At 40.5% G+C, this 144,179-nt stretch overlaps 1 protein-coding gene across 3 annotated transcripts; it reads right to left on the bottom strand.

Moving 5' to 3' along the window:
• Positions 1-33,792: 33,792 nt before the first annotated feature.
• On the bottom strand, positions 33,793-121,590 carry NCK2 (NCK adaptor protein 2). 3 transcript variants are annotated; one of them, XM_080613690.1, is made up of 6 exons: positions 121,336-121,590; positions 114,361-114,412; positions 89,003-89,074; positions 66,769-67,010; positions 44,618-45,339; positions 33,793-34,853 (listed from the first exon to the last, which is right to left on the bottom strand). In XM_080613690.1, the coding sequence occupies exons 4-6, from the start codon at positions 66,992-66,994 to the stop codon at positions 34,659-34,661; spliced, it is 1,143 nt and encodes a 380-aa protein (XP_080469816.1). In that variant the 5' UTR covers positions 66,995-67,010; positions 89,003-89,074; positions 114,361-114,412; positions 121,336-121,590; the 3' UTR covers positions 33,793-34,658. The 3 variants fall into 3 exon arrangements, with proteins under 3 accessions (XP_080469816.1, XP_080469814.1, XP_080469815.1); XM_080613688.1 differs by lacking the exon at positions 114,361-114,412; XM_080613689.1 differs by lacking the exons at positions 114,361-114,412; positions 121,336-121,590 and adding an exon at positions 89,410-89,532.
• Positions 121,591-144,179: the final 22,589 nt, after the last annotated feature.

Here is a 144,179-nt window from a genome sequence, read left to right as displayed (position 1 = left end):
GTGGGGGATGTGAGATGTAATGCAGCTGATGCAGGTCTGTCATGGAAACACCAGCTACTGTGCAGTAGCTGTTTCAGCTTCCGGAGGGGCTGTACACATCCCCTGCGGTGCTCTCTGGCCTTCTGGCTGTCACTCCTAGGCAGGCCCATGGAGCTGAGAGCAAGCTAATGGCTTTTCAAAGACAGCTAAGCCTGGGGTGAAGGAGGGCAGCATGAAGCTCCCTGACCACATGATGTGGTTATGCCCCAATTCTTTAGAAAGCAAAGATAGATGAGAGGTCTCAGCCCAGGTCAAACTATCTTAACACAGTCTCTTGGGGATGGCAATTAATGAGTGATTGGCACACATACACATGAAAAGGCCATAGGAGGTGGGGGATGGGAGATCATCCCTGTGGATTCAGATCTATCCCTGTTTCATGCTCCCCTCCCCGGATGCAGGACTTGCAGCCGTGCCAGATCCCCAGCCACTGCACAAACCCCGGACAAGCTTCGGGCTGCACAGCCTTTGTTCACAGGAGCGGCTCCCCCCGCTCGCTGCAGGAGCCTGGGGGATTTCAGCATGGTGTTACATCTCTTGTCCGCTTTCCCTGCCCCCAGCCTGCTGCTGCTGCTGCTTTTTAAGGCAGTTTCTGAAAGGGGGATCCATTCCCCGGGATGGCCAGTGTATTCCCAGGAATGGTATCACTGCTTGGATGGCAAGATGCCATGTCCTGGGGGTATGGGCACGGTCCCGCAGCGCAAGGACACGTGGCAAGCTGTGGGACCTGGCTTCTTCTGTTTAGTGTTTTTCTATGTCTTATACAAAGCTGTACATACAGCAGGGGTGGACACATCCCATCATGCGATGCTTAGCTCTCTCCTGCTGCCCCAAAAGCCCAATCTTGCTGTGATTTCCAGCAACAGGACAACAGGGCCTTTTGTCTGGGTTTGCTTTGGACAGCTGGGGCTCTGAAATATGAATGCATGTATTTTCCCCTCTTCTTTCTCCTTCTCCCTTTCTCAGTAGGCTTAGCTGAATTGCTCTCATAACAGATTGCGCCTCCGGAATTTGGGCATTTGTGCCCCTTTCTCTGCTTTTCTCCTAAGACAACTTCATTCCTCCCCCCCATGCCGGGGTGACTCTGCTTTGTCATCACAGAGCTGCAGGCAGAACCAGACTGAGGCAGTGATTGCAGGTTACAAAGTAGTATCTGCATCTCATCATTGTTTTATTCAACATGTGGTGATCGGGTAGCTGTCACCACCTCTCTTGCTCTCCCTGTGGCAGATGACAGATGTGCCATCAGGCCCTGCCAGTTTCTGTATCTGCCACTGAGTTTTTCAGGTGACACTTCCCATTTTCTTCTGCTTCTATCAGCAAAAGCATTAATGTTTCTTTTGCTGCTCCTTCCCTTCACTCGCTCTGCTTTTCTGCCAATGTGTATTTGCCACACAGGTCTCCTCTTGCTCCCCCAAATGACAAACTATGTTAGTAAAGATCCAGCTGCAAGCTGCAAATCAAAGCAAACCCCAGTGCTGCAGAACCTGTAACGGGGCCTTTTGCACTTACCCTGATTATTACAAGCTATTAGTCAAGTACCTGAATGCATTGAGTTATGCAGAAAGATCATGGCTTTGTTTTCGATTTGCTTTTTTTCCTGTGCAAGCTTTCTTGCACAGCACTCAGATGCCAAACTCCTACCCATGCACTTAATTTTCAGTATAGATGCCTAGCAAGCGAGAAGCTAGATTGGAAACCCTTCTTCACTGCCTCATCTGGTAAACATTATCAGCTAGGGGTCTGCGAGCTTTGATTCAGGTCAGCTGGCATCAAAGGAGGCTCAGGAGTGTTTGCTTTCAATTCCAAGGGTGAACAATATAATCTCTTCTAAAGCTCAGGTCTCCGCCTGCCCTTCATCAGGGGTCACTTCGCATGGGGGGGAAAAGGAGAGAGGAGAAATGGTGTGCTGAGTAAAAGCGCCAGCGTTGTTCCTCTGTGTGAAGGGAGGCGTCCGCAGACCTCTGATGGAGGGGGGCAACCACGCTGCCACTAGTGCAAATATTTTGAATAATAAAGGTGTTAGTTTAATAAATCTCCTAGAGGAGGAGGAGTTGCCCTACTTCAGTGTTCCCTTTGAGCCTGGAGTAGCTGTGACCGGTGGATCGCGATCTGAGAGCACAGGCAAAGGGGAGATGGGGATGAAGATTTAGCTTTTGTAAGAGGTTTTGTTTGGTTTTGCTTTTGGACATGACAGTCACTATTGCCATTTCTTCCCCATCTGCTGCCTCCTTAAACACAGAGTGGCAATGTGCAAAGCTGGAAACAAATCACTCTTCCAGCCCAGACTCCACTTTGTCCCAGCCATTTACCTTCCTGATGAGGCAAATTCTGCATCTGCAAATGCTGATCATTTTCAGCACATTTGCATATTCTTTCCTTCTGGTCATTTCCCCACATTTTAAATTTATTTTGTGCAAAGGGAATTATTCACCCTGATTTTTGAGCATCAGCTGTGCTGTCTTCTAGGCAGAGCTGAACAGGCTGTAACCCTTCATTCCTGGTTCTGATGGAGAGGAAGAAGAAGGGTCTTGCAGGGGTAGCAGGCTATGACTCCAGTTATCCAGATTTGCTTCCTCAGTGTCCTTCTGCCTCACTTGTGGAGAGCAGGGCCAGCAGATCTCCTGCCCTTTCAGAGGTGCAAGAGGCAAAACTGATCAAAAAAGTGGTCAGATCCCAACGTGATCCATGCAGCTATCAACAGTATATTCTTCCTTTTCTCTTTCTTCCTTTTCTCCTTCTTCTTGTTATTGTTGTTGCTATTATTATTATTCTTGCCTTATGTTTGCTCTTTTTTTCTCCAGGTAAGTGACTACTCAAGCAAAGTGGAGCAGCTTCAACAGGAAGGTTGAGAGATGCTCCCAGGGAGCCCAAGGCAAAGAGGAGGAAGTTAACCCGTATCTTCCACATTCTGCATTAATGCAGTTGCTTTCTGAGAGGACGAGGCCCTCTTCTTCCTCCTGCTGTACTTTTGGAGAAAGTAATGCTTAGTAAATACATTTCATCCCATGCATCCCCTCAGGCAAAGGGACCCCGAGTTGCAGAACAGGGAATGCAACAAGGCTCTGCCCTGACACTGAATGCAAACCCCACTCAGAGAAATCAGGGGAACCAATGGCCGCTTATTCCTGGAAGGCTAAAACCTACCTCCATGCAGCCAGCCATTTCCAGGCTCATGAAATTTCCTTGGGCTTTCTGAATGTCACCCAAATGCTCTAAGTAGAGAGGACCATCATTTAAAAGTACGTTTTCAGCTTGTTACATGAGTGGCGATCGTACATGTCCTTCATGCCTCCTGCTGAAAGTGCACTTCAGAAGCTTCCTAATGAATGTAATGCAGCAGGACAAAAGGACCTCTCGAAGTACACCTGATTTCTGTGCTGAGAATGGACATGTTGCTTTTTGTGGATATATAATCCAAATAAACTCAGCCTCTTTTATAGTCTAGAAAAAAATGTTCCTCAGCTTAGCTCGGTCCTGTGAGTAGGTTGTGATCTTCTGTAAGCTTCTGCAAATGCTGTTAGACAAAATACATCACAATAACAACTGGCAAACTGTTACTTCTCCTGCTTCCTCATTTATTTCTCTCTGCTTTGCATGACCACAGGTTTAACAGCATCGTCATAAGGCCATCTGAAGCCCTCACTCCAATCCGCCCATTCACATCACCTCAACATCCATTAAAATAATGCTCTTTTTAGCTCTTTTTATTTTTTCCCTTAGCTGCTTCTTTGTGTTCTGATCTGGTGGCACAGCCCCATCCCCAGGGACAGGGGACCTCTGTCCTGTATCATTGGTTCTCCATCAGATCACAGCCTACTTGTTAATTCACTTACGTCACATGACAAAGTGAAAGGCTCAGGAATAAACAATATATCTTGCTCCAAAGTGTTATTTATACTAAAATGCAGCACATTTCAGGATACAACAGTTTGATGAATAAGCCTTCTGTCTCCGACCCAGCGAGCAAATGAAATGGTCAGCGCTGAAGATTTACGGCTTTCCAATATGCTGCCAACTGCTTCACCCGTGTGTCCACTCCACCATTCATTCCTCCCCTCAGCACCCTCCCAGTTGCTGTCTCCTACAGCTGGAGAGCCTGTTGGCAACTCCAGCCTTGCCAAACTCTCCCTTAGACCCTGCTTCTTTCGTGCTGCCTGTTAAGCTGCATGGCAACAGCTCCACAGTGTGCACAGCTCAGCTTTGGTGTGCTATGTCAAGGGCAGCTCTTCCACCTTTAGCCCACCCTACCTTTCCCCAGTTCCGCTACATGAGGATCCATGTTTCCCTCTGGCTCTTGGATTCAAGGAGCTGGAAAGAGGAACATGCAGTGAAACAAAGCTTGTCTTTTTAAAATTATGATGCATGGATTGATTTGGGGTTTTTTTTAGTTATTTACTCTACCCTTAGGTAGAGAATTGGGATTTACTGCCAGTGTCATCACAATGGTATCAAACTTTGTGTGGGTCATGGTGGTATTAGCTTGGAGCTCTTCTCATCCATGTTGTCTTCTCTGCTGACGCGTGGGAATGAGGCCCCATTTGTGTAACTGCATCCATGCCAGAGGGCTGTCCTGATTTAATTGTTACAGATGGAGTTAAAGCACTGCCAAAAACACTTAGGTAAGTCCTTCCTGAATGCATAGCAGAGCTTTTCCTATTGAATGAGGATGCTCAGTGTAATCTATTACTTTCCACCCTGCAATAACCCACACATAAGACCTGGGCAGTTACCATTCATCACAACTTGACCTTGTATTCACCTATGGAAATCCTTAATACAGCAATTTTCTTTTATATCAGTGACTCCATTTCCCCTCCACCTTTGAGTCATCCTCCCATCGTGGCCTCATATCTTCAAGCTTTCTGAAAAAGCAATTGCACATGCTGCAAGTTTACCTTGATTTTCATTGCAATAGTCTAAATTCAATCCTAATGCTTTGAGTTGTGGTTCAGATTAGGGACTTACAGTCTTAGATGCAGCTGGGCTGATCTCAAGAAGCAGGTTTACTTGGTTTGTTAAGGATCTGAGAAGCTACAGGAGATACCTCAAGGTCAAGGGGCCATGTGATATACACACCACAGGGTAAGGATCTGTTAACACTCACTGTTCGATTTTCCAAACACATGGCTCATTCCTTTTCCTGATGGAAAATATTTGCCTTGCTGCTTACTTTCTCCAGCTGACTACCCAACACCATCTCCCTGTGTCTCTTTACTCAGGATGATAGGTACCCTCTCACACCCCCAGAGTTTGAGCTTCCACGGTGTGGAAGAAAGCAGCAGTCTCAGGATGAGGGGCAATGGTTTTATACTAAAAAAGAAGAGATTCAGGCTGGACATGAGAAAATAATTCTTTACAATGAGGTTGGTACAGTATTGGCACAGGTTGCCCACAGAGGTCGTGGATGCACCATCCCTCAAGACATCCAAGCCAGGTTGGATGGGGCTCTGAGGAACCTGATCTAGTTGAAGATGTCCCTGCCTATTGCAGGGGGGTTGGACTAGATAAGCTTTGTATGTCTCTTCCAATCCAAACTATTCTACAATTCTATGAAGTCATAAGCAGACCTGCTGGGGCTGACAGCTCCTGCCTACCACTGTGCTCCACCTCAGAAAGGCCCAAAATCCTCCACAGTCCAGATATCTCTATTGACACAGGGGTGATTTTGGTGTGTGTTTAAGAATATCATGTGGTATAAGCTTTTCCACATGGACGTGATGGCTACAGTTTTGGGGCAGATGGGTGCTGAGGTTTCTGTATGTGCCCTGGGGGTAGACGCCCCGGCTTTCCCAGCATTAAAGCACAATAGAGGAGATCTAGAGGCTACCAGCTGGTCTTCTGTGACTTGAGCATAAGGGAACATATTGTACCAGGAGCTACAAAGAATAATCTCTCCTAACATGGGAAGCCTTTTATGTTATTATTAAGTTAATTTCCAGCATGGGCACACAGAGATGGAAAGGCGGAAAGGGAAATTGCTTGCAGGATTCAGATGGTGTGGATCCATGGCTTGCTCCAGCTGATGGGTGGGAGACACTACATGACAATAAATACGCAGTCTTCCTCTCAGCTCTATTGGCAGGAACAGCAAGAGCCGGATGCAAAAGAACAGGGAGCTGGTTTGATCCTTCTGTTCTGCCCAGCTGGATGCTGGGGTACAGTCTTCAAGAGGGGGATGGAAATGGTGCCTGGCCTGCACTAGAACAAGCAGAAAGATGCTTGGTGTTTGGAGTCCATGTTATCACCACTTAATCACACAGCCACACCACTCCACACCTGTTAGTGGATAAATGTACCCATTTCACAAAGGTGTCACCCATCCACACTGTGGTTAATCACAGGCAGTAATCAACAGTGCTACCTGGAAGAGGATTATTATTTTATTTTCTTTTAATTAGAGAGGAAAACCCCAAAATAGTGCTCACAAACACACCAGCAGCACGTGGCTACATTAATAATTGTGCTATGCCTAGCTGTGGAATGAAAACAGAATCAAAAGGAAAACAGGCCTTAAAGAATAAAAGTCAGTCACTGTAGCTAGGAGGGAAACTGGAGACTGCCAACATCTCTGTGCTGTAATAACCCAGTTAACTCTTGCGTAGTCCAGTTTAGGGATAGGGTTAAAGTTTATAATCCAGGTTGCAGTAACATTAATGGTTGAAGAAAAGCCTAAAGCTCCAGCAGGCACTGGACTGCCAAAGCAACGTGCAGGCTATAAAAGCACGTATCCCCTGACAGCTTTTTCCTCTGAGCCACAGATGCAGGCCTTTGGCTGTAGATGAGCTAAGGTAAGAGAGTCTGGGAAATGGTTAGGGTTGGAACAGGAAAAGGTGGGAGAGTTGGGAGAGGAGCTCTGGGTGGTATAGGGCTGCCAAGGTGCTTCCAAAGTAAGGAGGGAGCAGCAAAAATGTTTCTTCCCAGGTAATTTTTCATTTTAACGATGGCTCTGAGATCATTCCACACTTAATGTTAAGGTTAAGGTATGGATTACCTGGAAGCTTGTTCCTCTGACACCTTCATCGGGACCATGGCTGGTTGTACCTAGCTATAGCTAACTCAAGGCCAGGCTTTAGCTTTAGCCAGGAGAGGAGCCCTGAAGATTCAGTCAATGTTGCATTTTCCACAGGCTGCCAGAAGAAGTAGCAGTCTCCTAAAAGACCATTCGTTTGATGACTCCTTGATTTGGGCTTTGGGTCCTTGGCAAAGGGTTCATCATATGCACAGTGTTAGAATTGGATTTAGTGTTGGGAAAGGGACAAAGCCTAAAGCTCCAGTTAGCACTGCACTGCTGAGGGGTTTCCGAAGGAAAGTGTAGGCCACAGAAAGACTTCTCCTGTGATCACTTTTTCATCTGGACTATTGCTCTGGGTGCCTGGTGAAGGATCAGTGCTCAGACTTTAGGGCTAGGGATGGAAGAGAGACAAAACCTAGAGCTCCAGCTGGCATGAGCCTGCAAAAGGTTTGGAAAAGGGTGGAATGAACGGCAAAAAAAAAATACCTTCCTGCTGAATCTTTTATCTCAGCCATGGCTGAGTGTTCTTATCTATAGAGCAGCCCTAGCCCTATGGCTTAGGGTTACAGTAAGGACACTTACAGGTCCTGTAGCTGCAGCTGACATCGGGTTGTTAATGCATTGCCAAAGGAAAGGAGAGGCTGCAAAGAATTTTCTCTCCTCACAACCACTTTATCTTGGTCCCTTTGGCAAATGCTCAGCTCATACACATGGTTTAGGGTTAGGTTCAGCAGAATATGAAAGCCTAGAGCTCCATATGGTGTGGAGCTGCCAAGTTGCTCCCTCAGAGAGAGGGACCAGTTTCATTAGGGTTTTACCTTTGGAAACTTCATCATCTGTGTGGCTTGTGCTACATGGTGATAGCTCAGCCAAGGCCAGTGTTCAGTGTTAGGGTTAGGAGAGGGAAAATCCCAAATTCCAGTTGGATTCCAGCTGGAAAGGGAGGGTGCAGAAATATTTCTTCTCTGATAGCTTCTTGATTTCTTCTACAGCTTGTGGTCCTTGGAAGAAGGGTCAGCCCATGCCTATGCTTCGGGTTTGGCTTGGGAGAGGGACAAAGTTTAGAGCTTTCATCAGTTTGGGGCTGCAAAAGGGAAGGACAGGCTGCAAAAACACATCTCTAGGAACTTCTTCATCTGGACCCATGGCTTAGTGTCCTTGATTATGCCTCGCTCCAGTCCATTTGGAAAGGGATGTCTGTTGATGCTTTTCTCTCTAAGTCAGTGTGAGTTGGATCATGCCTGTTTGTTGTATTTTCCTCCTCAGGGTTCAAATCAAACCTTATTTAGATGTTACATAGAAGTCCTTTGAAATCAAACCACCCAAATCTCACAAACTTGGCTGTATCCAGAGATTGCTCACAGTGCTCTCAAGGAGGAAAGTATCATTGATGTGAGGTAGAGACCATAAGTAAATCCATGGAGCTGACACTTCTTGGCTGTGCAAACCAGAGGATAAGATATTCAGACAAATCCATCCTTTTCTTAAGGTGGACAGAAGAGTACCAGAACTTGCTCGTGGGCAGATTCTGCTCATAACTTCACACTTGCAAGGCTGTTGACATTTTCACTTAAGCAGCACCAAGTAAGTCCCTCCTGGGACATGGCCAGTTCGATACTGTATTGCCACAACAACTGAGCTCTTCAGCGGACAGTCGTGCACGCAGGAGGTTCAGTCAGATGGGTTACAGTACGCATGCTTGGCCAGGACAAGAAAATATCTAGCCTTCAGTTTTTCTCTTATGCTCAACAGAATCAGTGAGAGGATTGACTAGCACCCAAACCTGGACAATACCTACTACGTGTGTTTCTTCAACCAGAGAGTGGAAGGAAGTAAAGTAATGGTATACTTTTACAACATGGCTCTGCTAAGAAGGTGATGGGGTGATGCAGAGCTCACTTTGAGGTGCTGCAATTTGAGTACAACAATAAATCAGCAAAGCACTTGAAGATAAATGAATTCTTCCTGGAAGAAAAATTTGGATTAAGGAGAAATGAGGGAATAAGAGAAGGGTGAAATTATGAGGAAAGGCATCTGTGAGGAAAAAGAAGGCCAAGGGGTCCTGCTAAGGGGAAAGGGTAGTGATCAGAGCAGGGACAAGACACAGGAGACTCTTCAGAGCTACCTCCTGCCTACATCTGCAGCTGTAAAGGGGTCAAGCAGTACGATTCTCAAGCTAATGGTCAATGGGTCAGGAGCGTGAGTGGCCTAGTGGGATGACAAAGGCTGCTCATGCACTGGCACTTATCTGAGGCAGGATGGAGGCAGAAACAGACTTGAAATCTCACATGACTCTGCAGGTATCAAAGCCACCAGCTAATAGCCATGTCTAGGTAGCAGGGAAAAACGTGATTCCTAGGAAACCCTGTGGAAAACACCAGCACCTGCCACTGACAACTTGCACAGTGAGGATCACTGATAGTCCAAGTGTTGGGGGTGGCCTGGCGCGCCCAGCCAACCTGTGCTCAGGCAATGATGTTCATGCAGCAAAGAGACCCAGGAACAGCCTGTTGCGCTGCCCAGCTGCCACATGAAGCACCCAGCAAAACCACTCTCATGGATAAAGTGCCACAGGTAGGTAAGTCACAGGAGCAAAACCCTCTTTGGAGGTCAGACAGAGCAATGCAGGGACTAGTATCTTAAATTGGTATTTCCTGGTTTGCCACCATGGGCTTGGTGCTTTGGAAAGATGTTTGTACTCAGCACTAACAAAGGCTGGGCTGGCGGGCACGGAGGTTGTTTTTCATTGAAGATCCAGTTTAGCACACAGCAAGATGTGCTAAGTAGGTCCCATCAGGTGCTTGCACATGCATGCAGTTAAACGGCTTGTTGGATCAAGGCCACGAGGAAAACATTTGCTGGAATGGAAGAAGAGAAGAACAAAAAATACAAGATCAAAACAATCCACTTGACACTAGTATCAGGAACCTGTTTTGGTGCCACAAGGATGTCAGCTCTTCCCAAAGGCATACAGGGCTCAGGGTGCAACCCATTTCAGATCAAGTTGCAATCTCAGCCACATTACGGGTCTGCAAGTGCCAGAGCCAGCTTCAGTTTTTATAAGCATGAATGCAAAACTAATATGAACCGAAAGGAAGTTGTTTATGCCCTCCCTTGAAAACATGACATTCAAATTCTATTCAGAATTAGCCCTACAAAAATGAAGCAAACTTAATAGCTTATATCAAAGTTGGCCTCACTTCAGGAAAATTTCTGTTGCCTTTGTAAATACAGCTGAGCCTCCATTTTTCCCCTTCCTACTGGCAACGTACTTCGCTTGCTTAAATAAAGATATCTAAACAATCTCTCTTTGTACAATAATTTTTATGCTTTCCCCATCAGTCTCTTTCAGTCAGCTGCCCCTTCTCTGCGCAGTACGGTGCAAAGCAGCACTCAGGGCATGCATGAAAATGGTTGGGGTTTTGGTCAAGATACTAACAGGAAAAAGCATTTTCTGAGTGTAAGCGCAGGGTTAAAGCAAGCCCATCTTCCAGCATGTCTCTCTATGAGACTATGCCCTGCTACTGTTTCCATTATAAAAATCTCATTTTTCTGGACAGAACTAGTGGTACCAATTTACTCCAGCGTAAAATCGACGGTTCAGAATCTACCAAAAATCTTTTCCATGTGCAAAATATTTCTCTATTTTATACCCTAAAATCACTCCTGCTCCAAACCCATCAGTTATTTCTGCAACACAAACGCTTCATAAAGAAATTGCTTTTATTTTTGCCTTCCCTTGGAACTCCCTGCAACCAATTTCCATTCATTCCCACCCCCAGAAGGGAGTTATCCTGTGCAGAAACATCTGCTGAGGGAGAAGTGGAAACTGACAGCTTCTTCTGCCCAGCTGTTTCAGACGTTACGCCAATGAGCAGAAATCACTGTTCAGGAGACTGACTAAAAACTTTATCAGGTTTTTGGGCTGAGGGCAGTTCCAGCAGCAGTCACTCAGCCCAGACAGCTCTCTGAAGCAATTTGCCAGCTTCTCCAGCAACCCAACAGCCGACAACGGTGTGTCACGATGGTATATTAGGAATAAAATTGTTAGAAAATATTAGGGATCTTAGGCAGAAGTTCTTCCCTGTGAGGGTGCTGAGGCACTGGCACAGGTTGCTCAGAGAAGCTGTGGCTGCCCCATCCCTGGCAGTGTTCAAGGCCAGGTTGGATGGGGCTTGGAGCAATCTGATCTAGTGGAAGGTGTCCCTGCCCATGGCAGGGGCATTGGAACTAGGCAATCGTTAAGGCCCCTTCTAACCCAAACCATTCGGTGATTCTATGATACCTAACAAAGTATGAAACTTCTCTCGGCACCTCCAGCTGCAAAGAGCAGCATTGCTGCACCCATCCTGAATTTCTGCCAGGTACTATCCTAAAAAGCAAGAGCAGCATGAGCTCTGAATGCAGGTGGGCTAGGCCAGACTCTTCACGCAGGCCAGCCTTGGTCTAGTGATTTCCTATGTGTCAAACCAACCCCAGATTTTTTCTAAAGATCATCCTTAGATGAGGAGAAAGCCCTGTGAAACAAATTGTCATGCTGCTGGTGTAGCCTGGTCACTATTAAAATGAAACGAGGGATGATGATGGGAGGGCACACACATTGCTAGATCAAGAGGGAAGAAAACTGTGTGCTTACTGATGATATCATCTGAACAGCAGCATGGACTCCATAATTGATACATGACGTTTTAAGCATGTGTAAGTCCTTCTCACGTGCTGCAGGGGAAAAGCAGCTCTCCTGAGACTTGGGAAGAAGGGTTTATTTGTCGCCCTGTGCCTCAGCTCCATTAGCTTGGTTTTAAATGACTGAAGACAGCACACAGTTACCATCCAATCTACACAAATACACGATTTGGTTAAAAAAACCCCAAGCCATTGTCATTTCCATCTGAGAACGAGCGCTCCTCACTTCACCAGCTGCACAGGCAGACCTTTGTTCCATAACCCCTACGTGCATTTTCGGGGGCCAGCCCAGAGGGACAGATTGTGCCTGGCAGAGAGAGGATGGACGTGGAGAGCATCCCACTGGCGTGCCAGCCCACTGCCTAACCACGGTCAGGATGTGGGGCACAGAAACTGTGCAGGTACAGACCTGCGAGCTGCCAGATTTCCTTAAAGGATGGCTTTCCCTACCCCCCCAAGTTAGACCAAGTTTTGGTCCCCAATGAATGTGCTGTGTTGGCAGTCATTACCCAGCTGTTGCAAGGCTTGTAATTCAGTTCCATGCTGCGATCATTGTGAAAGAGGTGAGAGAGAAAAGCCGCCAACGGAGGAACATTGATTTTTAAATGGCATTTTGTTTCACAGTAATAGTCAATTAGAAAAGATTGGAACATCTCCCATTAGACCTTTGGAAAAGGAACCTCCCCTGGGTTTGATAGCACCAGGCACAGGCAAGGGCTGTTCACTCCAGCACTTCATGTCATCCCAATGTGAGGGGCAGCCCACACCAGTTCCCAACAGGGACTGGTATGAGACGGGAATCCCCACAGAAGCTGCTCATTCCCCAGGCTGGGGCTGGGATGAGCTCCTTCTTAGGTTCTGCACAGAAGAGATGGCTGTGCTCTGTCTCCAGCCCTGGGCACAGTAGTCTTGATCCTTATGCTAGACATATGCCATTATCCCCATGTTTCAACAGAGAAGACAGTGAGCATCAGGATAGAGAAAGATCAAAGGTCTGCCTGATTTTTTGTATCATGCTCAGTTTCAAAAAGGCATCAGAAAGACTTTTTTCCCCCATGAGAAGATAGAAAGAGCCTAGAAATAAGCGTCAGTTATTGGCTCCATCTACACTCATGTTGCTGGAAATAATTTTGAATTACAAATGTACTAAGGTCACCTTGTGCTTTTACTGAAGCAGCACCACCCATGGAGTCATTCAAAAGGAAAAGGTTTTGGTTTAGCCTTTAAGTTGCACTCACTGCTTAAATAACCTCTCTTAGGATGCAAGCCCCACCATCCCCCTTTTTTTTCTAATGCAAATAACAAGAAAATACATTAAAATGCACAAAGTTTAAGATTAGACAACAGGAATTTTCCTCAGCAGAGACTTTACTGAAGCCCAGCAGATCCAGAAAGTAGGAAACCTGCTAGGAACACGGGTAAAAAGGCAGGGTTTTATAACCAGTGAGGACAGGGATGGAAGAACAGCAATACCACCAGTCAGTTCACTTCAGTCAGCAGCAGAACTTCTGCATCATAAAAGTTCATGCTTGTACTGAAAACACAATTGCTAACTCCCTCCACCGGCATGAAAGTTTCTTCAGATCAGAGCAGTGGTGCTTGAGTAAAGTTAAACTAGCAATTTAATTGTGCTACTGTACAGTGCCTGCTTTATGAGCAGAGAGCATCTGCATCTGGAACTGTCAACCCAAGTAGAATGGCTCCAGAAACAAAAGAGAACAATGTCCTTTTCTGGTCTTTTTCTGGCTCTTCTAGTTGCATTAGACATGCAAACTGCAGACATTTGCTTTTCCAAACAAACACATGGGAGACAATGAAGCGATCTTGTCCATGGCAGGTGCTGGGTGCCTATTAACATGTTTTACTGAGCTTCCCCAAGCAGCCTTTCAGCTGAGCCAGCAGAGAAGACATGGTACCAGGCCCAGGTTCACAAGCTACGGCTGATGCCACCATGCCAGATGCCCTGTGACACCAGGACCCGGGTGATCGCTGTTCACCTCTCCTCTCAGCAGAGCAGGGACAATCGTGAGTGCTGACAACTCATGTGGAAGCAGTGGGTGGCTGCCAGCAGAGGCAGTTCCTCCAGCTATTGCCGTGCCTACAGTAAAGAAACTCAGGGCACGCAGAGCGAGACGTGCTTTTGCAGCACACCATGAGAAGGGCTTTTAGCTGCAGCCTTGCTTAAAGGTTTAAAGACTTCAGAGCAAGATGGAAGGCAGAGATTGAAGCTGACTTTGCAGCGGGGGGGGGGGGGGGGGGGGGAGCTGGATTCAAGGAAGAGAGGAAGATCTCAGGCTTCCCAAAACATCTCAGACCTCAGACTACAGAGAGAAGAGACAACCATTGAGAGGAAATTGATACAAGTACATTGGCAATTTCTGCCTCAGACTGTGTTTTGAGTGCTTGTCAAGTAATAAAAAAGAGCTGTTTGCAGAAAGCCTTCCCAAGTGGCTGGTCAATAACTCAACAAACAGCCCTGCATTCGTGAGGTCGACCTGGCTGTGCGCGGAGCAGCTCTACACACGGCTATGAGAAAGCCCTGAGCTTTCAGCAAAAGTGCTCTCAAAGAGGATGCTCTCCTTTGCCTCCCTCTCCAAAAGCTTTTCCAAGACTCTACAGAGTCATAACATACCACCCTGTTAACAGACACCAATCTGGTTATGCTTGGCTTTACTTCCAAAATGTCCTCACAGAGTGACTCAATTCCTGTTATTAGCACTTGATGTGATTGACTGGTTTTCTCAACACAACTGCAGCTCCACACAGGGCTCAGGCACTCCTCCAAAGAGAAATCCTGAGATGTTCCTGCAGCTCAGCCACACCTGGGCAAGCTGTGTCTCACCTCTGGATCTGGATCGCTACTAGAGCTATCTATCGATCAGTAAGGATCAATACTAGTGACTGGAAGATGCACGGTGCTCCCAGATGCATGAGTACCATGTAGCAACCATGACACCAGCCAGCTCCCAAAGTTGTTGGCACCTATCTGCTCACCCATCACATGTATTAGCTTTCTCACTGCTGGCTGCTGGGATGATCCAGATCTAAAAGGCTCCACTGCTGCGCTGTACATCTTAAATTATACATGCAGTGCTCCGCCACAGGAGAAGAGCAATCAAAGTGATTTATTTCTGGGTGAGCAGAAAGCATCCCCTTTGTCTCAAAACAGTAATTACCGCAGGCCACATTCCAATGCTAGGCTTTGTCAGGGCAGAAGTTACCAGAGCAGAGATTATTTGTGGCATAAGGTATTCCTCAGCAGGTAGCAGGATGTTGGTTTTTGGCGCTAAAGCATCTACGTGAAATACCACGTCTTTAATTATTTCAATTTATCTTTAATCAAACTATGTGTAGGTGCAGTGCCTCCCTTTCTCTTTGCTGATAGCTGCTCTCATAGATACACAGAGAAGCAATTAATTACTGCAAATTTTAGAACAGAAATAGCTATGCAGATATCCTTGAAGATGGTAAATATGTCAGGAGAAAAGCAAGATAAATGCCAAAGTTATTAAAAAATAAACATTTACTTAATGCAACATTTACCTAAAAGTTTGCCAGGAAAACAGTAAATACAGAATATAAAGCCTGATGTAGCACAATTACATAGGGAGGCTTGGAGGGTAAACACCCCTGTACTGAAAGGCAGCCTGAGATGAAAATCTCCTTCCAAGCCTTGATACAATCTGGGCTAGCCGTCTGCACAAAAGTGGACTTTATCCAACATACAGTGACTTCGTAAACAACCCACTTCCTTTTGCCAATACTGAGCTTAGCTTCCTCATGTTTCCTTCCACATCCACAACGGTGCCTTATCAAGCCCCACACCCTGGCAGAGTGTCAGGATTTAGACTCCCTTTTCCATTCGCCGGGGCCTTGACATTACTGCTCTGCAAGACCAAAGCCCCAGGCCTCTGCAAGACCTGAGCTCTAAATACAAGCCCCTGTACAGGGCAAATAATAAATGAGCATTTCTTACATTCTCCCAGTTTATCAAATAATGCAGGGGGCTCTTCCAGAGAGCTGAGTTATCCATCACCTCAGCAGTCTCCAGCCTGTGTGCGTATCTACAAACATTATCAGTAATGATTTTATGTTTCTAGCAAGCTACTGATACAAGTGTTAAATAGTGAAAGGCCAGCAAACGATCCCTGAGGAACCCCGCTGTACACACACCAGCTCAGAGATGATTCCCTCCATCCATCTCCATTTGGAAAGCTGTCAATGTCAAAACCATTTTCTGTTGGACATCGCTCGTTTTGTCTCTGGATCAAGATGTGAAGGAGACCTACTCAGAAGACTGCTGCATCTTTTATCAGGCACGCTTGTAACCTTGGTAAAATAAAGCACATCAAACTGATTTGACAAGATCCGTTTTCCTTACAGTCAGGTAGATGGATACTAACAAAAAGGTCCTCCCTTAATTTGTTATTAAAGGAGCCCTATTTCAGTTGTTCCGTTGTTTTGCTTTGTATCAATGTGAAGCTGACAGACCTATTTTCATAACATGCTTTTTTCCACTCAAAAGCAGCATTCAGAGGTAAACAGAGCTCCTCTCTCCAGGTCTTTAAAAATTCCCAAATATGAATATCTTGGATTTAATGATTCTGAAATGCTCAGACTCAGCAGCTGTCCAGCATAATCTTCTCTAGCTGATGTCTCACTGGAAAATACTTCAATTTCATCTTCATGATAGCGTTGCATCTTCTATTTGCTAGGCCGTGCAAAACTGTGCATCAGCACTGGCTTGAACGCCAATCTCAGCAGAAAACAGCAAAATTGAGCCAGTCTTCAGGTTGAACGTCCGAAGCTTCCACCTGAAAATCTCCTGGAAGCCAGTTTCAGCTCTGCACAAGCTTATCCTCTCAACTCCATGAGAATAAGTTACTTTCTAGAACATCTTTAAGCATTTCTGGTTGAGCTATAACAATTTCTTTGACGCTTGTGTGATGGACTAGGAGGGAGTATAGAGGACTTTATGCCAGAGTTAAACCTTTTCTAAACTAGAATAAAGTAAAAGCTTTGTTCTACCTAATTTGGGTTACGAACAAGGCCTTGGATCACCTCCTAATTTAGCCAGCATGCTTTATTTCCCCCAGGAAGCCTTGCTGGAAGCAATCACCCTAACATCAGGGTAACGCTCAACTTCACATGCACTGCAAGAACAGTGACAGAAACCAGCAAATGTCCTCACATGCACTGGCAGCTTTTAAACCTGCAGGGGTTGGACTGCCTGACAGGGAGAGAGCTGGGACCCTGACACTGTTCAGACTAATAAGCACATGCTTGACTGCAGTCCGGACAGCAGCTGTAATTGCCACCTGCATTATTTTCCTCCATTGTGTACAAACAGTGGCAGGCCCACATTTCAAGGAGGAGAATATTCAGGGAGGAAATTCAAGACGTTGATATTCCTCCCCTCACAGGCTGGGGGTCAGAATACCCAGCCCATGTTACCCATTCTTTTTCACATGCCAAACCACCCTTGTTGCATCACGTCTGACAAAGCAATGCTACAGCTCAGTCTTCTGTGAAGTTTCCAGCAGAGTTGTGAAAACTTATCTTGTAGACCATAAAGATTGCATTTGCATAGCCTAGATATTATCAGCTAATATAAAAACATAATATCTCTTCTTAGTGTCCCACTAATATCTAACACATCCTAATTTCCTGTTGTTTCTTTCAAGAGACAGCACATCAGAACAGCTGTGGCAGCAAACTCAGCTGCAGATGTCGCACGGAGTGCTCCTGCACTCACATCACAGGAGTTCGCAGGGAATAGCTTCCGTTAGATGCCTATTAGCAATCCTTCCCTTTCCATGGCTTCAGCTGCTTGATGCAGAACAAGAGCAATGGTCTATAGCCAGATTTGATTAAACAACGTAGTTCTGCTTAAGGAGAAGTTTGCACTGTCAGAGATACAACTCTTCATCCCTTTTTCACAGGAAAGCCACCAACGTTTTAAAAATCCACTGCAGAATTTACTGGGAGTGCTACCACTGACAGCCACCACGCTGTCAGTATGAAAGATGAAGCTGCAACGTAACACAGAATGAATGCCCACTTTTGTGCAAAACCACAGTCCTAGAAAGCTACAAAAACATTTGGAAACAACAGCTCTTTCATTTGGCCGTAATACTGCCCTCGTGTTGAATCCAGTTCACCAAATAAAGAAGACAGCCCCGTATCATTAAAGATGATCTCATCAAAAAGCAGCTCCTAGGAAGCTTTCTCGCATAGGAGGCTTTAGCGGTCAGCCCTGATGCAGCCTGACTAGGAGTGGTGTTTGCTCAGCACATTCTGGTGGTTTCAGAGACAAAGCCAGCATTCCCGAGGCTCGAGGTAATCAAGCAGATGAAGTCATGCACTCCGGATGCTCCAGAAAGAGAAATGGATTTGAGGGAGGAAGGGGACAGGATGGACACACACACCACATTTAGCATTACCACATGGAAAAGGAGACGGGAAGAATGTTCCCCTTTTAATGATTCTCTATGTGACAAACTGGCGTTACCAACAAAATAGCATTTGAAGGGATGAACCATTTAATGCCAGGAGAAGTCAGACTTCACAGGCAGCCCACCTAAATGCAGGCACTATAATGGAGTACCTAGGCCTACGCACTCTCCCAGAGATCTTTGGCAGCTACAGAGAGAGCCTAAAGTCAGTGATTTATTTTAGGAATTCCAGTCAAATATCACCTTGTTATCATCCCCATCTCTTTCTAGGAAAGGTGCTGCTAGTTGACGGCACGTAGAAATAAAAGGTGAACCACATGCTTACAACAAACCCTTCCATTTTGAAGCCTGTTTAAGGAGCAGTCTAGGGCAGAGGAGGAGCACCGAGCAGCTCTCAGTAGTGATACTTCAAAGGCAGTCGAGGTTGGAAAGGAGGCCAGGATTAGATATTGATAACCACAAACATTTCTGAAAGCAACTGGGGTTTCAAGAGCCCTTGGGTTTCGGAGTTCAACTCCAACTGCTTAAGGGAAATAGATTTTCAACCCCTTCTAGAAAATTCTGTACTAGTTGCTTAAAAACTGAAATCATTGTATTGACCTATTCCTGAACTCCTGTGCCTTCTTTTTATATTCATCTCTGCCTGCAGGCCCTCCAGGGAGGGATCTGGCTTCATACTGCAGCATATTTCTGGGGCTTACACTGCAATTATTATAATGGACAGCTTTCTTTTCAGATTGGGGCAGGGTCTGGTGAAAATCCTTTCCATTCGCATGTGTTTTCAATCACTTTTCCTCCTTCTTACGCACACACACACACATCTCTCTTTCCAATTGAAAAAGACATCATTTCCCTGCAGATAGCACAGCTGGATGAGTAAAAGCTCATTACTTTCTTAGAAGCTTCTTTTCTTCCAAATACCTTCTTTTTATTTTAACTCTTGCTTTATGCTTTCTTCTAGCTGGGTATGGATTATGGGTACAGTGTCTGCTGCTGGATGGAAGTGTACCATATTCCAGTGATCTGCTGCATATAAGATAGAGCTACCTCTGGGTAAACTGGGGAACTCCCCTGGGGATTGTTTATGGAAGGAAAACTCATGCCAGGTGCCATGCCAAAATTTCTCTCCGTATGAGACAGGCAGCTGTGGTCAGGCTCAACTCGCTCCTATTGCCACTGAAATGGCAGCATGAAACCTTAACAGAGAAAACAGTTCACACTTCGGCATTCCAGCCACGGATAAAACATAGCTGGCATCTCTGTTGTCAAACATCCCGCCGTCTCTCACCACATTGATTTCACTTCATGCTGAGTCTAGTGGCAAAATCCCAGCGCTAATGAAGTTAATGCGAGTTTCACCATTGGATTCAAGAGGGCTGGGATTTCACGCAGACTCTTCAGTCATAAAATTCATTCTGCTCACCCTGAGCTTAAAGACTGTGCCCGTTACGCCCTGCACGGAGGATCTGGGGCTGATCCAATATCCTTTTAAGTTAACAGAAAGACTCCCACTAACTTTAATGAGGACTGAGATAGATGGTTAGTGGATGAGAACGTTTTGAGAGAGGAAGATGTTCTACAGCCACTTACATCAGCTTTTAACCCCTCACACACTTCTTTTGTGCTTCTCTTATCCTCCACCATGTTGACCTCAGTTGTTGCCAATAATGATTTTGCAAGAGTTGGGGAAAGGATCCTCCCATCATAATCATTCAAGTCTTTATTCCTCCCTCTTCCTACCATTTAATGTGAGAAGTAACAATTGAGGAAGTCTGAGTATCAACAGAAGCATTCAGGAGTGAAAAACAAAGATGTGAAAATGCACTGGAAGAAATAAACTGGGTAACCATGGTTGAGAGCATGGCACGGCCTCAGTCATGCCTGCAGCTTACAGCAACTTCTCTGCATTAAGGCAATGTAAAAAAGGGAGGAGACTTTAGTAACCAAAGAGCTGTGACAGCAGAGTTGTGCTTAAGGGAAATCTATTACTTTTGTAGCAGTGCCAATCAATATGTCTGAATCAATGTTCTTCCCTTTCTGTGTGAGTATCGGTGGAGACTCAGTCCTCCTCCTGATCTTTCCTGTCACCCCCGTCTATTCTTCTTGCTGCATCAAACCTCACACTTGAGTACCTTGGCTTTCTCTTGTTCTACCCCACACTCAGTTTTTCCAATACCATTCTACAGGGCACCTCCTTAAAAAGGGCTTACTCATACCTCTGACTACTGGCCGTTTTAAATGGGAGGCAGTTTCTTTTACCCTGGATGAAGAAAGACGTGAAGATAATCCAGGTAAACTACTTCTGATCCAAGTCTCTGAGCCTGTGGGAAAATTCTGAGTGTCAGTGAGAGCTGGATGACACCGAAGCCCATGTGAACATTGTGCAAACCTTCACTGTGTTTTGCCCCAAAACACTGGCATGAAATAGGGCTTTTCTTAGTGTTTCATACCTCTATTTTTACTGCTCTCTTTAAGTCCCATCCTTGGTAGTGCACCATGCTTGAAAACTGAGCAGAAAGTCACAGGGCCACATGCAAGGCTGAAATGACAGTCACAGTTACCTGAAGCATCAGCGAGGGGGTTTTAGTTCCATGCCGTTGGAGGGAAACATTCCAGACCTGGCCTTCCCACCCTCAAGCCCCACATCCCCATTTTTAATGTTTTTTTGGATTCTAAATGTATTCTCAGAGCAATGTATTCAAATGGAAATGAATAATCACCAGCTCAACAAAAGTCATTAATCCCCTCTAAGCACGCTTCTGCATGAATCTATTAATTCTCATTTCCAAGTTTTCAGAATTAAAGTAAGTGTTTGATATACATGCTACCTCATCTCTTTAATTAAACAACCTCCCACTGCTGAAGTGGGTGAAGTATTTAATCAGTCAACAGCATGCACAGCCCTCATGGAAAAAGTTTCCGGGCTTGCCTGACACACAGCAAAACACCGAACATCAGCTCAAGTTTCTTAACTCACATTAAATCCCGTTTGTGGCAGAGCAGCGAGGAAATTAATTTCCTGGCATCTTTATGACATGCACCTTAAGAGAGAATTCCATGGTTCAGATTTATATTGAATAGACTCTGCACCCTTCTTCACAGGCTGAAGTATGGCTCAGATGAACACCAAAAGAACATGATGAATAACATCCCTAAACATCTGAATGACAGCAAATCAGTGACCTATAGGAAACACGCTTGCAGCACCAATGCAATTTCAGGTAATGAATGTCCATTCACTAGTGTGATTTGCCACTTGGCATCTCTGGCAGGGAATTTGAGCAACAGAGCGATATGCTGTCTAAGCAGTGCTGAAAAAGGAAGAAAATAGCTGTGTTTATACTTCTCAGTGCTGCAAAGCATGTGGAAGAAATGGGAGCTCTAACAAGCTGGTGGCAGAAGATACACAGTACCATTTATTTTAATTAGGTTTATAATTCTCTCTTTTTTTGGAGGGAAGGGTAGGAGTTGTCTACAAAGAGCATATACAGCGTACAGTACCCTTGTGATAGTCTGTGATTTGTTATCGTTCTCACAAATGGAAAATGGAAACATACCTGTCTGTCAAGGGGGTGGACTTCTACACATCTGAGACAAGCAAAAGTCTCTAAAGGCTTTTTAATGGTGTCTCATAAGCAGGCACCAAGGTTGTACTTTCAATTCTAAGTGTGATCGAGAAATCTCACATCCTAAGCACAGGTACAAGCGAAAGCATCAGGGCAGTACAGACGTTGGGTGTTCATGTGGGATCGTGACCCTGCTTGCACAGGGTAGTTTAGGACTAGAGAAGAGCTGAGCATGAAGCAAGCAGACTTGCCTAAAAGACCTCGGGCACTTCAGTAGCTCATGTCTTGGGGCTCAGAAATGGAAACTGGCAATTGCTTTGAGACTTTTAAGTTTTAGGTCAATTTGAACAAGCTTCTTTTAAGTGTGTGCAATGTAAGCCATTCCCAAAAGTCCCAGAGGGTTAACACCATCCCATCCTCTTGATGGAATCAGATTACAAGGAAAACTTGGGTCATCCAAGAAACATCATCTAATAACAAAGTCATCTCTGGCAGTCCCAGTGGGCCGCAGTGTAGGAGGCTGTGAATCACTGAAGACGTGGGAAAATGGCAGCGAGAGAAAGAAAAAGAGACCGGCTTTCAGCAGATAAACAGGTGTAACCTCGCTAAATGCTTCCGCAAGCAGTTGTCAGAACCTGATCCCTGTCTGGAAGCTCGCTCCTCTCTTCTTTAAGTAGCCAAGCTCTGATACTCAACATCCTATAATGAATTCCAGGGTCATTGCTGCAATATGGAGCTTGTGAATTCAACCAGCTCCAGCCACAGAGAAGAAAGAAACATCCTTAAGCAGCAAGGACTGAGAAGCTGAAACAAACAGAACTCGAGAGGAATGAACTGCCAAACTTTAGCTAGGTTTGTGTGCTATCACTATGCCATCATGAAGATAAACATCAAAAACCATGAGATGAACAAATTGAAACCAACCATTCATAATCTACCCTTTGAGCTCATTCATATATTGATAAAGTTTTTGCTACAACGACACAATGTCTACCTCGAAAGCAAGTCCCAAAACTGGGACTATGCAGTGGGACTGCCTGCTCTGTAATTCCAGAATGCCAAGTGAAAGTATGCTTCCATAGCCAGCTCATTTTTTAATACTGACTTATTATAGATGAACAAAATGTACAAAATCCCTATGGGATGGGAATGTAAGGTCCGAGAGCACAGGCACAGTAATACCACAGTGTACTCTTTGGAGAGCTGGAACACTACTCAAAAGGTGTAATAAACCAAATAAGAAAGCAATAGCATCCTTTTCTTCTCCAGCCTGAGGTTTCTAAGTCCAGAAAAAGCATAATATTCTTTAAATTTCTAATAGTAAGAAGGTTTTTCCATTAAAAATATATTTAGCACTTAACACTTTACCTAGGGTAAAATAACATTAGGAAAGGGAACTCTGGCATTGGAGCTGAATTTTAATAACCAGAAAATCTGGTGAAAGCCATTGTGATTCTATAGCAGAAAACCTAGGAAATCAAGTTCAGTTAAAGAACAGCACAATAGTTGATACCAAAGTAAGCAGGAAATCCTCTTTCATATGACATTTTCTTTGCAGATTTGGCACCATGTCCACTTTTTATCTTTTTTGCAAGATTGGTAAAGTAAATATGCTTTGCCTATGATAGTTTAGAAAAAACACAGATGTCTAATTCATTCAGTAACTCTGGAACAGAAGTTACCATTTCTGATCCCCTCTATCCTCTAAAATTAGGTCTCTTAAAATCATAAGGGTAAGTGCTTTAATGCTTTCCAATATCAAACAGAAGTCAGTAAGAAATAAATTGTATTAGAGTTTGATCCAAAGCCAAGTCTAGTCACTTTGATCTTTCCATTAAATTTCAGCCTGCTTTGGTATAAGCCCTTAGAAAACATCCAAAGTAAATGTTGATGCTCTTTGTGGTTATTGCGTACATCGCAAGGCTCTTTGCAAGTGATCTTCTCCTTCTGTGTCTTAGCTCATGGCCATTGGCCACTAAAACCCGAAGCATTACCATAGTAACAATCAGGGTGCCAAATAAAGAATATGAATCTTCAAGCAGTATCTCATTATGGAAAGTAGCCATGTACGCAAAGGACCAGCTAGAAGTCTATGAAAACATGTAAAAAACTGAGTAAGCACCAGCATATTCCAACATCTAAAAGAAAAATGTTAAAAGTGTGTGTGTATATATACATATATATATGTATATGCACAGCTACATGTGCCTTTACTTGGCACCATCACCGAGGGTCAGCAATTTTGTGTCTGTGCTTGCATAATTACACAAGAATCTTGCTGAAGTATGTTAACAAGTCTGTATATTCCACACAAGTGGCGGGTGTAAGTTTTAAGCATTTACCAGAAGCTAGTACCGAGACTGGCCAGTTTCCTGAGCTCAAGGGCAAGAAATGAGGAGGGAAGGAAGTACTGTCAAACTTCCCTATGTGCTGGGAAAAAGGCTTACAGGAAAGGTGAATGATATTAAGAAAGAAGCATCATTAACTCTTCCTATTTTTGCAGTACCTGGCTATTTGTCATCTTAGATGAGCATGAAAATCTCTACCTGTCTAGGTTCACAATTTATCATAGCTTAATTTCAAGACTGTTCTTCCTAATTTCTGCTGACACAGATTCAAGCTTTTGGGAAAATATCTCTGCTTTCTTTTTCGGGTCAGTAAATGATGGATGTGGTTTTCATCACTGGCAAGCACAGCAGTTCAAAGCGCAGAGAAGGCTTACTTCAGAGCCCAGCTAAAAGCTCCTAAGTCACTTCTAGCTATTCCACACTGGAGGAGATGGGTCCCATCCAGAAGTCAGAAGGCCCCACAAGAACGGATGGAGAACCAGCAAAGAGCCTGGGTCAGCCAATAGTGTTAACAACAGCGTATTTTACTCCAGATCACTGCTTTTGCAACAATTATGTTCTCCTGCTTTAGAAACAGAAGCACCACAGTGGATTTCAGTGTTTTTCATGCTTTGCATCACCCTAATGTGTGTACTGGTAAGTCTGCTATTTCAACCATACAGTTACAGGAGGGCCAGCACAGCCATTAAGACCTCTGCATTGAAAAGAACAAATTCAGAACAGACATGCACCATATTTTACCTCTTGTAATTAAGTTTTACACATCATTAACTCCTGATCCAACTCATATCCATGTGGATATGGAATCACATAGGCTCAACATAGAGCCTCATACTACTCTTCCACTGGTGATCGAGCATTCCTGTTATTTTCTGGATGCTGCTGGTGGGCAAAATGTTCATCTGATTATGGCAGTGGACAACCAGCTTCCTGGCTGTCATGTGTACAACTACACAAGTGTGGCCGTTTTTCATATTCAGCAGGAAAGTCTGCTGTGAGGAGAAGCAGGCTTAACAGATTTTTTTCCAATTATCAGACTTAAATGTGAGATAAAATCTGAAGAAGGATCAGGGCTGCAAAACAGATTGCAGAAGCCAAAGAGATACATGTAACCAAGCAGTCAGCATGGTGGGGAAGGTGGGAGCGTAGAGGACTTTTAATGCAATTATGGGGAAGACTAAATGGTTCAAACATTGGCTTTCCCTTCAGAGACCACTGAGCTCATCAAGTATTAGTCACCCATGGGCAGTCCAGGGCAAGTCTGCACTCGTGTTCAAATGTCATTAAACCTTCCCTAGCAATCACCCCGCTGCAGAAAGGTGTGCACTGATTCTGAAAGGATAAGCGAGTTAGTTCTGGAACAAATCAAATTTGAAGAAATCTTTTAAATGGAAAGTAAATATGTGCACACACACATCTATCAGGGACAAAAGGGATTCCTTAGATGTCTTAATTTCCTGCTGCAGAAGCAGAAGCTGATGGCTTATTCAAGCCCACTGCTATTTATAACCAGTCTCTGCATCTCGAGAGAAAAAGCAAAAACCGCTTCAGAACAAAACTGAAGTTCCTCCAGCCTGGGCTTGCCAAGCCCGGTCCCTTAGCAAACGCCTTGCGCAATCATTCTGAACTTCCCTCCCGCTCACTGGTGCCAATATATGTATCATTGCATTTGTGTGGGTGAACGCACTCCTAATAGCATTATCTGTCACCAGTCCTTTTATGATGCTTCATTTCCATGGCTCCTCAGTGTATGCTCTTTGTCTGCTCTCCATCATCATTGTACAGTACACAGCAATTATTCTGGCTTTTATTTTCAGTTTGAGATGTTCCTTCCTTTTGTACGTGGGCTGGGGGTACACTTTTTCTTTCTTTAATTAAAAAGACGTTGTTTACAGTATCAACTTTTTGAATGAAGATTTATAGCAGAGCCCGTAATTATAATAGCCCCAATAAACAGTGTGAACTATCACCTACAGCTACAACACAGTGTTATAGTTAATACTCAGCAGTAACATCTCCACTACATCAGCCTAACAATGTATTAATACACTTCAAGCAAATTACATCTCACAAAACTGCTATTGCTGAATTGCAACTCTCTTAGAGGAATCCTTGATATGCTCTCTCTTCAGTACTGGAAAATACTATCCAGTAGGTCAGGGAGAAGAAAATTCAGCAAGCAGGAAAGGAGGGGAGGGCAATCCACCCCAAATACCAAAATAAGAATTTCACTGTCCCTGTTTTTATGAGCATGCTGTGTGACACTTTCGGTAAATACATGGAAATACTGACCATATCATTCTCTCCTCCCTAGTTCAGAGTTGCAGCTGCTTAGTCTGTTTGAGCACCAAGCTTTCAACGGGAAGAATACGTGCACTGAAGCCATAATGTCAAGCTGCAGGCTGAGGCTGGGATTATATCGTCCAACAAACCACCTCTGTGGATGGTAAGAGCAGTTCCTTGCTGTGCTCACAGCACAAATACAGGTGCACCTGAGGAAGTGGGATGCTTCTCTACAACCTGGATGTATAAAGGAGAAATATGAAGTACAGCAATTTTTCCTGTTCATTAGATGGGCTTTGAATATTAAAGGTTGAAAATGGACGGAGAGTAGAGACAACCGAAGAAAAGAAGAAGGAACTGAAAAAACCTGAGAAGCTTTAGGGCACAAGAGAAAACAAGAGAAAAGGCAGAGTAGAAAACCCAGTGCAAATAGGGCAGGAAGGCACTGCACAACAAAGCATAGGACAAGTAAGGTTCCTGGAAACTCAACAAGCTCAAATGGAATCAATGCCAGATCACATGCAATTGCACTAGAAAACATACAAGAAAAAAATCATTCATTGGTCATCATAAAGTAAAACTGTTGCATTTAACCGCGCTGGTGACTGCACGGTGCTCTATCCTCAAAGGTCCAGAACTGTATTTGTTATGCACAGCTTGGTTTCGGGTATGTTTCTGAAGGTGGTTGGGTTTGCTTTACAAAAATTCAACGAGTATTCCAGAATTAACGTTCTGTTAATGCTGAGGAAAGCAGCATCCTCCTCCCATTGGTAACTAAAGTAGTTCCTGGCACTGCATTCTATAATGAGCTTCTACCTTCTTACAGCTTTAAAACGATTTGCAAGCATTTACAGAATTATTTTATTTGAACCAGAACTGTAACCCGTTCCCTTTATTTGTTTCTTTTTAAAGACCAGCCAGAGTTCACTCTACTAACATGAAGTACTTCCAAGAACTATCATAAGGTTGGAAAGCACCTTCAATTCTTATATCCCCAGCACAGGATCCTATAATTCATCAAGAATGGTATTATTTCCCACTAAGCCAACACTGGATGGAAAAGCTGTTGTTCCCAAATGGTCCACAGAGTTTCAGAATGGCAGCCAAAAAGACTTTCTGAGAAGTAACAGGACTGCCAAAGACAGATGTGTGTGCGTTTCTGAGGAAAAGGTGGAGGGAAAAAAAAAACAAAACCTAAAAAGGAAGAAACATAAGAAAAAAGACAAATCTGATCTTAACTTAGGGAGACAAGTCTCAAAGACCACCATTAAAAGCCATGAGATACTGCCATCAAAGGGCCCATGATTGGTAATCTAAGACTTACCTCATGGCAAAGGATTTAGCTGAGGTTAGTAACTTCTGAAACATGCTCAGACTTCTTATTTTTGCAGAACAGGTCACACTAAAGAGCATCAGAAGGCTGACAACACAGATGTGCTATATACTGTATCAGAAATGCCAGCTAAAAAGAAATTACATAGTTTCTCTCAAGCTATCCTGAATTTGACAGCAGAATTTCAGAGAGACGAGCCAGAGAAGTGGCACATCTGATCAAAGTTACCTGTTATAGCACAAGAAACATCTTTGTGCCTTATTAACATAGAACATCCAACACTGATAACATCAACACCCACTGCTGAATTAGTAAAGGCAAAGGACAAAAATAACTGCATTAAAAGTGTTCTTTGTAGCATCCATCCATTACTGGTGAACACTCATTCAACGACTTGCTCTTCTCTTCACCTTGAACTCTTGCGCTTAGCCCAAGCCAGTTGCACAACAGCCTTGACTATGTTATGGAAATGTCTCCTAACATAATCACAGTCACCCTGTCTTCAGCAGAGACAGGTTATGCCAGCACAAAGTCAGGGTGACGCCAGTGCAAAACCAAGTAAAACAGAGGAGTATCCCACTTTTCACTGGAATAGAAACTTGGGGCGACTTTCAGCAGGAAAGCTACCAACAAACATCAGTACCCTTCATTTTTCTTAGCAACTTAACAGCCATTTTCCCTCCTGCAGTGCTAATTCCTTGAATTTACTTTGTACTAAACAGACTGTACACCAAAAAAAGGGTTAAGTTTCACTTTCACAAATCAGCTATGCATATTCAAATGAAAACAAACACCCAAATTCTCCAAAGAGAAACCATCAGATACTTGTTTCATGATCCCAGGAGCCTGTTCTCTCTGCCTGTCTGTTGGTGCCCTTACCCGTGACTCTTTGTAGCTGTATTATCATCATCATCTATGGACTTAGTATTCCAAACATACCAGCCTCCCACAACTGAAGGGCTTCTTTGCAGTACCAATTATAATTGCACTGAATGCGCTACTGGTTCTGTGACATAAAAAGGAACAAAAAAAAAATCAAAATAAAAATCATCAGGCTTATTTTACCTTGACAGAGTTGAACCCAGGTGAAAAGCTAAACCAGTAACCCACGAACCCACTAATGAATTACCATAGAAATGTATGTACCCAACCTAATGGAGATCAAAATTAGTAAAAAAAAAAAGTAACCCATTATTCACCACCACAGTTTCAATTACAGCTGGGAGAACAATTCCTGTTAATATATTCTCTGTGGCCTGGCTCACACCCAAAGAGATGCTTCTCAGCAAGAAGCTCAGAAGTGAGATTTGGCTTGGAAACTGGAGCAAAAAACCTCTTTTGAAGTCTTCCTTCAAAACTCAGAACAGAAAACCCCCACTACCAAAGAAGTCCCCACAAATCACAGTTCTCCCCTTTGAAGAGTACTATTTCCTAGGGCAGGGCATTGGGATTAACAATTTTATCCATCCATTCCTTCATTAAGATGGACCAAGTCAGCATTAATTTGTTAACCTTTGTAACACTTCATGCACTAGTGCTGTATGATGCCAAGCTAAATTCCAAACTAAATCCACTTAAGAAAATAGAAAAGAACGTTTCTTACCTGTTACTTTTTCCTTGTAACTGTAAACTCCCACAGCTGAAGATAATCTGTCAAGTTAAGTTGATTTCTTTTTTAACCTCCCACTCCTAAAACATTTCATATTACCACATATGAAAGAAAATGCAAGGAAAAACTCGTCTAATCTGTCAATGGTTACATGCCACTTCTGTTAGTCAGCTTCTGTATGAGCTTGGGTAGATATTTCAAATAACAACAGGGGAGACAATCTATTTTATAACAAGAAAAGAAATACAGAGAATATGCCAGAAAAACTTGATTTTAAAATACAAAAGTAGCATAGGGTTACAGAGGCATGTAAAGGACCAGAAAATACAGTTTTATGTATATTATATATAGGTTATATTTCACTTTAAGTCAATATAGTTCAAAAAATGTTCTGTGTATTGGTTTCTCCAACAAACTATCACTATGTCAAACATCTCTAGATATAAATACCATCTTAAAATAGAGAAGATAATAAGCTACTGCTTTTGCAAGACACCAACACAAGAAAATACACTTATTAGGTATTGTTATCATATACTGAAGTTGGTGCACATTTGGGTTGCAATTGCAGCACACTTTCTAGAACAGTATTACACAACTAATCTACTTGCTACTTTAAAAACCTATTCAACCTAGAAGCAAGGAGTGGATGAACAGCAGCATTTACCTGCATCCCCCTTTTACTCTGAAACCTTTCAAGATTCATGTGGTCCAGGTGATCTGTAATACTATTCAGGACTGTGCAACTCTACTCCTGCTGGTTTACACTTTTGCACTTCTTAAAAAAAAAAAAGGCACTGAATTTTGGATGTACTGAAGAGAAAGGAGTTGAAAGATCCACAGTTTCTGGTGCATTTTAAGAGCTCAGTTACTTTAGCAATACACCTTTCACAGCTTATCAGTATAAATATGTTAACAAGTGCCCATTTAAAAATGAGTCATCCCACACCACTTGAGTAAGGAAACAGAACTTGTCAGATTCAGATTCTGGAGATTGCACAGGTTTCATTTACCTCTAAGTCCCTGAATCAAACTAGCTTAAGACTAAGAAGGAACAAAAGCCCTTACAGTTATTTAGTAGCTTTCACCACGGAAATTGCCAGACCTAATCCAAAAGTGTGATTCCTTTTCTAGTTTTTTATTTTTTAGGCAAAATATGACTTATTTTTATAAGTAAAATTGTATAGTGGCATTTAAAAAGTACTTCAACTTTGTGTTGTAACAAGAATTATCACTCTAAGTGTGGAAGATCTCTATTTCCTTAGTGAAACCATTAAATGAGGCATCAAACTTTAAAGTATAGAAGAGCTACAATAAAGGCTTGGAAGAACAGCTGTAAACTGTAAGGATTACACATAAGTTCATGAGAAAAATACCTAAACAGAGAACACTAAACAGAATCATTCAACAGTGGGACTTTACAGTCCATTCATAGAGTCACATTAATCACCTAACTGTATAGCTTTATTGCCTCTTCTCTCTTCTCCCCAAAAGCAAAGACTAAGCAAACCCATTGCTTTTATAATACAGTAGATCCACATGAGCATACCTGGCATGCTCTCAATTAATTCTTAGATTAACCCTTTAATAATTTGTCCCCACCTAATACGTGACTACCCCCAATACTAAATCAGGTCAGCTGTGGCCACCTGGCACCCAACTGTGCAGTATTTTGCTGACAGATGCTCCAAACCACCTGAACACTATATAGCTGTATTACGTGTTTTTGCTTGTACTTCTGTGCAAGATTCAGGCTGAGACTCAGCACTATGCCATGGGTTCATGGCTAGCAGCTGCCTGGCTTGGAACCTGCGCAAAAGCGTGTGTGCATTTATCTGTGAACCACTGTAATACTTGGAAGGTCTCTGAACATTTCTGGCCAAATACCACCATCAGCAACAGTAGTGTGGCAGTGTAAGCACTTGTACAAAGAGCAGCAGTTCCCAGGTAGCATTGGGCTATACACCACTCTGGAGTGGCTGGTGTAACACACCTTGGAAAATGCCTCATACACACAGAAACAGCATAAAAGCTGGGACCAAGGGCTACACTGTAGATATTTATGAAGAACAGCTACCACAGCATCCTTTAAATAAAAGAACAGGAGTGCGACCGAATAGATGTCCTATGACGTCTATGACAGGATTTTGACAAGGTGGGGCTATTTGGTGATACTACAAATGGTTGAGGTAACTGGAAGAGGATGCTCATCAACAAGCGCTTGGAGCTAGAAGTGAAAACATGAATCTCAGACTCCTGCCACTGCATGGAAAGTACAGCAACTGCTATAGATTCTGACAACTCATTCACATTCCTATAAAAACACCAGCAAGGCAAGAAAACATTAACAATTGTACAAGAATAATACTTAAAAGTACAACTTATGCACCTACACAAACCAGGCATGATGGGAAAAGTGAGACTGAATACTATAAAGAAAAATCACCACTTCAACTCCATCAGAAATTATTTGAGCCTTTAACTAAAACTGCAGGTGAAGAAACTCAGGTCAACACAATTCCTCTCATCTTAAAAATCAGGGGTGAGGTTTCGCCGAACAATAGGAAGGTACATAGAAAATAGGAAAATAAAAATAAAACTCGTGCCTACTGTCCCTTTATTAAGCAGTTAGTGCAGGAGACTGTTAATGCTTAGGCCTAATCCAGCAAATGAGGTCAAAAAGGCAGCAAAACTTGCAGAATCTTATCTCAGTAAAGATGGAAATAACTGAAGAACTATTAATGAGCTCGTTGAATGAAGAGAATGTTGATTAAATACAGCATAGGCAAAACAAAAATGAGACTTGCTGGGTCATAAATTCATTAACTGCTTCCAAAACAAAATACTTTCGGCAACTCACATCTCAATACCCTGAAGCTGTTTGCAGAGGATGAAGTAACAAAGAATAAATAAATAAGTAAATAAAAAGGCACATGGTAAAAACTTCACTTAAACGTCTACTTGATTTACCTTTAAGCTACTAAAACTAGACAGGGGTTAGGGACTTAGAGAGCTTGTAAAAGGGGACTATAAGAAAAAAAGTGAAAAAAAGGATCGCAAGAGGCACAGGAAGGCTCCTGGAACAGGAAACATAAGGAACGTTTCAGAAAAATGAACAAGGGGCATGAAAGAGTAATTGCAGTAATCAGTTTACTAAAAAGGAAAACCATTCCCATATATTTTTCCAAATACTACAAAGAGTCAATGAGACTGAAAGGCAATTCACTCAAATCTGAAAACACTCAAACACATAGTTGACTTTCTTAATGTCATTGCCATTCTTGGTACATGCTTAGATTCACCTAAAGAAAGAACTAGGCATTAGAAGGCAGAAACCTACATTCTCTGCAGAATTCACTTATGATGTTTAAGAAGCAGCCCCCTGTGGAGTCCTTTTGTGGGTATATTGTAAACAACTTGCACTTCTCACCAACTTCCTATGGCAAGCTTCTATATTCTTAGAAGACAGTCAAGGGTAGGCGCTTTTCAGGCTAATGCATGACCATTCTGGATTGCTCTGAATCACTGCTTTTCTTCATTCAGCTGGACCAAGCAGAAGTGCCATTGCTCAATTTGTACTTAATGCAAGTACAGAAAAATACAGTTGTTATTTGAAATACAGCTGTCAATTCAGATAACCTTACAGAAATAAGATTTCAAGAGTGGAGAGAACATAATGTGTGTAGAACTTCAAAAATTGTACTTGCATCTCAGGCCTGAGCAAGACTGTGATTCATTCAGACTTAAGAATGCAGTTTGCTGGCAGTGGTATGATTTACACCAAAGCAAGTCAGACGGCATTGGTGTCTGCTTAACCCACACTGGAATTATGCACAGAGGTAGTTGTGCTACCACTGGCTGAAATACAGAACAGGTAAGGAACATGTTTTAATAGCAAAAAGGTACCAGGAAACAGCTCCATCTTGCAGCTTTCATTAAAGCTATGAACAGACTTACTTATCACAGAAACAAGTAACACAGAGCTCGTTAGACACTGCCTCATATTAAACTGTCCACTGCAGTCGCAGAAGTTTTCTTTTTAGGACAGACAAATTCCAAGACAAAAAAGTTCGTTATTCACTCTATTTCACCTTGCTACAGCAACACCAGGACTACCACCCAAGGATAAATCCAATACTCCATCGTGACATAATACCTTTTTTATTACAATATCCAAAAAACTGAGTATGCAAGATTTTGAGACCTCACGATCCCTTCTTCAGTCTCAGGAATGTGCCATCTAAAGACTGTATATTTAAACCATAAAGGAGTTTAAATGTAAAGAAAAGAGAAAAATGCATTTTCTTCATAAACATTCTGTGTGTCTCTTCCTACCAACCACACCATCCTCTGTAAAACCCGAAGATTTCTTTCTGTAAAGCAAATATATATATAGTGTTGGTAGCCCACCCCACCCCATCCCAAGATCAGTTTTTATTAATCTTCTGTATTAGTGTCAACAATCAGCTACAGATACATATTACTTTGAGAATTAAATACATAATCGTTTAATTCAAACAAGCAGAAGGGCAAGAGGAAAAAGCATTATGTGGATGGCACATTTGGTTGTAGATTACCAAAACATTCAGCCTTTACAATTCAATGATTCTTTCTCTAGTAATCAACTTTCAAATAAAATTTCTCTTTGTTGCAATTACAGACCAAAATACACTAGATAGTTTTCTTTTACTACAATCTTACCATAGTAGTTTAAGAAGTACTATTACAAAATGCTTTTAATTAGTGTACTCCTTACAAAGAGTCAGAGAGGCAACGTAATAGCAGAGTACAGTGTAAAGAGTGCTTCTAGGAACTAGGAGTTTTTGTAATATACTACTCGGTAAGCAATATAGCTACAGAACTCACAGCCACAACTGTTAGGTTTACTCTCTCTCACTTAAGTAGCTGCAGCTTCAGTGCATTCAGACTGTGCCCGATGTCTCTGAACGGAGAGTTCTGCCTGCGTGAGCAATCTGATCAGATTAACACTGATTTGAATTGAAAACGCCCCTCCTTGATCTGAGCTAACTATGTAAACGTACACAGGAGAGGGGAGTTTTGAACTCAGCCGGGAAGGTGAGTGCTCGCCACGGCCACCCAAGGGAAACTCTCAACCTGAAGAGAGGTGGTCGGAGATTAACAGAACTGGAACACAAAGAAGAGGCAAACAGAAAAAAAAAGACAAACAGCAACCGACAGAGCAAACACTTTAGAAAGAGCCTATTCCTTAAGCCTGCTTCAGATATTGCTCTGCTCTATAAAAGTGAATTTAGGACCTAAGGCTTGTAAGTTATAAGAGGCCCAGGTGGCCAAGTCCATCTTCAACGTCACTGAAGTGCTTTCACAAGATATAGCTTTTCCCCGTGTTCACTGGTGAAGATGGGTGCCTTTTTGTAGTGTTCCACCAACTCATCCATAGTATTAAAGCGACGCTGCCCAATACAATAGACATTGTCCACGAGCTGCACCTTGAAATGTTTGTTCTTCCCCGATGCCTTTAGAGATACTGAGAAGTCACTGGGCTGTTGAGATTAAAAAAAAAAAAAAAAAGAAAAAAAGAATTATGTAAAAGTGAACAAAATGAAGGCATCATTTTGTGGTTTCAGGAACAAACTGTGTCATACAGCTTATGGTAATTTATGCTAGGCTTTGTTCCATAGCTCGGTGCTTTAGCTACTTAAGAAACCCAATAGTCTATTATTCAATAAATAATTGCCACCATTATTAACGTGCACAGTTAAGTCAGTTAAGTGAAAGCTCCCCAGATGCACAGTCTGAAGCTGCCAATTACATGACTAAATTGCAAATATTATCCTAGCTACTCAATCTAGAAGCAGGAGAATATCAAGGAGAAGGGGAAAACTTCCATCACATATGATTTGCTTGCTAGAAGTCCTGGAGAAAGTGATTATTGCAATATTGCTTGGATGAGATGAAGAAAATTCCATATACTGCTTTTTTTCCAGAGCTGTGACCACTAGAGGGCCATTCTTGCTTTGCATTGCAAAAGACAAAACCACGTTCACCTTTTATCTTCCATTACCACATGCATGGAGAATAATTTCTCCTATTGAGTACACCTTTTTTTCTAAAAAAAGGATAAAGCTGTAGAATAAAAACACAGTATGAATCCCACCATCAAACCACCTCCCACAAAAGACAAAACATAAGCACTGATTAAGTTATTCAGGACAGAACAATTTCACATGACAAATCTCTTCATCTTGGCAATCAGTTGCTTTAATGAAGTCAGCGCTGTCTTCCCAACAGCTGGGATAAGACCATTCTGCTTTCTGCACCCCATGCTGCCAGGGGAAGGTAGAAAGGACACACCATCCCTTGCTTTCAGCTGAACTCCTCCTCTAGCCATCAATTGCTGCTGGCTGGTCCTAGAGATAGGAGCACAGGCTTTGCCCTGTGAGAGGTGGCTGGAGTGGGTATCACCAGCCAAGGGAAAAACCAGAGTAATAAAAAGCAAAAAGCACACGCCAGTCTGTAGCAAGCACTTAATGGAGGTAAGTAATGCTGGATGTGACTGTGGAGGTACTGCCGCAGGGTCTCTGCCCACTGAAGGCTCAGCTTCAGGCAGAAACTGCTGAAGGCACTTGCTGAAATGCTTCAGATGCAGCCTTCCTGCAGTCCCTGGTCAGGCTGGTGCTGTGAACCTGAACTTGCCCAGGCTAAACAAATGCCACAAGCGGCTATCTGGTTCACAGCATCACCTTGCAAACGACCCCAATGCAGCTGAGACACAGCAGAGGACCAAGCGGTGGGGAGCAGGAGCTCTCTGCTGTCACCAGACTTTGGTTCATAAAACCACATAAACCAGACTCTGGAGTCCCCCTTTTTATGTTTGGATGGTCAGATATATACTGAATATGTATCCAAGTAAGCTGAAAGACAGCATTTTCACAAGCATGCTTTCTTCCTGCAATGATGTAGGTCTCTGCCCCACACATTCCCACATTCTGTCTATCCCAAAATCTGGTCCTTTGCATCCCCCCATTACCTGTTTTTTAGTACCAATGTCTTTCTCTTTCTTCCCTTCTAACTCCATTTGTCCTGCCCACAGCAGACAAACCTCCTGCCGTGCCTGTTGATCTGGCTCCGGCCCAACTCGCCAGGCTCGTACCTTGGCTTTGGGCAGCAGCTCCTTCCCTCTTGCACTGCTCAAGCCAGCAGCTCCCCACACCTCTGGACTGATGCACTTCTACCTCGAGCCACTACATTCCAGATCCACAGGCACCATTTCTTTAAAAATTATTTTACATAACACCCATAGGAGAATTACTTCTTCCATCCATGGTCCATTATCACTGGGCCTTGGCCAGGAAGGCTGCCTCAGGCACTGAGCAGCTCCAAAGCCAAATACACGCAACACCCCCTGTGACTGCCAAGATGAGAGGGCTGGGGAGGGTGGGGGAATAAGATGGAAAGAAATGTGCATAAAAATGCATCTTTGGTGTTCCCAATGCTCCACCCAAGATACATTCTGTGGCCTGTCATCCACCCCGAACTCCAAGTTTGAAAACTGCTATTTTAAGCCAGCTAGCTCTGATATTAAACCCCTGCCACCGGAGCATCACAAACAAGGCTGCACAGAGTGCACAACAAGTCTAACTTATTTTCAACACCTACCCTATTGGGTTAAAGCTAACCTGGTTGCACCAACACTGTGATGTAGTTAATACCCCAAATGCAGTGTGGACAACCCCAGGCAGCAGTGACCACACAGGCCTAGGACCTGTTTCAATGCACACCTCCATAGCCATAATCAGCAGCCACTTAAATGGCAACAAACCACAGTCCTGCACAAACAAAACTCTGAGATCATGGGCTCATGGAGGAGAAATTTAGGGCATGGGCTCTGGGCAGTGTGCTGATGGCTGTGTTTGAAACACAGAGTAATAGGCAGGTCCATAGGTCTCTTCAAGAACAGAGCTCAGGGAAGCACGTATGAACTACCTGCTTATGATTCAAAAAACCCAAGATCAAGCCCTGCTGACTTATGTTCTGCTGCTTCTATGGGTGACGCCTATGTCAAACAAAAAACAGTAACCCAAAGGCCCTCATTTAAAACAGAAGAACTAACAAGTGGGAAGTTCATAATCTGCACCAAAAACATTTTTTTTTGTTTGTTTTAGGAACAGGAAAAGTTGTTATGACAAAGGTTTAAAAATAAGTGAAATAATCACTTCACACTCAACAAAGTTATAATGTCTTCTGACAAAGCCCAGTTGTTTTCAGCATGTCAAAATTATGTGTTTTAAAAGCTCTTTTTATCTGCTAAGAAACACTGTCTTTAGAACAGAAAGGATGTGCTAATGACACACAGAGAAGCGTTGGAATAGGTCTTAGACCTCTGATCTACTGACCTATGTCCCAGGCACCGGCCTGACTTAGATCTTTGTGAGGTGATCTACACAATACATTAAATACTTTTCCTGCCATTATAATGATTACATTAATGAATGAACACTCTCCTGAACTATTGTCTATTCTTCCCAGCCTCAGAACTGCTAATTGGATTGATCCATAGATAGAAGACATTATTATCGCTTGTTTTCTCCAGAATATGTTACAAAGTTTATTCTTTTCATGATCTGATTTAATTCAGTACAAAAAATAGCGGAAAGGCTGATCTAACTCTTTTGAGAGCCATCATCCGGTGCAAAGAGATGGAAGAACTCAAACAGCTGTTGCAAAAACCCTGAAACCCTTTATTGGCCTCAGTGCAGTAACTTCTACAGATTGAAGACCAAACAGCAAAGGCTGTTGGACTTGCATTTGGTTTTATTTTGGTTCCTTCCCACTCTAACAAACATGCAAAATAGTTAAAAAGACATTAAAAAAAAAAATAAATCTCTAGATAAACTATTGCTTTTAATATTACCATTTCAAAGTATGCTGGTTCAATACAGCTTGAATTGGTTCCCTGCTGTCCTCCTTGGATTTGCTCCAAGTCTGTTTATTTTATTTACCGTTAAAGCTATTTTGTTTCAACTGCTGGCCAATTTTTCTCCCTTCTCCCTCTTAAATTAATTGCTACATTTGGATGTTTGCACACTAACTCTTCTAGGATTAAAAGCCTCACATACACCAAATAAAGGCACATCAGAAGTAAGCTTTAATCCCTGAAATTTACAGAAGAGTTGTTAATTCTGCAACAGAACTACAGAGCATAGCTTCGTGGCAGGGAGCCTGTGAATATTTCTGTACTATCATAATTGGGAAGACCTAAACCTGAAGTTAAATCAGTTCCTAAAACAGAAAATTGAATATTAGCTGTCATGCATCTGCAGCTCTTCAGTCCAGGTGTAGTAGTACTTTTAATCATTTCAGATTCCTTTAACTCCTGCTTATGACTAAGATGATCATAGGCTAATTGGTGCCTACAACGTGAGGAAGACAACATGTAGGAAGATGTTTCTTTCACTTCTTTGGTCAGAAACTTCACTGTCTTTTCAAAAAAATATGGAAAACTTTATCATGAAGACAAGTTATAAAACGATATAAGGGAAAACAAGTGAAATCAGGAAAGTAGTTTCCCTCTTTACAATCTCCATTTGAGAATGAAACAAAGCAATTTTATCATAGATGGCAACGCTGGGAAAAATAACTCCCTCTCAAAAGCCTTTTACTGATCCTGTAACTTTTTTTTCCCCTTTTAATCCAGTTCCATTTAGCAATGTCCTTTCTTCATCGTAGATATTGTGATGCACTCACTCTTCAAGACTATTCTAGATCACTTGGAGCTCCCCAACTCCTCCTACTTCCACACCCAGGTTTCCCCTTCACACACACCCCACCCCCCCCCCCCAGTCACCCAGCCAAAAAAAACAAGTCACAGCTCAGAAGTCTAAGATCAGGCTGAAAAGAACCATCTGGAAGTGTTAATTCCTTTTTCTACCCCTTCTACCTCATTTAGATATAAACAAATACCCTTCTTCTCTATGCCAACGTTCACCATGTTCCAAAAATCAGTGTTACACAGATCAGAAACATGTATTGGCTCCACTGATTTTCAAATGCAGCTGTAATAAAATTTCCATACTTCCATTTAAAACAAACCACTGGGCTATTTCCTTAGCTTATTTTTAAAGATAAACTTTCTTCTCCTCTCTGCTGTAATCATCAATCACTGCATGTCACAGAACATGACAAATGCTTCAGTTTTTGAAGAGCTGCCACATTTCATTGCTTCTATCCAACACTTGCAGGATTAAAAACCCAGGAAAATATGGGACACCCTGAATGCTACAGAATTAGCACCTCAAAAAGCATATGAACTCTCAACCTGTGCCTCCTTCCTCTGCTGTCACTATTGCTGGACAAAAGAGCACAGAAGCCAAATGCTGTATCAAAGACTGACACAAATCTAGTCGTACCTACAATCCTCAGTATCATCTTACTACACCTACAGTCATCAGAATCACCTTAATACTATGCCCTGCAACCCCATTTAGGATCAGTTACTGTAATTCGATATCTGTGACACTCTTGGTAGCCATTACTTCCTAATGAATAATTGCTTCTGAAATTGCCAAAAAAATTGTGCAGCTCATTCATGTTAATAAATAGAACTGGCCTGAGAAAAATAACATCATCTCTGCTTTATGGGAAGACATCACAGGGCTAGGAAGCAGTGGTGTTTGTCTCGTCACAGTTTCACACACACTTGCAGCGGAACTTAAGAGGCCTGCAAGTCCCAACAGAAGTTCCCTTTGAAGTTTAAGGGTGTCTGCAGCAGAGGAACTGCTCAGAAGCTAGAAGTGTGGTGTGGTTGCCCTCCCTCATCACCAGCCACAGCCTATTACTGCTTCCTGTTAACTATAGCACTCACAAGCACACTTGTTTCCCAGGGTGAACCTGAACAAAAAACTCTTTTCCTTCCAAATTTGTTTCTCTCCCCAGTGGAATCTTAGATCTTCAAAGCATGACGCTCACCTACCCAACCCAGGCCAACAGTGTCAGCCAAGACTTGTTTGTCTTGTGTTAGGTACTACACTCAGAGAACAAAAATCTGACCACTAAAGAGCCTGCAATTCAAAAAGGGTAAGAAGTGGCTGTACAGAGACTGCAAAGATTAAATCTGCATTATTTATTCAGGAGTGCTGCTTAAATGAGACAACCAACTTCAGGTTTAATCAACCAAGCAGCCTGCAACAGAAAGAACAAGCCAAGCACTACTTCTAACTAGGTATGTTCCACTTCAGTTTCCTCCTTTACACCTCCAAAACTAAGGTGACATGACCTAGGTATTACAGAGCTGGCAAAAATGTTATCAGTAGGGAACTGTGGCTGTTACATAAACTATGGTCTTAAACAGTTCAAACAAGTTTACGGTTCTAATAATAGTATTTCGTAATTAATGAACATAATCAGACTACTAGCTACCCAACAGTGTTCATCCCAAGATATTCTCCACTATAGCAGCATCTAAGTGTAACCAAGAAGAATATTTTTGGCTAAGGAATCTAGCTGTGAGACAAACATCTGGTAAAGTTAAAATCTAGAGAAACAGTGTAAAACCTTGAAGCTACTAAAATCGGAAATGGAAAAACATGACAGTCTCATCAAGTGAATACAGAATAATACAAACCTTCATCTATCCAAGGAGAGCTTTTCATAGCTCAGTAACGAGAGCAAAACTCAAAGAAATCTAAGAAAAACTTTTATACAGACAACTTCTCGTAACTATGGTGATGGAAGGCTATAGAAAACCCTAAAATAGGTCAAAAATCAGGCATGGGATTAGCAGGATGACTCACAGTTTTATTGATGGGCCTTTTCAGAAAGGAATAACCCCTGCATCCACAGCTTTAATAGGTGGATTCATAACACAATGGAATGGGAAGTGCTGGTCTGGTGGAAAGATGAGCAAACTTTGCTATGTTCTTTCTAATCAAGATCTTTTGCTCTGATCATGCAGACACTCCTGGTAACTCTTAGCCACAGCATAAACAGCCTCTAGTCACACATATGAAGTATGGCAACAGCCCAGAATTTATCAGTTATTTCTAAAATCTTTATTTGTTCCATACATAATGAGCTTCAAATAGATCTTTTATGGTCGTCTTTGCAACTATGCCCATTTGCTTATTGTATTGCTCTTGGCACTTCAGGAACACCCCCCTTCCTCCCCAAACCACAAAGTAGGTATCCCCAACGCTTTTATTATTCACATATATAAACAAATTATATGATGGTATGATATATAAAGATTAGGGCAGCCGAAAGTTTGAGATGTAAAATATTTCTTTAAGCATAACAAAGCCTAAAACTCTCTAGTAGTACTAAAACAAAGGAGGCCTTTACTTTACATGCATAACTACAGTTTATCTCATTACTCAAAAAAACCCCAAATATAAGATCTGCAAGACCAGATCGAGATTAGAAAAATGGAGGAAAAATTGACAAGAAAAGAAAAAAAAGAAAAAAAAAAAAAAGAAAAAAGAAAAAAGATCAGTTCCTCAATTCAGCGCATTTGGTTTTTATTGCATGTGTGCAAGAAACTTGCTGTAATAGGAACTGAGTAAGTTTTCTGCGATTCCAGTAAGAGTTAGATGCTGGAAACAACATGAAGACCACATTCTCCATAAATCTTTTTGTGCTCCACAAGCAACAACTTCCCCCGCAACAACAGAGGTAGCAAATTTGAAACTGCTTTGAATACAAGTGTGTCTAATGCTACAATGTCATATTAAATTGAAAGGAAATTTGTTTGCTCTAGAGGTGTAGAGGTGCTCTTAAGAGCAAAGAAACAAGCCGTAGCACAGTGCTCACTGTGACATGGTATGTGCTGAGAAATGGCTGTACATTTTTGTATTTTAAGTAATGCATTCATTTTCAAACTTCAAAGTTCTGGCACTTTCTAAAAAGGCACAAGGAAATTGATAGCTACTGTCTCAGGGTAAACCCACATGCAGCATCCAAATTTGAAAGTGAACTTCTGTCTGCTGGATGGACACACCAAGGGTATACTGCATCCAGTATACCCGCCTGCTCCAGACAGGATGCTACTTTCAAGAGACAGCTGAACTACTGTAATTTAATGATTACCATAATCCTCTAGGAGCTTTCCACATTTTAGAAGACTGCATGCCCCACTTCAGTCTCTTCTGTTGACTAAACAAACTTGATTCTGGCTCTGGCTCTGTCACTCATGTTTTCTAAATTTCTATTTTTCTTCCTGTTCTCCTTTGATTCATTTGTATCTGGCTTCAGTTAGTGATTACAGTTAACTAAAGAGCAGAAATAGGAACTCAATGACATGGAGCTTCAAACAAAGGGTAGTTTGACAGCTATTATGTCTTCTTCAGAGCAAATTCATCAAGGAAAGATGCCTGAGATTTAATCAGACAACAACAGTATTGGATACAGATCTAGAAAAAAATAGAATATTTGGGACTGTAACAGAATTATATTTTGTCAACAACTTTCTGCAGGATGTAAAAATTTCAGTATAGCAAGGGTCCTAACTGCAGCAATAATAACAATAAACTACTAATGGTTTCACAAAATTAGACTCCGAAGTTGTATTTAGATACAGAAAACCCTGCAAAATTAACAATTTCCTTATCTTTCAGCTGTTGCTCTGCTGTCACTCTAAGCCTCTGTTCATCTCCCTTGCCAAGAGCCAACGTGCCAGCCAATCACAAATTTCAGCATTGCATACGAAGAATATGTGAAAAGTCAAACTGAAGCCCAAAATTTTTAGTTGCTTGTCCACTAAAGAGTACCCTTTAGTTTGCGCTACCTAATGCAACTGCCTCAATACCATCTCAGACTTTGACTTCATTCTGGGATCTCTGTGAGTACCTGAAATTGTTACTTAGGAAGAACAGAATCAGCAAATGAAATGTGAAACACGCTTCCAAAAAAGTATCAGGAGCTAAAAGGATCTTTACCCCCAGATTTGAGCTCAAGATTAATTTTACCCTTTACTTAAAGCAAGTTCTTTGTTTTCCAGCGTGCAGTCATGCCAACAACTACTACTGACTAGTTACTGAAATAATTTACATGAGGAATAGCATATGAGAACAGTTTTCCCCTGATTTATAGGCAATTATGATAAAGAATACCACAAGTTCTAACCAGAAGTGATAAATGCAATCAATACAGCCTTCTGAAGCCATTAAAGAAACCTTTTTTAAAAACATATTATGGCTCAAACTATAAACAGTTGACACTGCTTTAGTTTTTATTTGCAATCTACGTTATAAAACAGGATAGCCCACAATACACGCACAGTGAAACCTGACACAAAGATGACAGATGGCTGTAGCTGCTGTTAAACTGATTTCAGTTAAATCAGCTGTTAAACTGATTTTAGTAATATCATATGCTCAAATTAGAAGACTATGCTATTAATTACTATTAATTTTGAACTTTTATATGTGAAGCAAACAAATATGGAGACATCTATGAAACAATAATTTGTTTTCAGGGAATGGTCCTACAACTGAAACAATAAATTCAGAAACACCCTAACTGAGAATTCAGATTTGATTCAAATTTTTTTCATAGCTTTAGAAAGACATATTAGGGAATTATTAAAATCTGTCACCTTTTCCAAACCACAGTCAAGGGATAATAAAATTTTGAGTGCTTTAACTATGAATTCTCTGGCCTCAGCATACATGAAAGGCCCTTCAGTATAATTTTAAATGTGAACTGTCAGGATTACAATGATCCCTAACCAGCATTACTTACATCCCTCTGATGTCATCAAGGCTCAATTTACAAAGCACGTGAGCTGCTGACTTGACCCTCACTGTTGTGTATCATAATCTTAACTATTAGATACAGTACTTTAGATTTAGGTTGTAATAAGGTAAGTAGAGCAGAAATACATTAAAATGGAATTTTAACCAATAAAGGACCTATGTTACTATTCAATTAAAAGCAGAAAACTGACCAATGCAAAGACCTCGTTTGAAATTACCTTTAAAATCAAATTGATGACTAAATTTGCAATTCACAAGAATTATTTTATCTTGTAGTCCTGTAAATTTGAGGAGGATTGCAGATAAGGAACACGTGAAAAGTCAGACTGAAGCCTGAAATACTTACTTACCTGTTCACTAATTAACCCCCCCTGGATAATACAGACCCAGTCGTTAAACTTCAGTGTAAATGTCACTGCATTTCAGTAACAGACCAACTCTCACAAGCAGCAAGTGTATCGGTTGGTAATGCCTACATATAGGGAAGCTATTAGTGGTCATGCTTGCTAACCCAAGCATGGAGTATTACGAAGCCTGCTGGGCTGAGTACCACTTACCGAAGATTCACTATCTCTAACAAGGAAGTCTCCTTCCACTCCCCTTTCGTTCAGGGCACATTCTGCTTGGTGTCGGGTAACATTCCCGTAATACCACTCTCTTCCAGCAAACCGTCCAGTAGAAGATGGTCCCGTGTAGCTTATCTGAGGTGGATGGGAAGTGTTAATGGTAGGACCATCGCTAATGATTACTACATAGTTTTTAGGAACAAGACCAATTTGCCCTCTGGAATTTTTACATTTCCACCATTCTGGGTCGTTTTCTGGTTTTTCAATGACTTCCATTGTTTCCCCTTTTTCAAAGTTGAGCTCTTCTTCTGTGACGGAGCTGAATGGATACAGTGTCTGAACAACATGGAGTACTTTGGTGCCCTGGCCATTACTCATGGAAGCACCTTTCCTTAAGTTGAGAAAGCTGGGTGAATCTGCGGTTGCCTCCTCAACCTCCTCTACCACATAGTTCGAAGGAAACCAGCCAATCTGTCCATTGTAGCTACCTCTCCACCAGCCGTCACTGCACTTCTCCATGACAATCACTCGGGATCCTTTAACGAGGGACAGTTCATCCTCCCTCTCCGCAACATAGGCAAATTTCACGTAGGCTGGAATGTTGAGATCGTAAATCCGGTCAGCACTGCTGCCGTTGGACGGGTACTCTGCGTCTGTGCTAGGGGTGGGTGAGGCGTCTCTCGCGCTCGTCTTTCTCTTGGTTTTTCCCAAACCTGTTCAGGAGAGAACCGTAAAGTGGTCACTTGGACTGCTCGTCCCCAGATTGCAAACGCTGGATTTAGTGATGTGCTGCTCCATCACAACATTGCTAAATGGAGATCTCTTCTGTAACATTACATAGAAACAGTAACACCTTTAAGAGATTAACATCCTGCTGATGCACCATTAGCTAAGCAGCAATTTATGTTGTAACTGCTCCATTTCCTTCACAAAAGTACCAGAGTTTTAACACACTTAAAACCAATGGCTTCTTCACATTATGAGAACAGCTAATAACTGGAACATTGCGCAGCTTGCTGTTATGTCTCTTAAAAATCCAGCCAAAAGATCATGCCTTTTAATTTTAGTGATGACTTTAATTTGGCTTAAGCAAAGCATGACAGAAAATCTACAAAAATAAACTATCACAGCAACAAAAGCTCAAGTTTCTCTGCAGATTACATTTTGTTCTCTTCATCCTTCAGTCAGTCCCCAGGCAGCTACAGCTGCAACTTCTCCCTCTTGAAATGCACACCTCTTGCATCTACAGTTCATCATGTACTGTAAAAGCATAAACCTGACAGTCAGGAAGACCATTTGCATACGTTCCCCTATAATCTGTAAATTCTGATGTTCTGTTGTGGCTTTAATTATAGCGTGAAATACAATATACAAAAGAAACAACAATAACATTAAATACATAACTTCTTTATTCCTTAATTAGAGGAACCATTCTAATGTCTGTTTAAATGTGGAAGAAAAATTGCACAACACACTTTGTGTACTTTCCAAACTTTTGCAGCAAAGACTGCTTAAGCATATATAAAAACCGGAAAGATAAAGACAAGTAGTCCTTCCTGGTGAAATTCACTTAGAAATGTTCTGAGGAGAAAAAAGATGAAGTCTCAGGAGAGCATAAACCAAGCAACACACAGTATGTCATGCAGGGGACAGAAAGCCGAAAACAACACAGAAATAGGAGCTTTTGTACTTTTCTCCATGCTCCCAGAAGCCTTGCTGGCAGCTGAGAGATTCACTTGAGACACAATGAGTACATGCTGATCGTGGCAGACTGAATGGGAAAAAATAAATAAATAAATAGGGCTTTGCTTTTCTTGCTTCTAATAATCTGATAGAAGGAGATGCATGCTATTTCATTTTTAACAACTCAGGACTATTTAATCTGGCCACTCTACTGCTGAAAAGTGCACTTGCTTTTTTAATATATATATGCATATATACGTACATGCATATACAATGAATAACTTCAGCAAAGCTGTTTATTCAGTGCAAAACTACCTGGTTTATTTCACAGGGTTAGCTGTACAGCACAAACAGCACACATAGGACCACACAGCGATTGCTAACTAGAAGGGTTAAATACATTAATTAATACAGTCTGCAGATCTCCAAAGACAGCAGAAAATTCCAATGATCCTAAAATGTTCCCTGACCCTCCCCAGCAGCTCCTTGCTTCCTGCAGGAGCCTGCTTACACCCTAATGACATTCTAACTACATCATTTCAGCCAAGAACACTGGTGGCTGCACTTCCACGCAAAATGAGGGAGAGCAGCTTATTGTACTAGGGGAGACAATCACAGGAAAAGCATGTCCAGGCAAGCATTAATCGGGAGCTGGCCAGGCTCCCATCTCTGCCAAGACTGGAAATTTTCATCAGTTTAGAGATCATTTTCAACAAAAAGACGAGGATGCAACAGAGCTAAGGAGCATTAAATTAGAGTGATATAAACAAACACAACTTCTGTTAGGAAAGAGGGGAAATTACTTGTTATAACTTCATGGAAAACAAGGAACTGTTATTTCAAGAGATTCACCCTACATAAAGCCCTACACTGAGACTGAACCTTCCAGATTAAAAGCTTAGGTATTGATGTGCTTTGTAATGGAGATATGCAGCACCATTTCCTGGAATTACAGCAGGAGAACTAATAAAATAAAAGAAAAACCCAAGCAGATGATGAAGTAGCTGGCCAGGAGAAAACAAGTTGACAACCAGAGCAGAGAAATAACTGAGATATGGGGTTGCAGTATGATAAGAGAATGCCATAAACTGGAAAAAAATTGTTGACAAATAGGTGAAAAATTTCTCAAGAAAAAAAAGTCTGACATCTGATAAAGTTATTTAAACATTTAGCAAAAAGTTATCATCCAAGCACTTTCTTTCACTTGGAGTTTTATAAGTTGCATCTTTTCTCACAAATCTTCCAATACTGCATCTGGCATTTAAAATGTTCCTTTCTGTCCTCCCAACTCAACACAAATATTGGGGGGGGGGGGAGGGAAGGGAAATAATCAGAAACTTCACTTTTTTTCTTTATCAATAAAGGCAGTCGGAGCTCTTCAGTTTAAACTTAACTTTTAATCTAACCAAACTTTCAAAGGCTGACAGCATGATCAGCCTTTTGCAATAGCAGTGATGTACACCAAATATTGTGTTTCCAGCTGGTTTGATCAAGGTAGCTAAGTATGCAGAGACCCATCTGCAGCCAAGCACAGCAAAGGGCATTCACAACATTATCTAACACTCATTTTTTTCCGTGAGGTTACAACATTCATAGCTGTGTCTATGACAGAAGAGGAAACAAGTTGTTCCATGAGCAGAATAAAGGAAATCAGTTCCTGTTTTTCTCCTTACACCTCCTGCTGCACTATTCCTCCTTTGCCTCCCCCATCTCCTGCAGGATCCACAGTAAGTCCCTTTACCCTATGACTGCCTTCATATTCCCAGGTCCTCCTCATACCTCCAGCTCCCCACTGCTATCTCCAGATTGCCCTCAGAGCAAACTCCATCTCCCATGGTGCTGCCCTCCCTACCTTTGCGCGGCTGGCCAGCCAAGCTCGGCACCCAGTGCCCCACTACTTTTCAGCCCTGCATGGACTGAGCAGAGCTGGGCCTGCTCTGGCCTCTACGCCAGTGACGGACACCAGCAATAACCCTCCCAGGCACAGGGTTGGAGAAACCTAGTTAGTTTATCTCTGCCAGTCTGTCAACTTTGCTTAAAATTGGCTGAGTTATCAAGGGTGGACAGATGGATGGACAATGACAGCTGACTCTAACAGCATGACTGGTGTAAGCTTCATTTCCTTAGGAAACAAGTCTAAAAATACAATTTAGTAGGATGGCTGGTCATAGCTAAGCAAGAATAAAGTTAGGACAATTATAAACTTTGTATGCATCTATGGCAAAAATCACAACTCCATTAGAAAAAAGAAAGTACAATCTACATGAGTCATCTTTGGAAAATTAAACACTGCCATTACTTGTTACTAACAGAAATGCTCACGTACTACTATTTGTAAGGGTAAACCTATTATGTCTGAATGGAATGAAACCCACATAAGGAATTTCATGGAAAACAAAACATTCATGCACTTCAGGAGTCATATCTGGAAGAGACAAATATACTCGCGATTGCAGCCATAATTTTGTCATTTTTATTGTCTTTATTTTAATGAAAACTTATCTACTAGTGAAATACAACTGTATTTTCCCATTCTGACTCATTGGTTACAGTTCAACTGAAACCATAATCCTTTGTAATACAACTAGTTGTTAAGGAAAAATCTAAAGCAATGGATTAGCTTTCAAGTGAGGGCAAAAGAGTGGGAGCAAAAGCATTGCAGAGCAGCAGAAAAATTGTTTTATGTTATGGCATTTCATAGGAAATAATGCTGCTCACAGTCTACAGCTAACCCACACTGAACTGATTCATTTGTGTTCTTAGAAACAAGTTGCCAAGTGATGTGAGAAGGTTTAATTTTTAGGTGGATATATTGCTGAGATAAAAACCATAAAATGGTTAGTATCATTTCCAGAGAAGGGATCCATGACAAATCCTTCTTCTTCCTGCAGTGAACGAAATCCTCTGGCCCCAAGGTCAGTCCTAGGGAGACTCAAGAAATGTGCCTCCCACATTACTTCATGCCCTCTTCCTTTCCTCACTTAGTTGCAGCTCTGAAGAATAGCTTGTTTTGCGAGCAGCAGGCCAAAGGAAGACCAGTTTCCTATGAATTTGCTTCCTCTCTAAGTCCCCATTGTGCAAACCCCAGCTTTACACCCTTTCGTTACCAGCTTGTCCCCCTGATGGCCTTCCTACTGTACTAGTAGGTTTTCCAGCTCACATCTACAGTGCCTCTCCGTACAGCTCTCCCAGCCTTCCCACTTTATGGAAAGCTCCTTAAGCTCCCCCAGGAAATGCCTTGAGCCCCCCTCTAAACCCCAAACCTCAAAGTGGTGGAATTTGCTTCTGGTCACTCCCCTTTTGGCTTGATACTGTGATAGTGCAAGCTTCCCTGCCTATGTCTTCTGTAATGCTCCTGGCCCAAAGCTTGGCCGCCTGTCAGACAGCACAGATGCCCCAACTGCCTAGCTTTCTCCTGCTAAAACCAAAAGGATTTTCCTGTCCTCCTTCTGCCTTCACTACAGGTGCTGAAACAAGGATGCTTAGCTACTATCTTTGTGAAAATTGGTGCTTACGGTAAATAGGTTTAATTATGTTTAAAACTTTATCCTAATACATAGTTTATCAAATACATAACATTTGCATACAGGTATTTTTTGACATTAGTAATAATTCATATTCAATTTCCTAATTATGGTTTATATTATATACTTCCTTTACTAGAAAAAGTCCATTTACAAAACATTTTTAATGGTTTAATACTTAATTTTAGGAAGACTTATTTGATGATTCTTTCCACGCTCCTGCGAGCTGGTGCCCTTGCCTGAAACAGATGAGTAACCACATTTTGTATTTCGAACTGCTTTGGCTCATCCCCACAGGTAAAAGAACAGATTCACTGACATGGCTGTATAATGCATTTCTACAGGCTTATCTGTACTCGCATTTATTTCATTAAGCCATACTTAAGAATAACACCCACTAAACACTGAAGATATTTGCAGTCAAATTCTCTAGCATTTCCCTCCCAAGACTGTTCCCTAATTTATTACATCTCATATGTAACTTAACTTTAAATAGACTAAATAATTGTGTTTCTTTTCCAAAGGGATTTTAAGTTTTTTCGATACCTCAGATTATTGACTTTTCCATCCTCCCATCTTCTGCGTGTAAAAAAGGTCAATAAATACCCAAAGCCAAGTTCTGAAAAATAGCTGGCAATAAGACTGGTGTCATCTGAATTCTCCCAATCTGTCTTTCCTAAAACCTTCTCTGATGCACAAATCATGAGCAAAAATATTTTCTGTAGCTTTACCCTGCACATCAAAACAAATTCTCAGGATAAAAATAAAAGGCCTTTCAGAAAAAAAAGTGCAATACAAGAAAACTGTCATGCTTTGAGAAATGATAAACGCAACATTTAATTTCCAAAACAGAATTCCTCAATCCCAAACTCAGTAAAAGAGACCACATGCCACTAAACATGCCAAATACAACATTTCCAGAAGCCTTCGGCAACTTCTTATTAAAAGATTGAGGGCCATTAAAGAAGGACACCCTCTTTCCATAAGTAAGTGGCCTTTAAACTATAAAGGCCATTAAAAAAACAATAAAAGAGTCTTAACCAAATTCTTGTAAACTACTTCCTCTTGAAGGGACTAGATTTTTCACTAAATGGTATCCTTCAAATATCCTGTATCAATGTAGCAGTAACTAGTTTTAGTCTAAATATACAGCAGGAATACAACATTAAATGCTGCTGTTGATGCTGGTAATGCTGTTACCTTCCCTCTCCCCGTGCCAATCAGAAAATCAACTTTTAATATTTTCTTTTATTGCTATATTTACATCTTAATAGATTCTTTTTTCATAACAAGTCAGAACTGATTTTGGTACCATGTTCTCAACCTTTTGTGTTTGAAATTATTTTCCATCAGTTATTATTATAACAAATCTGTAAATAAAAAAAAATTAAGTATTATAAGGATCATTAAATAGATATCTTGAATTAATAGTGCATCAAATACCGCCAGCTACTTTCTTTCACAGTCTATTTACAAATACAACAGCTTTTTCTCAATTAAAAACCTAAATTATGCTGTATCACCTAGTCCAAATACAGGAACTGATACTAGAGCTGAATTAAAAGCACACTTACATACAGTCAAAACCAAAGGTGGTTAAAAAATAGTATATTTCATTTGTATGCCTCTAAAACAGATTTTGCAGATTCATTTTTTTAAATCCTCCAGAAATATGATGCTCTGCCCACTTGAAAAGGCACACAGAGCTAGCGAGGATCTCTGTCTTCCCACTAGCCCCCAGGTTACCCAAACTGGCCATGCCATCCACAAAGAAACTTGCCCTGCAGTGAGGTTAGTACCCAAAAATCAACCTATGATGCATGGTTCTGTCAAAAGCTGACTAACTGGCATAATTTTAGTGAGATGCATGCAACACTGGGCTTATTCTGATGAGTCAGCAGGAGTCCAGTGGTGCTTTTTGCAGGGCTGAAGTGCTTCCCCTCCTTGCTTGGGATGACACCCTGGCCCAACTTCCCAGTCTGCACTCCATTAGTGCCTTTGAGCACTAAGCTCAGCTTCAGCACTTGAGTTCGCAGCTATTCAGTATCTAACTGACCAATTTATAAAATCAAAGGTATTGAAAAGAGGAGGAAAAAGGGAGAAAATTCTGGGAGATGTTTCCTTCAGCTTCTGCCTTAAATCTTACCCATGCTACCCCGACTCTCATGCAGGCTGTCAAGGCATAGGTTTTAAACATAACATGAATGAGTACTTGAAAATTTATTTATGGAAAAAAGTAATTTTAAAATTACCCAATAACTGAAGTTTCTTTACGTTACTGGTCATTCTCTGAATTAAAGCAAACAAACAAAACACAACAAAGCAGTTCCTTTACAATTTGTATCATTTGTGTACTTCTAGAGTAAAATGCTTTAAACAGTTACTACCTGCTTTATGCTTAAAAAAATGAAATCAAGCCACCTCAAAGATAGTAAGTACAGTATGTGGTATGTGCTTTATGAAAATATTTTCATCAGATTCTTAAAATAAAATCTTCTTTTTAAAAAATAAACCTATTATAATTCTAATTGAAACAAGGCACTGCAGAGCTGAAAAATTTAACATTACTGAAATCTATTCAGACAGCTTCCATTAAACAGCTGAAACATTCAAGCAAAACGAGTTTGAGGCTGATAAGCTTAAGGAAGTCAAACAAATGAGCTAGGAGAACTCAAGGTATAAATACCCAGAGTAAGAGCTTGGTCAGATACTGGTTAATAACAGTCATCTCTGAAAGAGCATTTTGAAAATAATTTTTGCTAATCTTAGTGATTTAAAAGTTGAGAAATAATATGGAAATACATTTTACTTCCCCAAACTGAAAACTGAATACCAAGTTTTACAGAGCAGCTCTCCTACTTCTAAAAATCTTCCAAGAAGAGGCAACCAAAAATTCTCATTCAATGTGGTAATCGAGTGTATTGCATTAGAAGCAGCAGAACCAAACAAGTTTATCAAAGCATGTTTTTTGGGGTTTTGTTTGTTTTTTTTTTTTTTTAGAGGTAACATATACTCAACATTTTAGTCAATTTTTACTTGAGATATTCAAAATCATGATTTTTCTTCTGCATTTCAACAGAACTGCAATTCCATCTGCTTCATACATATGCAGTTAAAAAAATGATCCTTTTCTGTTTACTAGCTTATTCATCCCAAATACTAAGCCTCTGAATTATGTTGCATATTAATGCATATGGTAAATAAGTACGCAAAGGGTACAGTGCCTTTTTTAAAACAAAAAAAGCTTTGTATTAAGTTGTAATTAACTTTTCAGGAAAATCCTTAGGAAAAAACATAAAACTATGTAAATTAAGTAATTAATTCACCCAATACAGAGATAAACACATAACTTCTTGGCAGCTGGAATGTCCAGATCAGACATTCATTCGGCTTTGTAATTTATTATTATTTTTTTAAATAATTTTAGATTAACTTTGCTTCTTTATTAAAAAGGAATTCAGCAGCCTGAGGTCTCCTCTGTTACACAGAAAGAAAAAACAAACATTTCTGCATGTTTTCAGTCTGCAACCACCCACCCCTTCTTCTCCCCCTCCACCTACACGTTCATTTTCCAAGTGAATGTTCAAAGGCCGAGATCCATATGGTATAGTCAGTATTTTAGAAGCAACATCTCCATCAATAGTACTCTTTAAAGGACACTGCTATAAATTCCAGACACCTTCAGCTGCATTTGTGATACAGAAATGAAGTTTTACAGCTCTATTAATGACTTTTTGTATCTTCTTCAAGAAGCTCAATACCAAAAACACTGCACTAGAACAAATCAGAAAATGGAAACTCTTCTTTATATGTCAAAGTGAAACTCTGACATTTCGACAACCAGACTGCTTTATCTCTATGTTTTTCAAATACAGGAAAATGTAGTTTCCAAGCTCCCCATACATCAAGCACTATTTAGTATGGAAGCTTCCATAAAGAAATCAACTCAACAACTGTATTAAAAAACAAGTACTGCATTAATTCCTCTAATTCAGACTGTGTTAAATACGCCTATCTTATCAGGAAAGGTACATTCAAATTCCAGTACAGATAATGAGTTTCCTGTATCCAACGAATTTTAGAGCAAGAGGTTAAAATGACAGATGTACTACAGGAACATATGTGGACGGAGTTCTTCCGAGGGCACCAAACACATGATCCAAAGGCTTCCATCAACTGCCTCATGTATGTTCATGTATGTTTCCCCAATGGAAAAGTGAAGTAGATAAAGTCATACCAGGAAACAATAAAATGGCATTGGGATTTTAAATCCTCTATGGAATAGCAAAAATGGTCACCTTGGTCTCAAACAGAAGGCATATAAAATGAATGGGGTTTCTCAGAATCTGTAGTTCCAAGTTCTGACTACAAATTTAAACTGAAGACAGCCTGCTTTAAATACACAGATTTTGCTTTCAAATAGAGATCATTTAAAGATATTTTCAGCTACTTTGTAATCTTACTAAACTGCTTTCTTGATTTTGTAGGATGCCCTGATAAGAAAAAATAATCAGGTACATTAAACATCGGGCAGCCCTATCCTTCCACAAACAGACTTATAAGGTATGGGAAGAAGACACAGTAGCCCTGTAGGACTTCCCAGTGCTTTCTGTTCCCTTGATATAGACAAGAACAGCTCCACCATTTTGCCCTTCCTTCACAAACACATATTGACAAAGAAATCCCTTTCCACCTCATAGGTGCTCCAAACTGTTTACCTCAATACAAACTCTTGCCTCCTAGAAAGTATACAATAGCTTATATTTCCTCTCCTTTTCTAGCATTTGATGGAAGGATGATTTATATTTAGTTATCTTGCATTTGTACGAAGTAAAAGAGGTACACAGGAGAGCTCGGGATGCAAATCCAGCTTGCCAGCATGAACCCACTCTTTTTTTTTTTTTTTGTTGTTAAAAAAATAAAGTGAACGTTACAGCAAGACTATCCAAAATGCAAGACTATGGCCCTCCAATTTAAAGACTCTTCCAGCTGAGATGGAAACATTCTATTTTGGATATGGGCAATTTTAGTACTAACTTGGTCTTTTCACTTCTTGTTTGCTCACATTTGCTCTCAATTCTGTACATTAAAATGAAAGGCCTAATAGGCGTTAAAATTGCATATTGAAGTTCACATCATCAATCCCAAACCTGAACAGGTAAATTACAAAGCAGTAACTATACAACCCCTTGACTCAAAGAAATGCATGAGAAATCAGTGATGCAAATACTGACCAAAGGGCAATCTCTCTTAGCATCAAAGAGCTCAGGATAGTCCCTCCTGAACCTAACATAGTCAGCTACTCTTTAAGGTTATAGCATTTTATTCCAGTTGGCCCATGCCAACACCAAGCATGATGTAAAGCCTTGGCAAGTCTACAGTAAAGGTCAGAATGACAATGCTATGCTATACTATGTTATCAAACTTTAAATACGACGTTACAAGAAAATCCAAGGTATTGATTACTTTTATCTTTGGAAACCTCAGAACTCCTTAGAAGCCTGTCACAGACACTGCAATTTTACTCAAAGTTTCCTTCAGGAAATAAAATCGAAGTAAATGCCACCTTTTCTTCACAAACTTCCTCTCTGAATTTCAATGTCCATAGCTTCATTAATCTAGGCCTCTCAGGTTATTTGCAACTACATAAGTAAAACCAAACCTCTCCATCACTGAAGAGGAAATAACAGGAGAAAAGAGCTCACTTCACGAAACAGCCCATCTCCTCTGAGGTTTGGCTCTCACAGCCAAAACATAAAAAACTCACAACTCACACACAAACTAAAGCAATTTCTTCTGTAGATTAAAATTCAGTAATGAACTAGTAATACAATAATAAATTTTGCTCCTGGTCTGCAGAACAACCTCCTGAATTAACAATTAGAAAAAATGTCTTACAGGTTTGCAAATTGGTAGATCCCATGTACAAGAACAATAACATTTTCACTACATCAAAATACATTTTCCCCTTCTTTCTTTCACCTTCTCTTTTCTTTCATTTACAAGTGTCAAAGATTGCTAAACAGGGGCGATGGCAATGACAGTGTAGAGTTTAGATGGATTACAGCTAAAGCCCTAAATCAATCTTCTGGTGCAAAATACAGCTACAAATAGTCACCTAGTGGAAACAGCACCCTGAATGCCCACCTGAACAACCTGTGATCACAAAAACTACTTGTAAGTAAACAAACCATGTTTACAATTGAAGTGACTCTCAAAGAAAGCCATTTCTGCTACTGGAACCCTCCTCTTTCAAAACAAAGAGAGGTGGCTGTTTTCCCTCACATAGCAGGTTTACGCTGTGCGCCTGCATACGTTACGCATCATCTCGATTCCTGCTCTACAGATGTGCTCCACAAAACATTTTTGAGACTTAGAAAAAGGAAGGAAATCTTCTCTTGTGCATTCTAAGACAAAGCTCACTTTTTTTGGTGTGAATGCTAATCTAGTAATTTTGTTTGCACAGCATGAAAACATGTCACAGAATGGTCACCTATTGTTCAGGTTTTCAAAAAAACCTGAGAAACAGAAGACAAGGAAACCTGAGTGGGACTACACAGAGAAAAAGAAACAAATTTACACTCCAAGAGACCCTGGAAGATGAAATGTGAAGACAGCCCAAGGCCTTAAAAGAAAAAAGGAGACATCCAGTAATACTGAAAGACTTATTTGGAGATGCATATTAGAGGAAATTTTCACATCTAAATGAGAATTCCCTGATGATGCTAACGGCGTAGAAAAAGCTGCCACTGTCAGTTCAATACAGAAAAATCGCTTGCTCTTTAAGTCACTAGAATTCTTTGGAAAATGGTGTCCCTGAGAGTACATACTCTCAGGTTATTGATTTTTGCCAGACATCTTAGTTCAGTCATTAGAAGGGTGACCCAGCTATACACACCAAACAAGGTGTGCACAAGACCTCAAAACCAGTTACTGTCGACTGTTTCTTCTCTGTACCACCCTCATGCACTAAGCCATGAAGCTAAAGGTGAGGACAGTATACACAACACACAAAGACTTCATCTTCTGAAGAACTCTGGTCACTGCATCCCCCTGTAAGCACACGCTTATGGGAAGGGTCCAACCCAGGCAGCAGAGTGTGATACAGTGGCCCTCACTGCAGTCCCAGTTCCACTGCTTCAGAAGACTTCGGTCCTCCCAGGAACCTGAGGGGAAAGGAGGACATAAGAGAACACAAGGCAAGAAATCCAGTACATGACATGACTTGGAAAAACTTACTCTATTTTCTCTGCATCGGAAGATAAGACATAATTAGGAGACTGCTTGAAGTATTTTATTCTATGGAAAAAAAGAAACATCAAGAGTTGAGGAGACTCAGACACAAACTTTTAACACCAAAAGGCCCTGCCGTCGCAGCTGGAACAGGTGTAGGAAGAGCTACAGGCAATAGGGTGACTCACTTTAATAGGGAACGATGAAACTACCTGAGGAGCTGATTTTTGTGCTTGCTCTAAGCCAAAAATGATTACATGTTGAAGCATACCTGGCTCAGAGAGATGCAAAATCATGGGTCCATGAAAGTGACAGCCAAGGGAAGTAGTGCCACCAAAGCCCCTGGTATACGCAGCCACATTGGGTTAAGGTGACCCTTTTATCTTTTCAAAACATAATTATGACTAAAAGACTAATTTTGAAATCTGTAAATGTCAAATTGTACCTCCCAGCACACACACACTGCATGGGGAGTGGAGAAGTACTTATTACAGTAAACTTCTAATACAATGACCAGATTTATTCACTCAGCATTGACTAAAACCAGTAGGATTTATTTACGCCTTCAGCCTTGCAACATTCTACTGCAACCATTATATTAGAAAAATCTGCTGGAAGGTAGGACACATGATGGCTTCTATTATATTATTCTTTGTTGGTGACATGGACAGTGGAATTGAGTGTGCCCTCAGCAAGTTTGTCAATGATACCAAGCTGTGTGGTTTGGTTGATACGCTGGAGGGAACAGATGCCATCCAGAAGGACCTTTACACACTTGAGAGGTGGGCCAATGACAACCTCACAAAGTTCAACCATGCCAAGTGCAAGGTCCTACACCTGGGGTTGGGGAAATCCCAGGCACAGCTACAGGTTGGGCAGAGAAGAGATTCAGAGCAGCCCTGCAGAGAAGGACTTGGGGGTGTTGGTTGATGAAAAAATGAACATGAGCTGGCTGCAGTATGCGCTCGCAGCCCAGAAAGCCAACCGTATCCTGGGCTGCATCAAAAGGAGCGTGACCAGCAGGGTCAAAGGAGGTGATCCTGCCCCTCTACTCTGCTCTCGTGAGACCTCACTTGGAGTATTGTGTGCAGTTCTGGTGTCCTCAACATAAGGAGGACATGGAACTGTTGGAACAAGTCCAGAGGAGGGCCACGAGGATGATCAGGGGACTGGAGCACCTCCCGTATGGAGACAGGCTGAGAAAGTAGGGGCTGTTCAGCCTGGAGAGGAGAAGGCTGCGTGGAGACCTCATAGCAGTCTTCCAGTAACTGAAGGGAGCCTACAATAATGCTGGAGAGAGACTCTTCACTAGGGACTGTAGTGATAAGACAAAGGGTAATGGGTTCAAACTTAAACGAGAAGTTCATGTTAGATATAAGGAAGAAATTCTTTACTGTTAGGGTGGTGAGGCACTGGAACAGGATGCCCAAAGTAGTGGTAAATGCCCCATCCCTGGCAGTGTTCAAGGTCATGTTGGATGTAGTCTTGGGCAACATCATCTAAATGTGAGGTGTTCCTGCCCATGGCAAGGGGTTGGAACTAGATGATCTTAAGGTCCTTTCCAACCCAACCATTCTATGATTCCATGATTCTATATGTTTGTCTCAAACTCTTGAAGCAGCAAACCCTTTAAAGAATCCATCCAAATAAATAATTAACATAAGACAAACTTCAGCAGATTACAATGCATGCAATTGTAAATGGAAAAAAGCACAAACTTCTCCTCCCACCACCAGCTAGTACTAGAGCTCAGGGCACTGTAATAAGCTTCAGGTTCTGCTTTCACTGCTGCTTTTGGCTTTTCACCTTAGATTAAATAAAGGGCCTGATGCACACATCCATCAGAAAAAGTTTTTTTATCAAGCAGATACTCTGCTTGAATCATTAATCTGTACCTGGACTTCTCCAGAATATTTACCAGCTTTCTTAGATTTCAAGTCCTGGAGGTAACAGAAAAAGCATGAAATTTGTTGGTTAGATTTTTTTATTTGATTGGTTGCTTTGGGGTTTTTGGGGGGAGGGGGTTGCATTAGTCTTGCCTGCAATTTCAGATTTTTTTTTTCTTTTTAAGTACATGTCCCTTTAGAAATTATAGCACAGTTTTTTTTTTAGAAAGTCTTATTTTAGTTCCACAGAGCACAGACTTCAATTCTTTCATGATACTTTCACTGGAAGTAGTTGATATGCATAATGTTATTTAAATTTTTACAGGCCTACAATAGGTCCATAACCATAAATTTGTGAGGGTTTTTTTGCATTCTGGGTAACTATTAACATGCATAATAGTAGCACTAATTCAAAATGAATAAATTCTTCAGCCATTATGTATATATCAAATTGATAGTAGGATAGCAGACCCTACCATGTCAGCAATATCTTCTTGTATCATTTTCCATATGCAGAGCTACTGCTACTGAATATATCTCTAGATCTTTAACAATCAATAATGAAATGAAAATAGATGCTCAAATGAAGTCAAAGTTTTGATGACGATCACGAGGCAGAAATGTTTCCAGAAAGTAGCAAAGTATTGGAATTCCTTATTATACAAATCACCTGCTACCACACCACTGGTATCAGCATTGCCAGCTCCTAACTCCACATGCTCCAGACAGGAATGGAAAAAACCTCTTTCCTGTGTTCAGCAGTAATTTCTCTTTTCTCTGCGTCTAATGACAGTAATCCATGCAACCAGACTGATCTATTATTACTGTTAAGATGGAAGAAATGCAATTGCTCCAACTTTTTTTATCCCAAACCACCAAAGACGACACACAGTGTTCGTATCAGCTTCTCTCACTACCGCAAAACCATGTTGCTCAATTTCATCACTGGTGAAGAGTCACCACTGTTGCCACCCTGCCCCACAACAAACATGCTTATTTTGAGCAATACAACTAAAAAGCGGGATGCAGTGCAGCCAAGAAAGTGCTTTTACCAAGCGATTTCAAACATGGAATAAGCTATTTTAACACACAGATTCTACACGAAACTGAGCAAGAATTTGTGCTGTACATAGAAAGTTCAACTACTTCTCTGTAAAGATTAGCTTAAATTACTGCATATCAACTGCTTGAAAGTGCCAATACAGACGATATACCATCATCCAGTCCTCCAAGAAACATGACAGACATACCATTACTGTCATGCCCACATTTTCTGACAAGCTAGAAAGCTTCAAAGCAACATAAAGCGTCACAGGAAAGATACTTTTATTTGTGTTAAATTCCTACAAGAGGATCTTACTGCTTATTTCATGTAGAGATGTTTGGATTTCATATCACTTCTTCTTCAAAATCTTTATATATGATAAATAACTTGAAAAGTAGCTACACGCTGTAGAAAGTTCTGAAGGTTGGTTGGTTACTTACTCTTTTAAATCAAATTTATAAAATTCCTGCTCTTGAGTGGAAAGATCAGCATTTCTTATAGGTCTGTAACAAGGAATTCCAACAACACTGGCAACTCAAAGTTCTAAAGAGGTTAAAATAACTTCTGTTGTCTTATACGGCAGTTCTGTTTTTATTAACATGAGCTCTACAAGGCATAAGAAGCAGTGCTATACAACAGTGAACTTAAACAGTGATTCCATATTTGTTCTTATTTCCACTGTTCTTTCCTTTTGTAGTAAATTTTACACCCACAAGGTGTCCAGAAAATGCTATAATTTAAAACAATTAAGAATAGAAATATTTTCAACCTAGCACTTGGTCATATTATCAATTTAATGTGTTTTCTGTGATCTTGCAGCAAATATGGCTAAGGCGGTTTGCAGACAAACACAAATTCATCAAGCAAAGACTATGAAATACTGTGTATGCTTCCTTTAAAAACTAGTGCTGAAGAATGGCAAAAAGTTCAGCTAAAAACCGCAACAATTAAGAGTAATATAAGTAGCTCTCACCAATGAAAGACTTCAGTAGTAATCAAATTTCAGATTTCGATTTTCAGATGTCGAGACAAGATTTAGAAGCAATCTGATTGATAATCAAATGTCACCTTGTACAGTTAAATCTACTAGCATGTCACATCAAAACTACCAAAATTGGGCCATTAAGGTATTTTTAAAAAGAAAAAAATCCTCAAAACCAAACCAAAAAGTAAAGATCACTAATCCACACACCAGAAGCTGAAGGCAGATTACTTGGACTGTAAGATTTCATATTGCATGACCAAGTTATGAAGAACTATGATGGTAACAGTTTAAATACAAGTTGAAATACTTGTCTCTAAAATGCAAGCACACCAAACTTCTTAACTGACAGTGGTTTCCCATGTTAAAGAAAACATTACATTGAAAAGATGACCTATTCTGCATATCTGTTTGTAGTAAGAAGTGTTTGTCCAAAGAAAAAAGAGCTAACTTCCTTGGTAATTTGCAGAAAGACACACTAAAAGATGGCATTTAGCAACTCTCAAACAGGCAAATGTTAAGTTATAAATGTGTAAAAATCCCAAGCGTTTTCATATAAATGAATAAAAACAATCAGGGGAGGAGAAAGGTGTAAACCTATTCATTCCTGGAAGCTGCAGTACATATAGCACTCGGGAACTGCTGCATTGATCTACAGATTGACCCAGGTAGACACCGTGGAGGCTGAGGAACACAGGAAATAGTCCCGGATGCTCACAAGCTTCTGAAATAACATAGTAGCAGTAGTGATGCAAGTATAGACTTGTTTCAGTACTTTACATCTCAACTGGCAATTCTTACTTTCCACGTGAAAATTTGGCACACTGAGTAAATTAAAACTAAAAAGTTACTGAAATGTCTCGCTGACTTACAGCAGCTTAATAAAGAAGTCACATGAAGGATCTCTCATGCAACTTAAATGCCTCTGTGAAATGTTATCGAGATTACTGTTGTTTGCCACCATTGCCAACAAACATCTCCACTGTTTCTATTGTTCCTATGCACTCTGTAAACACCTCTCCTGTATTCTTAGTGTCCAATCTCTCTTTCAATACCTTTTAATAAACCTTCTTTATTTTGCTGGGCATCTGTTCAAAAACCCACACCAAGAACCGAATGGAAATGTTTTTTAGGTTTCTTAAGTGGCTGTTCACTAAAGGCAGAAGGTCAGACACCTTCAAAAAAATCCCTATTATGCAGTGCTGGTTGTGAAGCAAAAGGAGTAACGTTCAGAAAATCACAGACTGCCATGAAAATGGCACCCTGCTGCTGGATCACACACATCATTCACCCATGGACATGCTGCTGCCTGGGGAGTTGTGCTGTTGCCAGGAAAATGACTTGCAAAGGGATGGAAAAAATGCAGAAGTTTTATTTTACTTACACAAACAACCGACTTCTGAATTATTTTTGCTTCCTTCAGATAAGGTTTCTGTTCAGCGTGACAGAGATGAGCCAGCAAGTATAGATCATCTTTGCTGCAGAAGGGGAAACCCGTGGAGCCCCACTCAGAGCCAGCTCTGGGGGTGGTGCTGGCAAACACCCACTGCATCCAAACGGGTATGGGAATTCCTCTCCACCCCCAGTGCATGGAAAGAATTATGTCACAGAAAATTACAGTTTGGAAGATGCATGCTGGAGGTCTCTTCCTTAGTAAGGCTTAATAGATATGTGTGAAAAATACTCCCCTCACAAAAGAAATATTGTACAAGGAAACCATTTTAAACTTCATTATAATGAAGATGAAATTTTAATCACAGGACTAGAAGCTGTCTTTTGCCTTAAGAATAGTAATAATTACCAGATTTCATTCAATATGAGCAAACAGAAGACAGTCACTTCAAATGGCTAAATTGCCATTAACTTTTAACTCACAGTATCAGTCTGTTAAGACAAAAAAGAGAATGAGAAGATGAATCATTTAAAATACTTAATAGGTGGCCTATATGCTACATTTCCATAATTAAAACTGGGCCACTGTAGGTACGTACCCATTAGACTTCACTCAAGAAAGGGATTTTATATTACAAAGTAACTCATGTAAAACAGAAAACCGATAAGGATAGCCATCAATAGAGAAATTACAAGATTTGAAATGTCTTCATGTCATGTAAGGAAAACAACAAGTTTTGGAAGAACTCCCCAATGACAGGACTAAAAGACAATACAGTATAATTGTATACATCCTTAGAAGGGGAAAGAAAGTGGTGCAGAAAAGGTTACTGCTTTGTCAAAAGATGTAGGATGATCCAATAGTATCTCTTCAGAAATTACTGGGGGTCATTTGAGATTTGAGGTGAGCTGTTTTGCAGTCCACGAGTAACTGATTTAATGAATGTATGCTAAACAAGTGTAAATCAGCATTTTAATGTGCACCTGACATCAAAAAGAGTTGGTTCTGAAGGCATTCTAATCGCTGAGGTTCTTTTCCAAAAACGCTCAAGTGCAATGGAAATTCCAGGAATCTCAAGACATTCCTGAAAATGGACTGATGTTTTAAACCATCAAGCCACATGTTCTAAGTACTCACATCCCCATTAACCTTTCACCAACCCCAAGCCAAACAATGGTAAAGCTGATGAAATTCTATTAATAAAGTATTCAAGGGCTGAGATTTAATTAATGACAGTCAACAGAGTTCCAGGAAAATTAGTTTGCAGCATCAAATAGGCATGACTTCATTCTCTGATGAGATTAAAAGTTTTCCTGATAAAGGCAGCTTCACAGAGGTAGTAAACTCTTGTGATGTATTTGGCTTTTTATGTATCAGACACCAATAGCATTAACTGGTACCATAAACTTTCATTAGAACACAGACTTCATGGATTAAGTACTATTTAGATGATGCATCTTCAACAGCCAACTATAGGGACTATTAATTAAATAGTAATGGCTCTTATGGGGTCTGCCACAAATTTGAACTATGGCTGGCACTGTTTGTATTTATAGAATACCTGGAAGTATAAATCTAGCACCGGTAATTACTGTGGATAAGCATAAAGAGTGGCAGATAGCTACAGGCAATCCCATAGACAACACACTACATCATCTGTGCGATAACAATGCTTTCAGATGAAATATGTTTAAGAACAAGGAAATGCAATTGATTAAGTAAGAGGTAGGAAAAGTGCATCTGTATAGGAGCAACCATTTGCAGGAGCGCAGCAAGTAATAAAGGTGGGCCCAGGTATGTCAGAGGGTTCTTCTATTTAAAGCCCACTAGCCTAGTCACTGAACAGAGCTATGAGCCTGCTGTTTCTCTCCTGAGACTTCATAAAATTTCTGGTTAATTATTCACTGATTATTAAGTCAATGTATTCATTTTTTTTTTTTTTTTAGTTCAATACCTGATATTTTGGTAACAGGTTCAAGATCAAAGTTGAAACAGGTGTGGTTTACAGACTAATACTCATGACCACCTGTGCTGGGTTAGAGGGTATTTTAATTGATTTTTTTCTTGTGATCTTAGGAGAGGCATCTTTGATTAGGCATTAGACATATTTCTATAAAGAGAACTTAAGAACTTGTTTGACTGGTCGCAGCAATACTTTCAAAAGCTGTTTCACTAGATCAAGCATCAGCCTCTCAATTTGCAAGCCTTTGTTTAAGAAGTGCTTTCTTGATGGCCGCTCAGAAGAAAGGATCCTCTAAGGAAGGACACAGGGTCTCCTCGTTCTGAATGGGAAATTACTGCAAGAGGAGCAAGGCTTAACGACTGTACTTTAGTTGAGGACTCTGACCCAGGGAAGGTAAAAATATATTTGTATAGATACATGGTGCACAGCACAGATACAAGTTTCATTATGCTAAGCATAAACTATAACAAAAGAAAACTCTTAAGCTCCAACTGGGGGATGGGGAGCATTAAGAATATCCTGAGCCAGTTTGTGGGTTAGATGTGGGGTAGGTATGGCTTAGGCAGCTGCTTACTGTCACAGGATGTATGAACATAAAAGAACAGAAGAGATGCTTTGACCTCTGTGCTTAGCAGGTATATGTGGTCACTGCATAAGAAAAAGCTAGGCTCCACCACATGGTATTTTCCACTTCATCTGAACAAACAACATATAAAGAAAGGTAGGGGGGAATCAGTAGTTTGTAATAACGGTCTTCAGAACTTAAAACCCCTTGTATGTGCATGCAAAGGCCTAAGGTTTGGAAGATGTGACACTAGCGAAGGCTCAGACATGAAACCACCAAGCTTTGTTCTTACACCCTTTCATCAGTTGCCACCATAATGAATCACCCCGCAGCATGCAGTTTTGTTAAGATCAAGCAGGTAAACATGTATATATGCTAGGACAGTCTTTGTTCCTTCACTTAAACTCATCTCTGTTGGATATAAATAAAAATGTGTTTATTTACATCAAGTAAATACTGTCCACATTCTACACAAACACTTGATATATTATCACAACAGAAACAATCCTTTCATAAACTAGCTTTTAGACAAAATATATGTATTTAGACAACATAAATCCATATAAAAGGGGATTAAAGTCACAACTGGGATTTTGATATTAACTAATTAATTGATGTTGGAGCATATTCTTTATGCAAACCTTTGAAAAGGCATAATCACATTTGCCAGCACTATGATGAGTATACTCCAAAAGTACCTGCAGAAAGGCCTATGGTTTTAAGCATTACCATTAAATCTTGTGATAACCTTGATCGCCTGCCACCCACACTATAGTCCTCAACTTCTGTGTACTTCATGGCAGCTCAGCAATAGAGGACACAGTAAAGAAGTGACCAAGAAACCTAACCTACTACACATAACATTAGCACAGGACACCTGCAACAAACCTACAAAACCTACATAAGCTACTGTCATGCTATTTTTAAGTGATTTTTTTTTTTTTCCTTTCTAACAAGTCCAATCCCAAATACTAATTTTTCTGTGGAAGAGTCAGTATTTTCCATAGCAAACTGTAAAAGAATAAGCTTTCCCTATGTAAAGCTTCTCAAAACAGGCAAAACCCAAAACACAAGCCAAAAATAGCTTCAAAACATCTCTGGGTGCATATATGTTTCTGTTTTATTCATTACATTCTAAAATACCACTAGTAGATTTTTGTTTTAGCCCCTGGATGTAAAGCAATCACATATCACTATGTTTAACCTTTTCCAGCCATGTGCAAATACTTTTATTTTTTTTAGTCCTTTAATCAGTCATTAAAAATCATTGCAAAAAAGAGGAAAAAACATCATTTCACTTGACTCCCAAACACATTTCTTCAGAATACACTCAAATTTTTTTCAAAGGAGAATTATTTTACATGTATGATACACTGTTGTGAAGAATTTATGAGCAAGTCTAAAACAGAGAATATATGAAGGACCTGGAAGCAGAAGGAAAAAACCCAGACCACAGAAACTTAACCCTTGACATAGCACATAGCCACATCTTATAGTCGCATTCATAAAATGATTTAACTATGCTATAATCGCTATGCTGAACAATCCAGTTTACATCCTTCTATTTTTGAGTGAGAGGGCTTTGCGTGAGTGGAGAGGATTCAGCAGTTAATATCTCAGTGAAAACACAGTTCTTCAGCCATTGAAAACACACAACCTCTGACAAACTGGAAAAAAATAACATCTTATTCTCCTGGATGTGATGCAAGAACACCCACCCCTACTCTCTCCCTCAGTCATTTAACATGTCACCTCAAAAAAGAAAACCCAAGTAAGCATATTAAAAAATAATATTTATGCACACGTTACATGCCCATCTGAAACCCATCAAGTCTGCTACACAACTTCTAAAATACAAAAGGACTTACCCAATGTGTCTTTGAGATTTTTAACCAGAGAACCCTTCTTCAAGCTGTTTTTTCGTTCCACATAATTTGATGGCACATATCCCGTTTTGTTGGCCGCGTTTCTTACCCTCCACCATGTTTTGGAATCATCTAATAGCCAAAGACGCTCATTTTTCTTGATGTCAAGTTCTTGGTCCTGCTGTGCAGTGTAATCCCACTTTGCAATAACAATAACTTCTTCTGTCATCTTTCATGGAGTCCTTCTGCAACAAAATATTTAAACATGTTCATCAGTAAGTTTTATGATGTAATTCTTACTCAGATTTTCCTTTAAGTTCTTCTGAAATAAACAAGAAAAGGGTAGGGGGAAATCAGAAAGTTTTACAGAGCAAAACCTCATAGATTTGAACTCCTCTTTTAAAAATAATTAAAATTATTTTTAAAATAATTGACCTTTCTTGCCTTTTTTCCCACTAAAATATGACAACACCTTAATAGTAAATTCTAGTCATAATGTATTATGTTTGCTTCCTCTGAATGTATAGAAAATATTATTCAGATATGCGTTAGCAAAGGATAACTTATAAAACCATTTAGTTTTTGCATATAGCATCATAAAATTATTCCACACCTGGCATTCAAAGTTCTGATCTGAGAAAAAGAAATTTAAAAGGCAGCATTCCAAAAATGTATTTTCCTTCTGCCCTAGCTCCTCATCCTTTTACTAACATATTATTCATGAGTTTTCTGCATCTAAACAAAGTTATCCATCTTTATTTTGCAAATACTTCAAGAAGTAATGTAACTCAGCAGGGAAATATGCCATCAAAAAGAAGGCACTGTCATTAGAACCCCTTTGTTCACAATGTTTTGTGCAGGCAGCACAAGACTGTATTTTAGGAGAAGCTTTCATTCCCACTTTGCTCCTGGGAAGATCCCAGCTCACTGCAGTCCTGCACTGGTCATGAGTCATCTGGGTGGAGAAGAGTACCCACTGTGCTTCCCTCAACTGTATTTCATTTCTTGCCTACCCAAAACTTACCCAGAGTTCTGTTAAGATTGAATAAGCTGGCTTGTTTTACTTACCTGTAACATGAAGGAGCTTTTCCAAAGCTATTTGTCAGCTGCATAAAGACAGCTGCATGCCTCCACATTTTCCTATGCATCTCAGTAATTACCAGGAACAATGCAAAGGAGCACAGTAGTGTGCAAAGAAGAAAAAAGTCCTATGCCAGTACCAGTGACATTCTAACACATTACAATGTCAACTAAAACATGTTGATTTGATCCTTTAAATTCTGAGAAGTTACCTATAATTTTCTAATCACTGTTGAGGGATTTTAGGAAAGAGGAGGTCAGGACAGAGTGGGAAATGAGAATGTAGTTGAAAATCAATGCAGCAGATTTTTTTTAAGTAAAAGCTTTAGATTTTCCTTTAAATTACGGGTTAGTAGAAACAGGTCCCAGAGTACTTCAACTATTCATATCCAAGGATCTTTTTAACATGATTTGACTTTGTTGCCCAATTCTTAGTAGTTCATAAATGTACAAATTCTAATACCTAATACCTTAGGTGACAGATAGGTAATCTAAAAAAAAACCCAAAACAACCCAAACCTCACTCAGAAATTCTGTTCAGCACATATCACCCTGTAGGGGAAAGGGTTCCTTCTGCAGTCTGTAAACACACACACAGAGACACGCTTTCTCCTGTCGGCTACAGTATAAGCTGTGAAAACTACATGTCAGACAGCCTAGCAGCCTCCTTTTTCAAAGAAAAAGAAGTTAACCTATTTATTTAAAGTTAAACCTTATTCAAAGTTAACCTATAATCACAAGACACAATAGTGAACTCTATTATAATTTAGTAGCCTCCTATTATCACAATTTTTGTTTTCAGGAGAGCATCATACTGGATTGAGCTATGGTTGCTAAACTGCATGACAGCAAAGCTCTGGGAAGCATTAGCAACGTCACCCCTCATGGCCAAGGTAGAACAATGTTTTTTAAAATCTGAAGTAGTAATCAACATGCTTAAGTTCATTTTCTAATTAGAAAACACAAAGGAACATACAACAACAAAACCATTATTCAAATGTGCATTTGCATAGCTGAGAGCCCCAAGATGAATTCAAAAAAGAAGTGACGATGTTTGGAACACTTGAAACACAACTCTTAGAATTCAAACAGGCTGTGACTTATGCAGGTAGAATTGATGATTTCACAATAAATAAGTCACTATTTCCTTTAACTTTTTTTTTTTCCCTAAAATAATAATCTGTCAATGACACAGGATAGCCTGAGCTTTGGACAGCAGTCTCCAATAAAATGCCCTGGTTTCTGACTCACATGAAATGGACAGATGGCCTACAGGTCAATAAGCTGATGTAGCCACAGGGGAATTGCAATCAAGCATGTTCTGAAAGCCAGTGTTGTCAATATAATCTCTCTCTCCAATTTAAATCTGTTTATTTTATCTCAGCAATTGTAAATTGGTCAATTTTTACTATTTCTGGGAACATGGAGAACATAAAGAAATAGGACACCATCAATGCAATTGCCTGATGTTGCCATCACAAAGGCTCTACTTCTGAAAAGGTTATTTTCACAACAGGCAAATTTAAATTATCTACCAATATTACAGTATATGAATAATTTAAAACAACACATTAGGCATAATATTTGACTAGCGACTGATGGAAAACTATCAAATTCTTTCTATTCCTCTGAAGAAAACAAACAAACAGAAAACTCACACTGACTTGGCCCTCTTGCAAGAGTCATCAAGTGCTTCCCCAAGGTGCTGTACAAGGACAGAAGCACAGGAAGAGCCCACACGTCAGGGCTGACATCAACTATACAGGTCTCCACTACCCAATTTCTACAATTCCAGTTACTGCAGATGTGTAAAACTGCCACCTTGCCTGGGAAACAATGTCATTTCACAAGCAGTCCCTTGCATGATGCAATTTTGGCAAAAGTGTAGAGAAGCTACGTTTCTCAAATGGCATGCTCCTGCTGAACCCGCTTCAGTAAAGTACTCCAGGTTTTGCTGTACGTTCAATGGCACAAGTGTTCCTACCCATGTAGAGACAGGATTAATAGTCAAAATGCATCAGATAATTACAGTTAAACATTTGCCCATTTAAAGCTCTACGCATGTGTGTGAAGAAGTCTGGTTGTGCTAGTTTTTTAGTTTAGTTTAGGGGGTGTGGTTGGGCGGGGGATGTTCGGAGGTTTTGGGGGGGTTTAAGAAGGTTTTGGTGGGTTGTTCGCTTGGGTTTTTATATGTGAAGAACTAGCATTAAAGTTGTTAGAACTACTTTCTTACAATTATGGCATTAGACTGGCTCCATCAAGGACAATAAGGTTCTTCCTGTGACATTTGCAGAGCTAAGATTTCCTTATATGTGAATAAGGACATATTTGTTCCTCAGAAGGGGGCTGTAGAATTAATAGTTTTGCAATGCTTCTGCAACACAGCTGAGTGCCAAACAGAAGATTAGAAGCAAATGACATAACTAGATTTGGAGAAAAAAGTTAAGGAAAAAACAATAATACAGCCTTCCAAAGCATTCGAATGTCCAGTAAAAACATGACATGCACTCAAAATATTAAATTTCTGTAGAACATTGCTTAGTACATAGACTGTACAACAAAAAATTCCACAGTTTCTATAGTTCCTAATGTTAGCATGAGACTCTTCACATCAAGAAAATGAAAATCCATTACTGCGAATAGTGTAAAACTTTCTGGAATGTTCCTCCTCAAAAAAGCTGAAAAGTTCTAGTGCTGAAACAGTCTTCTTCTCATGACTGATAGGATAACACTCCCCACTGTAACAAGCACCAGGAAAAGCTTTGAAATACCTATGCAAGGAACTGTAAATTTATGAAATACAACAGTCATTTCTCAGTACAAGATTGTTTCACTGCAAGAAGTATATATATATGGCTTGAGTTTTAGCTTACCTTATCAAGTGGTCATTTGCTTTACTTTTACAGCAGTACAACTTCCAACTGCAGTTTTTAAAACAAGACACACAAAAACCCCAAAAACCCAACCCCAAACAAAGACACCATACTAAGCGAGCAAGCAAACAAAACTCCACAACCCAGATACTGAAAAGGTAATTCTTATACTAGCTATGTGACCAATCCACACTTCCAGTCCCTTTTAGACCAGCATTTCATTCATTGCTAGTAGCAGTAGTAAACTATTTTTTTACCAACACTGTATTTGTTGAAATGTTACAACTAATTAGTTTAGATTGAGCTCAGATATTTTCAGCCACTTGGTTTCTTTCCTCTAGTTTAGGCTTTGTTGAGAGAGGAGTCTTGTCTTCAGTTGCAGCTGCCCTACTGCAGAAGCACATGTAAAAGTTTTCCTACATAGAAACATCCTTGGAAGAGAGTGAAAAACTGAGAAGTCCGCCAGGCTAGAAATGTAGTGAACAAAAACCCAGACAAGGCAAAATCAGTTATAAAACAACTTCATTGAAAGTCTGCTCAGATAGGTGAGAACATTTGCTATCCCTAAGGCAGAACAAAGGCAGGGATTAGTGGAATATCTAGTAATGTAACTCCCATATAGACTTTATCAGAAGAAAGTCCAGAAAGGAAAATGTTATGTTCAATAAACTATCTATGATTTAAGAATTTAGCAATATCAGGAAAAAAAAAACCAAAGACAAACAACTACCTATGCCATTTTGAACAATAATTAAAACTGAACCACACAAGCAATATTTGAGATTATGGAAACTTAAATGTAGAGGAACTTAGGAGGATTTGCTCCCACAAGCACGTGAATCTGCTGATGATTTTTCATGTCAGAGATTTGCTCAGGTGATGTTATTTTACATATCAAACTACATATAATTGTTACACAGATCTCATCTTTCACCAGGCCTGGATTCTCACACACACACACACACATACACACCCCCCCAGCCATACAGGGATAATGAGTTTATCCCACAATGATAAATAAGAAAAGATCTACTCCAGCATGTCACTTGAATTGGAATCTTCTCCCTAGAGACTCTTCTCCCTAGAGACTGACACAAGTTAACACTCCCGCTAGTTCAACGCCCTGTCCCAACGGGCAGAAAAGCAGCATCTTTTTTTGTCGTCAGGCCCAGGGTTCTGCTGGGAATACAGTTACTTCAGACAGTGCAAACAGGAGGCATCATTGAGCTTCAGAGATCCAGTGAGAAAGGAAGTAGGTGCTCTCCTCTTTCAAAATGTATTTTGCACAAAGGAACACGGCTGAACAATGACTGACAGTAATGCTTGAAATTTAATCCTTCACCAAGGGAACAAGCAAAAATTCTATTAATAGGAAGTGCCAATTGATAAACTGTTCTGAAGTTGGATGCCCTCCTAAAGCACACTGAAAGGCACTAAATTGATATGGAGGCTTCTACACATGACACTGATGTTCATAAAACACATAATTGCTCTACAATATTACATAAGACATAATCACTATACAATATTTAGTTAATTGCCTTGGGAGAACAGAAAGCTAACAAATGACATATCACAGTTTTCTCTAAGATCTGAAGGCTGAACAACCTCTCCTTCTCCTTCCCCAAACCTGGAAAATCAAAATGGGTTTTGAATGCACATGTTGTTGATGGGCCAGCTCTTTGATGTCTACTTGGTTTATCTTTCTCAAGCTATAGGAAATAGGCAATATATGGTCCTCTAAGGTAGCATGGTTGTGGAAAATAAGGGAAAAAGCTTCTTTCCTTCAGGGTCTTTTTCATAGTAAGTGAATGTGTTTACGGTATTCTGTAATTAATAAAATAACTTGTATTAGATCGCTTAATCTGAAGTACACTCGAAGTCTGAAGCTTTCTTACTTATGAAAATGCACTCTCTGGTAAGCCTGTCTACTGTTTCAGAAGGTTTGAAGCTTTGTTTTCACTTACAGTTGTTTTCTGTCTTGCTGTGTGTGGGTGTGTGGTTAGGTTCGGGGTTTTTATAAATCAGCCTGGATGAATAGTTTTGACATATAGAAAGAGTTCTAAAAAAGCGCTTCTCTCTACATTTGAGATCATTTAATTCGATTCTTGGCAATCAGTAAAGCACCAAACTCAAAGACAGAGCTCAAAACGCATTAAAAAGAACAGGAATGTGAATTCAAATGAAAACTTGTGAGAAGAATACACCTTTTGGATGTACTTTCAGCTATTTCCAGTAGAACACAGCATTTTTGACATTTATGTGTGCTTGAAAAAACAGGAAAATACCTCCTTCATGCAAAGTTAACCTAAACCAAGCAAAATATACTTCTAATGATTGCTACAAGAAAATCTCAAAATGGAGAGGTTTAAAAAGGGTAAGCAAGTGACCCAAATTATCATAGAATCATAGATGAAAACAGAAAATAGAATCACAGATCAAATCACAGCAAATTGCAACCCTTTACTACATGAGCTACTTGCTGGTACTTAGACAAATGGTGATGGATCACATAAAGGCCACCTTGTCTAACTCCTTCTACAGTTTAACACTTTAATACTGCATACAGTGTGTGTCAATCCACCCCAAGGGACACATTTCTTTGGAAAGCCATCACTGCACCAAAACTTATTGTAGCAATACTCCCTCCCGCTTTTAAAGAAAGTTAACTAAATAGCTGTAATGACCAAACATCCATCATCTGGCTATGCGGTTCTGAGGTGTCAAACTGATACTTAAGCAGAAAAAAAACCATACTTGGGCTGCCTAAAATTGCTGACTGTTTTAACACAAGCTTGACAATTAATTTAGGGTATTTCACTATTAGGTCCCATTAGGATCTATTGACTACAGAACTGAAAGTGATAGTTGAGTAAATGCAAGTGATTATTATCTAATTTACTTTGATGTGCAAACTGAAGGCACAGTCACAATCAATAGAAGCTGCTGTTGGTACTTCAGGCAGGTCAGTTTTCCAAAGCTGAAAGCACGAATGAATGGAAGCTGTAAAGAATAAATGTGAACAAAGACGTAAATAAATGGATCCACTGCAAAGAAGGAATTCTTTATTACATTTCCTAACCTACTCTCACAATTTAGCACTTATGTAGGAAATCTTCTATGGTTAAAATAATACCCTGTTTAAAAAAAGCAAGTAAAAATCTCTAGAGGTTTTCTGTGTCCCCCCTCCCTGGTCCTTTCTTTGAAAAGGAAAAACTCATAGCACCAAGCTCAAGTCAGGAAATGCAAATAAAAGGTATCGAAAGAAATATAGTTCAGCTCTCATTAAGAACTATAAGAAGTTATTAAACTGTGTCTGGAACAAATTAAATATTACCAATAGAATAAATACAGAATTAGAACACTAAGTTTCCCGCACATGATGTAGGAAAGTGTTTAATACCTATTTCCACTCTGCAGGATTATTTTACAATGACAACCGTTTTCTTCTCTCTCATTAACTACAGTATAAAAGTAATAAGAAAAATCAAACACTTTACATCTTCAGATGTACGCCAAGATAACAGAACCATCCACAAAGCTATTACAGTTTTAAGAGTCAACTCTGAGGAAAATTTGGAGCAATGAAGAAGTTCTGGAGTGTTACAGTTTTGCCACTAATTTGAAAGCATAAATTGGACGATCCTTGACAGGACCTCCAAGTACTCAAACTCTAATCCTAAAGAAAAATAAAGAGACAAAGGACTTCCCTTAAAAATCCACACAGCACACTGCAGATTATGGATGTGCAATTAGTACTTATTAAAAGGGTTTTAAGGAAGACAAACATGAACAAACTAAAACATTTGTTCTTAGGTGCAAGGGTTCTTGAGTTTCCTGATAAGTCCCTTAGAGGGGGAAAAAAAAAAACAAACCAAAAACAAAAAAACCATAAATGAAGAAAAAAGAGCAATTACAGACAAAACTGTGAGGGCAACACAGCCCTAACAGTCAAATGGGTTAATGACATTGGAGGAGGAGCTGCCACATGGCAGGAGTGCCCTGCCACAGCTTGCTTCTATGGGCACTGCAAGTGAGGGTTTTTTAGATGATACAGGCTGCACATCTTCCAAAAAAGTGAAGGATCAGTCTTAACTAACCAGTAATTTAGAACTGTACTAACTTCACCTTGACGCTACCCAACAGCCTGCCCCAGCACACCTCAAAACCTCTTCCCCTCTCTATCGCCCACCATTGTTTCAGGGCACAACACTGTGAGGTTTGGGGTTTTGTTTCTTCAACCGGATGTCTCTTGACAGCCTCTAAGCAATGTTTACTTCTCTCGGCCCCACAACATATCTGATATCCCAATCTCTAATGCAATTACAGTTACACTTTGCATCTTGCATTACAGAATAACTGCAAACCGGAAACCTCAAGACTAGTTTAGTGGTAACGAATTTCTGCATAGCTCAAAAACAGTACAAAAATTAAGCTTGCTTTTTGTCTTGTAAATGGCTTAGAAGTCTTTTTAAAAGACACACAAAGAAATGAAGGAGAATACAGATTAGACACACCCAGAAATGCACCCTTCCTGCTAAGGAGTCAGTACAGCAATTTACCATTCAACAAAAAAGAAATCTCACTTTATGTATGTTTATATAATAACATCTAAAAGGATGTTTGCAAAAACCCCATGTTTCCATGAAACCTATCACACGAATCAGTCTGCTCAAATGAAATAAGCAGGGACTGCTTCAAACAATCTTTTAAAATGTAAACTTGCCATTTAAGGAAAAGCAAAAGTTTTAATCACAAAGTCTGCATCTCCTGGGCAAAACCCACCTGTGTTTTGCATGCAGCCCAGAGTCTTAGCAAAGACCATCTCTGATGGCTGCAGGTGATGCCTAGGCCCTTTCCAGCTCTCCAATCCTGCTCCAGTAGGAAGGTGCAGCACTAGTGTCTACCAGGCAAGATCAGCGGGGATGCCCTCCAAGTGCAAAGCCCTGCTAAGAAGTCCTTTGGAATACTGGTGGATGAAAAGCTGGACATGATCCAACAACATATGCTCACAGACCAGAAACCAACCATATCCTGGATTGCATCAAAAGTAGCACGGCCAGCAGGTCAAGGGAGGTGATTCTCCCCATCTACTTCCCTCAGGTGAGACCTCACCTGGAGTACTGCATCCAGCTCTAGGGCCCTCAGTACAAGAAAGACATGTCTTCCTTTGGACATGCTCAACATTCAACAGGAACTCCTGTTGGAGCATGTCCAAAGGAGGGCCACAAAAATGTTAACATGGAACATCTCTCCTATGAAGAAAGGCAGATAGAGTTGGGACTGGGAGAAAGCTCTAGGAAGACCTTATAGCAGCTTTTTCAGTACTAAAAAGGGGCTTATAAGAAAGATGGGAACAAACTTTTTACCAGGACCTGTTGTGATAAGACAAGGGGTAAGGTTTTAAAGTAAAAGAATGTAGATTCTGACTAGACATAAGGAAGAAGTTTTTTTACAATGAGGCTGGTGAAACACTGGAGCAGATTGCCAGAGATGGTAGATGCACCATCCTTAAAACCACTCAAGTCCAGGTTGGACTGGGCTCTGAACAACCTGATCTAGTTGAAGATGTCCCTGCTTATTGCAGGGGGGTTGGAATTAGATGACCCTTCCAACCCAAACTATTCTGGGATTCTAAGAAAGCAGCAGATACTTTAGTCTGCTACCTCTCTAGTAGTAGAAAGAAAAAGCCATCTGGGCTGTTACAAGGTAGGCTGCTGCAGCAGCACCAAAAGAACACAAATCTGAGTTCTGGCATTCTGTTAACTCACATTAATTCAATACCACCCTAAGTTTATACAATGCTCACTCTGTTTCATGTTGTGACCTTCACACACGCTAACCTTCACAATTCCGTATTTTTAAAATTTCATTAGTCATACAGCTGTGCCACAGAATTTCCTGGTCTGGGGCAGCTCAAGATACAAATGCTTAATTGCTGTGACCATCTTTAAAACACATAATGCTAAGTACTATCTTTCCTATTTATGTGATAAGCACTCTGCTGTTTCAGGAAAATAAGTTTTTAAAACTCTTTTGATGTCTTACTTGAAAAGAATATTTCTATACCCTTTTGGAACAGCACGCCTATTATAAAGTAGGCACTGTTCATTTTTAGCCTCTGACAGATGATTTAAATTTAAAATTCTGTTTCAAAGGACAAAAAGCTGGTGTTCTATCAGAACAAGCTGGTATTATAACAACATGTATTAAAGTTTTGCAATCTTATAACTTACTTATAACTTACTTATGCTTAAAAGATAGATAACAATAGTACAGAGAAAATACTCTTAGTAAGTCTTTAGCTAAGCTGAAACTGAGTACGGTCACCAACACACAAGGCAAAGGGCTTATAATAAAAGCCTGGCTCAAGTATTTCCATGAACATGGGATGACTATTAAGAAATTGGCTAAGGACAAGTTTAAGGGATAAAAATAAATTAAAAAAACCTAACAACAAAAAAACCAAACAAACATATTTCAGTTTGGGATTTTTTTTTTTTTTAATTTTTTGTTTGTTTGATTTTGGTTTTGCTTTGAGGGGGGTGGGAGTGTTTTAAGGCATTTGTATTTTTATGTCATTTAGAAAGCAGAACAAAGATTAACAGACAGTACAAGAAATCTTCTACAGACCAAGCAAAAAAATGCTAAGAGAATGGACTTCTGTAGTTAGATGAATTTGGGAAGAAGTTATTTCCCTCTATCTTGAAGACTATAAAAAAAATTGTATCTTTTCACACCCTTTTATTATATACCTATCAGAAAACATAAGTGTGAATTAGTAAATTACCATCGCTCGTTTCTGTCTGTTGAAAGAAGGGGAGGGGGGAAGTGGGAATAACATCTGAATATAAAGGAACACTGACAGCAGATAGTCAGCTAACATCCCTCCCTTCCTCCACCCTTTAGCTCCCACAATGCTCCTGCCATCTGTCTTCAGCCTCCCTTTCCTGCATCTGTTGCTGCAAACTCCATCAGCAGGCAGGGCTCAGGCAGGTCCTGGTGGTGACTGCAGGTTCTTGCTCGGCCTCCATCAGCAGCCTATGCAGATGCAACTACTGCGGATGACCCTATCTGCAGTGACATCTTCCACTACTAGGGCAAAGAGCTGCTTCTTGCTTTATTTTGAAGGCATTGCCATCAAGAGCAATGGTTTCACACATTCTAGAGAGCAACAGTAAAATACAGACTGTGCAGAGAGGGCTTCTTCAGACCTTTTGGCTGAAACAGCATGAAACAAATAAGGTGGCAGCAGCTTTTTTAGCCTGTATTTCTTGGCTGCAGAGTAAACACATCACAACCCCAAATGCTGCCTCACATTTAGGTAAATAGAGGGAGAGGGTCAGAAAGGAGCAGCGGCTCACCTTTTCCTGAATTCTTTTGAAAGGAGTTTCAGGAAAGCCACACAGTTAATAAACAGCTCAACTGCACTGAAGGAAACTTTTGGGAAAAGAGACCTCATCTCGCCTCTAAAACAGCAGCAATGATTAATGGCCACATCTCCACGGTGGTTTATGGGTGTTTCTACTAAGTCAGAAAGACAGATAAGCTTAATATTTGCTAGTGTTGCTCTGGACTGTTCTCTGTCCATTCCTCCCAGCTGACAGCTTACCTATACATTTAGAAATACATGAAAACAAACAAAACCAAGATAGCAGAGAGTGAAAAGTCCAGGAAGAATATAACATACATTATGTGTTTACGCAAGATGAAATTACAAATCATTTTACACCTACCAACCTCTTTACAGTCCCTTACTAAAAGTGGGTAGGACGGAGCCAAGCACATAAGATCACAGAATTAAAAACAGACCCTTTACTAAGAGAACATTTAGGTAGCATTATCTGTATGACAGATTGGTGAAACAAGAACAAATTAAGTGCATCGCACTTCATGCACTTCCATCCTCAACTACTGACAAACCTTCATTCTTGCTTTGAAATTAAAACAACGAGCCACTCTAGATCTGGTGGACATCACGAAATTTTATAAAGTAGACATCCTTGAATTTCTTTCAAGATTCAAAAAAAAAAAAACAACCCTGTTTTAATGATTTGCTTCCTCTGCTGCTTCTTTACCCCTATCTCAAACATTCAATGGTCTACAGGAATTATAGTTCACTGGAAGTATTAGTACATTTATGTACTGTACAAACAAAGAAAAGTCCTCAGACATAAGAAGTTTAACCTTGATCTTGTGCAGAAGGACAAAGCTCAGAATCACTGTGGATTGCTACATTTTACTGCTAATCCCTTGAAACACTGCTACCTACTTTTCAAGGGATTTCACTTTAAACTGTCTATAAAATACTGAAAATAAAATTGAACTGCTGACCTTCTGTTCCCCAATAGAAAAAATCATATATTCGCTTTTTAACTAGAAAGAGGAAAAGATGTTTGTTCAGTTCAAAACCGCATTTATTCCCAACCAACGCTGTTTAAGAAAAAAAAAAATAAAAAAAGAGTACATTGTCTATTTCTAGACAATGCTCACTTTATAGTCTTAAGCAATTTATCAATTGCTTTACAAAAAACCCCATTCAATCCACCTCATGACAGTAGGAAAATGTGAAAAATACATATATTAAAACAATTTTCAACTTTCTAGCTCAAAGAGCACTAGTGTAAGGGCCCTGATCAGACTCTGTTCCCATGAACTTTCCAGTTTACTGCCATTCCAAGTACCGAATAAATTCTTAAGACTTCTGGATTTTTTTTACAGGTCACCTGGACCAGAATTTGTATCCAATACAAAGAGGTGAATGCAGAAACAACAACAAAATATTGAGATACTTCTCAATTTAACTCTCAAAGTTTCACAGATTTTTACCTGAATTTTGGGTTGCTGAATGCCTATTTCTCATATCAAGGCAAAGAGCCACTTTCTAAAAGTGAAGTCTTTGAATAGCACAGGTAAAAATAATCGCCAGATGCAAGATACATTCTTGACTCTGTGCTTATGTACATAACTGAAGAGGCAGCTTGAAAGATAATATTAGATCTCATTAAGAAACAGCTAATACCATTAAATTTATTCCTATATGAATCTGTACATCTTTCTGAAGAAAACTGGACGATAAGATAGTTACTCAGAAAGCTATCCTTTTAATTTCCTGTTAGGATAAGTACCAAAAGAAAACTCAGTTTAAATGAAGAGACACTCTTGGATCTTTTGTCAGATGTAGAGTGACTGCTGCAGCTTCAAGTAAGATTCAAGTCAGTCAGTCTCTTGTCAGACTGACTAATTTGCTAATGCTATACAACTGGGAAAGTACCAGCCCAGACAAGAAATGGGCATCCCAGTCTCACCCTAAAGTTAGCAGTTCTCCTTCCACCTAACAGTTCTTCAGAGTCAAGTCAGGAATCCTCTCTTAGCACTCCCAAAACACAAGTACAGAGGAAACTCTTTAATCCTCACACTTTTCCAAATAAAACAGGTTTCAAAATTACCTATCCCATAGCTCTTATGAATGCTTTGAAGTCGAGACTATTTTTGGTATGGAACGTTGGCAGCGTTCACTTATTTTATTCAAATGATTTCTTACATATCTTCCTCCAGTTTAAAAGAGGTCCTCTTCCAAAAAGTAGTGTTTGTGAGTACTCTGCCACACAATTATAGCAGCAATCCATTGTTAATTCCTCAGATGAAAGAGAAGGGGACAAATCCAAGAGAAAAATACCATTCACTGAAGGGTGAAAGGGTGAAGGGGACTTACTGAAACCCTTCTGCCATACATGCTCTAGAGAAAGCAGGCTGCTGTGGCATGTTAAGATACTCCTTACTCTGAACTCTTACCTTGCAGTTCAGGTGTCGGCTGCTCTAAGACTACTTAGGCAATCTGAAAAGTTGTTCCACTACTATTATCCCAACATGATTTTTCACTGCCCCAGAACTGCTGCTCAAAAAAACCCCCAGACTTCTGAAAGTAAACTTTTACTGGATAAAGACTAGGAATATCTGATTTTTTTTTCTGTAGAAACAGTTACCCAAACCCAAAAATAAGCAATTAGAAGAGTCTACACCTCCATGAGCAAAAAACACATTCAATAGAAACCAATGTTGTGCCAGACTCATCCTCCTTTATTCCTACTCTCAGCTCTCATGCTTGAACAAAACTGAATCCTTCCAAACTCCTCTAAATCTCCTACAGTTTTATCTTCTGCCAGGAATTTCTTCACAACACACTTTTCTGAATAAAATCTCCCTCCAATAAACAAAACGGTTCAAAATTAAACATCTGCCTTTGGCTGCTATGTCACATTCCCTTTCATGCAGAAATGTTATCTGCTCTTACACCAACGAGATGTTCTAACCTCACGTGCTCACGGACACATTTTCTTCCCTACTCCCACTAGACAACAATAAAATGCATCAACAAATGTGGAAGGGAAACAATAGTAGCCAAGTAATTTCCAAGCATGGGAAGACACTGTGGGTATTAATATCTGCAGTAGAACCGAGATTAAATAAAGGAAAAACAAGTTCAAAACCACAGGTCTGAAATTTGGAAGTTCAGCCACAGAGTTCTCGTTCCTTCCAGATTAATACAGATTTTTTAATTTCTATTGCTATTGAGTATCAATAAAAGTGACTGTGCCATCACTGTTTCATACATGAGTTTAGCTGACAGCCACACAAAATATTTAGTACTTGACAGCTTCCTGTAGTACCTTAGTATTACTTGTAGTAAAAATTCAAGAGCGACATGCCACAACTTTGTTATAAGTAATATTACAGCAAAAGTAGTCAACTTCTTCATTATCTAAATCAGGCCTTACTAAGAGAAGCCAATAGTGTTATGCAAACCTGGGGAACAATGAAAAAGGCTTCTCAAGGAAAATTCATACATAAATATTTGGAGCTGTGGAGCAGTATATGAAAGGAGTGGCAAGTTACAATCCCTTGACTCATCAAAAGTAGAAGCAAGTACATAAAAATTCACAAATTACCTTACCGTGGGGAACAGAACATGCAAGGAGATGGGGAAAAACATATGCATTCCCTCTCCCCCCCGGACTTCAGGGAAAACTTAGAGTAGAGACATCTCTCCCTTTCCTGCACCACAGAACCTCTGAATGTTTCGAGTGACTAATACCAAGCATTTTCATTTGTTCTTAGGCCTCTTGTTGAAAATTAAGCTCTGAGGAACAGATCTTGCACTGAAGCGTTGCCTGATGCCTTGTTTCTGCTCCTCTAGCATATAATACATTCAGGTTCAAAAACTCAACCCTGAAACCATGCTTTAGTTCCATGAAGGTAAGCAGCACTGTGTCACTGCATCAAATGCTGCCTTCAGGTTTCGTTCATCACAGTTTTAAGGATTCTGCAGAATTAGTCAGGGTGCTGACTCAGGTTGTAGAGATGCCACCATTTGCAGGCCAGACTCCTTAGTCTGACCAGAGTCCTGCTTTGTGCTGCCATTTTTCTCCACTTCTCCTAAACCACAGCCAGAGAGCATGTCACAACCTCCTACAGATCTCTTTACCGACAACCTTTTTCCTGAGGAATACGCAGCAGCCGCTCCTCACGCAAATGAGGATAAGCCCAGCACACATATGGGACATGCCAATTCTGGCCACATGATGATGTGTTACCAGTTACATGGGAAAAGGCTTTCAGCTCACAAGTCAAGATTCCTGAAGTTTCAGTAACTTACTGCAGTCAGAAAGTATGTTATAGCAGCCATGCATCTGACGAGTGCCTGAAGCACAAAGTCAGCAGCTGAGATTGAAAGTTTCCATTACCCCCTGGCTGTAAATTCTGTTTCTAAGGCGCACAACTGTCAGAATCTTGCTTATGAACTAGGTTCAAAACCAGTTTTATAAACATACATATAGACACACACAGAGGAGGTTTGTAATTCTAGTTAATACATTTAAGTTAACCCAGGGATTTCACACCCTCCTCGTCTGAGGTAAAATGCTTTAGCTTACCAAGCACCCTCATCTCCATCATCATAAACCAGCACTCTAGGAATAATGGAACAGACCTTTCCAGTTCCTATACAAATCCAGGACTGGCAGAAAATACCATTCCATGATCTTCAGGGAGAAATAAGAAAGAAAAACTAATACTCTGACTGTTTAATCTTGAAAAACAAACTCAGAGATCAAATATAAAGACGTCTAACTCTCACTCAACAGCATTTTTGGGGCTGGTACATGATAACTTGAGAACTAATGGTATGAGACAACCCAGCTTATCGGGGAATGTGCTAAGCGACAGACAAAGAGTTACTGATTTTGGTGCAAGATGGAGAAATCAGAATCAGCCTCTTAGGAAAATCTGGATCCCCCAACTACCTGCTGCTTCAGGGAAAGGATCTATCTAACGTGACCTGCCATAGCCTGCATGCATGAGAGGCAGTTATTTAATTTACCTCTATGCACACAAGAACATATAGGAACACAGCTGTTCAGAATGTCTGTGTTTCACATTAAAAAAAATGGGCTACAGATAAATATTGAAGGTCAGCAGTAAGAGGTAGGACAAGAGGTCACAAGGAAAATACATGCTAAAAAGAAATGCAAGAAGTCAAACTAGTTAGGAAAACAACCCAGTGTGAGGAGCAATGACTGTAGCAGGAGATCTGCTGGAAGGATTATGCATACAGCTGGTGAATAAAAAAGCAGGAGTAGGATCATTTAAAAGAAAGGAGGGGGGGAAAGAGGGTGACGGAGCAGGTAGAAAATGAGCTGCACAGAGGCTCTATTATGGGGAACAACTCAGAGCAGCTGACACAGACAACAGTCTCCAAAATTAGGAGGGGTAAAATAAGAGCTGCAGGAGATCCCTGAAACAAAAGGGTGTGAAGAGACAGCACAAAGGAAAGTAGGCATTAAACCCGTGATTCTGCAATGTCTTAAAATGAGACTCTTAAAATCAGGGAAAGAAAAATAGACTATAAAAGGTTTGTATCTGTATTTGTAATTCTGTGTTTTGTGTTCCTACTAGCTTAAAAAATAAACAGGACAAGCTCATTTTCTCAGTCCTCTCTGCTTAGTACAATTCAAGCTTTGTTACTACAGTGCAAACAGTAATTGCAATCCAAGATTAATTAACCGAGTTATTAGAAACAGAATTCCACAGCAAATATACTACACTAACCTTTAAATATTTTCTGTTCTGTGAAATTCCCTGATTTCAGCAGTTATCCAGAGTGCCCCTGGGTAACACACACAAAACCATGTGCCAGATACAAAACAACATGAACCAAGCGTACAGTCTCTCCCTATTCATTAAAAACACAATATTTCAGCAAGCAGAACTGTTTTTTTAACATGATAACACACTTGAATATGTACCATTTGAACATGATGTTATATGGAATATATAAAGAGCATTACTGAAAATACACATTACAGTTTTAGCTCTATTTCTACTACACACCAATTCTAACATGAAAAATTAATCATTTAAAGTTCCCTCAAAGCCTCCACACCAGGAGAACTGCCTTCCAGCCATTATCAAATGGAGGAACAAGCCTTCAACTGATTTTATAAGTGACCTACAGCAACACTGGCGGCATGGCTGCTCTGCAAAGCAACAGCTCAAGCAGTCAGCCCTAAAGAGCTACAAAACAGAAACCTGAGGGGAGGAGATCCCCAGGAGGTATCTGCAATCAGGAGATGACAACAGCTCCTTTATGGAGCAGTTAGAATTTGGAGTAACTGGTGACCTCAGCAGCCTCAGCTGCTAATCTGCTTCCTCCTTCAGGAAGGTTTGGGATCGCTGACTCCCACCCCACACCAATACAGCCCTATCACACTACACAGAGCTGGCACAACGACTCCTCCCACTCCCCACATCCCGAAAGCTTCAAGCTGACTTCCCCTGACATATACCTCTACGTACAACACTCACCCAAGTCATGAATGCTTTCAGCATCCCTGCGATGTAGCTTAACTGCATAAGATTTCTTAAGATCATATTCTAAGTTGTCTCTCAAAAGCGCAGGGCACATGTAAATCTTCTAACTGAAACTGGCGTAACAAAGGGATATATTTATTTAGAAACCACAGGAATAAGACCTCAATAACCTGTTCTGCCAGTGCCATTTCCTTTAACTGCTGGTTAAGACACCAAGGTTGGTTGCTGTATTCAGTACTCGCTGTACTGGGTACTGTACTCAGTTCAGAAATATACTTGGGCACACGCCTAACCCTAGCTTACTCCTATATATCTACTTTACATATATAGCTTAGCTCATATGCTATATTCATGCATTCTTTCCAGCAGGCAAAGCTTTTTTTGGCTCAGAAAAACTGACACGCTGGATAAGACGACAGCCAAAGTCCATACTGGCTATCAAACCACAAAACTACTTCCACCAGGAAAAATGCAGTCATCGTTTTATTTTTTTGAACTGAATTTTCATGTATTGATGAAAGCTGTAAAGTGTTCTCCTATGAGGAATCCATATGGACTGCAGGTAAAGCATACTGAAAAGGCCATTTGTGGACCATAAGAGCTACTGTTGAGATCTACAAACCTGAGTTGCACCTCAAGCTGTCAAAGCTGGAAAAAAATTAGACAAGTGATTATTAAGAATCTAATTAGGCATTATTAGTAAGTAAAAGCATGCCTGTATTTTCAGGAAACAACTACAATTATTACAAAAAGAAAAAGAAAAAATGTAAAAAAATTACGTAATTAATGCAAGATAAATTTATTTGGGAAGTATATCTGGTAATGGGGGTCTAAGAGTGGGATGAAAGTATTTTTCCCTACTGTTCACAATTACAGGTTAGAAAGTATTATACCACTAGTATAACATAATAGGCAGTAGCCTACAAATTCATTTACTATACTAGATGTCTGTAACTATGTTTAAGTAATGCTAAAGTTGCATTGAAAGGCTTAAAATCAACACTTCAGGCACCTGGGATAACTGATGTAATTACAGTAAACTTTTAAGGGAAAGGAATCCAGACATCCACTCAGTACATACCTTTCATTCTTAGTTACTGTCAGAATCAGAATTTCTGACATAACTAACTCATACGAAACACTAAGAACAGGTATTGCTTTTCTTGGGTTTAAATTCTTCAAAAAAAAAAAAAAAAAAAAAAAAAAAAAATCAACAACTACAAACATTCTGATCCACAGAAGTCCACCAAGAAATATTTCCACACAGCAGCACAAAGAGTTCCATCAAGTTGAAATGTTTGTATTGCTTTTTCCTCTGTAAACAAGGAGGAAGATCAGTCTTTCAGAAGCTGTGAGCAGGTCTCCAGACTCACAATGTCAGGAGCCTATTTGTGTCACAGTTGTTCTGAGTGCCTTTACAGGTTAGGCTTTCCACCAAATGTTGTGGTACTGTAGCTACAGACATCTGATCGCAGTTTGGCAAATCTGCCCAGTGTTAAGACACTGATAACTTTGCTTGTACCTGTTTGCTTCTGGTCTTATCAAATGATCTCACTCCTGTGAACAGAGGTATCCCTGAAGAACCAAACAGGACCTTCCATACAGGTGCATGAAGTCTCAAAAAATTATCCTATTAAAGAACATTTCCCTGAAGATTTTTATCTTAACCACTCAAGGCACATATTAATATTGCAATCACTTTTCAAAATATTCTATTGTGAAAATACAAGATGTAACTTATTTTTTGATTCAAAACTGTAAGCAAATGAGGAACAAGTTTAAAAGTACAGAATCCCGCTACATACAATATGATTTCTAAAATAGGTTAAATACTTTTCGGATAATTTCAGATTTGCAACAACTGAATGATCACAATAAACATATTAAACTCCATCTATAACTTCATACTAATTTAATTGCAGAAATGACAGATTTTTTTACATTTTTAAGTACGTTTTCCATGTAGTTCTCTTTCAGAGAAAGAAACAAAAACAACTGAAAAAAAGCCAGCTTGCTCAGCCAGATTAAGGATGAACTGGAAGACCCTGACACCCACATACTCAAAAAATCATGTAGAGGAACATTATTGTCCACAGTTCAGTGAAGCTTAAGAACATTTTTAGTTCAATTTGTGAATATTTACTCTGTTGCTAATCTCATTTCCCTTTCAAAGGCCAAAAGGTTTATATTCTCCTTCATGCTTTACTGAACCTACACCTAGGCAGTTGCTTCCTTGTGGGAAAAGCATTAGAATGATCCATGTTTTGAAGAATTACATCTTTACCAAGCTAAATATAGTCCATCAGAATATGCACACAAAGAATGGAAATAAACATAAATATTAATACGAAAGTTAGATTTAATTTTGTTACTGAATTTAAGTGCTGCCTTATTAGACACAGCAAGTATACTGGGTACCCATGTTTTAAAGAACAGGGAGTGGAAGAGATACCCCTACACCTCCTGCCAGCTGAGATGTCCAAACAGTTCTTCCTCTGCTTATTCCTTCCAGTGAGCTATTATCAATTTACTGCCTTTTGGGAAAGTATATAAAACCTTCACCTGCTGTCAACACCGTTTGGGCAAGTTCGCTTTCCCTCCCTCGTCCTTGTTTTAAAGGGTAGAAGAAAAAATTACTCCATAAAACAAATATCACAGAAATAAGTTCAACAACTAAAGATGACTCTAAACTCAGAATCCAGATTCCAAACAAAGCAGTGGATTTTTTTTTATTATTTTCACTGAACATTTAACTGAAAACTATTATAAAAAAGGACACGAGATTCCAAAGATAAAACTCTAAAGAATTTTACAGTACACATTTGAAATAGACACAAAATGTGGGCCATAGTAAGATACAAGCTTAATTTTGAGTAGACATTTTTGTAGAAATATTAGAATAATTTTACTATAATTAAGTCTACAGTTTGATGAATCATTTGCTTTAGGATTATGTGTTTATTTTGCTTTTACATTAACAGCCTTTGCAAGAATATTTTAATTTTGCTACCTACACAACACAGAAAAAATATAAAGAACACTTACTGGAGTTTCTATTCCAGAAAATTATTACAAAAAGATTTCTCACTATTAGTCATTAAGCACAAATACAAGATGTTCAAAGCTAGACGCTGATCTGTTGGAAAGGCCAGGGTTATAAATATATTCATTTCATTTAAAGACATATAGCAGATAATTTGAAAACGCAGTGCAAAAGCCAGCTGTAGCATCTCAGTTTTTATCCTAGTACTTCAGAATTTCCTTTCCAGTTTGAAGGAAACAGAATCATTTGCAACAACACATGTAGATGCTTTATTTAAGACTGGATCGCATTTTTAATTCTAACTGGCTCACCTGCACTTTATTAAACAAATTAAGTCTAATTTTAACATCTGATAACACTTCATTGAACAAGTATTTAACAGAACTCACAACAAATATCAAGGCACATGAGGACTTCATACACTGCTTCCCATATGAAGGCTCAAAAATGTCAATAATTAGCCTGCATAACTTCCTTCTGAAGAAGGTAACATTACTTTCATTTTATAAACAGAGAATGAGTAAGAAATAATAAATCCACCTGGTAAAGTAATGAATGAAACTAAGATTCCCAGTTTCCTGCTCCATGCTGCAGCCTCAGAGCGCTGAAAGTTCATTCTGTGTTCAGTCTTTTTGTGTTTATTTTTTGGTACATTTGTAATGACTTTCATTTTATTAAAAGTTTCTATTAATAAATCTCTTCTAAGCCACAGAGATCAACTACAGTTACTAGAAACAGATAACAGGGTATATGAATTAACAGAAAGGTAGCCAGACTGTACCACAAAATGAAGCCTACAGAAAACATCAACTTCATTAGGTTACTTCAGGTCTTCAGAGACGGTCCAGGAAGATACTCTTGATGTACTGAATGCAATTCTGTTCCACGCCCACAGAAAACCCACAAGCCTTCTTTCTTCTCAATACTTTATAAGCTATTACTTAGTTCTTAGAATTCAATCAAAGAATTATATTAAGCCTGCTCCACCATAGGCTATGAATGGCTGCTACTCCTCCATACCTCCCACACCATCGCGTCCTTCCTACAATGCCTTCAGGGGAAAACATCCCAAGTCAAAGCAGTAGGTAACAGGAAACAGGAGCCAAAAAGAAACGGTAGCAATATCCAGTGCCTAATTAATAGTCTGAGCCTATCTTTTTTTCATGTCTTCTTTTTGAAAGTAACAGCTAATACTGATTTGTCTCAGATCATTGAAGGAAAAAGACTTGCTATTTAATCATCCATCCAGCAGTTGAAAAAATAAATAAATCAATCACAAATACTATGCTACATAAAAGCAAAACCCAAGCAATACACCCAGTTCACTTGTTATCTTTAGTTACAAAAATAACACTAAACTTGAACCACTCACCTTTGGCACACTGTTAAAAGGATCCAGGCAGTGAAAGGCAGGACTCTCCAACAAAGCTACGTACACCACTATCTGAAACAACAAACAACACGTATTTTAGATTTGGCACTAAACTTGGAAGACCTTTAGCTAGGTAACTTAGTTTTCATACTAGCAGAATCTCCTAAAAGCAGGCAGAATGGCTCTAACTTGATCCACCTGTTTAGCATAAATAGAATCCATCTTCAATTTAACTTTTTTCAATGAATACAAGGTCAATTTCACCATAGTCAATCCAAACCATCTAGGAAAAAAAAGCAACTACAAACCCAGGCATCACAATACAGAGAAAAATCAATCAAGAAATGGAACTAAGAATTCAGCCCAGTTTTAGAAATATTATATTTTTAAAAAACACCATTATTTACCATTTCCTTTAGTACTACATTAGTCAGTTTAACTTGTCCATACTTCCTAAGAAAATGGAAACACCGTTATACATAGAAAACAGGTACATCAGCAAAAGCATAGCCAGCAGTTTTGTGGGACATGACTCTTTCCACTCATGAGGCACTCACACACATTCAGATGTGCAGTCCAGCTGGATTACTACTGTGTGTGCTTTGGGGTTGTCTGGCACAAGAGATACTGACCCAACATGAGTGAGCTCTGACAGAAGTGGTGAAGCTTGTCATAGGGCCAGAGAACTCTGTTAAGGGAAATTCTGTTAAATATTTTTACCCACAAAAGTAATCTTTCAGAAAAACTTCAACGTATTTATACATTTGTTTCTGTTTTTTCATGACACTTCTAACTCAACAGGATGTCTGACAAATTCGGGTAGTAAATCCATTAAGATCTAATTCAAAAAGAAAGAAAAAAAATCTGAACATCTTTCTGTGCTGCAGCCCCTAGCTTGTAAGGACAATATATTACAATGCCTACTCAACCTGAGGCCACTCATGCAGAAATGTTTCTGTTCAAAGTCTTCTCTGAACAGATTCCAACCAGCTGCCGCTCTACAAAAGCATCCTATGAAGAAATTCAATTAAAAAGAGAAATTCACCTAGTGATCTCATGCAGCATCTGAAGAGAGTCTACAAAGATTCTGGAGAAGGACTTCATCAGGGACTGTAGTGATAGGACAAGGGGTGACGAGTTCAAACTTAAACAGGGGAAGTTCAAATTAGGTATTAGGAAGAAATTCTTTACTGTGAGCATGGTGAGGCACTGAACAGGTTGCCCAAGGAATCTGTGGCTGCCCCATTCCCTGGCAGTGTTCAAGGCCAGGTTGGATGGGGCTTTGAGTAACCTGGTTTAGTGGAAGGTGTCCCTGCCCATGGCAGAGGGCTGGAACTAGGTGATCTTAAGGTCCCTCCCAACGCAAACCATAATGAACGAGCAGGGGGGGAAGTACTGACAAATATTGAAGTATTATAAATGCCTCACACAGACGTTCAAAGGTGAGCTTTAGACTTCCACCCATTAATAAGTGGAGTAACAGAACTACTAAAACTATAGTTTGACAAACATATAAGCATAAATATATCGTTAAGGGGTAAAGCACAAGAGTGTCTAATCCTCAGCTCCCCAGCTGCAAGGGAAGCTACAGCATTGTCAGCCCTCCTGAAAAACACAAAAACAATACCCCAAACCAACCAGAAATGGAAGATAGCAAATTACAAGGCTCTTCTTCAAACAGAAAAGCCTCCTGATCCAGCTCAGCTGTGACAGCAGAGAGTACACAGGGCTGAAGGGTCACCTACCCCCTTCTCCTCTGACAGGGTTCCACAGCTGGAGCACTTTCTGCCCCACCACCCAACCCAGCTTTTCAGCTTTCTGCAGATACAGACTGTAAGGCAACCACACTTCGCTACATCAGTTTTCCTACCCAGTTACACACCTTAACCGTGCTCTTGCTGAAAATTTTTATTTGAAACTATAGAACAAATATCAAGTATACGGGAAAGATCCTTCAATAAATGAAGCAACATTAAAAGCCTGAGGCATGACAGATCTATTTTCCTACCAGTTGAGCATTTTGTAGTACATGCTTTTCTCCTGTCAATAATGCAAGAACATTTTTAATACTGAGGGGAAAAAGTGAGAAAATAAAAGTAACTTCATTTTTTGTTACAAGATCATCTGAGGTAGTTTCTTCCCCCTCCTACCTCACAAGTCATCTATTACCCATTACGATCCACCACTGAATACTGCACCAAGCTTCAATTTTGTTTAGGATTTTTTTATTGTTGTTGCTTAAAGGGAAAGCCAACACCTCTCTCAATTATTGCTTCCACCTTCACAAATGCACATTTACATTTAGAACCTGCATTTGAAAGTGAGAAGAAAAACAGGACTGTTAATCACAAATGCCTGAAAAAGCTACCTTTGTATTTATTAAGTCAACTGGGGAAGTAGTACAGTTGAGGAAAATAAGAGTCCAAATTCCATCTAAACACATAAGAAAAGAATGAGTCATGTGTTTATCTCAGTATAACAATGCTAACTTCCTTCTCTACAAGAATGGTTTTATTTTCACAGCTCAATTAACGTACATTAAAAGTAGCTCAGGATGTTAATGGTGATAGGGCAAAGAGCCAAAGGAAGAAGATGCACAAGAAAACCTCATTCCTACCAATACTTCAAATAAAACACTGATAATTTAACACATACATGAGCGCAAGATTCAGAGTGGCCTCTGTCCTCTCTGGGCTCAATTCCATTGTATTGCGACCTTCCATTTTTCTCTTGCTAAAAATCTTCACTTTGCTATGGAAAAGCCAGAGGAAGTTTTCTGCTAAGAGTCACACATAGTCTCACTTCCCCAGAAGCATAACCAATTTCCATCCACACCCCCACAGCCCAAAGCTTTGCCTGCAATGCAGTGAGTTGCAGAGTGACTCAAACTCGCGATGGAAACCTGGACAGCAAATAATTCACTTATACTTTAAATATGTTCTTTGAAACAACCTTTCAGTTACAGAAGTTTGAGATCTTTCTTCTTGAATGGAAACAGTGGTTAGGGTATGAGACTATCTGCCTCCACATAGGAGGCTTGTACCGTAGATGGGGTTTTCTGGTTCTGCTGCCACGTCCTACCAGCCAGGACTCTAAAACCTGTATTTGATAGTAAAGCCAGACTGGGGAATGAATAGTTAAACTTAGAATATGAAAGAATCTCCATCAACCTTCAAATTAAGTCAACAACTTCTCTGAAATGCAGCAAAGCAAACAGGCACAGAGCTGGGCAGTCATGTCTTGTGGTATCATGAGTTCCCATTACTTCTATACTAGCTGGTGTGACATCTAGCTGTCATATCCCAACCTAACACCAACACTATTGCAGTAGTGTCAGCCCTGCTGCATATAAAATGCCACAGTTCCTTACCATATGTGACTGCTTCCATATCCTATGATTCCTGTGAGACCCAGAGCAGAGGAACAGAAGACGACCACAAGGAACAGGAATGGCAGAATATAGGAACTGGATGAACATGTGATTACAAACACACAAGGTAGAAAGACAAAACTATCTACATTTGAACAGCAACCTCAGCCGCTCTCCTTTGGTTTCTATACCAAGGTCTTCAGAACACAAGGACTATATAAGTTCCACAGCAAAAAGTACTCTTAAATAGTCAGAAATAAAAGTTTGAACTTGATGCTTGAAAAAAGCATCGGAAGATGAGTATCAGTAACATCTAATAAGCACCTTATATTTAATTGTGTAATCTTTATAGATTACAACCTTAAGATAAAATTAGTGCTCTTGTACTGATTACATTACAAATAACATCCAAAGTTATTAATCACCCTTCCTTTCAGTAATAGCTCTGATGTGCCCCACTTTCTTTATCTCCATGGTTAAAATCCAGATTCAGCCTTACAATGACTATTTCAATGACAGCTCTCTCAGGCTCTCTCTCTAGTACTGGACTACCTCCTATTTAAATTCCGACATGAAATAGCTAAAATAATCTCTGATACTTAATATGCTAATACACAAGAATGACCCGACCATAAACCTGTACTGCACAGAGTGGGTATTTTACCTCTGATGGTTAAGGCATTCAAGTGACTCCAATAACTTTGATAAAATTCAACAACTGACATATTATTGGTGACCTTCTGGAGAACAAATGAAAAGCATCACATTAATACAAATTCTCCTGTGGAGAAGATCAGGCTGGCAATCTGCCAGTTCATTACACCATCTCGCTCTACTCCAACATTAAATATTGCCTTCCTTTGTAATTGACTGAAATGCACTGGAGCAATTGCAGGTAACCACTTTGCGCTATTAAAGTATTCCATTAAGACTTCTCCATCAGGCAGATATTTCAAATGAAGTTATATCAAAATAGGCTACACTCAAAATATTTTAACTATGCAGACAATTGGGCAAGCACAATCCAGCTCCACAGAGCAGCACTCAAAAGCTCGATGCCTGAATTTGCTTAATGGGAAAAGAAACTCACTAAGTTGATTCAAGACTCTAGTATGAGCTGAGTATTTTAACCTCCTAGTCATATATATATCCTCACAAAACTCACTTAATATTACCTTCTTCTAAAGCTAAGAAAATGGTAATGCTAAAATATGCAACCATTCTTTAACTCGGATAAGTTAAGGCGATCACTGGATATTACATTTTAAAATTAAGTATGAAACACGGGGAGAAAACAGAAAGCAAGACTGGATTCAAATAATGTACAAGGTTTCAAAAGGCAGCAAATTGCAACGTTGCATTACCATGTGTATAGCATTCTGGAAACAAAAAAAATTAAAATCCTTTCACGCTGTACACTCTACACAACTAAGATTTTCTTCTCTAAAGATTGCAGTTCCTTAACATCAAGAAGGCAAGTGAAATGGGCACAAGAACAGGTTTACTCCCTTGCATGCAGAGAAGACTGTCACATACTTAAAACACCACAAAACATTTAAGTCCATATGCCAGCTGTGAAAATGAGAATAGCTCTTGAAGCAAAGAAACTTCTGTGTTTTTTTTTTAAGCAGCCGAGGTTTGGAGCTATCACTAGAGGCTGTAAGGGTTACCCTAAGAAGTCCATGTCTCTTCTGAACAGTGCAAGGCAGGAGGTTGTGTATCTTATCTGTGCTCTTATCTGGCATGTAAGAGCTGTAGTACACCTCTCAGCCATGCTGTCTGTTTCGGGTAAGTTATTAAACATGTATCATTGGTCACTCAGACCACTTTTTTGGTTTTGTTTTAAATAGACATATACTTGGCAGGGAGTAGGGAGACATACACAGCTAGAGACAGTGCAATGGCTCACACTTCAACCCCATGCAATCAAAGAGGCTACGCTGACCTATATTCTCACTTAACTCCTGTAGTCAAATGAATATCCTCTTCAGACTTATGTATACAAGATATGTTTCAAAAAACAAGGACATTTTTGACATCTACTTGCACAATCACTAACTCCCAATCTTCTCAGGAAACACAAGCAGTTGATTGTCTAAATAATATCAACATTTAAAATAACTACTGTATTTCAAGGAACAACTTCCATTGCCACCTTCCTCTATAGTTGCAATCCAACTACATGCATGACTCGCATCTTTTTACATTGGAAAGAAACAAGGAGGGTGACATCTGTTAATGACTGCATCTGCTAAGAATTCTACAATATATATAATACAGAATCACATTGTTTTATTAAAAGTAATCACATACTTCTCACATTCTTTCAGCTACAAGTTTTCCCAAAGAGTCTGAGCTATTAAAAAACCTCATACTGATACCAAATTACTACCCAAATTCACTGTAATATGCAAGTTTCTAAATTCCTGGCTTAAGCAGGATTTCCCAACTTGATACTTATTGATATTGACCTAATTCAAATTTGGTTATGCTGAGCTGCAAACTTCCAGGGCTGTCCCTGCATGCGAAAAAGTGAAAAAAAACCAAACCCACAAAGCAGACAGGAGAAATCGTGAATGGGAGGCCAGGAAGCCTTTCCCCCAGCAAGGCTACAAACTCATTGGGAGGACATGGAATATTGCAGTCACAGAAAAACAAACAACAAAACCCCAAAACCAACAAGAACCCCCATGCACCTGTCTTTCAGATGGATAATTGAGCATCAAAATAAATGCAAACCCTGTCTAGTCACTCTGCAAGCTGAAGGAAGCTCACAACAAAAGTACCATGCCAGCAAAATAGCCCCAGGTTTTTTAAGCGCTCCTATTCAGGAGCCATCTGTGAAAAGTGAAGTATTGAAACTCCATTTTACCTCAATTCCCCTGTTTTTTCTTTTCTATGTACAATAGGAATAGGAATACACAAGCTTTCTCATTTTCCTTATTTTAAGGGTCTACAGCTGGCTATGTAAGCGTATGCATAAATATCACTAAAGCCCACACAGAAGAAGCAACAAAAGTCTTGATTTATGCTTAGGACAGCTCTGAGCCCCTCAAGAACCCTTACAAATATATTCTGAAAGACATAAATTACCAATTATAATTGCAGATAGATCAGCAGAACCTGAACTATAAGTACCAAGGCTGTTCTTAAACTTTGTCTCCCAGTATCTCTAAGGAAAGAAAAGGATAAGACTTCAACCTTAGGTAGTGCTTAACTAAGCAAGCTTCTCAGTCCATGGCTTGAACGTAAGGTAATTATTTTGGTATCCTTAACAGGATACCTTATTATTCAAATTAAAGATTTCATTTTTAGAAACATCTTAGCATTTATAGTTAGGTAACATTTTTGGCACTTATAAATTATTATTTTGTACATGTAGTTTAATAATTTGTTCCTCTGGAACTTCAGACTTTTCCTGATCGATACTTTAAATTTTTGGTTTGTAAAAAAAAAAAAAAAAAAAAAAACAAAACAAAAAAAACCCCACAGTGACAGTATTTCCATTAAGCAAAAATAAGATCAGAATCTTTGAGCACCTGAGTGGCCACCAACTCATCAGCTCAAGCATCTCCTTCACAAATCTATTTTTCCTACTGTGTATTGCCATTAAAATGTTTTATGTAACACATACGTAACCAGTTCTTTCAAACCTCTCTAGTAGAGTCAGAGCTTTAAATTCAGTACCTGTGGATTTCATGGCTATGAAAGATGACTACAAGCAACATATTAATACACTCTTTACAGCAATCGAGTAATCTGCACATGTAAATTACTGAAAATACACACCCCTACTGGAAAAAGGCATTCACCAATGCTTTATGGAGAAGTGAAAACACAGATTCCGATGAATTGGCTACCACAGAAGGATGCAATGCTAACTCACTATCAGAGGAACACTAGGCAGAGACGCCTGGTTATCACTTGTAGCTAGGGAGACTCATGTTTAAGATAAGCAAATAAATCTTACATCTCCACAGTTAGTGAAGATTTGCTTTGGGGTGAGATGTAACAGCAAATTAACTGTAACAGGGGCTACAGGGAGACTACAGATTACTAATACCATAGAGTCAAGTAAGGCAGACCTTGCCCACTGGTAATTCAAAGTTAAAGGCTGACTGCAATCCTTATTGAAGCTCCTGTTCTGGTAAATTATTCATTCTTTCTTAGTCCAAAGAAAATCTTTCGTATGTGTACATTCAACACAGCACTGTCTGAATTTGAAATAACAGTGCCACTATTGTCTTGGTGCTAAATTATATGAATAAGGCGATGTTAAGCAGGACAGGTCAAGATCAGTGACTGTCTTTGAAAACACCAGGCAAATGTAAGGAATTGGTGGAAATACACAGAGCAGGACCTGACTGATGTCTTCAAGGAAGCTTCTTGATAACTCTCAAACTACAAAGCAATGACTTAGAATATTACACAGATAGAGCAAGGCCTAGTCTGGGCACTCCTGACCTGCTGTAAAATCTGTCATCACCATCAGCTGCAGCAGTCACTTCCTGCATCTGAACCTGTTTGCTGAAGGTGTTTGGGTTTTTCATCCTTTCCTCCGAGCCACCAGGTACATAAGGATGCTGTAGACATTACTGTCCGAGTATCTTACTCTGGAAAATTATGCAAGCTCTGCCCTACAAACTGCACCTGAAGCTCTGTGAGCATGAATGGAAGCCATTTCACTTTGAAGGGATGGCAGAAAGAAGTCCAGGCATCTTGGCACTTGGGTGAAGAAATCAATAATGACTTCAGCTGAGGGAGCAAGTTGAAGAAATCTATCTCAAGCACCACTAGAAAGAGTAGAAAGATTTATTGTCTATTCAAGCTGGGTATTTTGTTGACAATGTTGAAAAGCACAGGGCTGAAGAATTCACACGAACAGACATTAAGCTGGAATACATTAGTAAAATTGAGGGGAAAAAAAAAAAAAAGCCAAAACAAAGACCACAACACAAAATCCCTCACTGAAACTGGAATAAGCTCAAATAGGACCTGGTCTTAGAATTCAGTAATGCCCTGATGAAAATTATCTTCCCTGGGAGAAGCAAGGTGGTTTTGTCCCAGTATATTTGTATATCAAAGGCTGGGAAAAACTGGCATTCCAGATATAAAGTTTTCCTGAGTCTCCTCTGATGACCCAACTGAAGAAAACAACAAACTTCATGCAGTTCAAGTACAAAACTACCATCACAAGGCGTTCACAACTAACAGCAAAAGATAAGTGGAACATAGAGGTGGCTTTGATTCCTACATGAATTGGCAGGTGATACACGCTACTCAGTGGTGTGTGGTACTGTGCCCACCCTCTTTGGACATGGCAGAATGACAGTCTCCGAAGTCAGTACCTTCAATGTGCAGGTCAAAACTAAACCACTAGGTTCCTCAGATCCACAAAAAGGAGCCAATACCCAAGTTGCTAGGATCAGTACTTCTCAAGAACACAGTCCACCAAAACACTGCTTTTCCTTCCAACTTAACAGTCAGAAATTGTTGAAGCAGTTTTTGCTTGAACTACCCCACAAACTTTGCTTTAGATTGACAAGAAGAAACATTAACACAGCTTTGGTTACACCTCAGCTTACAGCAGCCCTAGCCGCAGGCACTGCTATTATTGCTGTTTGAAAGATAACTATATATTCCAAAATCTCGTAATACCCAAATAGAATTTGGCAACACCCTACCTTCTGAGGTTTTCAGCACCAATTTTCTCCCTTTCATGTCTTGTACACATTTGATGGTGCCTTATTCTACTCATTTTAATCACGCCAATTCAGTGGCAGACTACAAATGAAAATGCAATAGAAACATTGCAGGCACTGTAACAATAGTCAAAACAAAGATTTCCTATGGCAGCTGTCAAATTAATGACATCTCCAAAGCTATCTAAATACAGTATCTGGGCAGAAATCCAATTATGTCAATTCTGCCTGAATACCCCAAAAGAGAGTCCTACTGGGGTTAGAAGTGGAAACAATTTTAAGCGCAGATTAGCTACATAAGCAGCTCCACACTTGAAACCAGAACAAGGGAACAAAAACCTAAAGGCATGACATTTATCTGGACACATGGGAGAGGGGGAAAAAGAACTGTTAGACATCTGGCAAAAGGTCAAAGCCAATTACCTTGTCCAAATTTGCCCCCCAAGATAATAGCTTCTAGGTTCACTTCTTCAAGAAAAGATGTATTGACTCCAGTATTTACAAAGATTTCTGCTTAACTCTACGTCCTCCACTACTGCTTTGGTTTTTCCAAAACCTTTTTCCCAACAAAATATTAACAGCAGTAGTAGGACATGCAACCTCCCAGAAGCACGAGCTAAATTTATCTAAAACCCAAATGAAATAATATTCTGCCTCACTTAAATACTAAGCAGCAGTGACAAATGGTATTCAGGAGTTTTAATTCAAGAGTATGATTTCTTGCTGGTTTTGCTGCTTTCCTTAAACCATTGTAACCACTGATTTCTGTTTTCCCTTGGAAGTGTCTGTGTTACTGCTCAATTATGTGGCAAATTCAGTTTGTTGAACCTTGCCACAGAATTGAACTACTGGGTTTAAAACAGACAAGGACCAAAGTGGGAGCGAAATAGCCTTTTAATTCAACAAAGAAAACAAAACAAAAGGATTCTCTTCTTTCTTTGCTGGTATATTAAAATAACTGCTTTTGAAACCACAGAGAAATTGTCTGTTTGTCTGTTTTATAAATGAAACTATTAAAACTAGAAAACTCAAATAAAAACTGCATGTGCCAAATAACTGAAGCAATATATATTTGTTAGTAACTATGTCCTAATTACAAATGTTTATGTCTATTATGAATAGATAAACCTTTAAATAAATCTAAGTGAACAAAAATAGCAGTCTCATTTAGACTGTTTCTAACCCTGATCTGTCTGTATACTGGAGAGAACAGTTTCAAAGGTAAGGATATAACTTACTGTACATATATTGTGAGTGCTTCTGCTATCAGCACGATACCAAATTAAGGACAGAGCAAAGCATTCATATGAATGGGCCTATATTTAGGATCGTGCATTCCTCACTGAGCTTTTCACACCAAGACTCTCACAGTTCGAGGCCAGGGGTTTTTTGTTGCTGTTGACTTGGGGTTTTTGTTTCTTAAGCACAGACATCAGGGATATTCAGAAAAGTCTGAAAATAAAAAAATCTGTTTAATAATCTTTTTAATAAATTATTTAATAATTTATTTTTTTAATAATCTGTTAAGTTCTAGAGTGTTCAGCTAATTCAAAAAAGAAATTCAAAGAAGTAGGTACTACACAAATGCAGGGTTGCACTCCAGAACTCGAGACAGCTTTGATTTAAAGCCATGCCAATGAACAACAGCTACCGTCTTCACTCATTCAAGGTGAATCTCCAAATCATTTTGAAAGGCATGCACAAAGATCCCTTCGCAAACCAGCAATTTTGGATATTACCAGTTTGGACCAAATTCAAATCAGTAACCCACCACATTTTCTGCTGTTACAGCAGAACTTAGAATATCAGACACAACAATTTTAACTAAGCTTGTTGAAAATATACTGTATTTTCTTGCAATTAAAATATACGAAGTCTATTTAAAATAGCTTCCAATTGAACCATGCAGTCAATGAGGCTGTCAAAAACATTTTGGCAAAGCCTAGAACAAAATTCTTCAATGCCAATTTTATTTTAATTTTTTTAGAATATATACAAGGAATCTATTTGTTGCCAGTTCTGTATTATTACAAGAGTTTCATTTCTTTATTTGCTCTCTAGAACACATTGAGCACAGTATCATGAATCCTCCTTTGTGTCACACACGCACTGAAATCCAATTACTACTCTATTAGGTCTCATTTAAATCCCATACGGTATGACAATAAACTGAACGAAATGAGCATCAGCACGTTTTTCAACCATCTTTACAATATGACATAGATGGCAATCACAGCTTAATAAAATTTCATTTACAAGGAAGGTAGCTCAGAATGTTCTCTTTCTCTGCCAGGCGTTTCAGGGAAACCTGGAAACACCAATTCTTCCCATCCTCCCTTGAAGAAGCCAGTTGACCATCACTATATCATGCATCTCAAACACGTGAGCCTTCTGCTTGTGGCACACAAGCTTGTCTTGGTGCTCAATGCTTACAACACATGCAAACCATACCAACCAATTGAATATTTGCTCCAAAGGTGTCAGCTTCTTTTTTTTAAGATTCCTGGGTAAGGAACCCTTTGATACGGGGTGACATCAGGTTGGGAAGAAGGGAGGGAAGAGCAAAACAAAACTGCGCCACAAGGGCAGGGAAAAGATACGGCATTTTAAGTAAGCTTTTATCCTATTTGAATGTAAAAAACTATTTAGTGCTAAATCACAAGGTAAATCTGAACAACTTTCAGAAGCTCTGAATACTTCACCACTTCATTGCAGGTAATTTAGGGATGATTTATGGATGTATTACAATCACATGCCATTCTACCTACCTTCATTACAGCATTTCCCAAGCTTGTCTCACTACACAGCAACTACTGTTTATAGATGTCCAGCTCTGCCCTTTTTTTTCATTGGTTATTTTTCATTCACAAAAGAAACAAAAAATCCCTCATTTGCAGTAAGCAGTCGCCACAGTCAAAGCTCTCTGAAGGATGCACGAGAGCTTTGTTGAATTGCTGTTTCTTAATAGCTGACCTGACTAACTCATCTTCCTCGTGCAGACTACTAATCAAAATGTCATGCTGACATTTAAACACATGTTCTGTTGCTAAAAAACAAAAGCCAGGAAAACATATGCTGTCCACTTTCAAACATGTTCTCCAGGCAAAAAACCTCAAAGTTTTAAGAACAGACTTTGAAATATTTCAGTCATTACATGAAACAATTTTAGTTGTAATTTTATTAAATCTTGTTCTTTACATGCCTACCACAAACAGTAAACCATGAGAAACAGGTAAGTTCCAAGTTGAGGGAGAGACGATGATGATGTGGGGAGGAGGGTAATTAAATCATTCCAAGGTTTGTGCTCTAATTCTGCAATTAGAATGGGAAGATCTGGGCCAGAGCTTCCTCCGTGCAGAGGAGATTATAAAGACAGTAACATTATTGATTTTTTTTTTCTTTTTGCTAGAAAAAGAAGCAGGAGGCAGAGACATTTCTCCATGCATATCACTCAATCACACGGACTTTTCTAGTGTATTTCCACAGGGGTTTTTCTGCATGCTTTTTAAAATGTCTTCCTCACTGCACTAGCTATCTTTCGCTCCAGTTTAGTTCTTCCCATTCATCTTCACCTTATACCTAAAACTATGGGCAGGCCATATGAAGGAACAGCAAAAGCCAAAGACCACAGACCCTCAATTCATTCTGACTGCAACTTTGAGCAATATAACTGACCTTAAGGAACATGAGCTTCACTTGCAAAAATTTGAAGACCTTCATGACCCAAATGTCTTTGCCTGAAAATGAAGCTAAAAGTACCATCTCTTTGTTTTTAAAGGTAATGAAGAACTGAAAACACTAAATTGTACTTATAAGCTTAAATAATTTTGAAAACTAATTTACTTTCAAGAAGGCAGAACAATTTCCTTCCTACAGGATTTCAATTATATTTGCTTTCACTTTATTTTACCATTCCTTTCAGTACGCTATGATGGCAAATACAGATCTTATAATAAGAACTTATCCTCTGGGGAAGTTATACCTCTCGAGCTGCAAAAGAGCACAAACATCTTGCATGCTTCAGAACACAAAGCCTATTGCCATGAAACCTCAGAGTAACAGTCTCAGAAACCCACTGTCAATTGCTAAAGCATGCACAGAATTTGCGTCTGAAAAACGGGTTATAGCAATCTTTCATTTAAATCAGCGACATCACAGATGCCACAAGTGCTTTCTTCTTCTTAAATATAAAGTAACAGTTCCCAGTAAAAGCCAAGAATTTTCAAAACTAGAGCTTAAATACAGACTACAAACATATCAAGTGCTTAAATTATTAGCTACTGTATTTTTAGAAGCACTAGGTACCTTAAGAAAGTAGCACAAGCAGCTTCAAGTTCTTAGCACATTCAACATATGGTAGAAAAAAAAAAATTATATATATATATATAAAAATACAAATCAGTCCAGGAACAGACATCCTGCATGAACAGGATTCAAAATTCTGGTCATGGTCCAACAGACAGAAATAAACATACCACAGTGAAGCAATATCAAAGACAGAAAGCACGATGCACCATCTAGTACCCTTTTATAGGGTACGCTACTAATTTATTCCTTTGCCAAAAATTTATTCTCACCTTACATTTTACTAACTTACAGTAACTTCACACGTGCAAACTTGCTTGTTCAATTAGAATTACCATACATTTTCTGTCATGACGGGCATTAATGATCTCAAGAAGCAATATTCAAAATACGGAAATATTCAATATTCAGCAATTCAAAATATGGAAAACATGGAACCAAGCGATTCAGGCCTACTTGTTTTTATTACACACAGATTACTATCTCACTTTGAGAAATGCAAAGGAAAAGAGGACAGGAGAAAAAGCAACCTTCCAGAGTGCAAACCCACCAAAATTCCCTGCCATGGGTTTCTATGCCTATTACTAACCAGTAATGAAGTCTTGAAGTGCTGCTCTTATAAATTGTAAATGCCACAAATTTTGCTGTTTGTTCCAGAAGCGAGTTTTAGCTTTGCCACCTAAAAAAGCTGGATGGCTTCACCACAGAAACATGACTCCTTTTCTGCAGAATACAACCTGATGAGAGCTTCAAATGAACACACCGGGCCTGAGAACCAAGCTCAAAGCCGTCACAGAGTGAAAACGCCTCCTGCTTGAGTAAAGCTCCAGATTCTTGAAGAAAGGATCACTGCAAAGGAAGGAGGCATTGTTTGTTCTTCCAGCCTTTTAATATGTCCACAGGCAAAAAACTTCTCTTTCCTATCAGTGCTCCCCCTGAAGCAGAGGCAGGAGTACTGCCTGGACCTGCTACTGGAAGGACAGTTACACTGACAAGCAGAAGAGTAGACGATCCGACATAAACACCAGTATAAAAACATTCTTGGCACATATTACTCAGTAAAATTTATGATGTTAAATTAAAGAATGAGCCATCAGACTAATACACAGACATCCACAAACTCTGAAGGCATCTTGTGTACCTATGCAAAAGCTTGACTGAAAAATGGAATGAGACTGTTGGGATCCTCACAAATCAACCACAGGACTTCTGTAATTCTCAGCAGGGCAGGATTTCCCCCACAACCCAAAAGACTGACTCAGGCTAATTATCACCAAACGTTATGAAACAATTCTTCACTAAAAAAAAACCCCAAACAACACAAAACAAAGCCAACCCCCACACATTTATGGTTTCAAAGAAACTTTGCAGAACTAAAAGTATGTGTAAATTGATGGCCCGAGGGCAGCATGACTTCTGCTTCGGGTATACAGGGCTCCTCCAGACAGTACGAACGCATAAACGAGAGTACAAATCTACCGAGGATATACCCTGGTTGCTAGACCTTGCTATCACATCTTCATTACTGCCATTACCTGCAATACCCAGATTAAAGCTTGGATGGGCATGTAATCATAGCTTAATTTTATTGCAGAGAGATCTGCCAAACTGCTTCTCACTGGTGTCTTCAAAATGAGAGCTTGGGTAGCAGATGTAGTCTGCTAGTAAGTGGCTGGTAAAGGCTCTGCACCTTGCGTACAATACAGAGTGGGAGGCTGGCATGGTAACTCACATGAGAAGGTCAAGCAGTGCAAAAGTGGAGGAAGAAACAGGACAAGAGCAGCGATAATGTAAGAGGAACAACACTGAACAAGATGCAGAAAGACTTTATGCAATTAGCAATTCCCTACACAGACGGGGGAGGAAAAATACACACAGAAGAGCTGTGCAGAGTTTAGTTTTCTTAATTAAGCTGGTGACAAGCAACCATTAATTAGAACAGATATTTTAAAGCATTCAGAACAATTTGACAAAAAAAAAAAAAAGAAAAAGAAAAAAGGGTTGGCTGGTAATAGCCTAGGTACAGACCTCCTTTTTGGTACACTGACATTTTGGAGATGATAAATTCAAGGAAAATTATAAACAATAAAGGTAACGCAGACCATCTACAGTAAGTATTTTGTACTTGACAGCTTAAACTCTAATCCTTAAAGATAAAATAAGTACTAATGAATTCAAGCCAGTCTTTGAGAAGGGGAAGAACGGTGGAGACTTCTGTTGTTAATTCTGATCCAAGTCAAAGACACATGATGAAAAGGTTCAGCATACAGGGATTCTTCAGATGTCTGACTACATTTTGGGATTTTTCAAAGTTTCTTTCCAAAGTTTCTGTCAAGATGTGAATACACACAGTATTTCTAGAAAATGTGGGAGAAGAGCTTTCAAACAAAGAGATGAAGAACGACGCCAAACTAACAAATTCACAATGTACTAATACTCCTCTTAAACTATTTCAAAATGAGTCCAGTTTCTATACAGATGGCAATTTGAGAAGCGTACTACCATTCTGATACAGAACATTACGCTTAAAAATTTTGTTGTGTGTAAGAGGTAAAGCTGTGTCTTTTCTTTTATTCCCACCAAAAAAACCCCGGAAGTTGCATTTCAGAAATGCCAAATTCTTGATCACAAATAAACAATACACTCAGTACAAGCTTAATGCTATATAGCATGCTATAGAATTTCAAGAGCAAGCAACAAAGTTTTATTATTGTTGAGGGCTTTTACTTATACTCCAGAAGTCTTTAAGTGGAGCACAGATATGAACTGAGATCTGTATTAAGAAAAAAAAAAATCCTTCATCTCAGAAAGAGTAAGATCATTTGAAGATGGATTTCACAATAATAAAAATAAAAGCCATTCAGAGAGAAAGGAAGGATACAATTTTCCCCTTCTAGAACTCTCCCTGAATTTTCAGTTACCCATTACCCCCCACAAAAGGACACACTCAGCATCAGGAACCCCACACCCTGTGTTTGTTCATGCTTCCGACCATGACCTCTAACCTGGAATTGCTGCCCCATGGCCTGCAGCAGGAACACACATGCACATACCCCAAGTGCAGATCCTGGCCCTCCTGCCTGCTGCCAGCAACAGCCAGTTTCCTGCTTCTTGTCTCTCACCAGAAGATCCATCCTTGTCAAACTGACTTATTAATTAATATAGGCCTAATGAATTGGCATTTTCCAGGAGGTAGGAAAACATTTTTCCACCAGAAGGCTGTGTGACTAAGAACATCAAGATTGTAAGTAATTATAAACACATGTAAAACTGTTGCTTTACATCACTGAATACCATCCCTTCGCCGTCACATTTTTATAGCAACTGCAGCGCATAACACACACTTTCACTCAAGGTCAGAAACAGCAATTAACTGGCACACAGCAAGTTAAACTGAAGCATGGAGATGATCTAACATGGAGGAAACTCACAACCTTATTGAAAGCCTTGGGGTTTCATACAAACCAAAGAGCATAAGGGCTGTGGGTTGGAAGCAGTTAGGAATAATTACTGTATCAAGGTACAACACTTTAAAAACGAAAAATCTGGGGAAAGGATTTAGTAGATGAACATGATTTCCCCTGTGAACTCCCTCTTACTGCTACAGGAAGACACGATTAATTTTAACGAATTCTACCAAACAAGCATAAGTGCGGCAAAATATTAATCACTCAAATTAGCCATCTCATAAGTAACGGGTTTTTTCCCCTCTTTCTATATAAAGAAAATTTAAAAATTCATTGTCTTTGAATTTGAAGAAAATTCACAGAGTTTGTGTAAACTTACATGAACACAACTGATCTTGATCAGGAGCTACTTTATCAGTTTGCCCTTCGGAAAGATATGTTTTTTTCTAAACAAAACCTGACGCAAATTCCCCAAACATCTTTTCTGCATTTAAAAAGTTTCATAGACTCTCCAGGATTAAAAATAACCCTGGTACAAACATCTCCACTAATGCTTCCTCAGCTTTTACTAACCAACAAAAGCTTAAGTAATCTACTCATGAGGAACAATCAATACAGAACCTTTTAAAGAGACACAGCATATATAAAAATAACAGTTCAACAATACCTAAGAATTAAGTTCAGGCATTAAAGCCTGAAAGAGAGGTTTAGGCACAAAAAGGGTTGGAAATGAAGGACTGCAACCGGTAACAGCATTGCCAGTAGCAAAAGGATGCTCAGTATTTCTTAGCATCTCCCAGAATAACACAGCAGCACGTAAACTGCAGCCCTGCTGAAATTAGTGCGTATTTTGAGACATAAATTATGTCTACACTTTACTGCATTAGGACAGCAGCTCGGAAATAAGCATGCGATCCCTCCAGCAGAATTTACTTCAAAGCCTGCCCCCTCCTCTGCCTACAGAGCTTAGCAATAGATAAAATTGAGAATGTGGTTTTCATTCATTTCTTCCAGGCACTCTAAAATTCACACATGCACCTCAGAGTGGCTTGAAATCTGGCGTGCCATATGGCAGTGCATTTGTCATTTCCAGAAATATGTTGAATATGGGTTCCAGAGATATAAAGCCCCAATGAAAAAAAAATAAAAAACAAAACTCCTGAAGCCAACAGATTCTGTTCAAATGCCACCAACTTTATACTATGCACAACTGGAGAGCCTGGGCTTTGATCAGGCTTCAAAGAACCTCTTCATTTGCCCCAGAATATAAATTTGATGCCTTAGCTTGTGGAGGCTTATTTCCCTACTGTTTTGCAACTCTGTAAAGTTATTTACACTTGCCTTAAGTGAGTCTGAAGTAGAAATAATACATCAACATCAGTACTAGAATTACACAAACATATTGCACTTGGAGCACAAAGTAAATGATTTACAAGCTACAAAACAGTGGAGAATCGGGATAAAGAGTTTTATGGCTATTTCAGTGTGAACCAACTGAAGAAGAAATAAATTCTTCCCATTCCCGCATACAAAGTTTAATGGTGCATATTATGAAGCAACATTCAAAAAAACAACAGAACAATTAGCAAACAGGGGGTTTTTTTTAAACATGAAAAACAAGTAAAGGCTCTCCTGCGGGCTGAAATAATCACACAGTCTCCAAACTCAGAAATCCAAGTAAGATTTAAAAAAACAAAAACCTAACTAAATTGGCAGAGCTAAGCAAAACATCTTGCTGCTTCTAAAATGAGCAAGTCCCATGCTGTAGGTAGCAAACACTACAATTGCTACATTCCAGGGATGTGTACTCTCCACTATTTGCAATCTGCGATGAAATGATCCTTTTTCTTTTTTTAAGAAAGAAAACACAGATTAGCAAGCAGCAATCAAATGGCATTACATGACCAGAACAACTTTCCGTCTTGCTTTTTTTTCTTTCAAGGCTGGAATCACAGATCATGGTATCTTCCAACGCAAATACATAGAAACAGAATCATTCACCTTTTTGCCGGCATGCTCAGCTTTACCTACCTCTCTTTTCTCCTTATGTTGCCTCTTGAAACTAAGTTATCTTAGCGCACATCTTTTTACCCCAAGGATGAAAATTAAAAGCAAGTAGGAACTGTTGACAAGAACTGTTTTGGGGGTGGTACTTTGTTTTGAAACACACACAGAACTCAAGGAAAAAAAAAAAAATCTTACTCCAAACAGGTGGATCCTGGAGTGAAGAACTTCCTGTGTGCATATTCCAAGAAAAATTTGTTTTGGACACAGTGTACATATATTATGTATCCAACAAGGGGAGGTGACTGCAAAGACAGCAAGGAGGCGCAGGTGATTCTATAATCAGAGTCTTATCCAGCCCTACTGCAAGGTTTCTGAGCATGAGGAAGAAACTCAAGAGCATTTCCACCCTAACTAGGAGAGGATATTTGCAAGCACCTAAACAACTTAAGGCAGCATCATCTGGGATATTTAACATAGCACAGACACTGTTCCACTATACTAATCAGTCATGTTCATCCAAGACCAGGATCCATCCAGCTGCCCCAGCCAATGAGTGTTTCAGCAATGAAGAGAAAGACTACCACAAGATCTGCCACTCAAATCTCCTAATGATGACAGTGTATCTGCTCAAGGCAGTGGGCTTTCAGAAAGCCAGGGTTTTTTTCTCCAGGCATAACAAGCACAGAGCTGCCAGCCGCCGGTGTTGCCATCTAGAGAAGCTATTCCTAGAAAAGCAAGAAAAATGTGTGGGCTGAGTTGGAAAGAAAATGTAGAAACTAAAGCAAGCTGGAGAGTCCCCTGTAATAAAAGAGGTGAAGAAAATCCCTGTGTCTGCTAAGATTTAAGTTGATGAGCAGAACTCTCCCACCCAGCCAATAACTGGGCTTTTTAGGTATACTGAGGCTTGTGAGTGGGATGAAAAGCTGCTTTCACACGCTGCTGCAAAATTTTACTGTGCCCAGCAGACAAATAAAGTATGCTAAATTTCCTGAATATTTCCTGAATATTTTCCTGATCCTGGATAATTAAAGAAGAACTTTCTTTAATTATTCTTACAGTAAAGCCAGTTTGAAATTCAACTTTTACCATATTCTTAATTGTAGGTCTAGAAAAAAGAAAAGTCCCCAGCTACTGAAGTTTCACACACTCTGCCGTTCTCCCATGGCTATAACTACACTGGCAATAAACTGTCCTAGACAGGCAAGAGTAGCAGTTCTCACACTGTGACAACTAAAATGCTAAAGAGACAGAACTGATTTTCAATTGTGAACACATTTTTAATCACAATTTTCTTCCTCACATATGTGCTTTTCTTGCCAAAGTCCCAAATCCAAGCCTTGGAAAAGTTAACTAAACATATTCGTAAGTGCCTTGAATATCATAACTCAGTTGATTAAACATTTGGAAGGGTTCACCTGGTGGCTTTGAAGTGGAGCAGAGGACCAAACCAAAGCTCTGCAGGTGGTAATATAATCCTTGGGGATCTATCAATAAAATTGTAACAATTCTTTAGTTGAAGCAAAGCCAAAAGATTCACGGTGGGAAATGAAGCTACACACGGTAAGAACGTAAAACTTGACTCCCTGTACCCAAGGTTAGAAAACTATTACAACATCAAGGTACATGCCAGTAAAGCTATTTTCCTGTCTTACAGATTTAGCCTTTAAGATGTTCTATGCACTTTTTCAAACCTTGCTGCATATTTTAATTTTATACTTAAAGATCTTCCTGCATTCCAAGACAATTCTTATTATTTTCCTTTGATGCTGGCTTTTTCTTGGATGTTTTCCAGATGAAGCTTTAAATTGAAGTTCAGCAGAAAAACAATCAGAGCACTACATTTCAATAACAGAAGCATTGAAAATGTGTCCTTCAGTGTATTAAACTCATTGCTGGAAGGTACATATGAAAATATATTACCCACCTTGGAAAACTCTCCATTGTTATAATTTGGTCATTTCACACACCAGTGATCAATCTCAACTGAGCACATTCTGTAAGTCCACACATAATGATAAAAAATTAGACATACCAGAGAAAAATTAAAGCCATTCCTTTGTGAACAAGTTTATTCACCTTGTGATTTTACATAAAAATCACTTTTCTACTGCTTCTTGGTATGAAGCTAAACAAGCTGAAGATACATAAATTGCTGACTACAAGGGTCAAGGACTCAGCAACCTGCACTGTGCCCGCTTTGCAGCAAAAGCTGGTAGGCACAAAAAAAAAATCAACTTTTAAAAACAATCTTAGAAGCATGGCCAAACGAAACTGCTTTTTTAAAAAGAGAAAGGAAAAGAGCAAAACTACAGTAATACTGCTCCACCATTCCCCCAATGCCCTATCACACTGAGATCCAGCACTGGAACTCATCATACAATTCTCACTACAGCAGCTCCCCCTCATCCATGACAAAGAGTGGACAAGCAAGAGAATGATGCTGCATAGCAAAGGAGAGTATAGTGTTATTTTTATACAACTCACTTTAGTCCAAAGCAAGTTCACACTGGTGAATACTACCCCAACTTGAACCACAGCAACGGTCATAAATTCAGTTCAAATTTAACAAACCATTCCTAAATACCAGGTTGGAGGCATACATGTATGTAGTACAAAAACAAAAATATAATATTCAACAGAACAACATCTGATGCACCCAGTACTTACTCCCAGCCTGAGCAGATAAAGGAAGCAGACAACCTCATTTCTGTGAATGGTGTGTGACTACATGCTTAGCCAACAAAACAATAACAAAAATATCTTCATCGACATCCCATTCATAGCTGTTAATTTAATGGAAAGACTCTTTGTGCATGAAAAAGATATGAGTAATAGCCTTCACAGCAACTTTAACAGCAGACTGTTAGATAAGAGGCTACATAACCCAGCAGCTGGATGCTATTCAGCTACCTGACAGCCTCTAAGTAGCTTGGAAAAAGTAAATTAATCAGAAGAAGTATATTTCTAAGGCAATGACCAGTGTTCCCCTGGCAATGCAAAGGAAGCAGGAGGGAGATGGGGGGAAGGAGGCAGATTCAGATGCTTTGAAAGAGGGATTAGAACAAGAGGTTGTGTGATTCAAGACAACATATGATGATCACTCTGACACAGCAGCCGCAGGAACATACAGACTTCTCCACCGGATGGTTACACACATTTATTTTAGCCTTCCATAAATTCACAATATTTTAAGACAACTGCATTGAAAGCAATACCAAAAAAAAAAAAAAACCAAAAAGCACACAAAAAACCCCCACCAAAAACAAAACAAAAAACCCACAAACCATAAAACATTCATTCGTGACTTTTCTCCATGTGAAAATGCTTCTTCTCATCTAGTGAAAGACACTTATTGACAGAAATACGTGGAAGTCACCCCCAATACCCTAATTCAATGCTAGAAAATATTTGTGGAAGAAAAAAGTTTAAAGCAATTATATAAAAACGTCTGCAGGGGTTCAAAAGTGTGGGTAATTTCAGAAACCTCATTAAGTGTATTTTTGATCACTTTTAAATGCAATGTTTCAGTCAAATCTTTTTCATTTTATTCCCAAATGAGTATAATCATGCTAGACAGGATATAGGGGGTTTTAGTTTTATCTTGTGACTTTTTATTTGCTGAAATACTTCTGCCATATGAATGGATTACAGACAACTCCAAAACATACTCACAGTCAAGGACATTCCCAATCTTAACTATGCACAAAACACTGCAAAACGGAAAAGAAGGAGGGAGAAGAGTAACACAGCCCCAAAGCAGAGGTTATCACCTTCTGTTTAGGTAACAGCAACTAAAGAATGCACCGAATAAAGTTTTTTCTAAAACAAAGATAAAGTATTTATAAACTTTGTAAAATTAAATGGTATTTCTCTAAGAAAATCTGAAGAGGCATCTATACAACCACAAAAAACTATGAATTATATTGATATCAGGTGCAAGTATCCTTCTTGAGGCTTGGGATTTTGATTGTTGTTGGGTTTTTGGGGGGCTGGCTTTGTTGAGTTTTCTTACATCTAATAGGCATCACAATTTTAGAAAGATAGTACCGGCAAGATAAACAACTCATTGAAATCTGGTTGCTTAACACCAAGCATGGCATCTTGCACACTGGGCATATCCTTTACATTCAAAAAGCTTGTCCCAGGAAAATGGGGTAGAAACAAGAGCCAAGGGCTGCTGCCAGTCAGGCAGGCAGCAAGTAGACAGTGGGAGGTCAGAGCTTTCAGCTGCCAGCACTACTCAGGCAGACACACCACAGGCTCACCTGCAGGCAGAATGGCTCTGTCTGAGATTTGAGGCTGGAAAGGCAACGCCCCATTTCCACACACACCCACACCTGGGTAGGATGACAGCTGACCAGTAGACAAGACTGAAGCTGTTTGATACTGCATTTTGTTCCCTTGGGTTCTGAGCAGCTCGCAGTTTATGAGCCCTGCCCTCTTACCAACACCTCCCCTTCCGGCTGCAGAGCACAGGAGACCTGCAAGACATGCAGCCCTTCCCTCATTGCTCTTCCTTACCAGCTGCTTTGCCAAACACTTCAGGTTCATGCACTGAAAAACAATTTCTAAACTGCCAAATGCACCTGGAATTAGCAATACCAAGCTGTTATCTACACAAACAACAAGAAAAAGGGTTTACAATCACAAGTTAGTTGATGATTATCTTGCTGATCTATGGTCTATATACACAGAGACAACTCCTAGGTTTTTCTGCAAACAAAGTGATTTGCTAATATAGCAACAGGTGCTCTGCCTGAACCACCAGCAAAATTCTTCTCTTTAGTAGCTCTACCTCGATTCACTTGCACTCATGATTCACTGACATCAGGACTGCTATCTCTGAAGAGCAAAACACTTAAAATTTCACTACCTGCTTAGCAAGCACAGTACAATCTACTGAATACCAAGCTGCTTCTAATGCTATGTACACTTAGTAACGGTATGTATGCCATCGCTGAAGAAGAGTAAGGCAATGTCCATTAATTCAGATCACAGTTATGTATGGTATCTTTTAACCACAAGTATGTTACTTGTATTATCTCAAAGGAATCTGAACAACCAACTACTTAACTGCTAAAATTATCTATCTGGAAAGAAGAAAAAAAAATATCAAAGAACAGATAAATCACAAGGACAAGCTAAAAGGACTTTTATCATAGAAGATTGAAACTAAGTCTAGTTGCACTGTTAAACAATGTCTTATAGCTAAAACATGAGGGGAGGGGAGAGGAAGGAAGTGTTATGTTAAAAATTGTTTATTTAAGTGATCTGCATTAATATGCTTATCTTCGAACCCCGACTCCTCCAAAAGAGACATTATCACCCTCTTCGCATTTAAGGGCTTTTCTTGCATGCCATTTTAATTTTTCCTTTGTTTGCTTTCATACAGTCTGGTTTTTGGTTTTAAATTCTAGGTTTTCATATTTTAAAATTAAAAATCAAACTAAATCATTCCTTGTTTTCCCCATGAGGAACTAACTTCCTCTTTCCATCAACTTCAGCAGGCATTATGTCAAGCACTGCCTGATCTACTCCTGGTCTTTAACATCTCAGTACTATCATTCATTAAACAAAGCTAAATTACTAGCAGTCCCACTGACTTCTTGGGACTGATGACAGAGTGACGTAATACACAATGTATAGGTGTAAAGTCTGCCTGTAAAAATAAGCTGGCTATGTGACACTGCAGGCAGAAGTTCAACATGTAATTTAACATACATGTCATGACAAGTTAAAGAATGTATAACTAAAGAAGAGTTGATCTGCAATGTAATTGTGGTTCTTGTTTGAAAAAGACGTACTTATGGCTCTGCTTTGTGTTTTGTAAATAAGAGGCATTCATTCCCATAGTACTACTAGCAGTACACAGGGTCATAGCAACAGTAGAAAAAGTTAGGATACAAAGCAAAGAATAAATACTTTGACAAAGCCACGACATTGCATCTTTCTTATGTTCCAGAGAGGCAAAAGGAATATCTGAACTAAATAAACATCCAGGATCTCTGGTCAGCAAAACCAGAAAAGATCCTAAAGGAATACAACCACCACTATTACAAGATAGGACTAATGGCAGAAGACACACGTTGCTGCAATAAAGATATTACACAAGCTTTAATAGTTTTCTGTCTTAGGAGGTCTATAACATTTCAGTTTGTTACGGTTCCCCAAGCATTCCTTAAGAGCCTCAAAGCTCATAAAAATGATGTGTCATATTTTGATACTTGTACTAAACACAAGCTTTATTATTACCAGTGTTTAAACCCAATACAATCCACTCAGTCCTTACTGAGCTAGCTGATTAAATATCTAATATTCATGAACTAGAATTTTAATATTGAATGCTCAAAATGATTCAAGGCTTTTGATGTAACGGAACATAAGTCATTCAGTGTTAAGTGGAAGGCAGATCCTGTATTATAGCATTAATTATTTGGGATACTAGCATTAATTTCTTTCTCTATTTGAATTAAACAGAATTCAAAACAGTGTGAATTTATGAATAGCCCACAATGTAATTATTTCTATATTATCCCTGCAGCATTAGCAGAAAGACTGCCTACATACCTGAAAATGTAAAGGAAGGAGATTGATCATCAGTTTTCCTTTTAATCTTTTTCTGAAAGACAGGAAAGGTGAAGCTCAATATATTTATACTCTAACTGGCTTACACTCTTTTCTGATTAAAAAATATATGTCTTTATACTTACGAACACCATCTACATATTTTTTGTATTCAATATTCAATGATTAAAGGAAAACACATTTAAGTAAGATATACTGTAGCCAATTTCTTTTATGACTAAAACAAAAACAATTCTTAATTAAAACCACAAAGCTGCAAAAATAGCAGGGACTTTCACAAAATTTCAACACTCACTGGAAAAAAAACACTGAAACTTAATTTTGATTTCCAAAGTTGCTACATCCCCAGGAGTTCGAGTTCTGGTAGGAAAGACTAATGAAAGATGCAGACATGGTACCTTTTTTCCATCTCCTAAATGGTACCAATTTTCAATTCACTTATGTTACAGGTACAGCCAGACAGTACTTGCTAACAAAAACAATTCACAATGCAAAACAAATAAAGAAATACACCACCACTCATAAAACTGCTGTTTGCAGATCATCTGAGTCAACGAGTACCAGAGCTTCAGATCCTGAAGGAGCCAGCATAACATTCCCATACAAAACATGCAAAAATCAGTATTTACAGGTTTTTATCCAACTTTACAAGACTTGAGCAGTCTGGTTAAACCAGAAACAGCTGTCCAACTGAAACTGCAACTTTACAAATAAACATCAGCCAAGGCTAAAAATAAGCCAAACAAACCAGCTGTGCCACTCACTGCCCCTGCTCACAGCCTATCTACACAGGTGCCAGGTCCCGCCCCTGCACTCCACAGCATGGTTTTTGCACCATCACTGACCAACAGTACTGACACAAAACCAAAGATCAGTGAATAAAGTGCCCACTTCCGACCTAAAAAATACTCAATACTTGTCCTTCTGGTTTTGATGAAGTTCTTGCTAAAAACACTAAAGATATGTATGTTTTGGATGCTTTCAGAGTGACTGGATGAAGTCCAACTACCTATTTTCTTTTTTCTTCTACTCATCCAAAAAAAAAAGCTTTCAATCTGAAGCTACCAATTGCATTTTCAACAAACACTAAATTATTTAAAACAAACCAAACAAAAACCCAAATTGCTTTTGTAAAAACAAAAAAAACCCTCTACACCAAGAAAAAGCTTACAGTAAGTTTTGCTAAGCCAGGTGGCAGCACGCATTTGCAGCAGCCCAAGTCTCCTGTGGTGGAATCCAGAATCCTTGACACGTCGTCTTTCAAGATCTGTCAAATTTGATAACACTATATGTGTGTCTGAAGGGACACCATCCATTCAGGGAAATGAACACACAATTTGTTGTCGTGACAGCTATCAAAATTCAGCCCAAGAACATATCATACAGCCACATATCTTTCCTTCTGCATCAAGAGGTTGAAAAATACTTTCCTTGTTGTCATCTGAAGCATCATTAGGATGTCAACTGAGAAGCTGACTTCCTTGGAATAACGGTAGCCCAGGATGGCTCTGGGAGCCAAGTCCGACACACAACAGATGTGGGAGAAAACAAGTGTGATGAATACAGTGCTATTCTAAGAACAGGAAGGGAAAACCTTCCAGCCACGCTATGTTAAGGGTGTTCCTAATGCACTGAAACCAAGAGATCAGTCCGATCGATGCTTGGGTTCTCCCCTCCTCTGGTATCAGTGCCAGCATTTGCTAAGCAGAAAGCTTAATTTATTGCTGTTCCTTGAAACAGTTTTACTAGTCCAGAATGCCCTAAAATTCAGAGTAATGCACCAATTTAACTCTCCATGTGTAGCATAAATTTTAACAGGATTTTGCGTTTCTCTTCTCTCTTAAACATGTGAAAGGAATACCCACAAGCTGCTTTATTTTAGCATATAGTTAACCAAAACCTTAATCAGTATACAAAAGTTATTATTTCAGCCAACTTAAATTCACAAGGCCAAGTTAGAAAATCCTGATATACTTAAATTTACAGTTTGTATGCTTAATGAACACCACCATTCCTTTCCAAACCTTCCCGCCCTGCAAGGATCTATCCTCATTTTGAAGGAAAGGTTCTGAAACAGTGCTTAATGACTGTTTTCAAATAATATAAACAGGAGCAATACAGTTAAATCAGAAGATAAACTATTTTAACAGCTTACTTTTATTCTTAATAAAAAGCTTTCTCTTCCTTTTTTTTTTTTTTTTTTTTTTTAAATGCTGCTCTGCTAGCAGAACCCAGAACCTCACCCCAGCATGACCAGTAAGCACCTGCTTTGCTAACCCTCTTCCTGTTCTCCTGCTGGGTCTGACAGCTCTTCCATATTTGCATGGAGCTGATCCAGTGTAACCTGTAGGGAAAGACAGCTGAGAGACAGCATTCAGCTAAAGTGGCTCCTCACACTATATAAGGACGTGACCCAGCATCAGGAAGAACATCTGCAGCCTCTAGCCTCTCTCTTAACTTTGGTATCTGCTTTCACACTTCTGCCCCTTTTCCCCATAAAGGCCTTCAATACGCTCTGATAATTTCTAGAACTCAAACTTTAAATGGCTCAGAAGGCTAAAAATCTTTTTTTCAAGTAAAGTAGTAATACTCTAAAGGCCTGCTCACTTATTTTTGGTTACTGATCCATTTTGACTAAACAGTCCCACTCTGGCACAACAAACACTACCCACATCACTTCCAAGGACCACACATTACAATACTTGCTGAAGTGACAGAGGAAGAAAGCGCCCTACCTATCAAAATAACACAATCTGCTGAAACACAATGGTAACGGGTTATCATCTAATTATTTTTATTTTTAATTAAAAATCTTCTTGAAAACAAAGTTTATATTTCATTTAGAAAAGTAGGTTGCCTAAGAAGGTTACCCCCAAATTTTGTAAACATACTAAATATACCAGTTTCAGCTAATATCTGTGGTATATCTCGCTACCTGTTTTCACATCTATTTCTACAGTTGTGTGTATTCTGCAGGCAGTAGATGAGTTGAGGAAAACTGGATTGAGTTTCTTCAGCCCAGATTAAAAACACACCTGTATTGCATTTTATTTTGCATCTTTATTCTGCCACAGTTGTTAAGGGAAAAGCAACATTTTTGAGAATCCAGGTTATCTGGAGTCCCAGCATGCAGACCCCACTGTCTGCTTCACAGAATAATCAATATTAGCTACACATCACCATATTAATACCTTGCTAATGAGATCAGGACCAAAACCAGCACAACAAACCTACAGAGGGGAAAAAACCTCTAAGCCACAAAGTTTGTTTCTACGAGTTTGAACAAACACTGGCTACACCAGCATGCCTGAGCTTCCACTGTAAAAGATGTTTTTCTTAACACGAGTATTTCTAAAACTTCACTGACATCGGGTTATTGTGCATAGCTGCAGAAATTTAAAATGCAAAGGGTTGCTCTTCTCTAATCAAGATTTATTTCTCTGCACCTGAATTCTTGAAATTTACAATATTCTATTAAAGTTTAAAAATATACACTGCCAAACCACCTCACTGCACACAGTTATTTATGCTGGTTTTAAAATATGAACTCACTTCACTAACAGTGAGGAACAAATTCATTTGTTGTGTCACATATATTTAATGAAATATAAAAATACATATTTCATATTTCGAGGCACTTCCAATTTACTCATTTCATTAGCATTTATGAAACAATTAAGAATCCTTATGATGGAGAAAAAAGATTACTCCAAGAAATAAAAAAAACAACACTTGAAAGAATTACTTTACCCACTGCTGAACAGAGCAATGGTTTAATTGGGCAGAGCACCGACAACTACGTTATTATGAGGAAACTAATGGGCCTAATTGAATCTACAAGAAAAATTTAAACAGAACTTAAAACAGAAACGAGCTTAGGATTCCATGGCCGAGACTCATAAATTTGGAAAGCAAAACAAACAGAAAAGTCATTTTTCGGAAGGTGTAAGTCATCAGGATCTCATGTCGTACCTTCTTCAGAAGGCTGAACAACCGTGCATGGGTTAAACTAATAGTACAGGCCACACTTTCATGCTTTACAAGGAAGAAACAACACTATTTCCCACATTACAAATACTATCCAGTTCTCTCGAAGGTCTTCCACTCCAGGAACTAATAAGGGTTCTTGACTTCTACTCCGTGGAAACTATTGTCCCACAATGTTCCTGTATACCTAGTACACACAATGATAAAGTGTATTGCCTTTAAGTTTATTATTTCAGAGAGAGAGGAAAGCAGCTTTCCTGCAGAGCGCCTCAACTCTCCGCCTCTTCAGCACACCAGATGACCTACTTCAGGGGAGCAGGGTGCCCAGGGACAAGCATCCAACACCTTACCCCAGGTCTGACTAAACTAACCAAAACACGGTAGCATCTGATCTCACAGGCAGTTTTCAGCTACCTAAAAACTCCTCCAAATACCTCTAATAAATCCCCACCAGCAATCCTGCTTCCTCAACACGCAGAGTAGGGGATGGGGTGGGGGGAATACCCATGGCTTGGAAACCATCAGTGCCTTGATGCAAACAGGAAATATTTTCGAGAACACACACTTCGGATTCAAAGATGCCTTGGTTTTGATTTCAAACCTGCAGCAAGTAAATTGATACAGCACCTGTCTCCGTGAGTCTGGAAGCAGCTTTTATGCTCAAGAAGCATGAAAAACACAGATACTCCAGGTAGTTGTGCTGCTGCTCAAGACCATGACCAGCAAGCAAAGCTATCTGGGCATCACTTTTGGAGTCGCTAGCTTACATTTTCTACCAAGGAAAGAAAGACATGAGCACCACAAAGGACTAATGTACCAACAGCAACACAAGGTACGAAAAAAGCCTGAAACAAAGTCTGGAAAAGAAGCAGATGCCACTGACCTTGTCCCTCTTCCTTAGCTGACTGTAGATGAGAAGTGACACATAGGAGAGCAAATACCTCTCCTTACATTCCCATACAATCAGCCAGGAAACTACAGAAGAGAGGAAGGGGAGAAAATGAGTTCCCTTTCCACTGCAGTAACAAGCCAAAGGCTGATATTTTAAATTTATCATATGTTCGGTAGCAAGGATGTAATAGAAAGCATCACCAAGACAATCAAGGACTAACTTTGTTGTTGATTGGGGGGGGGAGCAAGAGAAATTCTGTGTATCACTATATCACAATCAGAAATGTCATCTGATAGAAGTCCAATACAACAGCTAGTGTTGCAATGACAGAACAACGGTAATGAGAGCTAACATCATAAGGAGTCTGTGTCTGTTTCATGGCCTATATAAATATATTTGCTAATTACAGTCTTGATCTTCATAGTACAGGTGCCTTCTATCTCTACACTTATTCACTGTTCCCAAAAGTGACATCTTCTGTCAATGTCTCAAGAAGCAAGTCAGTCACAAAGCTATTTGCTAACTGCTTAAACTGACTTGGGCCAGACAGAGGATTTCAATTTCCAGAGCTGTGAAACCCGTATTTCTAAGAAGCGACAACATTATTTTACTTCAGAATTTAATCCTAAAAACAAAAACACAGTACCATTAACATCACCTGCATGGTACTGACTGCTTCAGATTACTAAAAAGCAGTGGCAAAACAAGTACTTTCAAACACAAATTCTTCATGAGCTCCTACCCAGTAAGACCTTTCTAATTCCTCCATATTAAGTTACTAGTCCGAACTCCCGATGGTACAAACCACGCATGGTTAGGCCATGAAAATTTGTTTTTACAAAGGCCACTACCAAGCTTGGTGAAAGAGCCGCCTAATTCTCCCAGGTTGAGCTGCTGCAATAGTAGCAATATATTCCGCAGCAACAAATACTGTTTCACAGGCAGGAGAAGAAATGAGGTTCAGCAAGAGAGAGCTTTAAATTCTCAAAGAGGTTCAGTCAGCATTCAAGTTTTAAAGTAACAAAGTAACAAGAGAGCTCTGAGTTAAATACTACATTGAATTCATGGAATAACCCTGATACATGGCAAAGGGCCACATTAAATGCAAAAAAAAAACACCCAACTGTGGGAGATGTCAACATACAGACCAGAGTCGAAAGGCACTCACGATTACCCAGTCGCAGGTCAGACCTGAATTACAAACCTGAATCCCGACCTGACAACTTTATCTGAGGTGGGCCACAGTGCCCTGCTTGCCTGCAAGGGGTATCTCTTAGTTTGGGCACATTTTTAATTAAAAACACGATGAAAAGACTTATAAATTATTTTCTTCCCCAGACAATCCGGGATGCACTTTACTGAACAGGCATTACATGAGGTATAATTTTACCTTATTTTCTCTCCTTTCTTTTCACCTTTACATCTTTTACCTACATTAGCATCAACCGGGGACGTATTGCAACACGCTCCTCAAGAAAGCCCCCGGTTTCAGCCCTAACCAACTCGAAAGTAGGGGACGGAAAGAGACAAGAAAGAAAAGGGGGACGAGGAGGCCGGATCCTCGGCGCAGCTCGGTGCGGCCGCCCGCCCGTCCGGGAAACTTTCCTGTGGCGCCGTACTCCTCCGGCCGGGAGGCGCTGCCCGCACTCCGCCGCCGGGACCGACGGATACACGGCCTCCATTCGCGCACCGGGCCGGTAGCGGAGCCCCGCGGGGGGCGGGGGGGGGAGTCCCAGCCTGCCGCTGCCCCGCGGCAGAACGGCGGGTGGCACAAAGCGGCGGCTGTCACACACACACAACTCAGAAAGATGAGGAGGAGCCGACCCCAGCCCCCCCGCAGCTGGACGTGGCACACAAACACCTCCCTCTCCCAGCCCCCTCGGGCTGCCCCCAGCAGGTACCAGCCCCTCCACACCCCCCTCCCCGGGGCCTCCACCGCCCAGGTGACACCCGCCCCTCCCCCGCTCCCAGCGGCCCTTTACCCCCGCCGCCCCCCGCGACCACCACAAGTTTAGAGCGGGCCCGCACCTCGGCCCCCGCCCTGGCCCCATCCCCGTCCCGCCCGCGGCCGCGCTTACCTCCGGCCGGCCGGCCGACGGGGAGCGGGGCGGGCGACGGCGGGGAGGCTCTCAGCCCAGGCGGGCTCCGCTTCTTTGTCTCCTCGGCGGCGGCGGCGGCGGCGGCGCCCGCTCGCTCCCCCCTCCGCTTCTCTCTGCCCTTCCCCAGGCGGATGCGGGCCGCGTCCTCCAAGAGGGACCGGCTGGCTCCCCCCCTTCCTCTTCCTCCTCCGCTCCGCGCCGGACGCGTCCAAGGCCCCAGCCCGCGGCGGCGGCAACGGCTCCGCTCCCTGCCTCCCCTCAGCCTGCTGCGCCCGGCGGCGACGGCCCCTCCCCCGCCAAACGCCCGCCCCCCTCGGCACAGGCACAGCCCCCGCCCTGCCCTTCCTGCCGCTGCCGCTGCCGGGATCGCGCGGGAGGAGCTCTCTGAACTCCCCCTCACCCGCCGGGAAGGCCGCCGGTACCCCCGCCCCAGCGCGGCCGGGTTAGGCCGGGCCGGGGCTGCCACCCCCTGCTCTTCTCCGCCGGGACAGGGGGAGGCGGAGCAAGAAGGGGTCCTGCCCGGCAGGAGCGTTCTGACACCCCCCCGCCACCCGCCCCCGTCACGCCTGGGGAGACCCGGCACTGCCGGTAAAGCTCCCCCGCCAGCAGCGGAAGCACTCGGGGAAAGTAGTGGAGAACGCTTAAACAAGCGAGGCTGGCGGGGTGGGGGGGGCGCGCACGTCGGGGCCAGGACGGGAGGGAGGGAAAGCCACGGCTCTTCCCGACGATGCCACCGGCCAGGCCAGGGTCACAGAGCCGCCTCCGGGGAACTTCCAGCCATGGCATCAGGGCGCCTCCGCCGCCCATTGGCCGCGGGGCGTGACGTCACGGCGGGGCGCGCGGAGTGGCCGCGGCCCCCTGCCCCAACCCCAGAGCGGCGGCTGGGTCAGGATGTGCTCGGTGCCGTCTCCGGCCGGTTTCCCTCTCCCCTTCAGCCCCGGGGCAAAGTTTCAGCCTCAGCGCCCCGGCCGTTAACCGTGTCGGGCGGTAATTCTTACTAAAGGTACGTACGTGCCCAGGTGCTGTTCCCTCAGGAGAGGGCGCCGCGCACGGAACCCACCCCTTAGTCCCAAATAGAGCCCTGTTCTCGGGAACGTGTCCGGACCCCTCCGCCCCCTGCTCTCTCCGCTCATGGGGAAGGGGGTTTCCTCACGCGGAGGCCGGGGTCACTCGTGAGAAAGGCCAGCACGAGTCCACGAGCCTCAGGCAGGTACGTCCCTGCCGGTCCCAGTGCCTGCTGCGGGGCGCAGTCTTTCGGCTGGGGTGGGTGACCCTGGGCTGTGCGAAGCGGAAAGATCGGCCCTTTGGAGTAACCCCGGGAGTTCAGAGTAAAGAGCTGCAGGGGGAAGCTGCTCCAAACGTGATAAACCCATTAACCCTTCGCAACATGGCAGCTTCCAAAGAGAGGCAACTCGCACATGTTGCCCGTGCTGATTCAGTCTCTCCTCGGGATGTGTTTTCTCGGGAGACAAGGCTACACAACACCACCTTTTCTCAACCCAAAACAAAGTCAGCAGCCCCACTGTCCCCTAGCAGGGAAAACTTTGGAAAGGATTTTCAACTCTTCGACTGCTTACTAAGATCTTTCCATGCTCCCACTTAAACTAGTTTAGAAATCCTCAAATAACACCCTCTTCCCCTTGTCAACTTTTACTAATTCTTGCAGCATTTAATTGAAGGTTGGGAAGCCCCGAGTGCCTTTCACGTGCCTGTGAGATAAACCTGAGAGGAAAATGCAGCCTCTTGCTTCTTCCAGGAAAGGCTCTGCACACACCTCAGGGAAGAACAGAAAGCTTTCCTTTCCAGGCTTTACATGCACACATTTGACTTTGATTCAGAGGTGTTAATCTTCCTTTTGAAACAATAATCTGCCCATGCGTTTTTAGAGCTGGAAAATACTTGGGGTCCCTGCTGCCTCTGCCTGCCTCACTGCACGTTCAGGCCTCGCTGCGGCTTGCAGAGGTTTAGGCACAGTTTAAATGGCATCGGTCATCCAAGGACTTTCAGATATAAGTCTCTGTTTTCCCTGGAACAACATGCACCGTGGGAGCGATAAAGGAGAGGTGAATTATCTCTGCTCTCCTTTGCATTTATAATACACAGTTAGTTAGGTTTCAGTCTCAATTTTGTCCCTTCTTACCACACCCTTGCTAATGCCACCCTAAAGAAACCTGCCACTTGGTTGTTTCCCCTACAGCGCTCTTGAGTTGAGGATGTCCAGGGGAAGCTGACATGGCCTCACAAGCTTTACAGGCTAAATTAGACCTCTGACAGTGTTCAGCATTGTAGGGAGCTGAGTGAACAGTAGATCTGGAAAAAAAAAAAAAGATAAAGCACACCTAGCGTTAGCAGATTAATGCTAATAGGATTTACAGAAGAAGAATGTTTTAGGGAGGGATTTGGATTAATACATTGTCTCCAGGCAAAGGACTAATTTAAGGACTCTGAAGCAAACTGTCGTTATATATGTTTAATTACATTAAGTAACGATCTATTAAAGCTGTTTTTTTCCAAATTATGGCTTATGATGAACAGAAGACTATGTGGAAAGGGCTTGCAAGGGTATGTTGAAGGATGTTTTAACTGCTTGTCTGCTGAGCACATCCTTATGTTTCACCAGCAAAAAAGACCAAGATGTTGCCCTGAGTAGTATTTCAAGACGTTGAGCCTACTGAAATATTAATGTGCGCTTTTTGAAATGTCATAATTAGCTGTTATCTCTGGAGTAACATATGAAGAAGAGCTGGCTGCTTGTGATTTGAGTGAGAATTACGTTCTAAATACGAGGAGATGATAAATTTGGGGGAATCTGCGCAGAAGTGAAAGCAGTACATGATGTGGCGGGCACACTATTTTGTGTAAAGTAAATGTGCAAAGCATGCACTTTTGCATATGCATAAAAGTGGTGCAGTCTTTAGAAAATATATACACAGGAGAGAAGAGCATGAATATTTCTCCCAGCCTAAGGCTGTAACTGTATAGTAAAAATGAAAGAAAAAATGGTTAAGCAATAGAAAGATGCCTCTTCGTCTTTGACAAAGAAACGGCCCACCTCATGCTGCTGCTTCAGACAGGGTTACATGCAAACAGCCAACACAGAGGTTGTGTGATGGACTTATTTTGCAATTACTTGATAGCAGTCGATTTGTCTTGACATTCATATCTTACACAAGAGGCTAAAAAAATAGCCAATCATGTCTTTTGGCTCATATTTCTTTATTTTTCTTCACCTTCCTTTTTTTGACTACCCATTTTCTGTCGCCTGTGTGATGCTGGGGACAGAAGATGGACACTTTACCATCCTCATGGAACAGTGGTGGCTTCCTCAGGGTGGGTGCACATCCGTAATCTTTGCCACATTCCTAGCAGTACAGATCCAAAGCACCCTAACATATTTACACCCCATTGTAGCAAGGAGACAACTACCCTTTTGCAGATGGGGCTCCTTCCACCTTCTCAGGAACGCAAGTACCTGATCCTTTTTCCTGGTGCATCAGGTTTTCTCATCAGCTGCTCTATCTAGAGTAATGAGCTATACCCTCTCTTATCAGCCACTGGGAGACAATTTAGGGGGGATGTAAGAAGGACTGAAAAGTTGTTAGAGAATCTGGAAAACAGCATTGTCCAGTTCAGAGGTGGGCAGCAAAGGTGTTTGGACAGTCTGTGTTAGCCCACTGGGTAGAAAATACACCTAAATCTAAATAAGCTTGTTCTAAAAATACCTAGTCCTTTTCAGAATTTCCATTTAAAGGTATTGATATCGTAATAAACTCTGTTTATATGCATGGAGTTATAATATTGTGTCACTAGCAGATGGAGAGGTAAAGAAACGAGTTAATCTGAAAAAAAAAGTGATTTTTCATTCTTTCTAATCTGAATAAAAAAAAAAAAAAATCATTTAATAGTGTTTTTCAGAAAACTTCCCAGCTTTTGATTCAGTTAATTTTAAAATGTGGAAGGCAGTGGCAGTGTCTTCTCTCCCTCAAAAATAATCCTTCTTAAAGGGTTTATGTCTCTACACATCATCTAGTTTCTGCTTAAAGCATATGCTTGATTCCCATGTAGATGAAGGGGAATTACATGACCACTGCCAGGAGAGAATAGGTACCAAATACTCAATTAGTTAGTGCTGAGTCATTTAAATATATTTGCACAATGATTTTAATTCAGCCTGACGGTAAAGCAGCTGCTTTTCTCACTTGCTGCACGGCTGCTGTATCTTCAGTGACATTTACTAAAAATATTGAAGGGGAAGAACATGTCCTTAGAGCTCAAAATATATCCAAATTCTTCTCTTCAACGGACCAGAGCTACCCTAAGGTGCTGTAAAGCCACAAGCTAAATCTATCAGCAGATCACATTTTATTATGACAAATTCTGTCGTTATCTTTTGTAGACAGTTGCTAAGATTCAAAGTATTTATGTAAGGAGAACAAAACGGTGTTTTGGGCTTTGGAAATGTCAGGGCCTTTGATTCTCTTGTTTATTTAAAAGTGCAAGTGTGCTGAGGGACATCTTTTGAACTCTATTCAAAGGTTAAAACTGATCTTTCATACAGTTTTGAGATTCAAAATATTGCTACTAAATGTTTTGACTCTGCATTGTAATCTTTGGTTTGCACTTGAATAGCAAACTCTGTCCAGAACTGGCTGTTCTGCACACTGCAGGGACCCAGGCGCTGCATCTTCCAGCCATGAGATGCAGCCGTCTCAAGGGAGGAGCACAACCCCCTGACACGTGGCAGGGCCGTGCAAGAGTTCAGAGCCAGCAGTGCAGGCTATAGCGTCCCTCTGCCAAGGTAGCTCATGTCGTCAAAATGTAATTAGCCATACTGGACTTTGCTTGGGACTGCAAGCTGATATTCCCCTCTCATGGGGAAAAACAGGCAGGGAGAGGCAACAGAGAAGAAGCAGAGGAGATTTTCTCATATTTGGAGATTCAGTAGCCCACATGACAAATTTATGGCTTTCATAAGTTTAGAGACCAGTGCTTTCTTTGCTTGGAAGGTGCATTTTTCAAGTGCATGTAGTTGTTTGTCTCTACTGATGAGAAGCTCTACACTGTGGGCCCTCAACCTGGAACCACCAGCCAGAACCTGGCAGCATATGTGTGCTTGAGCAGGACTTCTTTTCTGGTCTATCCCAGCTTGGCATGGCAGCCACAGCATGGGGAGGTGGGCACAGGGACTTGCTACAGATCGATAGTTACACTGGTGGATCCTGTCAAACCAAGACCTTGGGCAAACAGAGCAGAGGGAAGGTGACACTGATTTGGGCCAAGAGGTTGGAAAAGCAGCTGCAGGTCCTGAGTGAAGGCAATGCAACAATCCTGTAATGTGACGCTGACTTGGATTCAAGTTCCTACTCAGCTCTGTACTATGTCTCTACAGCCTTAACTACCAACTTCATATGCGCAAGGTGACCTCACCATGAAGAGCAATAGCTGTTGTCAGAGTTTCACAAGCTAACAATACTGTAGTTGACTGCAGAGAAGGAGAAGAATGCTTATTAGCCTTCTTATTTCTTTTCTAATAACTGATGACTAAGCATATGCCCTGCCTTTGACAACTCTATTGTCAATTACTATGGTATTGTCATTGTTATATGAAATATTTAGTATATGTCAGAGCAGCAATTCCAAGAAGCATAAGGCTATGCAAGAAACTCAACCTTCAAACAATGTTTTCATCCTTCCTGACTGCCAGGGGAAGTCTGGAAGCCCGATCCCTGTGAACTTAGAAACCTGTAGATGAAAGAAAAATCAATGTGCTTTAAAATAAAGATTTTATGTTAGTTTCATGGTTGGTGTCCTGATTGAATTTTTGAATGTTTGAGGTTGGCAATTCTGAATTAGGTCAGATACTGTAAGTAGTTTTCTGCTATTATATCCTGGCATGAAGTTTACCTTCATGAAACATTTCCGTTTTGAATAGGTAATGCAGCCTTTTACCGATCAGTACACAAAGTTTTAGTCTACAGTGTACACAGATGCACAGTCCACACAGGTCAAATACTGTCTACAATCTGCATGGGTCATAGCCAAATCTGTTTTGTCTGGTTCAGAAAATATGAAAGCATACTCTGTATTTTACATTTCGATCTGGAATTAAAAGACAAAAAAAGACAGAGTAGAGTAATCACTAGATGATTTTCTCTGCACCTACCTGATCTACAATAACAGGGGGTCAAACACAATGGACGTACAATAACAAACCAAGGTTCCATCTGCTTCTGATGAAAAATATAACCTCAAGATGTTTTGTATGGTTCCTTCTTAGTTACAGAGCTTCGGATCTCTACACTTCACAAATGAAGTAATCCTTGTTTTTTAATGGGGAATAGGCTAAAAAACATGTAACTAGTTGTAACATTAAAAAGAGCGTTTGGATATACAAGATGATGGGCCTCTGTTTCCAGTAGAACTGGTATGTAATTATTGTAAAATAGGGTGTACTCTGGTATTTTGCTGTCACTCAGCAAATAACCACAGTCACCACTGTGGAATTAATTGAATAGTACATCAGTACAATCAATCGCTGCTCTAACTAATTAAAATTAGAATTAGCTGAAAGAAAAATAGTATAGAAAACTAACATGATTGATTGAAAGATAAATTGTCCTGTGACTCCATCAGTTATAACTGAAATTGCTGTACGATTATCCATAATATGAAAACTGAATACAAGACAGAAATATAAAAATCACTGGTCAGATGCAAATATTACATAAAGGAATCTGGAAACACTGAATTGTTAAATCAGAGATGGAGAAAAATTTAACGGTGTGAAATTATAAATATGAGTTATTAACTGACATCAAGATAAAGTAAAATTTGTTTTAGATGTTGATTGCGTTTAAACAGAACTCATGTTCTGCACCATTAGTTATTTTAATGAACAAGCTTACTTTGTGACAAAGGGCTGGATAAAAAAATAATCAGGTTGCAAAATAGCTATGGGTTTCTTGGGTTTAGATGGGATTTTGTCAGCTTTAAAGCAACTCCTTTTTAAGCAGTGATGCAAAGATAGCAACCTGGCCATAGCAAACAGCTGAACATACATAACCTCAGATCTGCCCCACTACCATTCTTTTAGCTGATTTCTATTACATACAAGTATTGTCTACAGACAAGGAAAACAATTTAGAAATCAGTGTTCCCAGTCTTTGTTTTCTCTCTGTCAGTGTCACCCAAGTGCTATATAGCTTTCGCTTACTCGGTAAAGCTTTGGCAGTTTAGCTTTCATATCTTTTATGTGATTATAGTAATAGTTCGCTGGGATGATGGAGGGCTAATTTATAGATGTAAAGCATGGAGAGCATCATATATAGGTGGTATATTTTAGTGTTATGACTCACAGCAGCCAAGTCAGTTCTGATGTGGCTGAAAAATCCAGCACTCAGCTGAAACGTAGCGGGTGCTATTTTTTATTCTTTCTTCAATAGATTTTGTGAGTATCCATTGTATTTATAGTTTTAACACTCCTTAGCCAAATACCTTTGTCATACTAGCGTAAGTCAAGACACTTTTATCTGCACTCTGCGAACATACATGGGCATATGAAGCAGAGGACTCTGGGCAAGTATCTGAGTCAGTGCCATCTGCCAAAAGTAGGAGCAACTCTTGGCAAGAAATAGGCTATTCTAGACCAGGGGTCTGAATAGTTCCCCAAATTTCCAATATAAAATATTGTAGCTTTATTCAGTGCCAAACCTCTAGTGGAAATTGCTCACCATAGCTGTGAACACAGTGCAGGAGCCACATGGAGCAGGAGGCTACATGCTGCTCAGCTGCCATATGAAAATGCAGTGGTCCAGTACAATGGGTTACTTGACCTAATACTAACAGCCAGATCTATTCTACATTTGAAATTACCTACATACTGACTTTTAAATGTATGTGGAACAAGTTAATTCCTATGAACTTTTACATGATGTTTTCATCCTTGTCCCCTGGAAGGTTTTCTGTAGAGCTCACCAGTGCAGGATCATGCTGCTTTCCTGGGATTTTAAATCTGGTGGTGAGGTCCCTAGCTGACAGGGAAAATTGTGTAAGCAACCTTAACTGCAACTCATTTAGTTTGTGTTGATACTGGTAGGTCCTGATCAATCAGGAAAAAGAACGTTTCCTCTTCCTGCACCCCGCAAAACAAGTTCATTTACCATAGGAGTTTCCCAGCAGACTACAGAGAACCATGCAGAGGGTCAATACATTAGGTCCCTTGCCTCTACAGCCCCCCTCAAAGGCCACACCAGCACAGCTGTAGTTTTCTCGCCTCCCCTTGCCAGTTGCTGGCTTCAAAGATCCTGCAAAAGCATTGGGGTGGGAGAAGAGCTCCGTGCTGTGGGAGGTAAAAATGATAACGGGGTGTGGTTGCATTCTCCCCATTCCTGTCCCAATCCTAGTCACTGGGCCCTCTCCACTAAAATACTTCTGGGAGGGGAATTCCTGGGAAGTATCCAAGCTAGAGGGAATGAATTGTGCCTTCAGGATGAGTTGTTAATGTTCATGTAGGTCTAAAGATGTTGCAGAATGGGCTTTGTGCTGGTCCCACACTGTCATTCGCCCCATGCAGCGTATCACATCACAGTGTGGTATGTTTTAATGGTATCCTCCCCCACTGGGTGCGTTGTGCTTCAGTGTGTGTAACTTTGAAATTGTTTATGGAAAAGCTCATGGTTCTCACTGATTTCATCTGCTCTTGCAGTTTCACTGTGAGTCATCCACTATGGTGAGTACTTTGTTTTACTTACGGACCAGGCTGACCGAATTGAATCTTTAGTTAGGTCATCTCAGCCTTCTTTTGGAAGAAAAACCCCAAGCACATAAAATTTCTTGCTCTTAAAGCTGTGGAGGCACACTTGAAAAAGCGTACTCCTAGGCTTTTTTGTGCTAGGAGGTAAATAAAAATAAGCCTGCCATTGCACTTTTAATAGTGCATATTTGGGGTCGCAAGTTATGCATACCAGTGGTTGGCAGTTCCGGGTGTTTGGTGTCTCTGAAGCTTCCATGTATCTCCATGCAGGCACTGAAAAATTGCATTTACCCACCCTTGGGAAAGTAGCAATGTTACAAGACCTCACAGGGCGGTGGTGAGGCTCAATGAATGTTTGTGAAGTGTTTTGAGATCTACAAAGGGAAAGCATTGAAAGAACAGTAGTCCTGTGTTTTTAACTGCTTATAAATAGTCTACTTTTAACTGCATTCAAATGTTTTGTTCTTAACTGGGCTTATACTACACTGCTTTGCCTGTGAATCTTAATAAGGAGGATAGTATGATTGCTACAGCAGTGCAGCATCTACCCATTTATATTTCAGGCTTAGATCCGACTTGATCTCTCAAAGGTGGTTGTTGCAGCATCACACAGAGGAGCCCAAAAGAACTGCAGAGGGAATCTGCTGAGATGGGTATAACCACCTGGCCCCCTTCTAGCCCAAAGCTTTGCTTGCTGCCCTTAACCTGTGGGATAGAAATAAAGTCAATCTCACACTCTTCTTCCAAAGCTGAGCCTATTGAGAGCACCAATTACAGTGGAAATCCTAAAACTACACATTCAGGGAAAACCCTTTTATGATTTGCTGAAGCCAGGATGTCATTGAATGCAGCCCTCTCGAAGCAAAGATGCTGCTAACAAGCAACATCAGTGTTGGTTTTAAGAGTAACGCATTCAGGTGCACAGGCCAGGCTCACAGAATGGAAAGTTATTTTTCCCACAGTTTGGCTAAAAGTGGCATAATTATGTCCATTACTTTATCAGAGTTGATACCTTTGCAGTTGTAAACAAGAAAGCTTCACCAATTTTCCACTCAATGGAAAAAATCTGTATGCTTTGATAGCAATACACCAGAGAGAGCACATAATGGAAATGTTGTCATGGAGTGCCAGCTAGAAAAGAGAGGAAAATGGCTGAAGAATTAACTCTCCAAAGGCTTTTTCCTTTTTTTCCTTTTTCTTTTTTTATTTTTACTTTCTTTTTCTACTCCTTTTCCTTTCTCTCTCTTTTTCTCTCTCCTCCTTAATCTTTCCTCCTCCTTCTTCTTTCATTCTCCTTCTTCTCCTTCTCTTCCTCTTTCTCTAATATAGAAACACATGGAATAAATTATTTCTATCTCAAAATAGGCCTGTATGTCTTTTTTGCTTTAATTTAAGATTTAGAGCTATAGCAAATCCACTTGAGTTTTCAGTTGTAATTTCTCAGGCTCTTCCTGCTTATGTCTTTTATCATTTCTGGATTAATATTGGAAAAATAGAGTTGTGGACATGCAGATTTTGTGGAATTAAAGGTAGCATTCTGCATAAGCAGAATAAAGCAGTTTAGGGAATATATCTGCCAATTAATTTCTCTCAGTTAGATGAATGCTGTACTGTTTTTATATATCTTTGGTCAAATTGTGTGCCCTCACCTGGCAGTTCCTTGCCTTATGAAGGGCAGGATGGGCAGAAGGGTCTTGGTAAACTTGGTCTGTGCTGCCTACATGCATCAGCTGAGCTAATGCCAAGGAGGAAGCAGCCTGTCCCATTCAGAGATATATTTTGGTCTCAATTCTTTTCCTGCAGCAGCAGCAATGTGTGTGTTTGACCTGTGTTGCCTGAGCCCTTTTTAATTCACATTAATTATTTGCTGACCAACAACAATTGATTATCTGAAACAAACATAAAGATTGCTTTAGACATTTGTGGTTTCCCTAAGGCTAATTCCTAGATTAAATCATAAATGTTTATACTCTGGCAGAAAACCTTTATTCAAAGCTAGGAGAGCATCTATCTAGTGTGAACCCCAGCAGCCACTGTTTAGGCTGTGACTATTTGGGCAGCTGCCTATGTTCATGTTGATTGATATTTTTCTAATGAAGTTATACTGATTTTATTCCTCAGATCTTTGCTAATACTTTCACCAGTAGAGGTGTTTATTATGTGCAAGCATGATCCAAGCCTGGAGCTGAGCACAGTGCTCCGTGAAGTACACACACAGAGCCATGGATGCAGACACCTAAATGCTCAGTTCAAGATCAGGGGACTGGAGCACCTCCCGTATGAAGAGAGGCTGAGAAAGTTGGGGCTGTTCAGCCTGGAGAAGAGAAGGCTGCGTGGAGACCTCATAGCAGCCTTCCAGTATCTGAAGGGGGCCTACAAGGATGCTGGGGAGGGACTCTTCATCAGGGACTGTAGTGACAGGACAAGGGGTAATGGGTTCAAACTTAAACAGGGGAAGTTTAGATTGGATATAAGGAAGAAATTCTTTACTGTGAGGGTGGTGAGGCACTGGAATGGGTTGCCCAGGGAGGTTGTGAATGCTCCATCCTTGGCAGTGTTCAAGGCCAGGTTGGACAAAGCCTTGGGTGGCACGGTTTAGTGTGAGGTGTCCCTGCCCATGGCAGGGGGGTTGGAACTAGATGATCTTAAGGTCTTTTCCAACCCTAACTATTCTATGATTCTATTCTATGTTTCTATGGATAGAGGCCACGTGTCTCTCTCCTTCTTTCCCAATTCTGCATCCTGCTTACAGCAGCTCTGGCCCTGACTGGACTCTCCCCTTTGATTCACTAGTGTGGCATAAAGTTATGTAGGTTTTGCTCATTTGTTTGTTTTCTTCCGGGTTGTTGAACTGAAGTGGTTCAAGTACAAAGCCAACGCATGATTGACAGTATCACCGTGAGATACAGAGAGGGACTGTGTGGTAGTGGCAAGGGCGTGAGAGATGGGTGGGACTTCCAGCTTCGGGGTCACGAAGCGGTTATTTGGCTCCCCAGGACTTGTGAAACCAAACCCTTTGGGGCAAAGGGGTCAGAATAACAGCACCTTCATCCAGCACCTTCTGCATGGAGCACCTGCAGCCCAGCACCAAGAGACATCGTGAACGAGAATCTCTGAGAGATCCTAGCCGTGCTCCTCTGGCCAGGATGAAGGGATTCTGAGCTTACTTTGCTGAGCAGGCAATGGAGATCTCTGAATTTTACTGACTCCCTCCTTCCCACCTGAGTGCCTACCATAGCAAGCTGTGACAATACACAGCCTTTCTTCAGCCCCCAAAATCTTGCCTTTACCTTCAACAGTGAAGGTGAAGGTATTCATAGGCAAAACTGCTCCATAACCACTGCTTCCTCCTGTGATGGATCCATCCTGCGGTTGTATGCCAAGCCCACTGTGACAGGCCCTTAAGACAAATAAGCACTGTATTTTTGGATTGCAGTCAAGCCCAGATGTGACAAGAGCATCAGGGATGGTCTCAGGCACGTGCAGGTGCAGAGTTGGCTATTTTTAGAGACTTGTGAAGACAAACAGGAAGGTGTGGATTTGCAATGTCAAGCGCAGGCATCTTAATAATACATAAGTCTTTTGTTAGTCATTGGGTCAAGCCCCAAGCAATTTATTAAGTTGCAGTCATGCAGTCATACAGTCAGAAAGCTGAAGCAAAGTCACGTACAGCCACTGCAACCACATTTTCCCAGCTGAACAACTGCAAGAGTGCAGTGAGCCATCCTTAGCCACCTAAAATAATTCCTGCAAACTTATTTTGTGGCTACTCAAATATAAAGTATACATCCATGATTTATGAGTGATCAGAGAATCAGCTTTCTAATTCTCCCTAACTTTCTTGGACATTTTGTTTACTGTTTGAGCAAATGTCCTATTTCAGATTAAATTGATGGATGTATTTAGACAAGAAAAGTTCTACTAGAAGTGGCTTATCTTACGGATTTTCATATATTGGGAACAAGTGCTTTGAGTACTTTATATGGAATTGGATGTAATAAAGAAACAAAAGGCTCCAAGCGTCAGCCTTAGGCAGTAGCATTTTGTTATTAAAAATAACAAATAGCAAACAGCTGCAAAGAGGGAGGTAGGATCTATATTGGGAAATTATTGGAAGACTGCAGCCAGGGAAGAGGGAAGCTGGGTGTAGGATTAGCAAATGAATTCCCCTAACTTGCCTCCTGCAAATAAATCGGTGGAACGTGGATGGCCCTCATTCCGGTAGGGAGAGGCAGCACACAGTAACCCTACCCCCTGCGCCCAGCTCCCTTTGCTCCCAATAACACCCCTGGCCCCAGAGAGCAGAAGCCACATCTCATCCTGCCCTGTGGCTCTGCCAGCCCAAGCAGTGCCAAACGCAGGAGCATCATCTCCACCTTTGGCTCCTAGAGTGAGCTGCTCCTCCTATGCTTATGTGTTTGCTGTTATTCCTGCATGCTCTTCCCAGCCTTCGTTTTTCAAGGAAGTGGATGTATTCTGATCCAAATGCTTTTTGTGTATTTTAGTAACACTTGCATTCATTTACTGCTTGCTAAATGAACAGCGTAATCAGCGTGTCCAATACAGGAAGTTGTTCAAGAGGGATGTTCACACTAGGACAAATTTAAATAGCATGTAAGAAGCAATTTACTTCAGCATGGTTTTAGGTATTTTGCCTCTTATTACAAATGATGCAGTGATGCCATTTAGACTAATCAAGTATGATTACTGATTTCTTCATTTTCATTAAGTCTGAGTTATAATAAAATATGCCTTCTATAAAGCAGAACCATGAAAAACAGATACATCTCATACCTCCCAGGCAGGCAAGGAGAGAAGGCATCTCTACATTGAGTATATATACTGGAAGCCTGCATCTCTTATTCATACACAGGGAAAGTTTGCTTCAGGTTTAAGTGCTCACTAGTTCAGATGTTAGGATGATGATCGAGTTCTAAAATGTTAAACCTATTGACCAGAATAAACCTGTGTGTGTTGAAAACGTCAGCTGGACTAGACTGGCTCTATACCACTGCAGTGCTATAGACATGAGGATACGAGCATGATCATGTTATCTGGATAACTTTAAATTACAGCCCCACTCAAAGCAATATTTTCTTCATGAGTTCCTGTAAAATATCATCTGTATCCATAGCAGCATGAATAGCAATAATAATACAATTACTACTTCAGCAGGAGTTAATTTCTGAACAACTGTATCCTCATGCGAAAGTCCTCTTGAAGGGGAAAAAGTAGATCAATGGGCAAAATCCACTGGATTTGCACAAGGCCTGGATGCTTGGGCTGCCTATGCAGCTAAAGAGCTGTAACCCAAATCCTCTCTGCATGTGACCAGAATGAGTTTGGGGCTAGGCTTTGCCAGGCTCTCAAGTGTAGTCTTTCCCAGAGAATGAGCAAGCAATAGGCTGCCAGACTTGTTGCAGCTGGACTGCAAGCAGGTTTCCTGGGGCGCCAAGCCCTGGTGTCTGGCCTGCTCCCAGCTATTCTGGGGCAAGCAAGCATCCTGGCATCAGGGCCATGGGGGACAGGTTGCTGGGTTGCACATCCTGGAGATGGAAGCCGAGCTGCTGGCGAAGCTGTGAGGCCTCAAAAGTCTTGACTTTCCTTCTGTCAAAGTGACTGAATGTGGTGAAAATTGTCCCCTTCTTCAGCAGAACAACAGCCACAGCTGAAACGGCATGGGGTCCTTGGGGGACAGCAGTGCACCCTAGCTGAGCTGAAGGGGTGACAAGGGGCTTGTGCAGGTCTTCTGCAAGTGGGTGAGGAGAGGGTGACTGCAAGGACAGCCCCAGTTGACCTTGCTGACAGTCTGTCCTCTGGCTCAGTCTGAGTGGTGCAGTTAATGCAAATCAGTGTGATCCACTCTGTGATTTGCCTACAGCTAAATTGCACAGAGCTTGCGAGGAACATGGTGGTAAGTCCCTGCTGGTGAAATCTGCCTTTCCCCTACACACCAAGCCTCCAGTACAGGCATCCTTGGCATTGCTCCCACCTCCAAATTTCCCTCTGCAACAGAGTGGAACAGTTAGGGAAAGCATTTCCATATGTGTGCGCAGAGGAACGGGCAATGAGGGCTCCTGTGCATCCTCCCACCACAGCACAGCTCCCACACACAGCCTGATGCTCATGGTACAGATGGAGTTTGAAAACACATAGGTAAAAAGACCAAAATAAACCTTTCTTTCCAGTAGGGATATAACTCTTCAGTTTAGTCTAAACCACTCAGCCAAACCACAATATTTTGAGAAAGAGAGTAAATGTAAGTACTCATGTTCTTACAGCCAGTAAAACAATGTAACATAAATGCAGCAGACAGCCAGTTATAATGGACAAACAGTCCTTTGGGGAAGACTTTCCCAAGCCAACCATTACATCCAATAGGTTTTCCCCTTCTCGCTCTGGGTTGAGCTCAGGGAATGACAGGGGAACTGCAGAAATTGGATGAAAACGCTACCAAAATTGAATTTCCTCACACAGTAATTCTTCCATAAGCTGCATAAACTTTCCTTACCTAAATGAATACTCTGGGGCTCACAAGTTTTTACATTTCCAGTGTGGGAACCATTTAACCGTTTTACCATTTCCTTTGATGGTAACTTTTGCCTATGTTGTGACTGCCCAAGAATCTCAGAAAACAACTGGTACATTTACATCTTGACAAAAAAACAGAAAAAAAGAAAAAGAAAAAGAAAAAGAAATATATAAATAAAAAATATAAAAAATATAAAATATTTAATATAAATAAATATAAATAATATAATAATATAAAATAAATATAATATAATAATATAAAAATAAATATAAAAATAAATATAAATATAATAAATATAATAAATATAAAATAAATATATAAAAAATATAAATAAAAATAAAAAAATAAAAGGGAAAAGAAAAAGAAAAAAGGAAAAAGAAAACAAAGAAAGAGAAAAAGACCAAAAAAAAAAAAAAAGAAAAAAACCCCAAACCTATGAAAAAGATGAAAAAAAAAAAAAAACCAAACAAAAACAAGAACCAAAACCAACCAACGAACCAAAAAACCCCACCAAACCCCAACCTCCCCACCACCACCTCTGGCTGCAAATGATTTTAAATATATACAGAAAAAGATCTCTGGACTTTCTGGTGACAACCATAAACACCTCTGCCCCTTTCCTTGTCACTGCTTAATTGATTCTGCCTGGACAGGTCACATATAAGCAGAAAAGAAAACAATGAGGTAATGAGAAAAGTCCTTCAGACACTCGGGCTGTAAAATATCAACCTAAAATATCAGCTATAGTTGCACTGTGTAGTAATTTCTGCTCATTGCTGGAGTATCCCATGAGAAACACTTTATATACAGCTACATTTAGAACAAAGATATTACACCATGCAGCAGTTAGGAGACTTGCCTTTGGTCAAAAAGCAATTTATTATCAGAGACAAAATTCAACACAAAGGTTCTGATTCCACTGCTCCCACCCACTTTCTCAACAGGAAAAGAAATATTTTTACATTCATAAAATAAGAATTAAAATTCTTCTGCTTCAAGTGCTTTTGATGTCTCAACAGTATTAAAAAAACACAAACCAAACCACAAAACCCCAGCCCTTAATTTCTTACCTTACCTATAATCTAAATGAATTAAAAAATCCATCCCTTAGCCACTAACCCGACATATATGTCATACAGCAGCATAGGGACTAACAGCATCAGCTCTTGACAGGTGGAGATGGGTTAAGTCTTACCTTCTTGCACTGAGACGGCCTTTCGAGAGTTTGTTTTCAATCTCACTTTTCTCTCTGTTAAATGAACAGCTCAAATCAGATGGATTCCCTTGAAAGGAATTAATCTATTCTTTCTCCCCGAGACTCCCATAAAGATCTACTTTCCACCCTTGAAAGAAAAAAAAAATCATCTAAATAGAAGCAAAAACCAAATAGCAAAGCATGAGCAGTAATTTATTCAGCACAGCATTGGAGAATCAGTTCTTCAGTCAGAGCTGAAGATGGAGAATTTAGAACTGAATTTGCTCCTTTCATTCAAAGGCAAGACAGTGAATCAGTACTTGTTTACATACAGTCTATCTTACTATACTTTGTGTAGAGGAAGTGCTTTCACCCACACACTGCTCCGCCTGACTTGTTCAGATTTCATCTAGAAATGTCCTTGACATCAACAGTAACAGGAACCGAATACAGTTTTGTAGTATTTAAATGGTTTCATCAAAAGTGTCAATTAAAAAAAGATGCCTTAAAGTTAACCTGCTGGGAAGGAAGAGGATAAAATCCATCGCCCATATAGACTGTATATTTTTTTACCACTTTCAGAGCAGGATTCAGTCCTGCATCCCTGGATTTAATTACCTTTAGCAGAATTTTACTGTTCGCTCATTTTTATTGTTAAAAATAAAGTCTTTCATCATAAATTAAGACCACCCCCATAAACTGAATCACAGACGTCAGCTTATGATTATTGCTACCACCGATAATGAAAAAGTTCTCTGCCATGCTGGAAGAAATCCCACAGCCTTGTAAGTTTCCTGCATGAACGATTTGCAATGTCCCCTGTTTTAAATCTTTGCTAACATTGGTTCCGAGTTTTGAGAGCCTTGAGAATTTGACAGGGGGTTTCAATTTATTGCAGTGAAAAGATCTTGCTAGACCAGGAATAAGAAGAGAACTTGTCTAAACAGCAAGGAAGAGAGAGCTCCAGGCCAGCTATCTGCTGTGTTTGCAAACCCTGCAGCAGCTGATAAAAGGGCTAAAGACCCTTCCACAATGCTTTTCTCCCTCTCCTCCCCTCATGCATCGTCTTTGCTGGGTGACTAAAGACAATATTCTCACTAAAATGTTGTCATTGAAGATACAGGAAATACAGTGGAACAAAAGGTCAAAGTACATTTTTGGTCCACTGACCTGAAAATTCAAACCAAATCAAACTGATTCATTTGTAATATGAAGAGATTTATACTGCTGATGCTGGCTGCATGCATACTTCTGCAGTCCTCCTGACCAAGAAAATGCCATCACGTTTGTAGCTTGGGGTAGCATAAGTGAATTTTACAGTTAGGACAGATATACACAACAATGTCACTCAGATATAAAAGCAGCTGTAGTCAGGGGGAAAATGTATCAGAAAAAGTGCTTGTGTCACCTCCCTAAATTCCTTCCATCTCACATAAAAGAGACAAAACCAATGGTAAAACAGCTTTGAAGAAATCTATGAATAAAGGCAACAAAAATTCAGTTGTCTGGAATGCTCTTTTCCTATCTTAGTGAAAAAGATCCACTTGTGGCAGCTGAGGACTGTATTAAGAGACATTTAAATCAAGATGTGATTTCAACTTCCTCTACTTCTGCGAGTGCTCTTTTGGCATGGACTGAGGTTACAGGAGTTGTAATAAATATACAATTTTAAAACACCTTATATATATTTTTAGACTATTTACTGTCTATTAGCAAAATATAGCCTTTGAAAGAACAGAGCTTAAACCAAGGATTGAAACACAGTTCTACAAGAATTCTTTCTCTGCAGGATCTGGGGAAAACAAAAAAGTTTGTATCAGCTGCTCTAAGACATAGATGTAATGGAAAGGATTGGAGCAGAAGCATGTTTTTAAATAGAGATATCCCTGGAGAGACATGGTTCTTTGGACTGCAGTATTCTGGCATTGATGCTTGGGGACAGGGCCCAGCAAACATCCCAAGATCTTCTGAATGGCATCTGTAAAACAGACAAAGCACCCGCACGACATCCATGTGGTAAAAGCTGCTTTTGTGGGTTGAGTGACAAATGCCACATGCAAGACCCGCAGCACCTTCAGGACACAGGGGTTACAGCTCCATTTCTTCCCCCCACAGCTATATCCCTGGGCATAAATGTCTAAGACTGTGTCTTCAGATGCAGTATAATGCAAGAACTGCATTTTGAAAAACTATTTCCAAGAGAACTCTGTTAGAATTTTGTTTTCCCAAAGTACAGGGGCAAGAAGGTTACAAAAACAAAGGAAGAAAGATGAATCGGAATGAAACATTTGGGTGGAAACTCTGAGTTGTTGCCATGACTAAAGGGAACTAATTTATTTACTTATACATTCTTTGTGATCTGATTTTCTCCCGTGCAACAGCCACTGACTCATCATTTGTTTACTGATGAAGAAAACATACTTTGTGAAATCTGTGCATGGAGGGATCTTCTCCATGCAATCCACATTCCTCTCACACCCAAAAGCAGGATGAGCCTCCCCCACAGCTCCCCGCAGCCCCACGGACACCAACGCTCTGTATCTCCAAGGATGGTGGAGCAAGGAGAGGTGGAGAAGAAGTGCCCACACAGGTACTGCCTGTAGGAACCACTTCGGGCAGATCAAGCGGCTTGGGCTTGCTTTGCTTTCCCCGCAGGGCTTCCCGGCCTTGGTGGCTTGGGACATTCTAGGAAGAGCTGGCAATGCTGCTGGGAGAGCATAAGGCTGGTAGTTTGGAGCCAGCTCTGGTGTGCTCTGTCTATGATATTTCTGGGTTTGGTATATATACCAGATCGGGCAGCACTACCAGGAAGTACACATGGGGAGATGTTCGTGTTATCTTTTCCTTCCTCTCCCCTCACTTGCACCCCCATGCTGATAAAAATGAGCAGAAACTAAAATGGAAAGATATTTCTGGGATGCTTTTCAAGTCAGCAGGCATACGAAGAAGATCTCCATTGAAGAAGCTCATAATTTTTGACGAAGCTGTGGTAATCTGCCAGCATCTTGGGAACAAGGACTACTCATCTGTAGGTGTGCCATGTGAAAGGCTGCTACTTCATAGTTGCTGGTTTGCTTTTTTCTCTCCCATTGCCTGTCCTTCAAAGAGATTTGCTGGACCTCTCGGGGCAGTTGTTAGTTCTTAGTACACCGTCCATGCAGCCGCAAACGGTGGAGCTTTCCCCAGATTTCAGTGCCTTTGCCCAAACCACAGGCCATTCTACATTTGAGGTGACAGACAGCCGCCATCGTTTGATGCGGTGGGTTTGCACCATTCCAGGCCTCTAGTTATTAAAAAGTAACAAAACTGCTAACAGATAAACATATGAGATCATCAACCCTTCCATTAATTAAAAGGGAGTGTTTCAATACAAGCAATAATTATCTTAAGTGGATATGGGATACAAGTAGTAGGACCAAGTACAGCACGGAAGCCTTTAATGCCAGGAGGTAACGTTAGTCACCTGGGAAATTCAAGAGCACTCTTGAACAGCAAGACCAAACTGCCTGTCTGCAGCTGGAAAGCAAACGATGTCCTTGGTCTAAGCCAGTGCCTGTTCCCAAGTCCACAAATTCTGCTTATAGGATTGCCTTTAAGTCCCCTTCATGGGCTTGTAGCTCAGTTTCTCTAATTATGTCAAACATAAAAAGGAAGTCTCAGATGCTGAAAGAAAACAGCTTGGTGGGGTGGCCTCAGGAGGGGAAGGCTGGGGCTGTGCCCTGGGCAAGGAGGAGATGAAGCCGTCAAGGTAGGACAAAGCCTGGCCATGCTGGGATGTGAACAATTGCGTGGAGATATTACTCCCCGCTCCCAGGCAGATGATGCATTTTTGGTCTGAGATAGAGAGTCAAGGCTCCAGACCGCCCCTCTGCAGGGAGCAGGGGGCACTGGGCTTCAGGCATCACGCGGGAACCTGTGAGCAGAACTGAAGGGATACTGTGGAGGGACAGCAAAACCCCTGAAGCCCCTGAGCCTGGCGGTGAATGTTCCCCATTTGGACTGGCTGTGGCAGGGCTGGGTGTCATCCTGCTGTCCCAGTCACTCCATTGATTTAGCTCTCGGAGTGCTTGTGTTACTGCTAACATTTGATGTACTGCAGCAGTGAAATGGATTATTAAAAATATCTTTAGGTAACCCAGACTCCAGTAGTAATTATGTTGCTGCTTTTGTGTCACAGAACCAAACTGCAAAAGCACGGAGCTCTGCCTAGCACAGCCCTGCAGAACGATAATTGGAAGATTTTATGCATATTTGTATCTGAATCTTTGCTTACACGAAAATTTGGATGGACATATAATTTAACTACCTCTAACCTAAAATACTCCAGGGTGATTGTTCAGCTTGTAAAATATTTAAATGCACACACCCTCTCATGGCCCACTTTTCTAAACTAGATTTGTATAGCTGTGTGCCTAATTTGTTTGTGCAGCTTCTGTGATTGAATGTTCAGCTAGCAAATGGACATGCAAATGCTTAGATCTATAGATACCAAACTCACTGTTTCCTTATTTTTAGCTGTAAACAAGATAGATGTTAAATACAGTCCCCTGGCAGACCCCAAGCACACAGCAGTCCATGCTTTTTAAAAGGAAAGGGGGCCCAGGAAGAAGCAAATTCCAGATACCCCACCACTAAATGCATTAAGCCTAAAATAAGTAGTTCTATAAATACATGCACTAAAGCTGTAAGTGGGAACTATTCATAGTGGATGGTCACATTCTTAACCCTAGTCTGTGTCGCTTGTCAGATAACTACTGGAATTCCCAAGCTGCGTTTACAAGTACTGCGTTGTATTCCAAAAAGCACTTGAAAATAGTTATGCTTACTGTAAAGAGGTACTGCTGAATTTTATTCACTCATAATGCAAAAAAATCTAATTGGCACATTCCTCGAGCAGTGGTTAAGTTAAATTTCTGAAGGTACCATACATGACTCCAAGGGAGAAGCTCAGGGAAGTTTTAAACTTGGATTATAGAGACAGATGAAAATAACTCAATAAACAAGGTACATGTATAGCCTATATAAAATTGTATGGTATTTGTGCATCAGTCAGTGCCGTGACTCATGTTAAACTACAGCGTGAACACTATATCACTATAATACAGCTATTACCTATGAGAGATCCTGTGCCTTACAATGCACTGTTGTTCCCCTCAGTGCTTAAGAAGCACAGTTTTCCAAATTGTTCTCTGTAATTTCGTAGATGTCATGCGTATGGAATCTCTGCTGTAATGTTCACCTTCATCTCTGCAAATTGAGTCTCTGCCAGTTGCACGAGGTATATCTCTTGGAAGAATCCCCTCCCTCTCCTTGGCATTTTACTTGCCCTCCGCGGTGGTGGGAGTGGTAGAGATGCGATGCCGTATTTCACCAGGGAGCAGAGCTGTCAGCAGGGAGTGTTCTCCACTCCGCCTCTGAAAAATCACCCCGCATTTTCCCAGCTCACCGGCCAATCCGACTGTGTTGGTGTGGGCATGCTTCCCTCAGCCCTCACCCAAAAGGAGCTGTGAGTTGTTTAACCCCAAGAAGACAGCAAATGGACGAATCCACATGCCAGGGCTGCTGTGTCATGGTTTTAAGTGATGATGCACTTACAGACCATCACAGGGTTTGTTTCTAAGTAAAGCTACCTCTACCTAAGGAGTCCATGCAGGCCACAGAGGATGAAGGCACGCAGTTGCCTCATTTCCTGAGCCCAGACCCATGTGATTCAGGGTAGCAAGTCTTGCCCTGAGTGCTGCATCCTGGCTGGGTACCTGCACTGTACCACATGGAGCATGGATGCCTCTCCTCATGGGACCCCAAGTCTCAGGGCAAACTGGATCAAGGGTAGGCATCAGAAGAGATGCAGCTCTGCAGATATGGGAGCCAAGGCCTTTGCTCACCATATAGTGTGGTTGCCAACACATCAGGGAGGAATCTGAAGCACCTTACAGTTTTTTTTCATTTTGTCATATATAAGAAGTCCTCCTAGCACTTTTTCAGGAGAAATCACTTTCAAACCATGGAGAAAAAAAAGTAAAAAATAAAAAATATGCTTTTATCTTGCATGCACCAGCAGAAATCTGACTTCATCATTCTAAACACTTAGAAAAAATCACTCTCTACAGGAGCAACAAACACTTGAGGCAGGGAATCCCTCCTATTTTAGACGTCTGCTTTAGAGCAAGGTTTGCACCTCCATGCCTGTTTCTCTTCATCAGCTGTGGAGGGGGTAGCTTGTTCTGTCATAAACCTCTCTAAAGGAGACATCTGAAGTTGGACCAGGATAATGAAGATAACTGTGAGAAGGCCTTTCCATGAATCACACAGCCCAGACACTGGGCTGAAGTTGTCTGCTGCAC

This window comes from Psittacula echo (assembly GCF_963264785.1).
Source record: "Psittacula echo genome assembly, chromosome: 3".
In the NCBI taxonomy this organism is placed as follows: Eukaryota; Metazoa; Chordata; class Aves; order Psittaciformes; family Psittacidae; genus Psittacula; species Psittacula echo.
This window is presented reverse-complemented; position numbering and strand designations above follow the sequence as displayed.

Bases quoted from the DNA above. Each gene is read 5' to 3' on its own strand.
- NCK2 (XM_080613690.1), bottom strand. From the start codon at position 66,994: ATGACAGAAGAAGTTATTGTTATTGCAAAGTGGGATTACACTGCACAG. The intron at 45,340-66,768 runs GTAAGTCCTTTT...TCTCCTGAACAG, and splicing joins AAATCTCAAAGACACATTGG to GTTTGGGAAAAACCAAGAGA. The intron at 34,854-44,617 runs GTAAGTGGTACT...TAATCTCAACAG, and splicing joins TTAGAGATAGTGAATCTTCG to CCCAGTGACTTCTCAGTATC.